Source organism: Bos grunniens, chromosome 23 (assembly GCF_055505025.1).
Source record: "Bos grunniens cultivar Pamir isolate PY7600 chromosome 23, Bosgru_T2T1.0, whole genome shotgun sequence".
In the NCBI taxonomy this organism is placed as follows: domain Eukaryota; kingdom Metazoa; phylum Chordata; class Mammalia; order Artiodactyla; family Bovidae; genus Bos; species Bos grunniens.
Window position 1 is genome coordinate 8,605,993 of NC_141187.1, and position 109,664 is coordinate 8,715,656.

General features: G+C 52.7%; 6 protein-coding genes across 17 annotated transcripts; 3 read left to right on the forward strand and 3 right to left on the reverse strand.

Annotated features, from left to right (window-relative positions):
- Window positions 1-18,271: 18,271 nt before the first annotated feature.
- Window positions 18,272-27,013, reverse strand: LOC147346569 (HLA class II histocompatibility antigen, DO alpha chain-like). Of its 5 annotated transcripts, XM_086371103.1 has the most exons (6): window positions 26,818-26,992; window positions 22,476-22,529; window positions 22,281-22,362; window positions 21,589-21,870; window positions 21,358-21,493; window positions 18,272-21,170 (listed from the first exon to the last, which is right to left on the reverse strand). In XM_086371103.1, the coding sequence occupies exons 2-6, from the start codon at window positions 22,509-22,511 to the stop codon at window positions 21,167-21,169; spliced, it is 540 nt and encodes a 179-aa protein (XP_086227229.1). In that variant the 5' UTR covers window positions 22,512-22,529; window positions 26,818-26,992; the 3' UTR covers window positions 18,272-21,166. The 5 variants fall into 5 exon arrangements, with proteins under 5 accessions (XP_086227229.1, XP_086227227.1, XP_086227228.1 ...); XM_086371101.1 differs by having other exon boundaries at window positions 22,281-22,529; window positions 26,818-27,013; XM_086371102.1 differs by lacking the exon at window positions 22,281-22,362 and having other exon boundaries at window positions 26,818-26,973.
- A 25,810-nt stretch (window positions 27,014-52,823) lies between these two features.
- COL11A2 (collagen type XI alpha 2 chain) lies at window positions 52,824-81,950 on the reverse strand. Its single transcript, XM_086371106.1, has 66 exons — window positions 81,630-81,950; window positions 78,744-78,893; window positions 78,416-78,626; window positions 77,470-77,632; window positions 75,842-76,033; window positions 74,824-74,901; window positions 74,113-74,175; window positions 73,273-73,452; window positions 71,118-71,177; window positions 70,977-71,018; window positions 70,683-70,745; window positions 70,295-70,369; window positions 69,787-69,873; window positions 69,467-69,523; window positions 69,251-69,304; window positions 69,096-69,149; window positions 68,953-69,006; window positions 68,770-68,823; window positions 68,514-68,567; window positions 68,343-68,387; window positions 68,177-68,230; window positions 67,797-67,841; window positions 67,547-67,600; window positions 67,306-67,350; window positions 67,151-67,204; window positions 66,868-66,912; window positions 66,596-66,649; window positions 66,428-66,472; window positions 66,039-66,092; window positions 65,586-65,693; window positions 64,567-64,620; window positions 64,218-64,271; window positions 64,086-64,130; window positions 63,945-63,998; window positions 63,779-63,823; window positions 63,596-63,649; window positions 63,448-63,501; window positions 63,184-63,237; window positions 62,671-62,778; window positions 62,438-62,527; window positions 62,208-62,261; window positions 61,892-61,999; window positions 61,670-61,777; window positions 61,486-61,539; window positions 61,330-61,383; window positions 61,076-61,183; window positions 60,822-60,875; window positions 60,570-60,623; window positions 60,332-60,385; window positions 60,024-60,077; window positions 59,604-59,711; window positions 59,191-59,244; window positions 58,960-59,013; window positions 58,812-58,865; window positions 58,075-58,128; window positions 57,725-57,832; window positions 57,580-57,633; window positions 57,408-57,461; window positions 57,078-57,185; window positions 56,891-56,944; window positions 56,555-56,590; window positions 56,319-56,372; window positions 55,957-56,224; window positions 54,687-54,799; window positions 54,187-54,393; window positions 52,824-53,502 (listed from the first exon to the last, which is right to left on the reverse strand). Exons 1-66 carry the CDS (start codon window positions 81,709-81,711, stop codon window positions 53,362-53,364), a joined length of 5,211 nt encoding a protein of 1,736 aa, XP_086227232.1. The 5' UTR covers window positions 81,712-81,950; the 3' UTR covers window positions 52,824-53,361.
- Window positions 81,951-83,082: 1,132 nt separating this feature from the next.
- Window positions 83,083-89,850, reverse strand: RXRB (retinoid X receptor beta). Of its 3 annotated transcripts, none has more exons than XM_086371108.1 (10): window positions 89,402-89,850; window positions 88,504-88,751; window positions 87,848-88,004; window positions 87,325-87,504; window positions 86,031-86,203; window positions 85,356-85,485; window positions 85,012-85,144; window positions 84,805-84,896; window positions 84,381-84,486; window positions 83,083-84,270 (listed from the first exon to the last, which is right to left on the reverse strand). In XM_086371108.1, the coding sequence occupies exons 1-10, from the start codon at window positions 89,631-89,633 to the stop codon at window positions 84,123-84,125; spliced, it is 1,599 nt and encodes a 532-aa protein (XP_086227234.1). In that variant the 5' UTR covers window positions 89,634-89,850; the 3' UTR covers window positions 83,083-84,122. The 3 variants fall into 3 exon arrangements, with proteins under 3 accessions (XP_086227234.1, XP_086227233.1, XP_086227235.1); XM_086371107.1 differs by having other exon boundaries at window positions 84,805-84,908; window positions 89,402-89,830; XM_086371109.1 differs by lacking the exon at window positions 89,402-89,850 and adding an exon at window positions 89,136-89,279 and having other exon boundaries at window positions 84,805-84,908.
- A 197-nt stretch (window positions 89,851-90,047) lies between these two features.
- SLC39A7 (solute carrier family 39 member 7) lies at window positions 90,048-94,547 on the forward strand. 2 transcript variants are annotated; one of them, XR_015152965.1, is made up of 8 exons: window positions 90,048-90,096; window positions 90,405-90,819; window positions 90,909-91,077; window positions 91,235-91,288; window positions 91,422-91,586; window positions 91,735-91,875; window positions 92,082-92,628; window positions 93,147-94,547. XR_015152965.1 is itself a non-coding variant. In XM_086371110.1 (8 exons), exons 2-8 carry the CDS (start codon window positions 90,409-90,411, stop codon window positions 93,956-93,958), a joined length of 1,410 nt encoding a protein of 469 aa, XP_086227236.1. In that variant the 5' UTR covers window positions 90,048-90,096; window positions 90,405-90,408; the 3' UTR covers window positions 93,959-94,547. The 2 variants fall into 2 exon arrangements, 1 of the variants encoding a protein (XP_086227236.1); XM_086371110.1 differs by having other exon boundaries at window positions 92,082-92,278; window positions 93,686-94,547.
- Window positions 94,548-94,747: 200 nt separating this feature from the next.
- Window positions 94,748-96,859, forward strand: HSD17B8 (hydroxysteroid 17-beta dehydrogenase 8). Of its 5 annotated transcripts, none has more exons than XM_086371112.1 (9): window positions 94,748-94,806; window positions 94,963-95,180; window positions 95,288-95,404; window positions 95,520-95,633; window positions 95,715-95,800; window positions 95,893-95,977; window positions 96,191-96,233; window positions 96,388-96,462; window positions 96,666-96,859. In XM_086371112.1, exons 1-9 carry the CDS (start codon window positions 94,761-94,763, stop codon window positions 96,680-96,682), a joined length of 801 nt encoding a protein of 266 aa, XP_086227238.1. In that variant the 5' UTR covers window positions 94,748-94,760; the 3' UTR covers window positions 96,683-96,859. The 5 variants fall into 5 exon arrangements, 3 of the variants coding, with proteins under 3 accessions (XP_086227238.1, XP_086227239.1, XP_086227240.1); XM_086371113.1 differs by having other exon boundaries at window positions 95,520-95,612; XR_015152966.1 differs by lacking the exon at window positions 95,715-95,800.
- A 1,722-nt stretch (window positions 96,860-98,581) lies between these two features.
- Window positions 98,582-102,483, forward strand: RING1 (ring finger protein 1). The gene is made up of 7 exons (XM_086371111.1): window positions 98,582-98,743; window positions 98,838-98,960; window positions 99,665-99,825; window positions 99,925-100,140; window positions 100,990-101,379; window positions 101,556-101,832; window positions 102,066-102,483. Exons 2-7 carry the CDS (start codon window positions 98,883-98,885, stop codon window positions 102,165-102,167), a joined length of 1,224 nt encoding a protein of 407 aa, XP_086227237.1. The 5' UTR covers window positions 98,582-98,743; window positions 98,838-98,882; the 3' UTR covers window positions 102,168-102,483.
- The last annotated feature ends 7,181 nt before the right edge of the window (window positions 102,484-109,664 follow it).

Consider the following 109,664-nt stretch of genomic DNA (forward strand, 5'->3'; position numbering starts at 1 on the left):
CTCAGTCTTTCCCAGCATCAGGGTCTTTTCCAATCAGTCAGCTCTTTGCATCAGGTGGCCAAAGTATTATAGCTTCAGCATCAGTCCTTCCAGTGAATATTCAGGATTGATTTCCTTGCAGTCCAAGGGACTCAGTCTTCTCCAACAGCAGTTCAAAAGCATCAGTTCTTTGGCACTCAGGCTTCTTTATGGTCCAACTCTCACAGCCGTACACGACTGTTGGAAAAATCGTAGCTTTGACTACAGATTTGGTAGCAAAGTGCTGTCTCTGCTTTTTAATACGCTAAGTTGGTCATAGCTTTTCTTCCAAGGGGCAAGCATCTTGTTTATTTCATGGCTGCAGTCAACTGCGGTGATTTTGGAGCCCAAGAAAATCTGCCACTGTTTCTTTTTTTTTCTATTTGCCATGGCTTCCCTGGTGGCACAGATAGTAAAGAATCTGCCTGCAATGCAGAAGACCCAGGTTCGATCCCTAGAGAGGATTCCTAGGAAGATCCCCTAGAGAAGGAGATGGGAACCCACTCCAGAATTTGCCTGGAAAATCTGATGGGCATAGGAGCCTGGTGGGCTACAGTCCATGGGATCACAGAGAGTCGAACACAGCTGAGTGACTAACATTTGCCTTGAAGTGATGGGACTGGGATGCCATGCTCTTAAGTTTTTTGAATGTTGAGTTTTAAGCCAGCTTTTTCACTTCCCTCTTTCACCTTCATCAAGAAGCTCTGTAGTTCCTCCTCACTTTCTGCCATTAGAATGGTAGCATCTGCATATCTGATATTTCTCCCGGCAATCACGATTCCAGCTTGTGCCTCAGCCAGCCAGGCATTTCGAGTGATGTACTCTGCATAGAAGTTAAGTGAGCAGGGTGACAATATACAGCCTTGATGTACTCCTTCCCCGATTTTGAACCAGTCAGTTGTTTGATGTCTTGCTCTAGCTTGCCTCTTGACCTACATACAGGTTTCTCTGGCGGCAGGTAAGGTCATCTGGTATTCCCATCCCTTTAAGAATTTTCCGCAGTTTCCACGGTTGTGATCCACACAGACAAAGGCTTTAGCGTAGTCAGTGAAGCAGAGGTAGGTTTTCTCCTGGTCTTCTCTTGCTTTTTCTATGATCCAACAGATGTTGGCAATTTGATACCTGGTAAGAGAAAGCAGCCTGGCTTATCCCCTTGACTGCAAAACAGGCTGAGACTGGGCGAGAGTGCCTCTGGACCTGGTTTACACCTCCTCCCTTGCCACCTTAAGTAGGTAGTTTACCAGTGTTTGTGGATTTCCTGAGCATAAGTCTGTTGGTAGAGTCCTTGTCTTGGTCCCTGACCTTTGAGGTTGCCATATGGCCCTTCGACTTACTTTTTCCCTTAATCGAATTACTGGTCCAAACCTTAGCTCTACCCCACATCCTGTCTGCTTGAGGCATTGTAATGGTTTCAGGAGTCTGATCCCCATCTTGATTGAAATTACTGCCTTCCAAAGTAACAAGCCACTTCCCTGGTGGCTCAGACAGTAAAGCGTCTGCTTACAATGTGGGAGACCTGGGTTCAATCCCTGGGTTGGGAAGATCTCCTGGAAAAGGAAATGGCAACCCACTGCAGTATTCTTGTCTGGAGAATCCCATGGACGGAAGTGCCTAAGAGTTGGACACGACTGAGCCACTTCACTTTCGCTTTAAAGTAACAAGCACAGTCTCCAGCTCACCCGGGGGAAAAACAACTGTGGGGTCCTAGTGTGGGCAGTGTTCCCGCCCATGCTCTTAATTTCCAGCTCCTGCTATAAGCATCAGTTCCACTGCTGCTTTTATTTTTCCCTGTTTCATGCCATTTACTCATCTTTAATGCTTCCATTTATTCAATCAACACATTTTATTGAGTTCCTTTGATTGTCTTTATTTTTCAACAAACAGCATTACAGCATTACGCATAGATGTTGCCTAACTGTTAAGTCAGGAGGCGTGCGAGTGAGGATACAAGGCCCTTACCTTGTCTTTGAAGCTTTATCATACAGTTAACTTTCATGGTGCAGTTATTGGACTGATCTGCTTCAAGATGAAGGCGTGACTTATTCTTGCAGATGATTCCTTCTAATTGAATCCCAGTGTGTACACCAGTCCAAGCCCTGCCTGCCTTACTCTTACATTCTCTCAGGACTATCCTGACTAAAAAGCCTCACTTCCCTGAGGGGCTCCTAGGATAAGCACCAAAGCTGGTTGGAGTTACTCACTGAGACTTGCCAAGAATAAGGCAGGGGAGGACTCCCTGAGCAATGAGAAAGGGACTCAGAGAGCTGGGAAGGCTGAGCACTAAAGAATTGATGCTCTCGAATTGTTCTGGAGAAGACTCTTGAGGCTTCCCTGGTGGCTTAGATGGTAGAGAATCTGCCTGCAGTGCAGGAGACCCGAGTCCAATCCCTGGGTCAGGAAGATCCCCTGGAGAAGGGAATGGCAACCCACTCCAGTGTTCTTGCCTGGAGAATTCCGTGGGCAGAGGAGCCTGGTGGGCTACAGTCCATGGGGTTGCAAAGAGTCGAACACAGCTGAGTGACTAATATTTGCCTTGAAGTGATGGGACTAGATGCCATGCTCTTAAGTTTTTTGAATGTTGAGTTTTAAGCCAGCTTTTTCACTTCCCTCTTTCACCTTCATCAAGAAGCTCTGTAGTTCCTCTTTACTTTCTGCCATTAGAATGGTAGACACGACTGAAGTGCCAGCACAAAAGACTGTTTTGAGGAGTCCCTTGGACAGCAAAGAGATCAAACCAGTCAATCCTAAAGGAAATCCACCCTGAATATTCATTGGAAAAACTGAAGTTTGAAGCTCCAATACTTTGACCACCTGATGCTGGGCAAGATTGAGGGCAGAAGGAGAAGGGGGCAACGGAGAATGAGATGGTGTGATGGTGTCACCAACTCAATGGACACGAGTCTGAGAAAGCATTAGGAGATGGTGAAGGATGGGGCGGCCTGGCATGCTGCAGTCCATGGGGTGGCACAGAGAGAGACGCGGCTAACGGACTGAACAACTGCAACAGAGAGTTGGGAAGGGGGCTGGAAAGGGTGGGCGAAGCTGACCTGATGATGCGGTGACCGCCGGCCTCGCCTCTTCCCCTTCCGTGGATCATCACCCTAGTGCCATGTCGGCAGAATCCCACTAGCAAGACAGCTGGTCCTTCTGTCCCCATATTTCACATGCTGTGAGTAGGGACAGGGGTGATATTAGACAACCAGTCCCAGTTTTTAATAAAAATTGTAAGTTGTAGTAGCACCATAGGCAAAGATCTGCAAAGAATGTAGAAGAGAGGGTTCTGATCTGAGAGACTTCTGAGAACTATTCAGACAGATCTGGAAACTGTCAGGGAGGATGGGAGTGAGTGGTGCCAGCGGAGGAAACAGTGATGGGAGTTTCCTGGGTTCCAGAGGTTAGGACTCCATGCTTTCACTGCAGTGGCCTGGGTTCAGTCCCTAGCGGGGGAACTGAAGTCCTGCAAGCCAAAAGAAAAGCAAGAAAAGAAACCACGATGAGAAGTGCCTGAGAACAGGCCGTGCTGAGGCAGCAGGAGAGGGTGTGGGCTTCCAGATAAGGTCAGAAAGTCGGGCAGAGCTGGATCAAAGGCTGCCGTCAAAGTTTGAATGTTTATCCTGAAGGTTTTCGTAACAACTCTCATTTATCAAGCAATTACGGTGTACCAAGCACCGTGCTAGAAGCAAACTGTAAGCTCACTTGGTCCTCATTCTAGTCCTGTGAGGTAAGCATTACTTACCTGAACGCAGCCAGTGAGTTGGAGGGGGTATTTGAAGCCAGCCCGACTGAGTGACGAACATTTTTCACTTTCACAACCTGGCTAGGAACCGCTACACTGGAATCCCAATGTAGGGGAGCTGGGAGACGCACCTCCTCGGAAGAAATTGCGGTGAGGAGTCACATGGGGTTGGCAGGGCAGTGAGAATGGAGGCAGGTCGACACTTAGAAAGCCGTGGCAGAGGTGGGCCCCCGCCTGAGGACAGCGGTTTGGAAGAGAAATGAGCACGAAGAGGCGCAGGTGGGTTAGAAAACTACGCAGGAGTTTTATAGCCGGGACTATTTTCCGAAGGTTCTTATTTGATCTCCACATGCCAAAGGGAGAGTGTGTGTACCCGAACCCCTCAGAGCTCTGCAGCAGTGGAAGCCTGATGGTTCCTTACTGAAGGAAGGCCTCCGGCTGAATGTCAGGTTTGAACGCAAGTCCGGGAGGCTCGCCTAAGGAGCAGCAATGCTATTCTGCAGTCGTGTCTGACTCTTTGCAACCCCGTGGACGCCAGACTTACCTGTCCTTCACCGTCTCCCGGAGTTTGCTCAAACCCATGTCCATTGAGTCGGTGATGCCATCCAACCATCTCATCCTCTGTCATCCCCTTCTCCTCCTGCCTTCAATCTTTCCCATCAGGGTCTTTTCCAGTGAGTCGGCTCGTCCCATCAGGTGGCCAAAGTATTGGAGCTTCAGCTTCAGGATCAGTCCTTCCAATGACTATTTAGGCTTCCCTGGTGGCTCAGATGGAAGAGAATCCACCCGCAGTGCAGGAGACCAGAGTTCAATCCGTGGGTTGGGAAGAGTCATGGCTACCCACTCTAAGTGAATGGCTATCCACTCCAGTATTCTTGCCTAGAGAATTCCACGGACAGAAGAGCCCGGCGGGCTGCAGTCCATGGGGTCACAAAGAGTTGGACATGCCTGAGCAACTAACACATCTGGAAAGGATGCTTCAGTTCAGTTCAGTTCAGTCGCTCAGTCGTGTCCAACTCTTTGCAACCCCATGAATCACAGCACGCCAGGCCTCCCTGTCAATCACCAACTCCCGGAGTTCACTCAAACTCATGTCCATTGAGTCGGGGATACCATCCAGCCATCTCATCCTCTGTCGTCCCCTTCTCCTCCTGCCCCCAATCCCTCCCAGCATCAGGGTCTTTTCCAATGAGTCAACTCTACCCATGAGGTGGCCAAAGTACTGGAGTTTCAGCTTTAGCATCATTCCTTCCAAAGAACACCCAGGGCTGATCTCCTTCAGAATGGACTGGTTGGATCTCCTTGCAGTCCATGGGACTCTCAAGAGTCTTCTCCAACACCACAGTTCAAAAGCATCAATTCTTCGGCACTCAGCCTTCTTCACAGTCCAACTCTCACATCCATACATGACCACTGGAAAAACCATAGCCTTGACTAGACGGACCTGTGTTGGCAAAGTAGTGTCTCTGCTTTTGAATATGCCATCTAGGTTGGTCATAACTTTTCTTCCAGGGAGCAAGCGTCTTTTAATTTCATGGCTGCAGTCACCATCTGCAGTGATTTTGGAGCCCCCCCAAATAAAGTCTGACACTGTTTCTTAACACGTGTTAATCTCCGCGGAGGGTCATTGGCGCCACCTGGTGGGCATGCTGCCCATGACGTCCTCCTGAACCTCCATGCTATGTACTTGTGTGTCCACCCTTCCGGCTTCAGGTCTTTCTTTCCTGCTAACCTCCTCTATTTCAGCTCTTGAAACATGTCACTTTTCTGACCCAGAGACCCTTGTCTCCCTTTACAAGCTCTCAGCCTCCCTGGTTCTTTGACACCCCAGGTTCTTAGCGCTCATCCTCTGTAGTCAGCCCTTCTTGGTCGTTTTCTCCAGAGTCCCTGCTTCAGCTTCCACATGTTGTTGTCCATCCTGTTACCTCCCTTTCCCTCTTGTCCTTATTGACGCAGTATTTCTAAGCAATTTCCTCCATTCCTCTGGAGGCAACTCCCACTCATAAAGTCTATGTCTGTCTAGACCTTGTTCCAGAGTTCCAAGTCTGTTTTTCAACAGCCTCATAGCAATGTCCCGGAGGCTCCTGACACTCAACACACATCCAGAAAAGATCCTGTCTTTTCCCCAAATGTGTCTCTGTGAGTTACCCATTTATGTAACAAGCACTTGGTACAGAAGCCCCTCGTTAATGTGCCAGACACTTAAAATCCCTTTAAAATGAAGTCCTGGGGGGTGGGGGGAAGGGATAGATTGAGAGTTTGGGATTGACAGGTACACATATATTTAAAATAGATAACCGGCCTTCCCTGGTGGTCCAGTGGTTAAGAATCTGTTTTGCAACGCGGGGGACACCGGTTCGATCCCTGGTCCGGAAAGATCCCGCACGCTGAGGGGCAACCAGGCCCGTTCCCCACACCGCCGAGCCTGTGCTCCTTAACAAGACAAACCTCCACAATGAGAAGCCTGCTCACGGTCACTAGGGTAGCCCCCAGTGGCGGCAATGAGAGAAAGCCCACGTGCAGCAACGAAAACCCAGCACAGCCAAAAATAAATAAATATTTAAAACCAGATAAAATAGAGAGCCAGAGATAACCAACAAGGACCTACCATATACCATGGGGAACTGCTCAATATTCTGTAATAACCGAAGTGGGAAAATAATCTGAAAAAGAGTAGATACATGTATAAGCGAATCCCTTTGCTGTACACCTCCTGAAAGTAACACAACACTGTAAATCAACTATATACTTCAATAAAAAAAAAAAATTTAAAAATAAAAATGAAGTCCTCAACTTTACTCAATGTAAAGACCTATATGGGCGAACAGTCTAGAAAAGAGTGGATGCATGTATATGTGTAACTGATTCACTCTGCTGTACAGCAGAAACTAACACAACAGCTAACATCAACTATAAAAACATTCAGTCTTCAAAAAATACATAAATAAAATGAAGTCCTCACAATAATCCCACAAATAGATACGCATCACCCTTTTACAAATGAGGAAACTGAGGCTCAGAGCCACTGAGTAGCAATCCCGCAGCAGGTCAATAGCCGAGTCAGTGTCAGTAACGCACCGCACCGCCCGGGTCGCTCCAGCCATACCGAGCCTGGTGAGCGGCCTGCCGCCCCCTGCTCTGCTCAGCCAGCGAGCAGAGCTTCCCTCCGCCCGAGCTTCCCTCTGTCACTTCTCCCCTTTTGGTGCCCGCTCCAGCTGGACTATCACAACTCTCTCTTTCCTAGTTCTTTTTCTTTTTTTTTTGGCCCTGTGGTTTGCAGGATCTCAGCTCCCGGACCAGGGATGGAATCCTGGCCCTGGGCAGTGAGAGCGCGAGTTCTGGCCACTGGACCACCAGGGAGTCCCTTCTTTCTAGTCTTCAGTCTCAGCCCTGTTGCCACTGAGTGCACCCCGCGTGGGCCCCCACCCGCCCGCACTGTTGCTGCCAGGGAGATGGCTGAGGAAAGAAATCCGGTCTGTTGCTTATTACCTCTAAGGTTTAAACTCCTTCTCAAGGCCTCGCTCCAGCCCTTGCTACACCCAGAAACTTATGTCCCTCATCCACCCTCCTCTGAATCCTGTGCTCAACTCAGCCAAAGAAAGACCTTCCCAGATTCTCCCCAGCTTTTTCCTGCCACTGGACCTTGGCACATGCTGTTCTCTCTGCCCAGAAGATGCTCGTTCCACCATCAGCAAGTCCTACACAATCTCCAAAAACTGCTCGTCACCTCCACTGTGCAGGTAACGCTGCCTGCCCGTCCCCCATGACACGTCCGCACACACCTTCCAAGGGGCCCCGCTCAGCCTGCAGCCACGCCCAGGCCCCTCCTTCACGCACGTCGCAGACCCCCGCAGCAGCGTCGGGCTCTACGACTGCTCACACAGTGTCTACGTGGTTGCTCTCATCAGCCTTCGAGGGCTCTCCCGGTGAGCAGACGGCCACTTCCTCTTTCACTTCACACCTAGCTTCCTTCCTCCTTAATTTTGCCCCCTTGGACAGGTTTCCCACAGCTCCTTTGTGAAATAGGAACTATGTCTTATTCTTTAGATCTTTAACCTGCCCAGTGCCTGGGGAAAGACTTTAAGCATAAACAAACCGTAGGGAACTTCCTCTGTGGCCCAGTAGCTAAGACTCGGAGCTGCCCATGCAGGGGGCCCGGGTTCGACCCCAGGTCAGGGAGCTGGATCCCACATTCAGCAACTAAGAGTTTGCACTTGGCAACTAAAGATCCCGCATGCTGCAATTAAGACCCGGCGCAGTCAAACATATAAATGTTAAACAAATAATAACAGTGATGAGACCACCTTGGTATCCCCATCCATCCCCGTGCCCCCACATAGATCCCCTAACAGTCTCACCGGCCCTGCCTAGGGCTGGCAGGCGGGGAGCTGACGTCGGGACGGGCTCATCATTAAGGTGGGGTAAAGGTAGGGTAGACAACCCTCCCGGGTTTGCCCAGGGTTGAGGAGTTTTGCTGGACATGGGATTTTTAGCAGTAAAACTGAGAAAGTCCTCCGGGAAAATTGGGATGGGTGATCACGTCATGAGTGGGAGACGTGATCATCACTCGGAAGTGAAGGAGACAGAACTGGTAGACACCAAGCTGTACCACTGTCCAGGTTCTGCGCTCATCCCTTACAGACTCCATCTCATGATGCGCCTCGCATTTGACTCCTGATCGTTAGAGTCTATTATACCCACTTCATAGAAGAGAAAACAGGTTCAGAGAGGCCTATTGATGTGGCCTAAACCACTGGATCCATAGACCATGCCTTTCTGCTGAACATGCTGTCTCCGGGGTCCTTCAACCACCTCCTTCCCTGGTGCCTGCCCCCTCCTCTCCACAACAGTAGCCTCCCCTGGCGGGGTACCGGGCCTGTCACCCCCAGGGGGGCCTCACCTCAACCTCAGATGGCCCAGATAAGACTAGCTTCTTGTCAAAGCAAGAGGAACCCGCCGTCCTTGCCAAACTCCCATTATTTGTGTGTCTTTGTATAGCAAGTCAATGTTGATACGCAGTAAAATATTTCTCATATGTGTCTGCCAGATGAGGACACTGCTATTCTTGTCCAGTAAGCTAACATTTGATTAGAAGTTAGAGGAGAAAAGGGATTTATATCTCCAGTAATAAGATTTTTCTGCCAGGTGTTCGTTTGAAAAACCAGTATTACTAAAATGCTATCAGCTGTACTCACAGAATCATTGCTTTTATAATTTCTGAGACTCTGAGAACATAACACTGGCTAGCCACTAATACTTTCTTCTCTTCTGCCTCTGCAATGGGCTTCCCCAGAAAGGCAGGATGTAGAGACACTGAGTTTCTCCCAAAGTGATGATTTCCTGTCTTCCTGACTAGACTTTGCTTTTCATCTGTAGTTGCTACAGAAAAAAAGAAGACAGTTTCGTATTTTCTCTCATCCTTTTCTTCTCTTTCTTAAAACCAACCAACCAAACAAAACAATGGTTTTTCAAGCCTGCTTGTATGTTTCTAAGTAACCCCAGGGAAATGAAAGCTGAAAAGTTACTAACAGGATGATAGTTCTAAGTGGTTAGAAAGCCCTGTATCTCCATCCGAGTGAAACTTCCTGCTCTGTGATGGGAAGTGGGGGTGGCTGTTCTGGGTTCGTGGCCACCACGACCTGTCGTTCTACATTCTTGATTTGAGAGAAAACAAGTGCCGTCAAACACGCCCCACCCCAACACACTCACACACTCACACACACACTCACACACACTCACACACTCACACACACTCACACTCACACTCACGCACACTCACACTCACGCACACTCACGCACACTCACATACACTCACTCACACACACACACACTCACACACTCACACACACTCACACTCACGCACACTCACATACACTCACTCACACACACACACACACACATGCACACACATCTCTCAGTTCCTATACTGGATTCCTTGCTGCACCTTCTGTCTTCCATAAGGAATCCCCCTAACTTGGCCCCTAGTTCCCTGAGGTCTGGTCAGTGACTTGGTGCTGATACTGGCTGTGAACCTTTGCTTATATCTCCACTTAAAATTCTACATCCATTCTGGATCTGACCCCAACCACAGTGACCCGACCCCCAGACCCCTCAGGCTGGTCCCAGGATTAGGCTCTTCCATCACTGCCTTTGGTCTCACAAATAGACCCTGCCAAGCCCCACCGTGATTTAAGCCACGATTCGGCCAGGAAGAAAAATCGAATGAAATAAAGAATGCTGAGCAACCGAGGCAGCAGCGTGGGGTCGAGAAGCAGGTTCAGAGAGCAGCACTGTGAGTGGGAATAGTGGTTCGGCCTTATTTCAGAGCAAGGTGGAAAACCAAGCAGAAAGGGCCTTGTTTCTGCTGAATCGGGCAAGCTGAAAGAGAAGGAGAAAACCAGGGAAAAGGAATTGACGCTTATCTGAGACATTGCTGTCAACCTTATTGTAGTGATCTCTTTAGTCCACAGAACATCCCTATTACATATGTTTTAGAGGAAATACTGACTTGATGTGTGTAAGATCATGGAGTTGGTGAGACAGGGAAATGCTGATTTCAAAGTTTATATCTTTTTTTCTGTGCCCATTGTTTCTGGTTATATTATAGATATAAGCAAAACAGGAATTCAGAAGTGAAACTTTGAAAAAAAAATTCAGATATTGTTAACTCCACCAACCAGAATGGAAGAACAAAGCTGGACATACACACACACGTCTGTCTGTCTGGCTATCTGTCTATCTGTCTATCTGATACATCTACTGATGTATCAACATTTTTTTAAACGTAGCTCCTGCCCAAGATTCCACCATGCAGTAGAAAATTAATTTTTTTCCGCCAAGCCCAACTATACTGAGCTTAGCAGAAGAAGTACTAGGAAGTGTGAAGACATGAGAGAAGTCAAACAACTTGGTTCCAACCGCACAGCTGAGGGAATCCCCAGTGCTGACTTTTGCTGTGTGAAGAGGAGCAGGGCTGAGTGAGAATCACTCACTCTGAGTGCTATTCACCCAGTGATGTCACTGACTAATGTCTGAGTAATGACTGTTCATACCCACCACCCCTCCTAACCATTCCTTCAGGCTTGACTGAGAGACTGGGAGCTTCGTGAAGGAAAAGGGCTCCCAGGGAACAGGCGATAGATGTGAGGGGGTGACGCTGTGTCCAAATGGACAGGGTCCATGAGAGGAAGGTGGGGAGGGGTATAGCTCACCTCCTTTTGACCGTGTAAGAAGTAAAGGGATGACAAAAATATAGACCAGAAAAAGCAAAAACAACCCCCCCAAAACCCCTCCAAAATTTAAAAAACAAAAATAAGTATAGGCCGAGAATAAAAATTACATGAACTTTGTAAGATTTTGAAAATTTTGCATAATTTTTCTTCCTATCTTTATTAATCTTCTCTCTTTTCTGGTTGGGGTTGAAAATAAAAATCTCAAACGTGGATATAACTACAAAATTTCAAACCATCTTGGTATTTTCACAGTTGAACGTATTCTTGGTGTTCCTGAGATGCAGTGTGATAGTAACTTTTGACCACAGAGCATTTTTCCAAAGGAGAAAACAAGGAAGCAATTGTAGAGCTCCCATGACAAAACGGAGAGTGTGCTTTGAACCTGAAGATGAAAAAGTTGCTGGAAGAGACACTGATGTATAGATCAGTGTTATGGACTCTGTGGGAGAGGGAGAGGGTGGGGAGATTTGGGAGAATAGCATTGAAACATGTATAATATCATGTATGAAACGGGTTGCCAGTCCAGGTTCGATACACTATACTGGATGCTTGGGGCTGGTGCACTGGGACGACCCAGAGGGAGGGTATGGGGAGGGAGGAGGGAGGAGGGTTCAGGATGGGGAACACAGGTATACCTGTGGTGGATTCATTTCGATATTTGGCAAAACTAATACAATATTGTAAAGTTTAAAAATAAAATAAAAATTAAAAAAAAAAAAAGAAAGAAATGGTCAAACTTGATGTATGTATTTAATAGCCAGGTAATGGAACCCCAACAAGGCATTACATCTTCTTTCTTTATTTCAATTTTAAAGAAAAAACAATAGATTAAAATTATTTATATGTATATTACAAAATATCAATTATTATCGTTCAGTCACTAAGTCATGTCCAACTCTTTGCGAGAGGAGTAATTATTCAATAAGTGGCAATATAGTAACTCATGCATTGAGGAATCCAACGATCTCTCCTTTAATTTCCTGATATTTTCAAGAACAGCATGCAAACATATACACACTCACAAACACACACACTTTATGATGCAAATCCCAAATCAGAAAATCCAGAAAAAGCGCAAAGAATACTTGACTACCTGTGCATTGGTTTAACAACTATTAAGATTTTCCCATATTTATTGCAACTGTGTGTGTGTGTATCTACATCCACTTCAAAATAAAGACATTATGGCATTTTATCTTTAAATACTTAAAGCTGTCTTGCTACATAACCACAGTAAAGTAATCATGCTGAACAAAGTTGAAAATAATTTCCTAATATCATTGATTATCCAGTCTATTTTTTCATTTATCTCGAAAGTATCTTTATATCTGTTTTCCCCCAAAAGTGTTGCCAAAAATCACCCTCTAAATTTGATTGTAATGCTATGCAGTGTCTCTTAATCCCCCCTCCTCCTTTTTTATATGATTTTTCAAGAGGTCAGGCCAATTGCCTTATAGAATATCTCATATTCTGTGTTCGTATGGTGGTTTTCTTCCTGGCTTCATTTGACTTATTCCTGTATCCAGTGTATTTTCTATAAACTAGAACTTTGAGCAAAAGGCTTTATTAGATTTCGATTAAAGATTTTTCACAGTAATTCTCCATAGGCGATGCTGTGTACTTTTCCTCTCATCAAGACGCCTGTGATGACTGTGCTGTTGTCTCATTATTGGTGAAGTCGTGCTAGACTGGCGAGCCGAGGCAGTGGCTGCCAGATCTCTCCACTATGAAGATACATTTCCATCCTCAGCAAACAAGCCGCAGGCTCTACACTTTGGCGAGATGGGACTCTCCCTTTTCAGGCCTCTGTTTCCTAACATTTAGACACCTTCCCTGAGTCAATTCTCCCATTAGGGTTACAAAATGCTTATTTAATCATTCTATTATTTCCTAGCTGGCCGTCATCTGAAAGGAAGACATTTTCTCATCCAGTGAACTATATAGTTCTTTCTGAAAAAATCAGGAAATCAGCTAGTTTCCTTTAAGTATCACTTATCTTTGTTAGGAGTAGAATATCACCCCCAGTGGTCATAGAAAAGTTCTGTTGTTGTTGCTTACTTTATCTTTATTTTGATTATTATTAAGGACTTGTGCATTTTTATCCATTCAGTGTGCTTACGTTGGTTACAGAAAAAAATTTTTAAATTGTCGAATTGCCCCAAATTTGGCCAGTTGGAGCTCCTTCAAGCTGGCTGCTCTTTTCTTTCATTTTTTATAAATATACTTTTATTTTTTTAACATATTTATTTTTATTTTGGTTGCACTGGGATTTCATGTGGCGTGCAGCTGAGTTGCCCTGTGGCATGTGGGATCTTAGTTCCCCAACCAGGGACAGAACCTACATCCCCTCTGTTGGAAGGCAGGTTCTTTACCACTGGAACACCAGACAAGTCCCTACTCTTTTCTTTCGATGTGATTCCAGTAGTCTGAGTACTTTCTTGCTTTCTGAAACAAGCTTGCTTTGCATATTCCCTAATCCAGGCCTGAAATAAGTCACTTCTCTAAGACGCTCCAGTTCCTTTTATTGGGTGATGATATTAAGAAATCACAATCTGCATTCTAGAAACAACCACCACTCCTGAAGGACCATTGCTTCTAGGTTCTATCACTTGCTAGAGCTAGAAAATATATATACTTGTAAATCATTAGTTTAAATTGGCCATTTCCAGTTCAAATTTAATATTAGTGTTTTAATTTAGCTACTTTTTTCTTTCCTTTTATACATTAAAAATCATCCTTCCCAAATACATTACATCAGTCATTCCTGCATTGCTTTATCCTATAATATATATAAACAAAGTTTCAAAATAATAATACAATATTATTACTAACGATAAAACTACTGAATGACCTTCAATGTTTTTAGTAGTTCTTTTTGTCCTTGGAATATAGTCCACAGGGAATATACAGTATTGTTTTCTAATAGGAGTTAAAATAATTCTTGTCTCTCTGGTTCAGTCGTTTATGTCTTAAATTTTAGGGGTTTTTGTTTCATGTTTATAAAAATTATAAAGTACTTATATATTTCCAAAGTCAGTATCCAGTTTTATCCCTGTTGCCTCAAATGCATTCCCTCTTTTCTTCCTTCCCCTCCCCATTTTTAACAATTTCTGGTTTATCCTTTCAGTGTGGTTTTTTGCAAACATCTCCCCTCTTTCTTACCCCAAGGGTAGCACATACTGTATGCCTTCTTTTGTATTGATATCTTGCAATTTTTCCACTACATACTGGGGATCCCTCCATATCAGCTCAAAGAGACCTTCCCCATTCTTTTTAACAGCTTTGTGTTTCTCCACTGCACGGATGTACCATAACTCTTTCATCCAGGACATTCTCACTGGACGTGTTTCCAGTGTTTTGTTATTAGCAAACATGACATGTCCTTTTTGAAAGGCAGAGTACTATAAACTAACAGCTACGTATCTATGTTTGGCATTTCCTTACCCATATTAAAATATGCTTTAGAAGAAAAAGATTACTTACATTGATTTACGTTATTAACATCCTTCAGAACATTTGAGTTTCATGGAACAATTTAGGACAATACCATGGTAGGTGTGCAGACTCATAGCTCTGACAGATATAAGTGTTTAGACTACTGCTTGGCAAACTGCAAGTGCTCAATACGTGAAAATCTCCCCTGGTGGCTCAGACGGTCGAGAGTCTGCCTGCAATGTGGGAGACATGGGTTTGATCCCTGGGTTGGGAAGATCCTCTGGAAAAGAAAATGAGTACCCACTCCAGCACTCTCGTCTGGAGAATCCCCTCGGACAGAGGAGTCTGGCGGGCTTCAGTCCATGGGGTTGCAAAGTTGGACATGACAGCGACTAACAATACATAAAACTAATAGTATTCAGAAAAGCAATAGTATTGGTAACAGCAGAAAGTTTTTAAATGTTTTCTTTGTTTGGGCATGTCATCAAGGAATCTGAGAGCTGAGTAGGCTACATCTTACTCTTTGGTCAGTTATTTGATGAACATGTGTTGAGTAACTGCTGCGTTCTGGGCAATAGGGTAAGAACTCGTACCTGGAGCCAGAGCATACACTGCCAGCCTGAGGGAAGGAATGAAGGACAACAGGGAGTCAAACCAGGTCTTGGGAGTGGCACTGAGGATCCAGGGGCGAGGCAGCAGAAAGTTTCCAGGGGGCAGAAATGCCAGGGGGTCTTCTCTTGTGAAGAGGAAGTTGACTCAAATTCGGAGCCTCCATTGGAGTTGGAATCAAACCACAAGACACAGTCAAATCACAGAATTAGTGGCAATGGCCAGAGACGAGGGGAGGGGAGGAGAGGGGGGAGGAAGTGGCAGCTCCTGAGTGGCCTGGCCACTCAGAAGAGGAAAGGAAGCCTGAGAGGAGAGGCTGCATGCTACGAGAAATGTCTGTCCACGGACAGAAACAAGTCACGTGATCGAGAAGGGGTAAACGGGTGGTTTATTCAGCAAAGCTCATCAGGGAAGACTCTGAATTTTTACCCCAGGACTTATGAATGGATGGCAAGTTGGAAGCATTGATGTTAAGGTCACAGGCAGGAGGATTCTAAGGCAAGAGAGTGTGGCTGTAGCGTCATGAAAAAAAAGAGGTGAGGTTGGAGAACCTTAGCCAGGAAGGAATTGAGAGTCTAAGTGAGAAAGAAAGTCTGAACGAGGGGATCTGCATGAATGGTTGGCAGAAGTGACATCTCTGCAGTCATTTCTAAACACGGTCATTCTGCTAGCTGGATATAAGAAACAGAAAACGCAAGTGTTCGTCGCTCAGTCGTGTCAGACTCTGCGACCTCATAGACTATAGGCTGCCAGGCTCCTCTGTCCATGGAATTCTCCAGGCAAGAATACTGGAGTGTAGCCATTTCTTTCTCCAGGGATCTTCAAACCTGGGTCTCCTGCATTGCAGGCAGATTCTTTACAGTCTGAGCCACCAGGGAAGTCAAGGTCCAACCCAAAAGACAAGGATGGTAAATCCTGACAAGGATGGTAAAGGGTGTTCCCCGGATGACAGCTGTCTCACTGAAGACATTAGTTAAGACTGAAGCCAACAGAAGATTCTTGGAGGTGTTTTTTGGGGGGTGGATTTTTGTTTTTCTTTGCCACGCCTTGCAGGATCTTAGTTCTGTGGACAAGGATTGAACCGGGGGCCCTCATCAGCGAAAGCGTGGATCAGGGGCGGTTCTGGAAGTTTTATCTGACAATAAAATGGACAGAAAACCTGAAACAGCTGGTTGTATTAGTGAAACTTGCAGTTCACTAATGCTAGGTACCAAGAGAACCAAGCAAAGAGAAAGTAAGGCAATTATTTATCCTAGGGAAAACAAAAAGCTGTATAAGAAAGGACGTTTGGCTGTGAACAGCCTTTACAAATTAATAACATAAACACTGAACACCAACCTGGTGAAAAGTTACAATATAACTATATTAAAGGAAGAGGTGCATGTGTGTGGTGTGAAGATGAAAAAAAAAATTAAGTCTTCTTCTTCCATAGCGAGGAGTAAAGAGAAAAGGCCTAAAGCTGAAAAATCAAGATGGAGTTAAACAAACGTGCTATTTACAGACAGAAGGTCAGCACCAACAGAATTAGTTAAAAACATTGGAAAGGACTTCCCAGGTGGTCCAGTGGTTGAGAATCTCCTTTCAGTGTGGGGAACGCAAGTTGGATCCCTGGTTGGGGAACTAATATCCCACATTCCACAAGGCAGTCACTGAGCCCACAGGCCACTGCTACTGAGCCTGCACACCACATCTGAGATCCGATGCAGCCAAATAAATAAATAAGTAAAGAAAAAAAATTTTTAAGTTGAAAGTTTTCAACTCTGGGCTTCCCTCATAGCTCAGTTGGTAAAGAATCCGCCTGCAATGCAGGAGACCCCGGTTTGATTCCTGGGTTGGGAAGATCCGCTGGAGAAGGGATAGGCTACCCACTCCAGTATTCTTGGGCTTCCCTTGTGGCTCAGCTGGTAAAGAATCCACCTGCAATGCGGGAGACCTGGGTTTGATCCCTGGGTTGGGAAGATCCCCTGGAGAAGGGAACGGCTACCCACTCCAGTATTCTGGCCTGGAGAATTCCTTGGACTGTGTAGTCCATGGGGTCAAAAAGAGTTGGACACGACTGAGTGACTCTCACTTTCACTAATCAACTCTGGGGGGAAGGACAGGATCAGAAGGGAGGCAGTGACTAAAACTTTTTTAAGCAAATCTGGCAGAACTATTGGACTCTCTAAACTATGTGGATAAACTTACTTTGTTAAAAATTAAAATTTTAAGAAAGAAAATCCATCAGAAAAGGAGATGTGGAGGCAGCTGATGTAGAAGTCTCCTTCAGAGAGAGTGGCTGGGAGGAGCTTGCAGGGTGGGCTGGGGGTTACAGGGCAGAGAGGAGGCTTCCTGTTCTCAATATATGAAAGCGATGGTATTTTTATTATGTATGGAGGGGAACCCTGGAAAGGGGGTAGAATTTGAAAATACAGAAAAGAAGTTGACTATCTACTCTAAAAGAGACTGAAAGAAGTCAGATCAAAAATGCATAACAATATTTTTTTTTAAGGGACCCGAAGAGAAAGACTTTGAGACTAGAAGAAAATAATGTGAGCGTGAGGCCAAATACATAAACCTAAAAGATTTGGAATTGCTCCATATTCCTTCCAAATTGCTTCTGGTGACTTCTGGGTAATATAGGCATAGTGAAGAAAAGCACACTTCTGGTCAAAAAATGAGGCACAAAAAATTTAAGTACAGTTGATTTACTATGTATCTTTAACTACTGCTGCACAGCTAAGTGCTTCAGCTACACACACACACACACTTTTACATATTCTTTTCCACTATAGTTTGTCACAGGATAGGGACTCTTGAGAATCCCTAGAACAGCAAGGAGATCAAACCAGTCCATCCTAAAGGCAATCAACCCTGAACATTCATTGGAAGGACTGATGCTGAAGCTGAAGCTCCAATACTTTGGCCACATGATGCGAAGAGCTGACTCATTTGAAAAGACCCTGGTGCTGGGGAAGATTGAGAGCAGGAGGAAAAGGGGACGACAGAGGATGAGCTGGTTGGATGGCATCACCGACTCAATGGACAAGAGTTTGAGCAAACTCTGGGAGATGGTGATGGATGGGAAAGCCTGGTGTGCTGCAGTCCATGGGGTCGCAAAGAGTCGGACACGACTAAGCGACTGAGCAACAACAAAAATTGAGTATTGCTCCTTGTGCCATATATAAAAGCTTACATCTGCTGACCCGAGTCTCCCATTCCATCCTCCCCCAACCACCTGCCCCCTGTCTGTTCAAAAGAGGACAATTTTAACAACTTTATTAAACATTAGGACAGAGATCAGGGAAACACTTTTCCAAGGATGCATCAAGTTAACTTTTAAGTAAAAGATCAACAGAGATGAGGGCGCGATGGAGCCAGACATCTCTCATGGTGTCTTCCAAGACCCTCTTCTTTCTCTGAGGACAACCCGACTCCTCACCTCAGAGGTGGGCGCCGGCCATCACGTTTGTACCGTGGGATCTGATCCCCGTGGGCCGGGGTGGACACTTTCCCTAAGCTTGGGCAATCGTTTGTTTTTTCAAAAACTTTAAATTGTGGCTGAGAGACACGGTCTCCGTGGGTGGCTAGAGCTGAGGTGACACACACACACAAGACCCACAAGATCGGCAGGTCGGCTGAACAGGACAGTCAGTCCACACAGAGAGAACACGGCTGACGCGCTCAGGGACCTAGAGAGCAGGGCGTCTGCGGCCCAGAGAGGGCTGGGCGCTGGGCTCTGCTGGCGCTTCAGCTCTGAGTTCTGCTCCCTGTGCGCCTGACTCAAACCCACCCTTGGGTTCTGGGTACCACTCCAGCATCTTTATTGTAAACACCCTCTCTTGTGTCTGTGATTATTCTAATAGCGTTTCCGTGACTGACTGGCAAACAAAAATCACGCCTAGGACAGCCCTCCCTCACTCCCACCCAAGTCCTCTTCTGGTCTGTGACTCCCCACCTCACTCTCTTCCGGGAAGCCCACGGAGTGCCCATAATCTCTTGGTTTCTTTCTTTTCCAGGACAAAACGCTCACAATTCCAAACCCTTTCTTGCCCCTACATACCTGTATTACGCTCAGCTTCTTCTTTATTGGGGGCGGGGGCTGTGTCACCTGGCATGTGAGAGCTTAGTTCCCCAACCAGGGATCAAACCCACATCCCCTGTGTTGGAAGGGCAGAGTCTTAACCACGAGACCACCAGGGAAGTCCCTTGCTCAACTTCTACGCCCTAAACGGCCCAGGTTTTCCAGAAAGTCTTCCCAAATCACTCAGACCTCAGGGATCCACTCTTCTGACGACCTCCGATGGCACCAGCCAGTCTCCATCCCCAGACCCCAGCCTGGGGCCAGAACGACTTCATCAGCACCATCTGGAGCGTGTTAAAAATTACAGAGTCCCTGTCACCACTCTCTCCACCCCAGAGATACTCATTCAGTAGATCTGGGAGTAGCCTGTACTCATCAAAAGGCTCCCAAGTGATTCTTCTGTGTATTCAGTTTGAAAACCACCAGTCTGTACCACTCATTTGGTACCTGATATAATAGCTCAGTTGGTAAAGAATCTGCCTGCAATGCAGGAGACCCTGGTTCGATCCCTGGGTTGGGAAGACCCCCTGAAGAAGGGAAAGGCTACCCACTCCAGTATTCTGGCCTGGAGAATTCCATGGATTGTATAGTCCCTGGGGTGGCAAAGAGATGGATACAATGGAGCAACTTTCACTTCACTTCATAAACTACTTTGTAGAGCTGGTTATTGCTTTGGGTGTACTTTAGATTTTGTTCACAGTAAACTAAAACCTTCTTCGTGCGTGGTGTCACTTCAGTCATGTTCGACTCTTTGTGACCCTATGGACCGTAGCCTGCCAAGCCCCTCTGTCCATGGGATTCTCCAGGCAAGAACACTGAAGTGGGTCGCCATGACCTCCTCCAGGGGATCTTCCGGAGCCAGCAACTGAAACTGCGTTTCTTATGTCTCCTGCGTTAGGCAGGCACGTTCTTTATCACTAGCACCACCTGGGAAGCCCTAGGCCACAGATTTAAAGAGGATTCAGAGAGATATCTTCTAGACCTCCCTTCTCACAGATATCTTGAGAAGTAGTAGATCACTACTCTCTACCCTCCTACCTGATGTGATGGACCTCAGACGGAGAATGTGCGCATCCTACCCAAGCCTTGGCCTCTCTTTGTCCTGCATGGAATGCTAGCGAATGCAGGAAAAGGAGATGGCATCTAGGTCACAGCTGGATACCATTGGCCTCTTCATGACGGTCAATCTGAGTAAGAGTGAAGTTTCCATGAATGTTCCCTTGCCTGGTGTCCTTCAAAACTGTCATCGGTTGGGGGAGTTGCAATGAACAGAATACTCTGCATCCCTTTGGGGGCAAATCTGAATTCAGGATATAAATTTCATGACGTCTATGTGAAATGGTCCGTTCACAAGTGACACACAAGGGGGCCCACGCTGATGAGTCAAATGAAGCAAGACATAGCTAGATTGGCCCATGAATGAATGCCAGTCCCCAGTAGCACGTCATGCTCAATGGCCATCACCAGAAATCCCCTCTTCCAGACCCTAGAGTCCTTTGCATGCATGCTTAGTCCCTTCAGTCATATCCAACTGTTTGGGACCCCACAGACTGTAGCCCACCAGGCTCCTCTGTCCATGGGGTTCTCCAGGCAAGAATACTGAAGTGGGTTGCCATGCCCTTCTCCAGGGGATCTTCCCGATCCAGGGACCAAACCCGTATCTCCTGCAGAGCAGGCAGAGTCTTTACCCACTGAGCCACCTGGGAGTTCCCCTAATGTCCCTTACACCCTTAGAGAATTGGCTAAGGCCTGGGAAGATGAACACTGTGCAAACATTGTTTAAAATTTTACTGCTGCTGGCCAGGGCTTTGGGTAGACCAATAAACTGTGTGTGTGTGTGTCTGTGTGTGCACATGTGTGTGTGTTGGAGCTGAGAAAAGGAACGCATTGGTTCCCCACAAGTCCCTGCCATGCGTATGGGGGCCAAAAAGGAGGAGACCTATAGGACAAGGGTTGATCCCATTCAAAGTCAGCATGATGAACTTGGTGGAGTCGAACTGAGCAGGCAAGGGCCGTCAGAAACTTGCCAGGAAGCTGAATGGTGTCTCACACTTGCTTCTCTCAGAAGGGCCATCACCTAAAGTAGCAAAACCCACATGGTCAAGGTTCAAGCTCACAATTCTGGGTCCTTTCTCTGTCCACCTCCCTCCAACCTGACCCCCTCGCCTCCCCTCTGCTTGTCCCTGCTCCCCTCCCGGAATCTCTCGTCCTCCACCCCCATCCTGTGTAGGTCCCCACCTTCCTCCCCCAGACCCCCGGAGCACCTGGGGGTGCTGGACAGGCACGTGCCCGTGATGATGAGGGTGATGCCCCCGAGGAAGCCCCCTAAGCCAAGGACCAGGCCGAGGGCACAGACCAGAGTCCCTGTGGTGTCAGGCAGCGCGGTGGGCACCTGGGGCTCTGGGAGAGAAAGGGAGGGTCAGGGGGTCCTGCAAAGGGGTTCAGGGTGAAGGATGCACAGGTCTGAGGTGGGTAGCGGGGAGGGGGCTCCGTACCCCAGTGCTGAAAGAGCGGCTGGTCCAGGCCCCAGTGCTCCACCTTGCAGTCGTAGAAGTCGTCCGCCAAGGGCACAAAGGTCAGGTAGTGGAACTTCCGGAATGAGTGGTCAGGCTGCGCGTAGAAGCTGCTCTGGGTCACGCCCTGGGTGACGGGATGGCCATTGCGCAGCCAGGTGATGTTGATGACCGGGGGGAAGATTTTGTCCACGATGCAGATGAGGACATTGGGCTCGCCCAGCTGCACGAGAGACTTGGGCAGCACGGCCACTCTGGGGGACACTAGGAAGAAGCAGGCCTTGAATCCCACAGGAGCAGCCTCCAGCTGGGGCCTCGTCAGGGGTGGACTGAGGGGTGCTTCCTGGTATCAGCCTTCTGAGAGCAGTGGATGCTCTGGGCTGGTGACACCAGGGCAGAAGCGGGGAACAGAGGGACAAGAGACTGAAGGGCCAGGGGGTGCCCAGGGGGTGCCGTATCTGCCAGGCAGGAGGGGTCATTCCTACAGGAAGAGGCTGCTGAAGGAATCTGAGGAGATCTAGAACCTCCTGGGAAAGAAAAGGGTTGAGTACAAGTCTCAGATTTTGAGAGTGGGGCCAGGGAGCCAACAGAGGCCTGAGGGGTGGGGCAGAGGCTTCTCTGGACCTCCTCTGCTTGCTGGGGGCCTGGGGGTGGGCAGGGGAAGGGCCTGGTACCGTTGGGGGCTCTGGTGCCGTTGGAGCGCTTCACCAAGTCCTCCAGATGCGCTTTGATCATTGCGATACTGACCAGCCCGCTCTGCGGGTCAAAGTAGGCGAAGTTGCCAAATTCAGGCAGACGCCACACAGCCTCCCTCTTCTTCAGATCCACAGAGAACAGCTGTTCTCCATCAAAATCATACGTGAACTGACCTGCACCATCATAGGACTGGTAGAAGGCTGGTCCATAGGAGCCCATGTGGTCAGCTGTGTTGGGTGAGTTCAGGGTCAGGGGGAGAAAAGAAAAGGTATCAGCTCTCATCCATCAGGTGTGATGGGTTGAGTCTCTGAGCTATGCCGCATCCTGGGTTCTGCGTGGGGGAAGAGCCCTGTTCTAACACTGAGTTGGTCCCTAGAGAGCAGAGGAGTTGCTGAGGGTTGGAAGGGAGAGGATGGAGGGGCTGGCCAGCACAGAGGCAAGGGTTTGGCCCAGCACACTGCGCTGGAAGAAGAGAGACCACCTAAGCTCAGGCTTGTGACCCTAGAGTTAAATCTTGACTCTGATCACCGGTCCAGTGGGGTCCTGTGCGTGAGACGAGAAGAGTAGGGGTGGGACGAGGAGAAACTAACTGAGGTTAAGAGCACCCATGGCATGCAAGGATTCTTCAATATACGCAAATCAATCAGCGTGATGCACCATATTAACAAACTGAAAGATAAAACCCATATGATCATCTCAATAAATGCAGAAAAAGCCTTTGACAAAATTCAGGACCCATTTATGATAAAAAAAAAAAAAAAGCTTCAAAAAATGGGCAAGGAAGGAACCTACCTCAACATAGTAAAGGCCGTATATGATAAGCCCACAGCAAACATTATTCTCAATGGTGAAAAACTAAAAGCATTCCCTCTAAGATCAGGAACAATGTGAGGGTGTCCACTCTCACCACTATTATTCAACATAGTTTTGGAAGTCCTAGCTACAGCAATCGGAGAAGAAAAATACATAAAAGGAATCCAGATAGGAAAAGAAGTAAAACTCTCACTGTTTGCAGATGACATGATACTATACATAGAAAACCCAAAAGAAACTATTAGAGCTAATCAGTGAATTCAGTAAAGTCATGGGATACAAGGTCAATACACAGAAATCACTTGCATTTCTTTATACTAACAGTGAAAAAATCAGAAAGAGAAATTAAGGAATCAATCCCATTCGCCACTGCAACAAAAAGAACAAAATATCTAGGAATAAACCTACCTAAGGAGACAAAAGAACTGTATATGGAAAATTATAAGACACTGATGAAAGAAATCAAAGATGCCATAAACAGATGGAGAGATACTCCATGTTCCTGGGTAGGAAGAATCAATACTGTGAAAATGACTATACTACCAATTGCAATCTACAGATTAAATCCAATGCCTATCAAATTACCAATGGCATTTTTCACAGAACCAGAACAAAAAGAAATATAAAAATTTGTATACAGACACAAAAGACCCCAAATAGCCAAAGTACTCTTGAGAAAGAAGAACGGAGTTGGTGGAATCAATCTTTCTGACTTCAGACTATACTACAAAGCTACAGTCATCAAGACAGTGTGGTACTGGCACAAAAACAGAAATATCAACCAATGGAACAAGACAGAAAGCCCAGAAATAAACCCACGGACCTATGGGTACCTTATTTTTGACAAAGGAGGCAAGAATATACAATGGGGCAAAGATAGCCTCTTCAATAAGTGGTGCTGGGAAAACTGGACAGCTATATGCAAAAGAATGAAATTAGAACACTTCCTAATGCCATACACAAAGAGAAACTCAAAATAGATTAAAAGCCTAAATGTAAGACCAGAAGCTATAAAACTCTTAGAGGAAAACATAGGCACAACACTTGATGACATAAATCAAAGCAAGATCTTCTATGACCTACCTCCTAGAGTAATGGAAATAAAAATAAACAAGTGGGACCTAATTAAACATAAAAGCTTTCACACAGCAAAGGAAACTACAAACAAGGCGAAAAGACAACCCTCAGATGGGAGAAAATAATAGCAAGGGAAACAACTGACAAAGAATTAATTTCCAAAATACACAAGCAGCTCATACAACTCAATACCAGAACAACAAACAACCCAATCAAAAAGTGGGAAAAAAGACCTAAACAGACATTTCCCCAAAGACATACAGATGGCTAACAAACACATGAAAAGATGCTCAACATCACTCATTATTGGAGAAATGCAAATCAAAACTACAATGAGATACCACCTCACACCAGTCAGAATGCCCATCCATCAAAAAGTCTACAAACAATAAATGCTGGAGAGGGTGTGGAGAAAAGGGAACGCTCGTGCACTGTTGGTGGGAATGTAAACTGATACAGCCAGTATGGAAGACAGTATGGAGACTCCTTAAAAAGCTAGGAATAAAACCACCATATGACCCAGCAATCCCACTCCTAGGCATATACCCTGAGGAAACCGAAACTGAAAAAGACACATGTATCCCATTGTTCATTGCAGCACTATTTACAATAGCTAGAACGTGGATACGACCTAGATGCCCATTGACAGATGAATGGATAAAGAAGTTGTGGTACATATACACAATGGAATATTACTCAGCCATAAACAGGGACAGATTTGAGTCAGTTCTAAAGAGGTGGACGAACCTAGAGCCTCTTATATGGAGTGAAGTAAGTCAGAAAGAGAAATATAAATATTGTATATGACACATATATATGGAATCTAAAAAGACGGTACTTGTAACTTTATTTTCAGGGCAGCAATGGAGAAACAGACATAGAGAGCAGACCTATGGACAAGGGGGGAGGGGAGGAGGGAGAGGGTGAGATGCATGGAGAGAGTAACATGGAAACTTACAATTGCATATGTGAAATACACGGCCAGTGGGAATTTGCTGTATGACTCAGGGAACTCAAACAGGGGCCCTGTGACAATCTAGAAGGGTGGGGTGGGGAGGGAGATGGGGGGGAGTTTTGGAAGGGAGGGGACATGGGTGTGTACCCATGGCTGATTCTTGTTGATGTATGACAGAAAACCACAAAATTCTGCAAAGCAATTATCCTTCAACTGAGCAACTGAACTGAACTGAATTATCCTTCAATTTTTAAAACAAAGGCAAAAAAAAAAAGCATCCGTGGGCACAGAAATGCAGTTTAAGTGGGTGTGAAGGAAAACAGAAGATGGCTGTAGGAGTAAGAATTAAGAAGGGTAGAAAAAGGCAGCCCAAGGTATTGCAGAGAGCAATAGAAAAGGAATTCAAAGTTCAAAGTTCATGTCCCATCTCTTCTGCTCAGAGCATTATGATTAAATGTGTCTCTTGACATGAATGAGGCTCAGCTTTCCAGAAATTAGGGTTTAGGTGACGGTGGATAAGATGGCTTGATAATCCTATGAAATTAATTGCAGAGCAGTCATGAGAAATCACCATGTGGGCAGCACGATACAGGCCCCAGGAATATAGACAAAACAGCTGTGGGCCCTGCAGACAAGGAGCTCGTGAACAGAGCAGGATAAAGACATAAACAACTCTCTATTGACCTGGTAAAAAATATGGTACTAGAGCTGGAGGTGAATGGGCACATTTCAAACCAGGAAGTTCTGCAGAAATCAGGATGCTGGGACTTCCTTGGCAGTCCAGTGGTTAAGACTCCATGCTTCCAATGCAGGGGAGGCGGGTTTGATCCTTGGGCAGGGAACTAAGATCACACATGCTGTGCATCTTGGCCACAAAATTTTAAAATATAAATTAAAAAAAAAGATGGAGTTCCTTGGTTGTACAGTGGATAAAAATCCACCTGCCAATGCAGGGGACACGGGTTTGATCCCTGGTCTGGGGAAATTCCACATGCCATGGAGCAGCTAAGCTGGTGCACTGCAGCTACCGAGCCCTGGCCCCCTCGAGCCTGTGCTCCACAGTAAGGGAAGCCGAGACACTGCAACTAGAGAGCAGCCTGGCTTGCTGCAGCTAGAGAAAGCCTATGCACAGCAGTGAAGACCCAGAGCAGCCACAAGTAGATAAATACATAAAAGTTGTTTTAAAAAATCAGGATGCTGGGCAGCAAGATGGAGGTTTGGGTCTCAGAGAGGGGGGAAGGGGACTTTCTTGGTGGTCCAGTGGTTAAGGCTTCACCTTTCAGTGCAGGGGTTACACGTTCGATCCCTGGCCAGAGGGTAGCTAAGATCCTACAATGCCGCACGTCCAAAAAACCAAAACATAAAACAGAAGCAATGTTGTAACAAATTCGATGGAGACTCTAAAAATGGTCCACAGTTAAAAAAAAAAAATCTAAAAAACGAAAGGAAGGAAGGAGGAATAGGAGGCACCAGAACATGGCTAGTGTGGCCAGGCTGAGCCTGTATTTTAGGTCCAGGACAGACCTGATCGAGGTGAGAGGGATGGGGAGTCTCTTGGCAACGGAAGTTGCCGTAAACCAGCGGAGAGGAACCGCTCACACTCTGTATCATCGCAAGGGTAACCCCACGCCCGTAATCTCCTCTCCTCGCCCAGCGCCCTCAGCACTCACCCTTGATGGCCCCAACTTCCTGGAGGCTCAGGAGGGTCATCAAGGTGTGCAGTCCCAGGACCAGCCTCCCCCTGAGGACCATTGCCCTCTGGTGCTTTAACCAAATAAGTCCCGCTTGGTGTTGGGGGTAAAGGAAGAAGGTGGAGGTAAAGAGGAAGCAAACAGATTCTGGGGTGGGGGTGGGGAGCCCCCTGCTGTGTTCAGCCAATCAGAGAAATTCTCTCAGTTGGGGTAGCTGTTGCTGGGGGAAGATGCGAAGGAAAGCGCCTGGATGAGAAGATGGAAGAGGTCAGTGGGCCCAGGTGCCCCAGGGAGGCTTGTCCACAGGAAAGTCAGGAGGGGTGGGAGGGCCTTAGACCCAGGGTTCCTACATCCTCCAAGGGGGACCCTTTGAAGGCAGAGAAAAGGCCATTGAAGCGCAAATCCTCTTTGATCCGTGGGGTAGGGGCTCCTACTTATCTTGGAAGTCTTTGTGGACCAATTTGGAGTTGAAAAATAGAATAAATATGGGGGTTCTTTGGCGATCCAGTGGTTAGGACTCCAAACTCCCACTGTAGGGGACGTGGGTCCGATCCCTGGCGGGGGAACTAAGATCCCACAAAATCTTTTTTTCCAGCACAGCCAAGAAAAAAAATTACATAGAAATTTTAAAAGGGAAACGTTGAATCAGTTCAGGTCAGTTCAGTCGCTCAGTCGTGTCTGACTCTTTTCGACCCCATGAATTGCAGCACACCAGGCCTCCCTGTCAATCACCAACTCCCGGAGTTCACCCAATCCCACGTCCATCGAGTTGGTGATGCCATCCAGCCATCTCATCCTCTGTCATCCCCTTTTTCTCCTGCCCCCAATCCCTCCCAGCATCAGGGTCTTTTCCAATGAGTCAATTCTTCGCATCAGGTGGCCAGAGTACTGGAGTTTCAGCTTTAGCATCATTCCTTCCAAAGAAATCCCAGGGCTGATCTCCTTCAGAATGGACTGGTTGGATCTCCTTGCAGTCCATGGGACTCTCAAGAGTCTTCTCCAACACCACAGTTCAAAAGCATCAATTCTTCGGCAGTCAGCTTTCTTCATAGTCCAACTCTCACATCCATACATGACCACTGGAAAAACCATAGCCTTGACTAGATGGACCTTTGTTGGCAAAGTAATGTCTCTGCTTTTGAATATGCTATCTAGGTTGGTCATAACTTTCCTTCCAAGGAGTAAACATCTTTTAATTTCATGGCTGCAATCACCATCTGCAGTGATTTTGGAGCCCCAAAAAATAAAGTCTGACACTTGTTGGATACACAGTAGCAAAAAATATTTAGAGGCTTTAAATCATGTTTAAAATTATTACTTTATTTCATTATATGAGGGAAAATGTATCATTGTTAGAGATGTTTAGAGTACAAAAGAACTCCAGCAGGGCTGTTCTGAGCAGGGCAGAGAGCACTGGGTGGCCTCCATGAGTTCGTCCAGGTCCCCTGTGCCCCATCTCAGACTGAAGGTTGACCTGTATGGACCAAATCACCCTTATTTTTGGCTTCCAATTGGGCTCAGCCAATGGGAGGCATGGAGTGCCCAGGTGGCACATTGGCAAAGAATCCGCCTGCCAGTGCAGAAGATGCAAGAGACCCGGGTTGGATCCCTGGGTGAGGAAGATCCCCTGGGGAAGGAAATGGCAACACACTCCAGTATCCTTGTCTGGAAAATTCCATGGACAGAGGAGCCTGGCAGGCTACAATCCACGGGGTTGCAAAGAGTCAGACACGACTGATCATACACACACACACACACAATGGGAGGCATTGGCAGAATTTAGTCTAATGTAAAACATATGTAAAGTTAATTCTCTGTCCTGGTAAACAGAAGTCTAACCAAATATCCGAAGGCAATGTGTCAAAAATGATGAAAGAAATAATTTTCAACTTGGAAGGGATCTGAGAAATCATCAGTTTCCAAACCTGACCACACAGAAGAATCAGCCATGGAGTGTGTTAAAAATACGAATTCTTGGGTTCCATCCTGACCTGAGTTAAAGTAGCCTTTCCACAGCTGGGGCCAGGGGACCTGTGTGTCTAGCGTGCTCCCTAGGTGATTCTTGGGCAACAGGTTATGGACTGCTTTCTGGCACAAACAAATGCCCGCTCTGGTGTTCTTTTCTGCACCAAGTGGAGTAGATAGAGACTTCTGACTTCAAACTAACCAGATTATGAGTACTGATGGATTTTGGTGGCACAGTTTATGGGACCCCTAGCCTTGGTTCTTTTTGTTTCCATTCCCCAGGATCTAGACGAATGCCTAGCGCAGAGTGATGGCCAACAGATATTTTTGTGGGAACAGTGGTCCTGTCCTACCTTTCTCCTTTGAAGAGTTAGAACCTTCAAACGGTGAGAGGATAGACTGCCAAACCCAGGAATGCTTGTGATAAAGAATGCCGCTTCTTTATTTTACAGCAATTGAGTGTTGTGATAAAGAATGCTGCTTCTTTATTTTACAGCAATTGAGTGTTGAATGCTTTTTATTTCTAAATATATGAAAATTGATGAGCATAAGAGTTTTGTTGTTATTTTCTAACTTAATGACTTTATAATCCAAGAATCTTGTCACTCTGATACATCTTAGAAATGCACTGAAACTTGCGTTATGGCTTGCAGTGTAGTTGCTTTTGGTCAGCGCTCCACACGCGCTCTACTTGTTGGGTGAAGAATTTTGTAAATGTTATTGGACCAAGAGTATTGATTTTGTTGTTCTAATCTCTCGTATCTTTCCTTATCTGGGGGCTGATCTGTTAATAACTAAGAGTGGTGTATTTAAATCTCTAACTGTGGCTGTAGATTTTTCTATGTGTTTCTATTTGGGGAATCGTTTCTGCCCTGTTTATGTTTAGACTATTAAATGCATACTTTTGAGAATTATCGTGTTCTCAGTGAATTGAGCTGTTTCCCAATATGTACTGGCAACCTTTCTGTCTTAAAGTCTTCCCTGTCTGATACTGATACACTACACAGCTTTCTTTTTGTCAGCATTTGTTTGATATATCTCTTTCTATCCTTGAGTTTTTACCCTTTCCGATGTAGCTGTCCTAAATATCATATAGGTTTTGGGTTTTCCAGTCTGACAGTCTCTGTCTTCTAATTGGTGATTCAATTCATATATTATTAGTCAAAGTGAGCAAACTTACTTTTGCCACAGAAAAGCACAGAAACTTCAGTGGTTTGACAAAATATGGGTTTATTTTTAACCCATGTGCTTGCTGTTCAAGGCAGGCGAGACATTCTGCACCTATGAAATTGAAAGTGTAGCCGCTCAGTCGTGTCCAGCTCTTTCCAATCCCATGGACTGTAGCCTGCCAGGCTCCTCTGCCCATGGAATTCTCTGGACAAGAATACTGGAGTGGATTGCTATTCCCTTCTCCAGGGGATCTTCCAGACCCAGGAATCAAACCTGGGTCTCCCACATTGCAGGCAGATTCTTTACTATCTGAGCCCCAAGGGAAGCCCTCTATACCTATAGCATTTCTTTAAAAGTGCCTCATGTACCCAGACTGGCTTCCTCTTGCATCTCACTGTTGAAAAGCCTTTTGCTTCCAGCTTTGCAGACAGGAGAGGGCCTCAGGAAGGCGCATCTGCTCGTGTGGCTCTGGTCCAGAAACCCCATGCCGTGTCTGCTCACATTCCATTGGCGTGAATTAGACCATGACCCTGCCAGGGTGCGAGGGGCTGGGAAATGCAGTTCAGCCGCGTGTTCAGGAAAATATAATGGTTTGGTGAACACAGGCCACCATTGCCCCATTTCAGCCATACTTATTGTGATTATTGCTGTATTTGGACTTGTTTCTAATACTGTATTTAATTCAATATTCTAGTTTTTCCTTTTTTAGTCTTCATCATCTCTATTTTTAAATTAATTTTATTGAAGTAGAGTTGATTTACAATGTTGCGTTCATTTCTGCTGTAAAGCAAAGTGAATCAGTTACACATGTGCATATATTCGCTCCTTTTAGATTCTTTTCCCATATAGGTGGTTACAGAGTATTGACTAGAGCTCCCTGCGCTATAGACTAGGGCCTTATTAGTTATATATTTTGGGTATAGCCGTGGGTGTATATCAGTCTCAATTTCCCGATTTATCCTCTCTCTCTCTCCCTTGGTATCTGTAAGTTTGTTTTCTACATCTGTGACTTGACTTCTGCTTTATAAATAAGTTCTTTTGTACCATTTTTTTAAGATTCCACATATAAATCACATGATATTTGTCTTTTTCTAACTTACTTTACTCAGTATGATAATCTCTAGGTCCGTCCATGTTGCAGCAAATGGCATAATTTCATTTTTTATGGCTATTATTCCATTATGTATACACACACACACACACACACACACACACATCACATCTTTATCCATTTACCCGTTGGTGGACATTTAAGTTGCTTCCAGGCCCTTGCTGTTGTAAACAGTGTGACGAGGAGCATTGGGGCACATACATTCCATCTCTTTTTTTAAGTGTTCTCTATACCTCTGCCTTCTTCCCTCTAACCAGGTAAGCACCTTAGCATACTTTCAAATACATTCAAATACTTCTCCTTCACCAAGGTTTCTGATCAGCCTTACTTCCCATACCTTTTTGGCACCTCCTAACATTTTATCTCCAAGAAGGCAATGGCAACCCACTCCAGTACTCTTGCCTGGAAAATCCCATGGGCAGAAGAGCCTGGTAGGCTGCTGTCTATGGGGTCGCACAGAGTTGGACACGGCTGAAGTGACTTCACTTTCATGCATTGGAGAAGGAAATGGCAACCCATTCCAGTGTTCTTGCCTGCAGAATCCCAGGGATGGGGGAGCCTGGTGGGCTTCCGTCTATGGGGGTCACACAGAGTCGGACACGACTGAAGCGACTTAGCAGCAGCAGCAACAACATTTTATCTTGTTGGAATACTTCCTCCCAAAGTGTTTTAAACATGAGTACTTGTGTGGCAAACCTTCTGAAGCTTTGTATGCCTGAGAACATTTTTTATTATACTATCATTTTGAATAACATTTAGCTGATGTATTAAATTCTGTTTGACTTTTTTCTCTTTAATATTTTAAGTAATATTATCCCAATGTCTCTTTTCATCCAGTGTTGATGTTAGGAAATCTGATGTCCATCTATCTAGAATCTTTTAGAATTTTCTCATTTTTCTGCGACTTTTAAAATACTTTTATTTCTTTATTTTTATTGCTGGCTGTGCTGAGTTTTCATGGGTGCACAGGCTCTTCTCTACTTGCTGCGAGCAGAGGCTACTCTCTGGTTGCAGTACCTGGTCTCCTCATTGCAGCGGCTTCTCTTGTTGCAGAGCACAGGCTCTGGGGCACACAGGCTTCGGTAGCTGAGGCACATGGGCTCCGTAGTTGCAGCTCTCAGGCTCTAGAGCACAGGCTCAGTAATTGTGGCGCCTGGGCTGATTCTTGCCTGGAGAATCCCATGGACAGAGGAACCTTGAGGGCTACAGTCCATGGGGTCGCAAGAGTTGGACACGACTGAGTGACTTTCACTATGGGCTGAGTTGCTCCAAGGCATGTGGGATCCTCCCTGACCAGGGATCGAACCTGTATCTCCTGCACTGGCAAGTGGATTCCTTATCACTGAGCAACTGGCGAAGCCCTCACTGTCCGCTATTTTAAAATATCATTTTATGTATCTCAAACGGGCTTGTCTTTATCTTCCTGTAGGACATTATGGAGCCCCTTTCTCTTTTAATCCTGAGAAGTCGTCTTTTTTCTTTCCGTAACTCTTTTCTCGTCTCTATTTTTATCAATTTTAAAAATATTTCTTTATATGTAACTTGTTCGTTTATGTAGTTGGTTGTGCCAAGCCTCAGTTGCGGCCCACAGGGTCTATCATCTTTGCTGTGACCTGTGAGATCCAGTTCCCCGACCAAGGATCCCATGGGGCCCGCTACCCTGGGAGCTCAGAGGCTCAGCCCCTGGACCACCAGGAAAGTCCCTCAGTCTTTATTTTTATGAAATTCTGTTATCCATACTGGGCACTTGTCGCATTTCGCCTTTAGGAGAGTTCTTTAGTCCTCCAGCTTACTAATTGGTTTTCAGTTGCATCTCCCACTAGTTATTCTTGCTAACATGGTTTTCCATTGGACCATTGTATTTTTTACACCTAGAACTTCATAGTTTCCCCACATCCCCTAGGTTTTTGTTTTCATGTAGTAACTTCTCTTGCTTTTGTAAACGCACTGCTTATGTTCATTTTAAGTGGTTAGTCTATATTTACTAATACTTCTTTTAAGGACACCACGGGCCTGTTTGCTCCCTTGGAGGGAGGGGGTTGCTATTCTGGCCCGTGGACCAGGGCAGGCCGGAGAAGACGTGGGAAACAGGACATGGCCTCCCGCTCCGGGCGCCCGGACCCATAACGTGATGTTCTGACTTTCAGGTTCCTGTATCAAATCCTCATAATACCTCCTAGTTTCTGGTTCCAACTCACCACCAAGACCATGAGTAAGAGAACAGTGAACTAGTTTATGTGAAAATTCCCCCAACCGAGACAGATACTCATTCATATCCCCACATCTTGCTCTGGACCCTGTGGGAGAGATACGCCCTTGACCCACAACTGTGATTCAGACATGCGTAAACCAGTTAACATACTGGGGTCTCCAGATGCCCCTGAAAGAAGTGGGGAGAATAAAGTCAAGCCTGGGGGAGTGGGAGGGGCGGCCAGGGGAGTAGTGACTCCCGTACAAGGTGGCATCAAAATGACACTGAATCACTGAGGGCTTAACAACATTTCTATGGGAAACGCCTGTGAAACAGTAGGTCTACTGCAGAGAAAGATAGATATCCCATGATATTGCTTATGTGTGGGATCTAAAGAAAACACACAAATGAATTTAGAGACTCATGCTGCCGCCGCTAAGTCGCTTCTGTCATGTCCGACTCTGTTCGACCCCATAGACGGCAGCCCACCAGGCTCCCCCGTCCCTGGGATTCTCCAGGCAAGAACACTGGAGTGGGTTGCCATTTCCTTCTCCGATGCATGAAAGGAAAAAGTGAAAGTGAAGTCGCTCAGTCGTGTCCGACCCTCAGCTACCCCATGGACTGCAGCCTTCCAGGCTCCTCCGTCCATGGGATTTTCCAGGCAAGAGTACTGGAGTGGGATAACATTGCCTTCTCCTAGAGACTCATAGGCATAGAAAATCGGAGAAGGCAATGGCACCCCACTCCAGTACTCCTGCCTGGAAAAATCCCATGGACAGAGGAGCCTGGAAGGTTGCAGTCCATGGGGTCGCTGAGGGTCCGACACGACTGAGCGACTTCACTTTAACTTTTCACTTTCATGCATTGCAGAAGGAAATGGCAACCCACTCCAGTGTTCTTGCCTAGAGAATCCCAGGGACGGGGCATCCTGGTGGGCTTCCGTCTATGGGGTCGCACAGAGCCGGACACGACTGAAGCGACTTAGCATAGCATAGCATATATGTATAACTGAAAAAAAAAAACCATAATGGAAAAGAATTTGAAAAAGGATGTATATGTATAACTAAGTCACTTTGCTATGCAGCAGAAATTATCACATTATGGCAACCCACTCCAGTGTTCTTGCCTGGAGAATCCCAGGGACGGGGGAGCCTGGTGGGCTGCCGTCTATGGGGTCACACAGAGTCAGTCGATCACGACTGAAGCGACTTAGCAGCAGTAGCAGCATACTTACATAAAATCTTTAAAAAAGAAAAACTGCCCCAAAGTGGAATATCCAGAGTGAGTTCCTGGGACTGAGACAGGGCAGCGTGGACCCCATGCACAGACCCTTGGACAAGGGCCCCACCCTGCAGTGCAGAGCTGAGAAGAAGGGCGGGGGAGGGGAGCCCCTGGGAGGCGTGGGCTCTGGCGTCACAGAAGGGGCGGGCTCTCGGCCTCATCGCCAGGCCCCAGTAGGGTCCAGGCTGAGCAGCCTGAACCCAGAAGGCGTCACAGGGCGGTGGGGGAGACCAACAGGAGAAAGAGCCAGACTTCCTGCTCATTAAACACAGAAGGAACACCGCGTTCCTGACTCTTGCTACAGTCTTTTGTTGTTGTTTTGGAGTTGCAGGAGGAAACTAGGAAACACATTGAAAGAATGAATCAAGCTACTTCTCTTCTTCTCTTTTTCTAATGAGGATATCAGACTGAGAGATCAAAAGAAGGCTGTTGGCTGATAATATTCTAATGCCAAGATCGTATTTGGCAGGATGATACATCCTTTTGAGCAAAATGGGGAAATGTCCATTTAGGTAGCTTCATAACGGGTTCAAGATTTCTGTTCAAAGAATATTACTTACCAGCTTAGTTGTTTCTGGCAAAAGTGTTATAGAGTGTTACAGGGTGCCAGCTTTGACCCTCTCCTGTTCCTCTCTGCTCTCTATTATGTCTGACAAGGTCTTTCTTGGGAAATTTGAATGTTTTGTTCTGTTTTTCCAACTCTTTCCCCCATCTTCTGCCTTCAAGTAGCTCATTGGCTGATATATTTATCTTTCGCATCTAAATGTCAATTTGGCTTAAAAATAGTGAGTCACTGTAATGTACACCTGTAACTTATATAATCATGTGCATCAACTATACTTCAACTTAATTTTTTTTTTTACGTAAAAGTCAGTTTGGCAAGAAAATCACTTAACATGTGCTTTATCTGTCTCCTCTGTCATAACAAGATTCTTTCCCACACTCCTAGTCCAAGCTAAAGTGAATGTCGCCCCTCCAAGCTGGAGACCCTGCGGGAACACAATCTGCTCGTCTAACACGTGACCGATTTCTATCCGGGCCACGTTCAAGCCCACTGGTCCCTGAATGGTCAGCAGGAAACAGCTGGGATTGTGTCCACCTGCCTGATCCATCACGGGGCCTGGGCCGCCCAGCTCCTAGTGATGCTGAAAATGGCCCATCAGCGGGGAGGTGTCTATACTTGCCAGTGGAGCACCCCAACCTGGACAGACTGTCACCTTGGGGTGCAGTGAGTTACTCCCTGACGACCCTGTAGACTCCAAGCTCTGGGGTCCACTCACCATGTGTTGAGGTCACACCATGCAGTGTTTTCCTCTCCTCAACCCCCTGACTGTGGTCTGGGTTGGCAGATTCATGCTGGATCTGGAGATTCTAGCATGCATTTATCCCTGCCCTGAGAGAGACTAGAGACTCTGTCCTTGTTAGAAAACCTCAGAAAAGTATGCCCTTCATACCAGGCCCTCGGCCATGGGGATCGGCCTCTGCCCTCAGTCTCCCTTCAGCCCCTGAAGCTGGGACCTAACCACCTGGCATTGCTTCCTGTGAAGTCTCCACTCCGAGATTCAGAACTTTGGGGTGATTGCCACATTTTAAAGTTAATTTTATTGAACTGTAGTTGATTTACAATGTTGTGTTCATCTCTGCCGTACAGCAAAGTGAATCATTCAAACACATACATATATCCACTCTTTTTTAGATTATTTTCCCATATAGGTAGGTCATGACAGAATATTGAAAAGAATTCTTTGTGCTATACGGTAGCTCCTTAACCTAGTTTAGTTCAGTTCAGTTCATTTGCTCAGTCGTGTCCGACTCTTTGCGACCCCATGAACCATAGAACGCCAGGCCTCCCTGTCCATCACCAGCTCCCGGAGTCCACCCAAACCCATGTCCATTGAGTCGATGATGCCCTCCAACCATCTCATCCTCTGTCGTCCCCTTCTCCTCCTGCCCTCAATCTTTCCCAGCATCAGGGTCTTTTCAAATGAGTCAGCTCTTCACATCAGGTGGCCAAAGTATTGCAGTTTCAGGTTCAACATCAGTCCCTCCAATGAACACCCAGGACTGATCTCCTTTAGGATGAACTGGTTGGAACTCCTTGCAGTCCAAGGGACTCTCAAGAGTCTTCTCCAACACCACAGTCCAAAAACATCAATTCTTCGGCACTCAGCTTTCTTTATAGTCCAACTCTCACATCCATACATGACTACTGGAAAAACCATAGCCTTGACTAGACAGACCTTTGTTGGCAAAGTAATGTCTCTGCTTTTTAATATGCTATCTAGGTTGGTCATAACTTTCCTTCCAAGGAGCAAGCGTCTTTTAATTTCATGGCTGCAATCACCATCTGCAGTGATTTTGGACCCCAAGAAAATGAAGTCTGCCACTATTTCCACTGTTCCCCCATCTATTTCCCATGAAGTGATGAGACCAAATGCCATGATCTTAGTTTTCTGAATGTTGAGCTTTAAGCCAACTTTTTCACTCTCCTCTTTCACTTTCATCAAGAGGCTCTTTAGTTCCTCTTTGCTTTCTGCCATAAGGTGGTGTCATCTGCATATCTGAGGTTATTGATATTTCTCCAGGCAATCTTGATTCCAGCTTGTGCTTCCTCCAGCCCAGCGTTTCTCATGATGTACTCCGCATATGAGTTAAATAAGCAGGGTGACAATATACAGCCTTGACATACTCCTTTTCCTATTTGGAACCAGGCTGTTATTCCATGTCCTCCTGACCTGTATACAGGTTTCTCAAGAGGCAGGTCATGTGGTCTGGTATTCCTATCTCTTGAAGAATGTTCCACAGTTTATTGTGATCCACACAGTCAAAGGCTTTGGCATGGTCAATAAAGCAGAAATAGATGTTTTTCTGGAACTCTCTTGCTTTCTCAATGATCCAGGGGATGTTCTCAGAGATCCAGCGGATCTCTGCTTCCTCTGCCTTTTCTAAAACCAGCTTGAACATCTGGAAGTTCACAGTTCACGTATTGCTGAAGCCTGGCTTGGAGAATTTTGAGCATTACTTTACTAGCTTGTGAGATGAGTGCAATTGTGTGGTAGTTTGAGCATTCTTTGGCATTACCTCTCTTTAGGATTGGAATGAAAACTGACCTTTTCCAGTCCTGTGGCCATTGCTGAGTTTTCCAAATTTACTGACATATTTAGTGCAGCACTTTCACAGCATCATCTTTTAGGATTTGAAATAGCTCAACTGGAATTCCATCACCTCCACTAGCTTTGTTTATGGTGATGCTTCCTAAGGCCCACTTGACTTCACATTCCGGGATGTCTGGCTCTAGGTCAGTGATCACACCATTGTGATTATTTGGGTTTTGAAGATCTTTTTTGTACAGTTCTGTGTATTCTTGCCACCTCTTCTTAATATCTTCTGCTTCTGTTAGGTCCATATCATTTCTGTCCTTTATTGAGCCCATCTTTGCATGAAATGTTCCCTTGGTATCTCTAATTTTCTTGAAGAAATTTCTAGTCTTTCCCATTTTATTGTTTTCCTCTATTTCTTTGCATTCATCGCTGAGGAAGGCTTTCTTATCTCTCCTTGCTATTCTTTGGAACTCTGCATTCAAATGGGTGTATCTTTCCTTTTCTCCTTTGCTTTTCACTTTTCTTTTCACAGCTATTTGTAAGGCCTCCTCAGACAACCATTTTGCTTTTTTGCATTTCTTTTTCTTGGGGATGGTCTTGCTCCCTGTCTCCTGTACAATGTCATGAACCTCCATCCATAGTTCATCAGGCACTCTGTCTATCAGATCTAGTCCCTTAAATCTATTTCTCACTTCCACTGTATAGTCATAAGGGATTTAATTTAGGTCATAGCTGAATGGTCTAATGGTTTTCCCCACTTTCTTCAATTTAAGTCTGAATTTGGCAATAAGGAGTTCATGATCTGAGCCACAGTCTGCTCGTGGTCTTGTTTTTGCTGACTGTATAGAGCTTCTCCATCTTTGGCTGCAAAGGATATAGTCAATCTGATTTCGGTGTTGACCATCTGGTGATGTCCATATGTAGAGTCTTCTCTTAACCTAGACAGCATATTAAAAAGCAGACATTACTTTGCAGACAAAGGTCTGTCTAGTCAAAGCTATGGTTTTTCCATGTCATGTATGGATGTAAGAGATAGACCATAAAGAAGGCTGAGCACTGAAGAATTGATGCTTTTGAACTTTGATGTTGAAGAAGACTCTTGAGAGTCCCTCGGACTGCAAGGAGATCAAACCAGTCAATCCTAGAGGAAATCAACACTGAATATTCATTGGGAGGACTGATGCTGAAGCTTCAATATTTTGGCCACATGATGCGAAGTGCCAACTCAAAAAAGACCCTGATGCTGGGAAAGATTGAAGGCAGGAGGAGAAGGGGACGACAGAGGATGAGATGGTTAGGTGGCATCACTGACTCAATGGACATGGGTTTGAGTAAACTCCAGGAGATAGTGAAGGACAGGGAAGCCTGGTGAGCTGCAGTCCTTGGGATCACAGAGAGTCGGACACGACTGAGCGACTGAACAACAACAGTGTGTGTATGTCAATTCCAGTCTTCCAACTTAGCCCTCCTCCTGTCCTTTCCCTCTTGGTAACCACAAGTTTGTTCTCTATATCTGTGACTTTATAACTACTTCGTAATCCTATTTTTTAATCTTAGTTTGAAAATCATTCTGGGTGTTGCCTTAGAGTCCTGAACATTCCACCCTCTGCTTATGTTGCTGTTGTTCAGTCGCTCAGTCGTGTCCGACTCTTTGTGACCCCATGGACTGCAGCACACCAGGCCTCCCTCCCTGTTCATCACCAACTCCTGAAGCGTGCTCAAACTCATGTCCATTGAGTCAGTGATGCCATCCAACCATCTCATCCTCTGTCATCCCCTTCTCCTCCTGCCTTCAATCTTTCCCAGCATTATGGTCTTTTCCAATGAGTCAGGTCTTCTCCTCAGGTGGCCAAAGGATTGGAGCTCAGCTTCAGCATCAGTCCTTCTAATGAATATTCAGGGTTGATTTCCTTTAGGATTGACTGGTTTGATCTCCTTGCTCTCCAAGGGACTCTCAAGAGTCTTCTCTAGCACCACAGTTCAAAAGCATCAATTCTTCAGCATTCTGACTTTCTGTTTGACCAAGAATTCCTTCTAATGTGCTATCATCAGAGCACAGTCATAAAGTTGTGAGTCAACTCAGGATTTTAAGCATCAAATCAGGTTTGAAATTTGCCCTCTTGGGGGTAGAAAATTATCACAAGGAAACATGGAAGATAAATTATTAAATGCTTCTTTTCCTTTCCCTTTTTTATTGGGCAACTATAGGAAATTAAACCTGTGGATGAGGGAAGGAAAGATTGGGAATTTAGGATTTGCAGATGTAAAGTATTACATACAGGATGGATAAAAAGCAAAGTCCTACCTTACAGCACAAAGGAACTACATTCAACATCCTATGATACAGCATGATGGAAAAGATAGTTTAAAAGAATGTCTCAAAAAAAAAAAAAAAAAGAATGTCTCTATGTGTATAATTAAGTCACTCTGCTGTATAGCAGAAATTGACACAATATTGTAAATCAAGTATACTGCAATTAAAATAAAATTTTAAAAATAAATGAACATAAAACTTAAAAAAAGACAAAACTGTGGGATACTTGTAATTTTTATGAGAAATAGTCTAAGATTTTTGAGAGAAAAGGCAAAATTATCCACTGCCAAGAATCTGATTTTACATGTTCTTTAGAGAATATTCAGTAGGCTACCATCGCCCCCTAGTGGCCAATGGTGGAATTTAAACTTGGAACAAGAAACCAAGGGATTTGTCCACAATTTGTTGGAGTAATCCTACATTCACAATGGAAAGGTTAGACGTATAAAAGTTAGAATAAATATAACCAAATGTAGAGGCTTTGGCAGCACCAGCACTTCTGTGGTTTGGCTGTGCCTTTGACAGCCCCCATGGAAATATGCTAATCATTGCTCTTTCCAATATTTATACTTTTTTAATCAATTTTTTTTTTTTTTGGCAGCATGATATGTGGGAATCTTAGTTTCCTGACCAGGGATTGAACCTGCACTCCCTGCATTTGGAAGCATCTTAACCACTAGATCGCCAGGGAAGTCTCTATTTATATTTTTAAATAATTGCATATAAAGAAACATACCAACAGAAGCCAACCCTTCAAAATCAACTTTGGAAAGAAGAAGGTCTATGTAAGCAGAGTCCTCGTATCCATAAAGCGAGTGGAATCGTCAGCAGCACTGCCCAGTAGAGCTTTCCTGATGGGAGTGTTTGCATCTGAGCTGCCCGGCAGGGTCCTGCCAGCCACTACTCCTGAGTACCGAAAATGCCAGTGGCTGGTGCGACAAGTGGGTTCAATTTTTCATTTAATTCTAAATTAGTCAAATTTAATTATTATAGCCACATGTGACTAGTGACTACCATATTGGACGGGCAGAGTTGAGTTTACAATCATTCTCTAAAAAAAACATAGGCCCTCTTGGAATTCCCTGGTGGTCCAGTGGTTAGGACTTGACACTTTCACTGCTGAGGCTGTGTCTTCAACCCCCAGTCAGGGAACTAAGATCCCACACAGCACAGCCAAAAAATATAAATAAAACAAATAAATGAGGGCCTTCTCTTGTAGCCTTTAATGGAAGCAGGACCATCTGTAAGATAAGTTGCTAGAAAACTGAAAAATGAAAAAGCATTTGAGTAAGCACAGGGAAGGTAGAGATAAAGTCTTCTCTGGTCACTGGATCATTAGATATGGGGAAAGCAAAATCTCAAAAACCGAAGAGGCCCACTAGCAACTTCATATGTTTACAAAAGAGATGAAGGAACAGTCCAGTTCTGGCAGATACAGAAGCTACAGCCATAGAAGGAATCTTGGCAAACCCTCATGTAGTTGGAAAATGCTGGGAATGAAGCCAAAGGGAATTACCAAGACAAAAAGCTCACCAACTTTGAGAACACAGCACATACGGGAAGGGGGCATCTCCACACACCTCCTCGGAGTCACCTTCTGAGTCTAAAAAACTTCGCCCTGAAGATCAAGCCAGACCCTCTCCCAGAATGCACAAATGACTCCGATGTCATTCCCTCCGGATCTGTGTGTAACAGGGTTAGTTCTGTCTGGAAGCACTGCTGCTGCTGCTGCTGCTAAGTCGCTTCAGTCGTGTCCGACTCTGTGTAACCCCATAGACAGAGCCCACCAGGCTCCCCCGTCCCTGGGATTCTCCAGGCAAGAACGCTGGAGTGGGTTGCTATTTCCTTCTCCAAAGCATGAAAGTGAAAAGTGAAAGTGAAGTTGCTCAGTTGTCTCCAACTCCTAGCAACCCGATGGACTGCAGCCTACCAGGCTCCTCCGTCCATGGGATTTTCCAGGCAAGAGTACTGGAGTGGGTTGCCATTGCATTCTCCGCTGGAAACACTACACTCTATTAATAAACGTTGGGAAAAGGACAGTATTGCAAAATTCTAGGAACTTTCAGATACACGATCAACAGCAACTTTTAATTAGGAAACCTAATCTAATAAGAGGGCTATTTTGATGGTTGGGGCGTCTGAAGGAGAAAGAATCTAAAGGGATATAATAAGAGGGCTATTTTGATGGTTGGGGCATCTGAAGGAGAAAGAATCTAAAGGGATAGGTTGTGATGACATCCAATGGGGTTACAGAGAGACCAAATGTTTCTATGGTGATTTCACCTGTCCCTGCATATGTTCTTTGAATATATTACTGCAATTTTGGGAAATAGAAAAGCTTCCACTTTGAACCCTTGGAATTCCATGTTCCCACAAAAACATGTCAGTAAGAAATAGGAAAAAAAAAAGAAAAAAAAAAAAAAAGAAATAGGGCCAGGTCTCTAGAAGAGTATGCAAAAAAACAATTATGACAAAATAGTTGGAGAAACTTGAAGTAATCCATCCCACCAACACACTCTCTTTTTTTTTTTTTTTTTGCCATATCTTAAGACCCCTCCTCCCCCCTCCCCACATGTGGGATCTTAATTCTTCATTCCCTGATAAGGGATCAAACCACGCCCCCTGCACTGGAATGTGGAGTCTTAACCACTGAACTCCCAGGAAAGTCCCAAACAGAACTCTTAAACATCTCATTTTGTTCAGTCAAAAGACAGGTGAATCTTGGAAGTTAATTGTGAATTATAGCAATATTAAGAATAACAGCTAATTCTTTTAAAATTTTTTATTGAATTTGATTTACAACAGTTGGTTTACAACGTTGCATTAGTTTCATGGGGCTTCCCTGATAGCTCAGTTGGTAAAGAATCTGCCCGAAATGCAGGAGACCGAAGTTCAATTCCTGGGTCCGGAAGATGCCCTGGAGAAGGGATAGGCTACCGACTCCAGTATTTTCAGGCTTCCCTTGTGGCTCAGCTGGTAAAGAATCTGCCTGCAATGCAGGAGACCCGGGTTCGATCTCTGGGTTGGGAAGATCCCCTGGGAGAAGGGAAAGGCTACCCACTCTAGTATTCTGGCCTGGAGAGCTCCATGGACTGTATCGTCTATGGGGTTGCTAAGACTTAGTTTCAGGTTTACAATGAAGTGAGTGAATATATCCATTCTTTTCTCTTTTTAGATTCTTTTCCCATGCAGCCTATTTCAGAGTCTTGAGTAAAAGTTCCCTGTACTATTCAATACGTTCTTATTAGTCGTCTATTTTATTACAGTAGTGTGTATATGTCAATCCCAATCACCCAATTTATCCTTCTCCAGCAATCAGTTCAGTTCAGTTCAGTTCAGCACGCCAGGCCTCCCTGTCCATCACCAGCTCCCGGAGTCCACCCAAACCCATGTCCATTGAGTTGGTGATGCCCTCCAACCATCTCATCCTCTGTCGTCCCCTTCTCCTCCCACCTTCAATCTTTCCCATCATCAGGGTCCTTTCAAATGAGTCAGTTCTTCGCATCAGGTGGCCAAAGTATTGGAGTTTCAGCTTCAACATCAGTCCCTCCAATGAATATTCAGGACTGATTTCCTTTAGAATGGACTGGTTGGATCTCCTTGCAGTCCAAGAGACTCTCAAGAGTCTTCTTCAACACCACAGTTCAAAAGCATCAATTCGGCACTCAGCTTTCTTTATAGTCCAACTCTCACATCCATACATGACTACTGGAAAAACCATAGCCTTGACTAGACAGACCTTTGTTGGCAAAGTAATGTCTCTGCTTTTTAATATGCTGTCTAGGTTGGTCATAACTTTTCTTCCAAGGAATAAACGTCTTTCAATTTCATGGCTGCAGTCACCATCTGCAGTGATTTTGGAGCCCAAGACAATAAAGTCTGCCACTCTTTCCACTGTTTCACCATCTATTGCCCATAAAGTGATGGGACCAAATGCCATGATCTTAGTTTTCTGAATGTTGAGCTTTAAGCCAACTTTTTCACTCTCCTCTTTCACTTGCATCAAGAGGCTCTTTAGTTCTTTGCTTTCTGCCATAAGGTGGTGTCATCTGCATATCTGAGGTTATTGATATTTCTCCAGGCAATCTTGATTTCAGCTTGTGCTTCCTCCAGCCCAGCGTTTCTCATGATGTACTCTGCATATGAGTTAAGTAAGCAGGGTGACAATATACAGCCTTGACATACTCCTTTTCCTATTTGGAACCAGGCTATTGTTCCATGTCCAGTTCTAACTGTTGCTTCCTGACCTGCCAACAGATTTCTCAAGAGGCAAGTCAGGTGGTCTGGTACCAAGACCCAGGGACCCCACAGAGACTGAGACAGAACTGTGTCTGAGCATCTCCTGAGGAGGTCCGGATCAGCAGTGGACTGCCGAAGGGGCAGGGGCTCTGGGAGCAGCAGACCTGGGTATGGCATAAGCCCTCTTGGAGGAGGTCACCATTAACTCCACCATAGAGCTGCCAGAATTTACACAGGACTGGGAAATAGACTCTTGGAGGGTACAAACAGCAACTTGTGTGCACCAGGACCCAGGAGAAAGGAGCAGTGACCCCACAGGATACTGACCTAGACTTTTCTGTGAGTGTCTCCAGCAATAGCTAATTCTTAATGTTGTTGTTTAGTTGCTAAGTTGTGTCTGACTCTTTTGTGACCCCCATGGACTGTAGCCGGCCAGGCTCTTCTGTCCATGGGATTCTCCAGGCAAGAATACTGGAGTGGATTGCCACGCCCTCCTCCAGGGGATCTTCCCTTCCCAGGAATCTTCTGCACTGGCAGGCAGATTCTTTACCACTGAGCCACCTGGGAACCCCAATTATTAATATTACTCAGTGATAAGAAAAAAAAGAATGAATTGTTGGACAACAAGGTCCTACTTTATAGCACATGGAACTGCATTTAATATCCTGGAATAAACTATAATGGAAGAGAATATAAAAATAAAATATATATAAGAACTGAGTCACTGTGCTGTACTGTAGAAATTAACACAACACTGTAAACCAACTGTACTTCAATTTTAAATGCTTAGAAAGTGAAAAAGTTTTTAATTAAACAATAAAAAAAGAATGAAATATTGCCATTTGCAGCAACGTGGACGGACTTAGAGAATATTATACCTAGTGATGTCAGAGAAAGACACATACTATATGATAACACTTCTATGTGGAATCCAAAAATAATATAGATGAATCTATATGCAAAACAGACCCACAGACATAAAAACAAATCTATGGTTCCCAAAGGGGAGCGGGGAGGGAGGGACAAATTAGGAGAAGGGAATTAACAGATACAAACTACTATTCATAAAGTAGATAAGCAAGAAGGATTTACTGTATAGCTCACGGAGTTATATTCAATATCTTGTAATAATCTATAATACAATTTAACCTGAAAAATATATATAACGGAATCCCTTTGTTGTACACTTGAAACAAATACAATATTACAAATCAACTGTCGCATTTTTTAAAAGAATAATAGCAAATTCTCTTTTTTAAATAGGTAATTCTTAAATCGTGCTTACTAGACGCCAGGGACTGTTCTAAGTACTTTTTAAAACATTTATTTTATTCATTTATTTGGCTCTGCCAGGTCTTAGTTGCAGCGTGCATGCTCGGTTGCTCTGTTGTGTCTGACTCTTTCGGATCCCATGGACTATACACAGCCTGCCAGGCTCCTCTGTCCATGGGATTTTCCAGCAAGAATACTGGAGTGGGTTGCCATTTCCTCTTCCAAGGGATCTTCCCAATAGCATGCAGGATCTTCAGCTGCAGCGTATGGGGTCTAGTTCCCTGACTAGGGCTCGAACCCAGGCCCCAGTTATTGGGAATTTGAAATCTTAGCCTGGACCACCAGGGAAGTCCCTAAGTACTTTTCATATATTTCACTCATCTAATTATTTAAAAGTAAAATGTGGTTAGCACTGTACCTGGTGTTATTTCCTTAGTGAAAGATCTCTCTCAATCAACCCTTGACTAGCATGTAGGCACTCATCTGGCTGATACTCTTCTTGAAACCAATGAACTATGCCCAGCACCAGCTTGTTTTCCCTCGACTGCCCCAGCAAATCACATTCGAGACAGGACCGCAGGAGATATTTTCACCCTGAGGCTCAATCCAATAAGCAGAAGTTAAAGAGATGACCTAAACCCAGTGCAAGGATTAAAAGTGTTCATTAAATTTACGACCCATTAACCAGGGTGACTTGAAAACAATTATGTCTGTGAGGACCTTTATGGGGATGGTAGACATAGCCTTTATTTTGATAGAGGTGACGATTACACAATGAATATGCTTGTCAAAACTTACAGGACAGGATAGTTAAAAAGCATGAAATGGTTATATGTAAATGATATCTCAGTAAACCTGTTTTTTTTTTAACTGCACCCCAAAACTCTGTCTTCCCCTATTGATTTTATTATGAAAAGAGAATGCACCATAAAACCACAAAATCTTCAGTAAATTTTGGGGGAAGAAAATTTTGCCTAAGATCAGGCCCTTGAAATTCCCTACCCCCAAAAAGAAGGGCAGAAATTAATTGGCCTGTTTGAATTCTGAAATCTGAATCTCCCACATCTGTATTAAACTGGGATCTCTTCATCATATTACTAAAAATGGATCCAAATTCATGTGGATTTTTAAAATTTTATTTATTTATTTGAATTGGAGGCTAATTACAATATTGTAGTGGTTTTTGCCAAGCATTGACATGAATCATCCACGGGTCTACATGTGCCCCCCCATCCCGAAACCCCCTCCCACGTCCCTCCCCATCCCACCCCTCTGGGTTATCCCAGAGCACCGGCTTTGAGTGCCCTGCTTCATGCATCGAACTTGCACTGGTCATCCGTTTCACATATGGTAATAGACATGTTTCAGTGCTGATATGGATCTTTAAACAGTAAGATGCCTTAGGGCTATGCTGTCTGATATGGTAGCCTCTAGCTACATGCGGCCATTGAGATTAATTAAAATTTCATAAAACTAAAAATAAAATTCTTTAGGTGCACTAACCTGTTCTTTCAACTGCTTGATAGCCACATGCGGCTAGTGGCCACCGTACTGGATTGCAGAGATGTAGAATATATCTGTCATCACAGAAGGATCTACTGGACAGCACTGCTCTAGCAGCCAAACAGGTATGTAGACCACTGGAGTTTACAGACGGGTACTGAACACATAACTGTATAGCACGGGTCTCTGAAAATTCGCTGACATTTCTGATTAAAATCATCTTGAGGACTTCCCTGGTAGTACGTTGTCAGCCTACCAATGCAGGGGACACGGGTTCCATCCCTACTCCAGGAAGATCTCGCATGCCACAGGGCAACTAAGCCCATGTACCACAACTACTGAGCCTGTGCTGCAAAGCAACGAAGGCCCAGCACAGCCAGAAATAAACAGACATAAATTAAAAATAAAATAAAATCATCTTGAGATGATACATACTATAGCTATTCCACTGGTACTCCAACAAAGTCAATGACCTTCTCGGACACTCAGAGGCAAGCACACCAGTAGAGATAACTCATGGCAGAGTCTGTGACATGCTGTAGGTGCCTATAACAGGCTGCAGAACTGTAAGCAATCCCTAGAGGGAGGTTTGCCAGCAAAACAGGATTCCTGAACAGCCTATTTATATTTAAATTTCTGCTTAATGCATTGCTTAAAGCTGTTGGTTTTTAGGCCACCACTCATGGTAGGTTACATTGGAACCCCCTCCCATGGAGGCAAAAATAAACTATTAAACAGTTGATTTTTAAGGAAGTTGCGGGACCGCTTTTTTAAAATTCTTTTTTTTTAACTAGATTTTATGAGCGTATAGTTGTTTTACAATGTTGTGCTAGTCTCTACAAAGTGAAACAGCTATACGTATACATATAACACCTATTTTTGGATTTCCTTCCCCTTTAGGTCACCACAGAGCACTGAGGAGAGTTCCCTGTGATCCACAGGAGGTTCTCAATACTTCCCTATTTTATCCATAGTATTAATAGTATACTTATGTCCATCCCAGTCTCCCAGTTTGTCCCACCCCTCCCTTTTCCCCCTTAGTGTCCATATGTTTGTTCTCTCTGTCTGTGTCTCTATTTCTCTTTTGCAAAGAAGATCATCTATACCATTTTTCTAGATTCTACATAGATGTGTTAACTGTGGGACTGCTTCATTGGTAAAAGTAGCCACCGCACAGTCCTCCCTTTCTAGATTTTCTCAAGAAATTATTTAGAGACAGGGCATGCAGAGAATTGTCCCCCCATATCTTTAAACCCACAATTCCCTGATAGAAATTTCCATGTTATTTGGACTCATAGACTTGGAGAATGAGTCCTAGTTTTCCATCCTCCTTCCCATTACCTGTGGCCACGTGTGAGTTCTGGCCAGTGCATTGTAAGCAGAACTGCTGTGTGCAGCTTCTAGAAGGTGGTGTTGGATCCTTCTTTCTGCTTCCTCTTTCCTGCTGATGGAAGGCAAACATGAAAGCTGGAACTCCAGCAGTCATATTGGACCTGAGAGGTAAGAACCACGTTGAGGCTACTGCAACAAGATGGGAAAAGTCTGAATCTCTGACACAGTTAAACACCATATCAGCTCCAGGCTTCAACGCAAGAGAGAAATGAAAGTTTGTCTTAGTGAAATCACAATTGTTCTTAGGGTTTTCTGCTTCTCACAGCTCAGTCAATCTGAACCAATATATACAGCATCTCTGGTTCACAATGAAAACAGAACAAGAGTAACTCATGGAAATATAAAACGGAGCTCTCAATGTATATATCACCCTCAGTCATCAGATACAGTCCCAAGGCAGAACCCTGACGAATGTCTCTCTCGGCAGTTTATCTGCGCGGTAATCACACCTCACTTGGTGCCTTGTCAGCAAGACACCCTCCACAGTGCTTGTCAGTAAAGAGCAAGGGAGGGTCTGTGAGCCCTGAAACTGCAGCTGACGGGATGGAGAATGAATCTCAGATGCTGCTTTGTGGGTCTGTGTGCATCTATTGAGCTTGGTGCCATCTCAAAGGATTTGAGAAAGGACCCGGTGTAGATTTCTTTGTGGTAATTAATCAATAAGACCATTCAGCAACTGTTATGCTTTCCAGTATTCCATGTTGCATCCTCATCTGCCAGGTAGGAGACTTAGTATCTTCAAAGTATTTGCAATAGCCATAAAATCAATCTTTAAAAACATAACAGGTGGAACTGGTTATTTCCACCACTAAGTGGTGTCAGGCTTTCTAAGGCAGCTTTTCTTTCATTCAGCTGTTTGTTTTGGCAGTGGGGGGTCTTTGTTGCTGCCCATGGGCTTCCTCTCGTGCGATGCGGGGTCTTTTCTTGTGGAGCACCAGCTCTCGGTGCAGGGCTTCAGTAGCTGCACACTGGGCTCAGTAGTTGTGGGGCATGGGCTTAGCTGCTCCACAGCATGTGGGATCTTCCTGGGCCAGAGATCCAACTGGTGTCCCTTGCATTGGAAGGCAGATTCTTAACTCTGGACCACCAGGGAAGCGCTAATGCAGCTTTTCTTTTTCGCCCAACGTCATGTTTGACGGTGATATTAACAAAAGCACAACAGCTATAACCAAAACATGTGTTATACTCTAGCCAAAGAAATTCACCCAGTGATGCCATCTCTCGCTGACTTGATGACCAAGCAGAAGCAGAGTTAGGGAGTCCACAACCTTCTGGGATATGTAGTGCTCCCAAGTACAGTTATCTAAGTGGTCCAAATTTTACAGATTGTTCTTTTACCATAAGCCCCTGGTAGCTCAGTTAGTAAAGAGTCTGCCTGCAATGCAGGAGACCCCAGTTCAATTCCTGGGTCAGGAAGATCCCCTGGAGAAGGGATAGGCTACCCACTCCAGTGTTCTTGGGCTTCCCTGTGGATCAGCTGGTAGTAAAGAATCTGCCTGCAATGTGCGAGACCTGGGTTCGATCCCTGGGTTGGGAAGATCCCCTGGAGAAGGGAAAGGCTGCCCACTCCAGTATTCTGGCCTGGAGAATTCCATGGACTGTATAGTCCATGGGGTCACAGAGTTGGACACGACTGAGCGACTTTCACTTTCACAGATGCCACAAATATCAGCTTAAGGCTAAGAAGCAGTCCAAAGTGTGGCAGACTAGAGGACCCATCCCCAGCATTCATACTATATAGTCTTACTGACTTCCCTACTCCAAGTCCCCCCTTCCTAAGCCTGCCAACCTGCTGTTGGCTGTGTGCCTGTGTCTGGAACCCTCACACCCTCCTCCAACCTGGGGGATGAGGGGAGTTGCCTGCAGACAACTCCATCAAAGCAGTTCCAAATGCCATCAGTAACTCCTTCTTCCTTATTAGGTTCAAGTTAAACCCTTTTGAGAGGCAGCCAAGACATTTCAGAACCCAGGCCCTCCTACAAGAATTTAGGTTCTGACTCAACCAAACCCAAATTCACTCCCCAGGTTTCTGTTTCCCCGTATATATCTCCTCATCACCCCATCTAGAAGCCTCCACTGCCCACAAGCCACTGAAGGTGCCGCCAGCACCCACATGTCCAGATGCCGGAACACTTGCCCCACCCATGCCCAGCCCCACCCCGAAACTTCCACCTCTGAGCCCTGCCCTTGAACTCCCCTCATCCTTCCTTAGAGCCAGTCCCCAGCTTGCTGCAGGGGAACGAGAATCCCCACCGCAAGCAGAGAACTGTGGTCCTGGCGTCCTCGCCTGCAGCTTGGCACGGAATCGCTCATAAAACTGTTATATGGGGTTGCTTGGCATACTAGTTAAAATAGGCTTTTGTGGATTGGCCTGGGGACCTAACCGCCGTGTATAAATGTTATTGGAGTAAATACATGGCTTTGTTTCCTCGGAGAAAAGCCCTCTGAGCTCAGAGCATCTGACCAAAAGTGACCTTTGGGGACACTCCCCTTTGTGCTCCGAGGGCGACCTCTGCGGTTTGGCTCCAGCTGCAGAGAAAGCTCTGGAGAAACCTCGGCTCTGGCCCTGGCTTGGCTGGGAGTGGGTGCGGGCGGGCAGCGTGGGGAGTGTCTATTTAGGTCTAATCGTCTCTTCAGCCGAGGCCTGGGGTTCGGGGGGGCGGGGAGAGAAGGACGTCTGAAGCCGTTGAGATGGAGACGAGAGCGTGGGTGATCCCAGAAACCACATCCATCGCCTGACCCCAAACAGACGGCGTTCAAGGGCTTCCGCCCTTGTGCTGTGGGAGTGAGAGCTCTGCTGGTGACTCCGGAGGGGCGGCGGGCAGGGGTGTTTTGGGGGCTCGGAATCGCTGCGCTTGCGCGCAGGGGCGCCCTGGGCGCTGGCACCAGGGGGCAGCAGAAGCAGAGACGCGCGCCTCCCGGGCGCCCGCGCCGAAAGGGGTCTACACCTGAGCCCGGTTTTCCCGCGCGCCCGCCGCCGCGAGGCTGGGCTTCTGCATGGCGGGGCGCCCTGGGGCTGAGACCGAGCCAGCTCCGGCACTGCAGGGTTTCAGGGATCCGGGCTCTGTCCTCGGGGGCGGGGACGCGGTTCAGGCGGCGTCGTCGGGGATCCCCGGGAGGAGGAGCGAGGGCGCTGCCTCCCGGAACTCCGGCTCGGGGGTGCAAGGCAGCCCCTCTCCCGCCGGCTCCCTGGGGTCTGCGGACTGGAAGCCAAGACGCGCACACACGTGCAGACGCTCGTACACGCGTGCCCCTCCCGCGCCTGCAGCCGGACATCGGGCGAGGAAAGTGGCCTCGCGACCCGGAGGTCCCGGAAGAAGCGTTCGTCTCCTGCCCAGACGGGCGGGAGGCGGGATGCGCAGCCCGGGAGCCTCCAGGGATGCCCAGCGATGCGGCCAGCCCTGAGCAGAGGGTACACCTGGCCCGGAAGGCTCGGAGCTGCTGAACAAGCCCCGGGATGGTGGGGGTAGGGCGCCGGCGCTGGGGGGCGGCCCGGAGTCGGAGGAGACTCCAGCCGAGCCCTGTGCGTCTTGCCATGGCAGGAAGCCTGGAGGAACGTGAACGCTGATACCCACGAGCCTGGGGAGCGCCGGCCGCAGCCCTGGCTATTAATGACGGGGCAGGCAAGCCTGCACCAAAGGCAGGGGCAGTAAACGCCATCGTGAAAGTCAGCCTCGGTCTCCTCATTCGCAAGGAGCTCAGACCAGGCATCTAAGGCCCCTTCCAGCCTCGAGGGCCCTAACGGTCTGGAAGGGGTGTCCGTTAAAACCAGGGAGGGTCAGGCGCCCTCACTCTGAACCGCTCAGGCGCCAGGGTCACACAGAACCCTGGGCTCCCACCTGATGTCGCTGGGTGGTCTGTTATCAACTCTCTCTGCATCCTAGCACCTCAACAGGACAAGTCCTCCAGGAAACGGATTAAGCCATCCATTTCTGATAACAGCTCAGCCAGGAGTAAGGGGCGTGGTGGGAGGGGGGTCCGGTGAGGATTGAAATAACAACACAAGCAGCAGGCACATACACCCCAGGAGGAGACAATCACATTTTTTAACCACCAGAGTGGACGCAGATCATAGTGCTGGACGAGGTCCTGGGAGTCCCTTCCATCCAGATCGCATGATAACTGAAGGATCAGGGAGGGTGGGGGTATCCAGGGCAAGGATGGGGCTGGCCAGGACGTTGGTGGGATGCTCAAGGGACTCAGGGCCACCGTGGTTTCCCAACTAATGTGGAGGAATCTCAGTATTTCAAGCATCTGCTGACCACTGGCCCTGCACACACCCCTCACTATTCCACGTCTCCCCTGGGGGAGTAGCCGGGTCCCCAAGTAACAGGCGTTCCTGCAAGACCCCAGACTGAGAGAAAGACAGCAGGCAGGCAGGTCAGGGAGCCAGACACCCAGTAGGTAGAGATGAGCGAGCCCCACCTGGGCAGAGAGAGGCAGAGCCCTGAGACAAAGGAGACCGTGTATTCCAGCGTTCACAGTGGGTGCTGCAGGTGGGTGTGAGGGAGGCGGGGGTCGGCCCCCAGCCCCCCACAGTCACTGAGGAAAGCCCTGAGGCAAGGAGGAGGGTGCTGGGGCTCGCCCCTGGAGAGCCCCGTCTCCAAAGTCCGCTGATTTTTGTTGGCATTTCTCTCTTTATCTTTTTTGTCATTTTGTTTTCCACGCTTTAAATAATTAATATAATTACTTTTAAATACAAAATACACAGTGTCCTTTCTCTTCTCTTCCACGTGTTTGGGGTGACTGGGAGGTAAATTTTAAATAAGGGTCTCGGCTGTCGAGCAGGGCCCAGGATCCAGGGGGGAGGGCCGCGAGGCCCGGGGCGCCCCTCCCTTGCTTTGCCCCTGATGGGGGACTCTCAGTGCCCTGGCTGGAGGCCCCCAGATGGCGAGAAGCCCTCCTGCGAGGTGGCAGAGTCCCACGCTGTGGGACTCCAGGTGGGCCTGGTGTCGGCGGACAGGGTCAGATGGAGGAGAAGGTCCTAGCCCATGAAGCAGACAGGCCCCAGCAGCACCCCGCCCCGCCTCGGAGGGGCCCCCAGTTCTGAGAAAGAGGCGTCCAGCACCGGCAGCTGCTCCAGTACAGGCGTGCGAACCTCCAGCACCGTCCGGCCTTGCTGGGTCTTGAGGAGGGGGAGACACACAAGAGCAAGAGGAGTGAGCGTGGGAAAGGCAAGCGGGAGCCTGGGCCACCCAACCGCAGGCCCAGGCCCCTGCTCCTTTGAGCGCCGCCGTGATCCCCTCATCTGCGTCACGAGTTCAAACTGTGCTACATTTCCTTTCTAAAGTTTCTTCCAGAGAGTCAGGACTGGGAAAGCTGGGAAAGTTGGGTGTGTGTGTGTGTGTGTGTGTGTGTGTACACACATGTGCATGCACTCTTGAGCCAATCTGGACAGCTGTGGGTTTGTTTTTGAGATTATCCGTCTGTAGTGGTTTGTGCGAGCTCGTGTGACTCCACAGGGATGTGTGTACCTGTGTTTGCGGCTGTGTGTGATGACAGCCAACATGATTCCGCACGTGTGTGTACCTGTGTGACCCTCTCCAGGCAACTCTGGAGACGCGTGTACAGATTGGGGGTGTCCTCCCTGGGGAGTGAGCAGTGTTAACAGCCCCATGTGTGCAAAGGGGAAAACATGTAAATATGCTTACGAGCCTGCATGCCGGGCTTTGAGTGAACCCGTCCTCCACTGCGCAGCCTTCCTGCCCTTCCCGACACCAGAAGCAGGCTTCCTCCTGCTCAGCCCAGCGCCCCTGCCCCTCCAGCCTGAGTCCGGGCCCACCCCCACCCAGCTCTCCCTGGTGCCCACCTGGCAGCCGTCCCGGATCTCCTTGATGTAGGGGCTGGTCTCCGGGCTCAGCTCGTCCTCGTTGGCCCCCCGGAGCTTCAGGGGGCTGTCCTGGGCCTCCCCAGAGCACGGGTAGGAGATGTTCTGGCGGGCTGAGACGCTGAGCAGGCGCAGGAAGGTGAGCTGCACCACGCCTACCGGGGCGCCCTCGGAGTCCACGTAGGAGAACTGGGGGAGAGGGGGGCTGCGGTCACAGGCAGGGCCGGGGCCGGGGTCACGAGAGCGGAGTGAACGGGGAAGGGCCGGGGGAGAAATAGGGGGCAGGGGTCAAACAGAGGGCAAAGTTTTGCTGCAGGTGGTCAGGGGCAGGAGACGAAGTTAGCAGCAGGAGACTGCCGAGAAGGAACAGAAGCGTCAGCCGGCTCCACGGGGTCAAAGGCCAGGGGACGTCAGAAATCCGGGAGCCTCTAGGCCCAGAGGGGGACTGCACAGGGTCAGGGCGGCCAGGGGCCAGCTCTCACCTGAGTGACATCGTCCCTGGGCGTCACACAGGTTTCCCCTCCAGCCGTAAAGTTGCAGAAAACCCGGAAGGCATCCCGAGCACATCCCTGGTTGGGGTCGACCCAGTACTCTCCTGTCAAGTGAGGGGGGGCGGTCAGGGCGCCTGGGCCTTGTACCCAAGAGGCTCTCTGCCCCACACGTCCATCTGCGGCTTCCACCGGCCGCCCCCACCGGCCCTGTCCCCCAGGCATAGCCCGCCTCACTTCAGTCTCCCTCGTCACTTTATGCCCCTTCCCGCAGCTGCCACCCCTCCCCCGGGCAGCACCCCAGGCTGGCGGCTGGAGTTGGTAGGAGCGCTGACACCCGCACCCTGGTACAATGTGTGGTCACAGGCTTGCACATGTGTCTGTGTGTGTGAATGCCAGCATGTTGTCCACGGGTGTATGTTTATCTGTTCCTGTAGACACTGGGCAGACGGTGAGCTGACGACCCTGGGAGGACTGTGTGTGTGCGTGTGTGTGCGTGTGTGTGTGCGCGTGTATGTGTGCGTGTGTGTGCGCGTGTGCGTGCACGTGTGTGTATGTGTGCGTGTGTGTGCACGCACACGTGCGCACTCAGTTGTGTCTGACTCTGTACGACCCCGTGGACTGTAGCCTACCAGGTTCCTCTGTCTGTGGAATTTTCCAGGCGAGAATACTGGAGTGGGCTACCATTTCCCACTACAAGGGATCCTCCCAACCCAGGAACTGAACCTGCATCTGTTGCGTCTCCTGAATTGGCAGGCAGATTCTCTATCACTACCGCCTGGGCAGCTCTTTAAAAACCCTTTCTAACAGTAGCCCACGACCGAATGAGCTATTTTGTGTGTCTGTGATCACTCAGTCCTGTCCTGCTCTTTCCCTTCCTTGGACTGCAGCCCGCCAGGCTCCTCTGTCCGTGGGATTCTTCAGGCAAGAATACTGGAGTGGGCTGCCGTTTCTTCCTCCAGGGGATCTTCCTGACCCAGGGATCAAACCTGTGTCTCCTGTATCTCCTGCCTTGCGGGCAGATTCTTTACCCACTGAGCCATCACACCAGTTGCTAAATATTGAAATGCTTCTTATCTGGTTGGTAAGAGCTGCCGCCCCAAGCTGGCCCCCCACCTCATCCCCACCCCGACAGCTTCCCCAGGCCTACCCAACAGCTTCCCCAGGCCTCCCTGACAGCTTCCCCAGGCCTCCCCGACATCCATGCTCCTTGTTCACATCGGTGCTGTGGTTCACAAGCCAAGCTCCTGAGGCTGGCACTGACCATCAGGCAGCTCTGGGTGGCAGAGCTTCAGGTCCTGGCAGGTGCGAGCAGGGCTGTCCTGGGTCCCCATGGGCCGCCTCATTTGCTCGATCTCCTCCCGCAGGGAGTCCAGGGAGCCAAAGATCTCCTCCAGGCCCCCAGGACTACCCGGGGCACCCCCAGTCGGCACAGCTTCATCTTCCTGCATCAGGCGGCTTCCGTCCACCGAGCGCCGCGTCTTCTTGGGCATCTGGATGGGCAGGGGCTGGATCACCTCTCCCGGGGGGCCCTGGGTGAGAGATGAGGTCAAGGTGAGGGAGACGCGGAGAAACACCCAGACAGAGAAGGGCCATCAGAAACGCGGGCCCTGCCTCGTGACTCACCGGGTGTCCCGGAGGGCCCTGGACTCCCTTCTCTCCCTTAGGTCCGGCCGGGCCCTGCCAAAGGAGGCAATGAGGTCATGGAGGGGTCAAGAGGTCAAGTAGGCGATTAACGTTACAGAGGATGAAATCGGTCAAGGGCTAGGGATGAGGGGATGGGTGGGATGTTTGTCCTGGAGAGACAGTGTCAAGTTCAGCTGTGTGGGGGGGGGCGGTCAGAGCTGATGGGGGTCACTCACTGTGGCTCCTTTGGCTCCTTTGGGGCCAGCAGGTCCCTGTGAAATGAGGCACGAGAAAGAGGCGGTCACCTCAGGGGAGGGTCAGGACATGGAGAACTGCAGAGGCGAGGTCACGAGTCCACAGGACCCTGAGGCCACCCAGGAGGGGCAGGCGGGGGAGACAAGGGGACACCCGGGAGGCGCTGGAAAGACAGGTTGGAAACTCTGCAGGTGCAGGAACATATGGGGGACACGGGGGCCTCTGCGTGTTAGGCTGGCGGTTGCCGTGGAAACCAGGGGGATTATGGGGGCCTCGGGGTTTAGAGGATTGAGGGGAGGAACAGATGGGATACTCACAGGGAGGCCGGGGGGCCCTCCAGGACCAATGGGGCCAGATGCTCCCGGAATGCCCTAGAAGGGGGGGCCTGGTTCAAGTGCGTCCTCCTCCCCGCCCCGCTGCCCACCCCCACCCCACCCGCAGCACACCCCCTGAATCCCCACCCTTCATCTGCCCAGACCTCCCAGCACCACGCCCTGCACTCACCGTCTCTCCCTTTTGCCCGGTGGAGCCCTGAGGACCAGGAAGCCCGCGATCACCCTTCTCCCCCTGCTCCCCAGGGGGGCCGATGAGTCCGATGAGACCTGGGTGACCCTGGAAAAGCGGACAGGTGGTAAGGGGGAGGCACAGAAGACCCATGATGGGGAGAAGGAGGACCACAGGGGTTGGAGTCCAGAGGGCAGGAGGGACTCAGGTGGGGCTGCAGGAAGCCTGGGGCTGCCACAGCCCTGACTGAGGAGGGGCCCCCCGAGAACATGGGGTCCCCGGAGGCTTCAGGGAGGAGGCTGAGACCCCTGGCTGCACATGGTCACTCACCTTCTCACCCTTGGCCCCAGTGTCGCCCCGGAGGCCAGGCAGCCCTGGGGGTCCCTGTGAGGAGACAGGAAGTCACTTTCTCCTGTGGGGACCACCACTCCAACTTCCTCCAAGGCTTGGACGTCCAGCCCCGGGGGCCCCACCCCATCCCACCCCATCCACAGTCACTCACCACAGGGCCTGGAGGCCCAGCCTGGCCTGTGGCCCCGGGACGGCCTTGCTGACCCTGCAGATTTGAAGGGACCGCAGGCATCAGGAGACGTGTCCCCAGCACCACACCCCTCCCAGCCCGGCCAAACCTCTGCATCATGACATACCACTGAGCCAGGGAGACCTCTCAGGCCGTCAGGACCAGGCTTTCCTGCTGGGCCTGCAGGACCCACAGGGCCTGTCTTCCCTGGGGCGCCCACAGCACCAGGATCCCCCTGAAACACACCAAAGGGTGAGGACGAAAGGCAGAGGATGGTATGGTAGGGGCAGCAGATCCAAGGTGGGTGGGGAGAGACAGAGGGGAGGGGCCTAGCCCCCGAGACCCCTGGGGTAGGGAGGACAGGGAACCCTGCCTGGAGGATGGGGCATGGGAGAGGCGTCTGGGGGCTGGAGGGTGAGGACTGGGAGGGGCGGGGCGGTGCAGTGGGCGTCCCAGCATCCAGGAGGCTCTCCCCACCTTGGCGCCCTTCTCTCCTTGTCGCCCTTCAGGACCAGGCGTCCCTGCAGGCCCCTGCAGGTGGAGGAGGGGAGGGGGTGCAGGCGGCCGTGAGCAGTCAGGCTCACCTCCCACCCGAGCATCCTCCTGGTACACACACACACCCCTGTGCGCACACACACCTGCACGCACACACACACACAATCACAGAGGCTGACTCATCTCCCTCCCCAAAGCAGTCCTCCTGGTACACACACAGACACCTGCGCACACACAGACACAATCACAGAGACTCACTCACAGGTGTGAGAGCTGCTACAACGGTACCAGCTATCAAAATACTGAGAAGTCCTGTGCATTGGGAGAAGAGCCTCCTGCCCACATACCACCAGTAAACAAAGGGTTCATCCCCTGCCAGCCCTTTTCCTCCTAGCCCCCAGACCAAGGATTAAATTTGTGCCCACTGCCCCCCCCGCAGTGGGATCAAAGAGCCGCAACCACTGGACCACCAGGAAATCTCCCCCCACGTCTATTCTGATTGGTTGGTACACACACCACCACCCCTGGCAAGATCAGACAGGACATACAGGAGCAAAGATACCCAAATCTGCACAGCACACTCGCAAACACATGTGATCACACACACACACCTCCCCCAAGGACGGCTGGGACACCAGGCCTCTCCCCATCCTGCCCCCCCTCACCCCAGCGGCCATCCAGCCTCCCCCAGGACTGCCCGCAAGGTCTGCCTCGCTTACCCTCTTTCCAAGCGGTCCAGGAGGTCCATTCTCCCCCGTAGGACCGGGGGACCCCTGTGGAGGGAGGGACAGTGGTGGTGAGGGAGCCCTCAGGTGTGGGCACAGCAGAGGGGATTGGGCCTGCGGGTGGGGGGTCACGGCTACTCACAGGCTGTCCTGGCTCCCCGTCCTCTCCACGGTCACCCTTGGCACCATCCTGGCCCTGCAGAGACACAGCACTGTCAGAGGGAGCCCCAGGCCTGGCTGACCTCACCCCCAAACCTGCCGAGCTTCCCATTCTTCCGTCTGCCCCCCACATCCCCAGTTCCCACCCGCCACACAGAGTGCCTCCAAAGCAGACCACCCTCTTCACCCATCCCTCCCCCTGGGTAAGACTCACCCGAGGGCCAACTTCTCCAGGAGGGCCAGGGTCACCAGGAAAACCAACAGGACCCTGATCCGGAGGGAATCCAAGGGTCAGGGTCACAGCTCCTCCTAAGCCCACCCAGCGCCAACACGACCCCCATGGGTACAGGGCTCACGCTCCCTCTCTACAGGCAGTGCCCACCCGCACCGCCCTAGGAAGAGGGCCTCCAGTAGCCCTTCTCCCCACCTCATGCACGGCCTGCCCTCCAAGGCTTTCAGGTCATATTTCATTTTCTCTCTGGATCCTAAACTCCATAATCCCTCCCAGGAGACCCCGTTCCCCCCCCCAAGTCTCCCACAGCCTTGCCCCCTGACTCCAAGATCCTCACACACATTCCCAGGTCTCCATGCACAGGGCCCTCCTCCAAGCCCCCTTCCCAAACTCACAGGGTTCCCTTTGGGACCGTCGTCGCCAGTGGGGCCCTTAGGCCCCGGTGGTCCTGCCTCTCCCGCCTGCCCAGTCTCTCCTTTCTCCCCGCGCTCCCCACGTGGACCCTGAAGGATGGGCGGAGGTTACAGATGGTCCCAAAGGAGGAGGATGCAGCCCCCACTTCCAAGACGCCTTCAGCCTCGCCCTCATCCCCCTCCGCCAGCTAACATCAGGGTGCACACAGAAGTCGAACCCATGGGGGGAGTCTGGGCCCCTCTTTCTTTTGAGGAAAGAGGGGTGGAGCCCACTCAATCCAGGGACCAGGCCCCCTGAGAACGGCTGGGAGCTGCAGCTCCAGGAGGTCACAGAAAAGGTGGGGGTGGGAATGAGGGGGTGGAGGGGGGCTTGGGGAGCCAGGCCCCAGAGCAACCACTCACCTTGACCCCTGGCTCGCCCTGGACTCCTGGAGATCCTGACTCTCCTGGCTCCCCCTGCAAGGAGATGGGGGTCAAGAATCTTCATTCCCCGGCCCCCCCAAAATCCTGATATTCCCAGTCTTTCTCTCTCTTTTTTCAGTCACACTGCACAGTTCCTCAGACGACTGAGCACAGGCCACGGCAGTGAAAGCACTGACTCCAAGCACGGGACCACCGGGGTCCCCCGCCTTATCACTCTCCTTTGAGGCCCCCACCGAAACTGGCGGAAACTCACCCCCCAAGACCGTCCATGTACCCTTTCCCAGTACCTTCTCTCCAGGGGGACCCAAGTTCCCAACACCTCCTGGGGGGCCTTGTGGACCCTGAAAGAGAACCAGAAATAAAGGGGAGGGGGTGCCCCGTGGGCGCAGAGCCTGGACGACTGCCTGAGGTCACCGCCGTGAGACGGCAGGCCCAGCGGCGTCTCGGCATCTGTGATGAGGCCAGAGGTTACAGTCTAGGGGAAGGGAGGCAGGGCACTTGCCACACTGGGGCCAGAGAACTCACATCTGCTCCGTTGGGTCCAGCTGGGCCTCGAGGTCCTGGGGGGCCAGGTGGTCCCTGGAGAGAAGCAGACGCCCAGAGACAGGCCAGGAGGTGAGAGAAGGTGAGCCAAGGATGCCCGGAGTGGCGGGGCCAGGGGAGCGGGCGGGGAGGGAGGCAGTTAGGCCAGGGCGGGGTGGGCACTGGAAGCAGGGGGGACTAGCAGGTGAGGCTGGAGTCAGGAGGGGTTCACCCCGTCAAGGGGGCCGCACTCACCATCGGGCCCACGTCTCCTGTCTCTCCCTTCTCCCCCGAGGGGCCTGGCAAGCCCTGCGCAGGTGTACACGACACGGACCCAGGTGACCAACACACCTGGAGCACACCCTCTCCCGGCCCCTCTCCCCAGATCCCAGCCCCTGCCCCCACCCCCCTGCCCTCCTTCCTGAGCAGGGGCTGGCGAGGGTCCGGGGCAGACACCAGCCCCGCTGTGACCCCCACCTCGCAGCCCCTGCCTCCTCTCTCCAGCTCACCTGCAGACCAATGGGTCCCGGGGGCCCATTGAATCCTCTTGTTCCTTCGTCACCTTTGGCTCCGAAGTGTCCCTGGGGACCCCGAGCTCCAGGCTCCCCATCTGCCCCCTGAGGTCGGGGAGGGCAGGGACGAGGACTCAGAGATGGTCCTGGGTCTGGGGTTTTCTAGTCCCGCCCAGAACCGGGCAGCAGGCCTGGAGCCCCCTACCCCCACCCCCAACTCCGAGGGCAGAATCGGGGCACTGGTCACTCACCGCAGCACCAGGCTGCCCCACAGGCCCGATGGGTCCGGGGGGCCCAGGGGGGCCCTGGGGGAGAAAGAAGAGTCAGAGACACCAAGACAAGGGGTGGGACCAGGAGGGGCTGGGGTTCAGGGGCAGCGGGGAGAAGTCAGAGGGATGAACACTCACGTGCTCCCCCTTGTTGCCTTTGGCGCCCTTCTGGCCAGGGTCTCCCACCTCGCCCTAGGGGAATGTGGGGGGACGTTAGAGGACGCAGCGGGCAGGAGGGCAGAAGGAGCCACGGGCCCTGGGGCTGCCCAGCCCAGCGAGCTCACGTGCAGAAAGCTCATTCCGGGGCCTGGGGTTCTCTCACCTTGTCTCCATCCTCTCCCGCCACGCCCGGGGGCCCAGCAGGGCCAGGAAGCCCCACGGGACCCTGCACCCCATCGCGGCCAGTCGGACCAATGGGGCCCTTCTCGCCCTGTGGGAGAGGAAGGCAGGCGTCGTGACCCACAGATGCTGTCACCCTGGAGGCCCCTTGAGACCCAGCAGCTTCCAGACCGCCTACAGCGCCTCCCAAGGACCCTGCACTCACCGGGACCCCTTTCTCTCCCGCTGCTCCAGGCGGACCCTGCGGTCCCGGGCGCCCTGGGGGGCCAATGGGTCCCCCAGATCCTGCCGAACCTCGCTCACCAGGGGATCCCTGCAACAGAGGCAAGCGTCAGACCCGCTAAAGGGGAGACCACAGCCCCCGACACCAGAGCATGCCCAGCCACAGTTCCCAGGAGAAAGGCCCAGCATCAGAGGCCTTATTCCCCCAGCCTCCCTCTGCCAGGTCCCGCAGCCCTACCTGAACCCAGATGCTGCCCCGCACCCTTCCTCCCACCGCCCCCCAGGGGCCCCAGACTCACCGCAGGGCCTGGGGGACCAGCCGGGCCTTCATTCCCCTTCAGACCAGGACCGCCCTGTGAGCCAGAGATTGGGGATAACAGACGTGAGACGGAAGAGGGGGACCTCACAGGCCCGGAGCTTAGGAGACACGCGGGGAAGGGTGGGGGCTGGGATGTGGGCGCAGGGTGACGCTGGGGAGCCAGGAGGTGCGGGGCCTCTTCACAGGCATCTGGGTCGGGGTCACACTCACAGCAGTGCCAGGGAGGCCTCTCTCTCCCGGAAAGCCCCTCAGACCAGCGGGACCATCCTTCCCCGGGGCCCCAGGGGGTCCGGGATCGCCCTAAAAGGAAACCAAGGTGATGAACACTGCCAGCCTCCCCAGTTGAGCAGAGCGACCTCTGCCCCCTCAAACCCCCAACGGGCTGTCCCTTTAGGCACCGAACCCCGTTCTCCCAAGTGCCCCCTCCCGGGCCCTCTGCTGACCTTCGTGCCTTCTTTTCCAGCTGTTCCAGTCAGTCCCTGCTCTCCAGGGGGGCCGGGGGGGCCTGGGTGACCTCTCTCCCCCATGGGCCCGGTTTCCCCTGCGGCTCCCTGGGAAAGAGGCAAACAGACTCCAGTCTCACCCCCGCCCCGGTCTCACTCTGGTCACCTCACGGTACCCCCCAGGACCCCTTCCTGTCTGCCCCAGGGCTCTCCTAGGCCTCCACGCTGGTCTCCCTTCCCCTGTGTGGGGTAGCCACACCACCCAGTGTCCCTGTCGGGGACCTTCCTCCGCTCCAAGACGCAAGAAGAGGAGAACTGGTCCAGGAAACAGATGGAAATCTGAGATCTCTGCTCCAAACCCAGCCCCTACCATGCACCCCAGTCCCGGGGCCCCACAGGCAAAGGAGGGTTGGGGGCCCCGGATCAGGAGAAGAGAGAAGAAAGGCAGACATTCCAACCCCCAGGGTCTAGGATGCTTTGTCTCTGTGGGGAGGGGTGGGGGGGCAAGCATACCTGGGGTCCCACCACTCCTGGGGGGCCAGGGGGGCCGGTCTTCCCTTGGAAGCCCTGAGAGAGAAAGAGAGGAGAGGGGGGTTGGAACACACAGTCTGGCATGGACACGGCATGGACCCCAGGCTCCCGGGTCACCACCGAGTCCTTGGCTGCGGTATGAGTAGCATTAGGATAGGGGCCACTCCGAGGAGACCCTTCCTTGGGGGCCTTCCAGACAGGACGGGGGGCTGGGATGGGGTCTGCAGGCACCAGAGCACCACTCACCACTTCTCCTCTCTGGCCTGGGTGTCCTGGCAGCCCGTCCTTCCCGGGGGGACCCTGGAAGGGGTTCAGAGGTCAGGTGAGCTTTAGACCGGGCAGGGGGTGAGGAGGAGGGACACTCAGAGCCAAGGCAAGTCAGAGGGCAGCTTACCGGAGGTCCTTTGGGGCCAGGAAATCCGTTGGGGCCCTGAGGCCCAGGGAGACCCTAGAGACAGATCTGGTTGAGCCAGGAGAATGGGGAGCGGGCTGGGCAGGGGATCTGCCCCATGGAGAGGGAGCCGGCGCCACTGGCCCCTGGACAGCGCCGGGGTGCAGGGGACTCGACCACACTCACCCTCTCTCCAGGAGGCCCATGGGGGCCGTCTCCACCTGAGGTTCCCTGTGGGGGAGATGGTCAGAGAGGAAGAGAGGCTGACTTCTAGCCAACCCCAAGGTCAGAGGAGGGGACGCAGCTGGGCGCCGGAGCAGAGGGGAGATGGAGCCCTGCTGTGACCACCAACCTTGGCTCCAGACTTCCCGGTGGCACCTCGAGGTCCCCGCTGACCACGCGGACCCTAGAGAGAGGACAAGGGAGATGTCAGAAAGACCCCCAAAGCACCCCCTTGGGCTCCTGAGCCGCACGCCTCTTCCGCTGCACTCACCGTGGGGCCGCGCTCTCCTCGAGGCCCTGATTTCCCTGACAGGCCCTGGTGGTGGCAAAGTGAAGACAAGGCATCAGCTCTGAGCCCCCCAGAGCCACCCCTCCCCCCACAGCCCCCCATTCCCCGGCTTACCCGGGCTCCCTTCTCTCCACTGGCTCCAGGAAAACCCGGAAATCCCAGCGACCCCTGGTGAGGATGGAAAAGGGGGAAACCGAGAAGTCGAGAAGAGGGTGGGCTGGGGAAAGGCCAAGGGGGGTCAGGAGAGGTGACAGAGGCAGGGGGTGGGAGACCCAGGCTCTGCCAATAGCTTGGTGGCCTTAGACAAGCCCTGGTGCTTTCTGAGCCTCTGTTTCCCCATCTGTAGAATGGGCGTGAACTAAATTCTGTCTAGGGTCCCCCCACTGTTCTGTCCGTCTGTGCTTCCTGCAATTAGAGCTCAGGGAAGGAAAAGGAGGAGGGGCGCAGTGGGGCATCAAGTCACCTTGGGGCCCTGGCGTCCGGGGTAGCCAGGCAGACCAGGAACACCCAGCTTGCCCTGTGGACAGACAGAGGGCCATCAGGAACAAGTGGGGCCACGGATCCCACTCCATCCTGGAGACCCAGCCCCCAAACAGCAAACATCTAGCGTGCCCCCAACCCCCACCGCCCTCATCCCCCACCAACCCCACCCCAGGCTGCCTGGCTTTTGTAATCTCTCCTTCCTGAGAGTGGATTTTCCCCAAACTCCAGGGCTGGAATCTCGTCTCCCCTGTATCTTAAAATCAGCAGCTCACGCCCTGCGGGCACTGGGATCCCCTGCCTGCCCAGCACCTCTGCTCCCTCCTCCCCAGCACACACAACCGCTCCTCCAAGACCAGCCCCTTTGCAGCCCCCGCCCCGCCTTGCTGCAGGCTCAGCTTTGCAGCCCCCACCTCCAGCGCCCCACGCCCTGCCCCCTGAGGCCTCAGGACCTGTCTTGCCAAGGAGTGGATGTGGGGAGCAGGGATCCGGCCGCCTGACTCCTGGGGCTCCAACCCTGGTTCTACCCTGCACTGGCTGTGACGAACAAGCCCCCAAACCTCCTGGTGCTTCAGGACCGTAGAAGTCCCCACCCCGCGGGGCTGACAGGACACCGTCAGCCAGGTTAACCGTGAAGATGTCAGAGCTCACCGCCTCTCCAACTCTTTTCCTTCTCGGAGTACCTACTGGTCTGAGTCTGCACACACTTTCCCTCTGCCTGGCACCCCCAGGAACCCTATGACAGCCTCTCTGCATGTCCCCACTAATGTGTTGTGAACTCTTTATAACGGGGACTTTCCTAGGCTTCTTGTGTAGCCCCTCTCAACCTGTCAGTGTCTAGGGGGTGCCAGACACAGAGAGGAACATAATTAATGCACAGTCATCTTTGACTTTCTGACTTCAGCCACTGGCATCCCTGCACCCACTCTGACCCCAGCACCCCAAGCCTCACCCCCTCCACGTCCTAGAGCACGTAGACATTGGCCCCCTCTCCCCCGTCACCTTCTCGCCCATGAGCCCCGGGGGCCCAGGGTCCCCCGTGGGTCCAGTGCGCCCCTTCGGCCCCTCAGGACCATCCTCGCCCCTGGAACCGGGGACTCCGACCTCGCCCTGGAGGAGAGGGTTAGAGAGTGAGAGATCGGGACTTGGGGTGGGAGCTGAGCCCCGAGATGGGGGGCAGGCCCTGGTGAGGCTGGTGGGGTCAGTGGGGGTCCCTGAAGTTCCTGCAAGACGAGGAGCCCCGAGGGGCAGGGAGAGGGCGGTGACCAGCCAGCCGGTGGGTCACAGAGCACAGGGCTGGGTCCTGCTTGGATCGGGCTCCAAAGGGAGGTCAGATCCTCGAGGGAGCCTGGAGATGGGCCATCCAGGGGTGTCAGGGGGAGGCTGGTAATTGGGGCTCAAAGGGGAGGGTCACCAGCGCTCGGAGTTGGGGGCAATGAGGAGGTCTCTACTCACCCTGTCGCCTTTCACACCCATGTCCCCTTTGAAGCCGGGAAAGCCATCCTCGCCCTGAAAAATATGGGGCGAGAGGACATCACGGATGATGGAAGGAGGGGTACACAGAGGTGGGCAGAAGGGGCGGAGGGTGGTGAGGGCGAGAGGACACCACGGATGATGGAAGGAGGGGTAGACAGAGGTGGGCAGGAGAAGGGGCGGAGGGTGGTGAGGGCGAGAGGACATCACGGATGATGGAAGGAGGGGTAGACAGAGGTGGGCGGCAGAAGGGGTGGAGGGTGGTGAGGGCGAGAGGACATCACGGATGATGGAAGGAGGGGTAGACAGAGGTGGGCAGGAGAAGGGGCGGAGGGTGGTGAGGGCAGCTGGGGCTGAGGGCCATTGCTCACCTTTTCACCCTTGTGACCCTTCAGACCCCGAATTCCATCCACGCCCTGGAATTGGAAGGGGAGAGACGGAGTGGTCAGGAGGGGTGGCGAAGCTGGCAGGACCAAGCTCCAGGGCCCAGCTGGCCGCCCTGACCTCAGCCTTCCTCTCCCAGCTGGCTGGTCTCTTACCTTGATGCCCCGAGGTCCTGGGTACCCCAGAGGACCCTGAGGTCCAGATGGACCCTGCAAGAGGACAGAGAGTTGTCAATAAAGGGTCTCAGGGGGTCACTGAGGACGCCCAGGGGCGGGAGAAAGGGAAGTGACCAATTGGAGTCTGGAGAGGGTTGCAGGGGGTGGACTGTTAGAGCCACGTGAAGATACGAGGAGATCCCAAGGACTTGGGTGCCCAGGTCTGGGTGGCGACCCTGCCAGGGGATGTGAGGGGCCATGGAAGAGCTTACCTGGTTTCCTTTGGTTCCGGGAGGGCCTTCCTTGCCCGGGTGACCCTGGGGGTAGGGGAAGGAGAGCGTGACCACTGGTCCCTGTCACTTCCTGCATCCCTCTCTACACTTCTTGGACCCAAATGCCCCCAGGTCCTAATGAAGCTGACTGACCATTGGCGGCATCACCAGTGACTTCCCAGGACAAGGGACACTCTGTAAGGATACTCACTGAGGTGCCTGCAAGTCACTCCCTGGGGTGGAAGGTCAAGGGGGATTTGCATGACGAGGTGGGGGCACTCACCGGGGGTCCATCTGAGCCGGGCATGCCAGGCAGCCCTGGTTTCCCTCGAGGACCCTGCAGGGAGATGAGGACACTCAGTCACAGCCAGACATTTGGGGGCTCCCTGCAACCCGCCTCAGCACACCCACCATCCCCCAGATCCCTTAGTCACTTACCTTCTCTCCATGAGGGCCAATGGCACCCTGGGGCCCGGGGAGACCCTAGACACCAGAGAGAGACATTACAGGGGCCCCCAGGGGTGGGTCCTGCTTTCTCCCCCAGCCAGCACCCCCAGTTCACAGTACAAGCAGCAAAAACTTGAAACCCTTCATTTCCAGTCCCCATGCAGGGTCTGACCCACTGTGGGAGCCCAGGGGGGGCCCCTCAGGTTGGGGGGGGGCAGACAGGACCACTCACCTGGGTCCCGGGGGTGCCCTGCTGTCCCGGAGGTCCTGGTTCTCCCTGGGGTCCCTGGAAACAGGCAGCCAGGCAGGGGTCAGAAGGAAATGGTGACAGAACAAACCGGGCAGGGGAGCTGAGTCCCAGGAGGGACAGACGAGGGGGCAAGTGCCAGAAGCAGGAGGGGGTCAGAGGGGCAAAGGGAGGAGACCTTGGCAGAGACGCGAGGGGCGGAGGGTCGGGCAGGGTCTCCACACCCATCACTTACCAAGCTGCCTTTGGGACCGTGGGGGCCATCCATGCCTCGGACTCCCTGAAACATGAGAGGGGCGTGAGTCCGGACGGACCTGTGGTTTCCCACGCCAGGCCATCCCCGCCGGATAGGGCAGGCGCGTGGCAGCCGCCCTCTGAACCTAAGCAAACATGGCCGCCTGGATCCACAGGGCATGGGGCTCTGGTCTGTGGGTTTGTTTTGTTTTGTTTCTCTTGAGGACCTTTTTTTTACTATGCCCAAAGTGTTTGATGCATTACAGGATATGGCCCCGCGTGGGCACCTGCGGGTGCGGCTCAAGGGGCAGTGGGGGCGGGGCGGGGAGGCATTCAGGGAAGGTGGAGAGGGCGGGGTCAGAGTCAGGGACAGTCACTCACCGGGGGTCCAGGAATCCCAGGAGGGCCTTTGGGGCCAAGGAGACCTCGAGGTCCCTGCATTCAGGTGAGGGGAAGACAGGACCACGTAGGTGAGAGAGCGCATCCCTTTCACGCCCACGCCCCTCCTCTGGGGTCCGAGCCACACTTCCTGCCCCCCGACACTCACCGACTCCCCAGGCAGCCCCCGAGGCCCGATCTCTCCGTCGTCTCCCTGGAGGAGGACATGTGAAGCAGCCTCGCCTTCCAGAACCCCCCCGCCCCCAGCCCCAGCCCCCACCCCGGACCCCCCCTACCCCCGGCCCCCACCCCACCCGCCCACGCAGGCTGCAACACTTACCCTCTCTCCATCCTCACCAGGGGGCCCAGGAAGGCCCTGGGCACCAGTATCACCCTGAAAAATGGGCCACCAGGTAAGAGGGGTACCGAGCCCCCAACACAGACAGACGCAGACCGTCTTCAGGGTCCAAGGAAGCTCCTCCTCTCAGCTCCTGCTGGGACCGCCAGCCTCCTGCCCTGACCTTGAAATCCCTCCCTCCCTTCCCCTCCAGGGAAGATCCACCCCCATCACAGCACCCTGCGGCCCCCATACTCACTCTGTGTCCCTTCTCCCCAGGCAGCCCCGGGAGGCCATCAAATCCTCGGTCACCCTAAGGAGGAGAGGGGCAGCCCAGGTGAGGTGCCCGCCCCTTTCCCATCATGTCATGAGCGGGGCGGGGCTATCCCCAGGAAACAGATGAGTTCCGGGTGGGCACCAGAAAGGGGCCCAAGCCTGTTACCTTCACTCCAGGTTCCCCAGGCATCCCTCGGGCTCCGTCAGCACCTGCTCGGCCCTGGGGGTGCAGGGGAGGTGTCAGAGCAAGCAGGGGCCCAGCCCTCCACCCCCTGCACCCTGTTTCCATCTCCCACCCCAGTCACTCACCCTTCGCCCCGCCTTGCCAGGAGGGCCCATGAGGCCCTGAGGTCCTCTGGGGCCCTAGGAGGGAGAAACAGGGGCAGGGTTAGTGAGCACAGGTCGGGGGGGGGGGGTGGGGGGGGCAGCACTGAGCTGGGGACCAGGTCGGGGGAGGCTGCCACCTGAGGTCCCAGGTCTCCAGACTCTCCTTTCATGCCAGGGCTCCCGGGTTGTCCCTGTGAGGAGAGAGGGGGGCTTGCTGAAGGACACGCCCATCGGTGGCCACAGAGCCTTCCCCCAATGCAGCAAAATATCTCTCAAATTGGTCCTTTTCCAGGACTGTCCATACCCCCACACATGGATAAAGGATCCCCTATCACAACACCCCACGCACTCACCAGGGGGCCAGGGCGGCCTGTGTATCCCATGGGGCCAGGGGGTCCTCGGAGGGCCATCTAGGGAGGGCAGAGGAGACGGCAGAGCTGAGCACAGGCAGCAGGAGCACCCCAGACTCCGGGTCACCTCCCAGATTTACCCTTCTTCCCTGACCTTCATTCCGCTGCCCTGATCATCCTCAACCTCCATGTCAGCCCCCAATCCAACCCAGACCTCTCCCTGCCCTACAGTCACACCGACCTACCTTTCCAACCCCTCCTAGTGCCTTCGTCCACCTACCACACCCCTCCCATGCCCCCCCAAGACCCCTAGCCCTACTTACCCGTGCCTGCTGCAGAATCGCCTGGGCCTGGGCCTCCTGGGCTGCCACCACGGGGCCCTTGTCACCCCCACCACTGCCGAACCGGAACTGTGGGGCAAGGAGAAGAAGAAAGTCTAGATTCTTCCAGGAAATCCATGAGACCCCCAAAACCAGAGGGATCATCCAGCGCTTGGGCCCCCATGTCCCAGGTTCCAGATACCCTAAGCCCTCCCTCCAGTGTCTCCCCCGGGCTCTGGCTTATCACTCAGAGGTTTTCAGAAATTCAGCTCCTGTCTCCCTCCCTCCCTCTCAGCCTCTTCCTCCTAGATTCCCTGAAATCTAGGATTTTCTGCCCGATTCTAGATGCTCCATGTTTGGTTCTAGATCATTAATGAGGCCTTAGACCCTCCACCCCGATGATCACATTCTTTGGGTGGATCGTCCCGAGAGACTCCTCCTAGGTTTTCTTCCCCTTCTGGTTCCCTGCCCTCCCCTCAGCCTGTTCCACAAAGCCCAGAAGACCACTCACGGGGAGCATGAGGGATGTTCCGGGAGGGCCAGGGGCACCGTCTGATCCAGGGAGCCCTGCTCGGCCCGGGGGGCCCTGGAGAAAGACGGAGTGACAGCGTGTTGTTAGGCCCCTGGCATCATCTTGAAGCCCTCCTCAATGGAACAGATGCAGACTTTCCTAGATCTCCCCACACCCAGTGGAGAAACATGTCATGGAGAAAATCGACAGTGAGACACCAGACTGCTCCCCTCTCCAACCACACGCTGCCTTCTTTTCTGGGTGCTGAGGGCAAGCAGCCCCTCCATCATTAATCAACCAGCTGATGAGAAGTCACCGAGAATGGTACCCCCCTGGATACCAGCGGCTCCTTTGTAGTCCTCCCCGCCCCCACAGGATGCTCTCATACCCTCTCGCCTGGGTCTCCAACTGGGCCTGGGTTGCCTTGGATACCAGGGGGACCAGGAAATCCCTGGAGAACACAAGAAGAGGGGGGTCAGATGTGGGCGGTCAGATGGAAGAGGGGTATGTGGCTGGGGGTGGTCTCCGCAGAAGAAATCTGGGGTTCTGGGAAGCTCTGATTGGAAGGATGCTCCAAGTTCTAAGAAGGAGGCCTGGGCCAATGCTGGGAAGGCACAAGTGAGCAGGTAGGAAGCGTTTCTGCAAAAAGAATGGAGGCTGGGGGGTCACAGCTAGAACTCACCGCAGGGCCTTCTGGACCAGGGGGCCCCTCCACTAGCATGCCCTGCGGAGCCAAAGGTTAAAAGTCAGAGGCTATAGGGCTAGCACCCTGCCTCCTTCCCTTCTTCCCACTGCCCTCTGCTCAGTGACCAGAGTGACTTACAGGTTCCAGCACAGCAGGCTCCCCCTTCTCTCCCTTCAGCCCCCGGGGGCCACGGGCAGCCTGAGGGAGACACACATGTAACCCCCAGTGGGGCCTGTGAGCAGCCCCCACCGGGACTGCCCCCACCCTGGTGCAGTCACAGGTCCTCCAGAGATCTCCCTGACCTAACCCCTCGAACTCCCTGGTCCTCCTCCAACACTCCCTCTTCACAGACCTCCCAGGTCTGCCAAGGGATATCTCGGGGTTCCCCACCCCCCAATTCCCTGCCCCACCTCAGCAAACACACCCTCCGCATCTCCCTGAGAACCTCTCTCAGGAAGGTCCCCAGACAGTTCCTGGGACACCAGTCCCCCAGTCTTCCCAGACCCTCTCCTGGAGGACTGCACCTTATCCCCCACACTTCCTTAGGACCTTAAGAAACCATCAACTTCCTCACCTTTAACCCAACTCGCCAAGTAAGATTCTAAGATTTTGGATAGATTTTTACTTGGGTTTGGGAGAGGTCATGCATCCATATGAGAATCTGACGTAATCTATAGTGTCTTTCTCCAGAAAAGAAAAAGGGTATGCCCTTATGCACAGAATTTTACTTAGAGTTTCAAGGGGTTCACAAGTTTAAAACTCCCCAGAGATTAGACATTCATACTTTAAGTGTATTTGGAGAGCAGTCCCCACTGATACCTCCAACTTAGAGCTTATAACTGGATTTTGAAAAAATACAATTCGGGCTCAGTTACTCAAGCCCCGGCACGGAGCCCCTCAGCTCCTTCCAGCGCCGCTCCCAGCATGGAAGCTACACCCTTCCTCTAACCCTCATTTAAACTTCAAGCCTACCAGTAGCCTCTCTTCCACACTTCCAGTCAAATGCCCACCCCCAGCTCTGGGGCCACAACCAAGATAGGGACAGGGAGATTGGGGGATATTTATTCACCACGTCCCCTGACTCTCTCAACAAAGATCTTCAAAATGCCCCCCTCTACCTCCATCCTGACCGAACAGTAACGATCATTTTCCAAACTCTCCCATGTCCCAGATCAATCCTAAGTTTCCGGCATAAGGGAAAGGCAGCAGAGGGTCAAGGGTGGCAATATTAGAGCACGGAGGGTGGAATGAGGCAGCAGGGTTGGGGAGAGAGCTCTGACCGCAAGGCAGGCAAAAGATGAAGTGAGCACAGGAAATACCCCACTGACAGGGAGTGGCTGAAGACACAGGGCACAATTAAGGGAGACAGAACAAAGGGACAAACTCTTGGAAGCAAGAAAGATACCAGGGCCAAGAAAAATCAAACACGGCCAAGATGGTTAGAAAATGAACCAGATAAACAGGAAGTGGTGGGACAGACAGGAAGCAGCCAAGGAAAGAGGATACAGGAAGTGGACCTTCAAAACAATATGGCTGCCACAACCAAGAAAGAAAAGAAATTCACAAAACAGACAGAAAGTGACTCTGGGAAATGGATTATGACAAAGAAAGACAATTCTTCCAGCAAACACACATCTTCCAGAAAACATACACACAGCAAGTGGCCATGATAAATATCTAGACCCACAATGGAAACTTTATGATTTGGATGATCAGAGACACATACGAAGTGGCTTATTATCAAAGGATAAAACAGCATGAAAAACTAGAGCAGAAACACAAAGAATAAGTCCCCTCCAGTCCAATCTGACACAGTCACCCAAACGGATGTCATGACTGGGAGCAGAGGGGACAGACAGGAAGTGGCCTGTAGCTTAGAAAATGTGACAGAGAAAGTTAGATTGGCAGCAACATGGATAAGAAATGGTTTTGATCAAGAAGAAATGATGGAGACAGATTGAAAATGGACATACGACAGGGGCTTATGACCAAAGGCCTATGAAATCCAGCTTGATGGAGATAGGAAGGGACCAAGAAAGACAGGAAGTGGCCATAGGATTGGAAAAAAAAAACAAATGCTTCAGACAGAAGGAACCATAAGGAGTCACAGAGTAAGACATTTGACAAGGGAAGGCAGGGAGTAATCTTTTCAAGCAACAGATACAATCCACGTGAACAAAAAATGGTAAATCACCGGTGGGAAGTAGCTCTCAGAAGACAGACAACAACCAAAGACAACAGGAAGCGATTCCCGCTGGAGGTCAAGCGTGAAAGAGGAGCTTCTCGGACTTACGGCTTCCGAGCGGGCTGTCTCGGCAGACAGGGCAGGGCCAAGCTCCGTCTCCTCGTGGTAATCGTCCCCATAGGCATAGGTGTAATCATAGGGCCCTGCTGGGGGCTCTGTGCCACCCTCCCCATACTCCTCTGTCAGGAACCTGTCAGCTGTGGGGGGGACCTGGAGATCTGTCTGCTCCTTCCCAGGGGTGGGGAGGGAGAGGGGTAGACGGGGGCGTTAGGGCTAAGAGGAGGTCTCCCCTGGACCCCAGGATGTGACGACTTCCAGCCCAAGGGGTACTGAGGGTGATGGGGGCCATTTTCCTCCCAAGAAGAGCAAGGGGAGCCATTGTAGAGAAGGGGGATGGCCATCAAAGGCCCCCAACAAGGAGAGAGGTCCAGAAAGTGGGTGTGGTTGGAAGAAATGAGGGGTAACGAGAAGGGTGGCCGGAGGGCTGGACACAGAGTGGACAGTCCATGGACATAACGATGGAAGAAGGGGCCCAAGGAATGACCAAAGAAATTGGTGGAAAGACGAAAAGTGACAGGGTTGGACAAAAAATGGCTCCTGGGAACAGAAATGTGACAGAAGTACAACCATTAACGTCAACACGGAAGGGGATGACCCTAGAGCCAAAGAATCATGGCAGGAGACATGGACACTGGAGAAAAATGGCTGTCCTGAGAGACAAGCAGACTCAAAGATCTGGAGTAACCAGGAGACAGAGCATCGTGAACAAGGTGACAAAGAGCCCTCCGGCCAGAAGAGGGGCTGGTTCATCAAGACGACCTAGGGCAAGGGGAGCCGGTCACAGACGCCCACCAGCCCTAGCTGGGGCGAGGGTGGGGATGGAGTTACCTCCTCAGGGGGTGGCAAAGGGCTTGACTCCAGGATTCCTTCCTCTTCACCCGGGGTGGGGTCCTACCCCCAAGGGGAAGGGAGGGGAGAGGAGCAGAGGGCGGGAAGGAGGAAAGAGGTTAGCGGCAAGGGAGGCCAAGCAGCAGCCCGTCCTGGCCCGTCCTGAGGGCAGCATCTGTCTGTGCTGGGGGGTGGGGGCAATCTCAGATCTTGCAGCCCCTTTGGAGGGGGTACAGTTTAGGGAGAGTGAATCTCTGAGGTCAGAGAGGTTCGGGGGCAGAGATCTGGATGCCCCGGCTCTACCTGCCGGTAACCGCTGCCTCTGGTCCTGGGGGGGCCCCGGGCAGTGGGGGGAGCTGCCTGCTGAGCTGGGTGCCGGGAGAGGGGAGGCTGGCCCCGGGCTGGGCTGGAACCTCCACTTCGAGAAGGCCTCTGGCCTGGTGAGGGGGACGCCTGCCGGGCTGCTGACCTCTTGGCAGGAGGGGCAGGCTTTCGGGGAGGGGTCCGACGCCCCCTGGGGGGAGGGGGAGCCCTGTGGTTGGGGCTTGGAGGTCGCTGCAGTGGAGAGACACGGGAGGGGCAGTGAGCACACGCCCTTAATCTAGATACAAGGTGGCTCTCCCCAAAGTGGGAAGGGGAGGACCGTGTCTTAGATGTTTGCAAGGGGTTGGTGGGGAGAACAGGGCAAGGGAAGGGGTCCCTCAAGTTTACCTGATAATCAGGGGTGGTGCCCGTAGTCATCACATCATAATAGGGGGGCTCGTAGTCATAGTAGAGAGACTCAGTGGACTGGGGTTGGGGGAGGGGCGGTGGGAACGGGGGTGGGGGGGAGGGAAGAGGAGGTGGATGGGAGTTGGGGATGATGGAGGGATAGGAGTCAGGAGAGAGATGGGGGTGAGGAGGGGGGTGGGGAGGTGGATGGGAAGCAGGGTGGGGAGGAGGATGGGAAGGGGGGTGGGGAGGAGGATGGGAAGCGGGGTGGGGAGGAGGATGGGAAGAGGGGTGGGGAAGCGGGGTGGGAAGGGGGGTGAGTCCCGAATGTGGGACAGAAGCAGACATGATTAAGAGATTGAGCCTCCAACCTTCAGACCACTGACCCCAGATCACACTTGTCACTCTAGCTGTCAGGACTCCACCCCACTCAGAGCCTCCCTGCCCTTCCCTCCACCCCCACCAACAGCCCCCGATCCTGCCCCTCCTGGGGCAAGCAGGGGCCAGAGACAGGGCCCTGCCCGCTAGCTTGCACAGGCCTCTACCTCCTACTCCTTCTCCACATCTCTTCCTGGGTCTCCTCAGTTCAACTTCTCCTGTCTCTGTCTCTCCCTCCTCAGCTCTCCCAACCTCTGCCCACATCCCCCAATTCTCACCCCCACCCTCCATGGCCTCCCAATCTCTTAATTCAAGGAAGAGATGGAAAACCCAAGGACACAGTTCCAGGAAGACTAGCAGAGGAGGAGACACAAGCAGGGGACACAGTGCCCAGCCACGAATTCTTCATAACGACTTTTTATTTTTAAATGAAAATAAAAAGGTTGATGAATGAGGACTGGGAGGAGGGCAGGGTGATGGCAATAGAGGGGATGGTTGGGGAGGGGGTACTGGGGGGGAGAACAGGAGCCCAACATTGGACGGGGGCTCTGGGCCATTGGGGGAATTCCCCTGGGGCACTGTGGTGGCGGCTTCCCTCCCCGGGGCGTGCTGCAGTTTGGGGTGCACCCAGCTCCCTCACCTGTGCCTGGGGTTCCTGGTTTTGTGGCCTGTGAAGTCTTGGTGGTTGCTGCTTCGGAGATCTCTGCGTTCTGTGAGATGGCTGTCTCTGAGGTCTCTCCCTCCAACCCCCCTCGCACTCCAGCTCCTTCTGGTCACAGGATTCGTAGGCAGCTTGCACTCCCGGGATGATGGAAAGCTCCTGAATATCACCCTGCAAAGAGGAAGGGACAGGAATGGAGGCAGGTGGAGAGGGCTTCAGAGAGACGCAGCATAGAGCCTGGGACATGGGTCAGAGGTTAGACTACATGATGGAGACAGCCAGCACCAGCCCGCCCACATGCATGGTTTCTTTCCAGGTCTCAAAGGACCTTCTCTCATAATCCCATTGAACCTTCACAACAACTAGACAGCTGGACAAGGATCAGAGTCAGCAGGACAAGGATCTTCATGCTCATTTTCCAAGCACAGTGAACTCATAAAAGTTCCAAGGGATGATGACTGGCCCAAGGTCACGCCAAGTGGTAGAATCAGGACTAGACTTCAAGCCTTCCACCCTAAGTTCAGCTCTTGGCCTACACCCTGCTCATGTGATCATGCATGAGCCTGTTTACAGGGGCTTCTGGAGACCTAAGGTTGGAGACCCAACCTTAGTTGCTTTGACCTTCCAATGCAGTGATGATAAGAATTCTCTGGACCTCTAGAAATGGGAGGAAGCCAATTCTGATTTCCAATGGCATATACTTGTGCCCACATGTGGTACTGAGCAAACCCTGTTCGGGGGTGGGTTATAGCTTGGGAATACTGTCTCAACTCCAGAGCAGAACTTGGGATGATAGAGATCTGATGATATTCTTCGGCGTTCCCCTTGGCTCTGAGCCAGCAGGTATTCAGAAAACATTGACTGGCTGGGTGGGTGCATGGACGGATGGATGGGTAGATGGATAGATGGCTGGGTGGGTGAATGGGGGCTCAGACACTTGACTGAATGAGAGGGTGGATGGATGATGAGTGAGTGAATGTATGTATGGGTGGACTGATACAGAGGAAAATGAGAGGCATAGAGTAGATAGAAATGGAAGTAGATGGAAGAAGTGAAGAAATGGCTGGATGGAGAGTCGGGGGTTGAAGAGATGGGTGGGTAAACGGGATGCCTGCATGTATCCTTCCATGCACATGCAGATAGGGTGGATGAGCAGATGGATGAATGAGTAGATGGATGCATGACTTCGGATGGATGGATGGACGGAAGGACAGATGAATAGATGGGTGGTTTCGAGGAAGGAGTGGCTAAGCAGGGGAAAAATAGGCAGGTGGGAGAATACAAGCCCAAATGCTTGAGTAGGTGGGTGAGTATGTAAATGAACAGATGGGTGGATGGATGGGTGGATGGATCAGTTGAGGGAGTGGATGGATGGGTAGACTAATGAAAACGGCCTGACGGAATAAATGACTATGGACAATCCTGCCATATAAACGGGCACTTAATTCTACAAAAAAAAAAAAAAGTAGTCCTAAAGAGAGGAAGTAGAAATAGACTTATGAAAGGAAAAGTGAAGGGTCAAGACACAGGAAGATGGAGTACTGAGGTCAGGAGGGGAGTGAACGCAGATACAGGACCAGCGTCCTCTCTCTAGTTGCTGCGGTTACCTCAAAGACTTCCTCATCCAGGATCCGAGCACCGAAGATGATCACGCCCCGGGTGTCCAGTACTGGACGGGCGCTCCGGGGGAGGGGTCGAGTGACTCGCTTCTTACAGTCAATTATGAGGGTGACAGACTGGCCCTTCACAGCCACAGCCACACGGTGCCACCTGGTCATGGGAGTGGGGAGAGGTTCCAGTGACTGACTGACGGGAGGAAAGTCACGAGAGCTGGGGAGCTGCTGATGAAAAGGCTGACAAGCCAATGGTAACACAGTAGCAGTCACAGTAGCTACCATTTACTGGGTGCTTACAACACCCCAGGCACCATGCAATCACTTTCTCATTTGATTTTCATAATTCTACTATCCCTATTTTTCAGACATAGAAACCAAGTCTCAAAAAAGTCAAGCAGATATGTATGGCTGAGTCCCTTTGCTATCTACCTGAAACTATCACAACATTGTTAATTGGCTATACTCCAATATAAAATCAAAAGTTTTTTTTTAATAAAAATGAATAAAAGAAAAAAAAAAACACTCGAGTAACTTGCCCAAGGTACAAGGTAGTCCTACGCACCAGGATTTAATCTCTGAAGCCCAAACTCTGGGCTAGAAGAGACTTGACTAAAGTTTGGGCAGTGGGTAAGCGAGTGGTGGCCCAAAGGGATCTCCTAGATTAGGGGGCGGAAATTGAAGGCAGGAGGAGAAGTGGGTGACAGAGGATGAGATGGTTGGATGGCATCACCGACTCAATGGACATGAGTTTGAGCAAGCTCCAGGAGATGGTGAAGGACAGGGAAGCCTGGCATGCTGCAGTCAAGGGGTCACAAAGAGTCAGACACGACTTAGCTACTGAACAACAAGGATTAGGGGGTGGGCGTTCTGGGAGCAGGAACCAGAGGGGAGCTCCTAAGAGACAGTCCTGACAGGCCAGAGGAGTGCACTGACTTACTTGCCATCCGCCAGGCTGAGGCCTCGGAAGACAGGCTGAGCCGGCGGTTGCGGCCGCCCAGTCTGGTCCTCGTACAGGAAGCGGACAGGTCGGCCGAGCTCCAGGCCCAGCTGCCGGACGCCCTGGGCACTGTAGAGGGTCAGGAGGGGCGCCTGGAGGCCCGGGCGGGCCCGGACCGCAGTCAGCAGAGAGAAATCTTTGGGAAAGCCTCCTGGGACACAGACACACAGCGGGAGGGAGAGGCAAGGTGAGCCATCAACCCCTTCCCCTCTGATCCCACCCCCCGGCCTCGCCCGCAGTTATCCCTGCTTCGGCAGGTCACCCATACCTGGAAAGAGCTGACGGGTGGGTGCACTGAGCTGGGCGGGTCGGGACACTCGGTAGGCCACATCAGCTGGACAGATACCTCTTGCCCTCCGGACACCGTCAGGGAGGGCGGGGAACCTCAGGGCCCGAAGCACGTCCACGGGGGCTGTGCCTGGGAGAGTTTGTGAGGGTCAGGGCAAGGCGCGCACTCCCAGGGGGGCACGCACAGGGGACTTTGGGGGTCTAGAGATCAGGTTCCTGGGGCTCAAACTCCCTGCAGGATATAAGTCACCTCGCCCTTCCACGCTTCTGAACAGAGCATGCATGGATGGGAAACCAAGTCACCTGTACAAAGGCAGCGCTGGGCCTGCACTCAGCTCCATGCCCACCACCACCCCTCCTCCCAGCCTCGGCCTCCCTCACGCTCTCCCTGTCTCCATCTCTCAGCCTATGAATCTCTATTCTGTCTTTCTTTTTTTTTTTTAAAGAAAGCCCGAGTAACTATTTTAATCAGTTTATTATTTACTTTCTGGCTGTGCCGCTTGGCATGTAGGACCCTATTTGCCCAGCGGGGATCAAACCCGTGCCCCCTTAACCACGGGACCACCAGGGAAGTCTCTCTATTCATCTCTCTCCTCCAACTCTCCACCTGCCTCCCCTTCACGTGCTCTGTCGGTCTCCGTATCTGTTGGTCTCTCTCTCTGGTTCCTCCATCTTCCTCTGCTTCCCTCGCCCTCTACCCATCTTTTCCTTTCTCTGGCTCTTCCTTCCTCTCGGTCTCTGGGTCTCTGGCCTCTGTCCAGTGTCTCCAGCATAAACAACATCTGGGCAAGCCATCATCCTGGGCACGGGAGGGGCTGGGGGCCACCAGGGAGGGGGTAGACAGGCAGCTCTATGGAGAGGGGGCGTCAAGCTGCTGCAGGCCCCGTGTTTGGGGGAGGCGGGGGCCGCTCCGACCACACAGAGAAAGGAGATACAAGAAGGAGCCAGCCCCGGAGCCCGTGCCCCTGGCTGGGGAGATGGGCTGGGGTGGGGGGGCACACGGGGAGCCTGAAGCTGCCACGCAGAGCCGGAGCAGATCCAGGGCCCAGAGCCACACATCTGCAGATCCCATCAGAGTCCTCTGCCCAAAACCCGGGCAAGCTCCCCACACCTGGAACTTCGACCCTGCCCCACCACCCCCGCCACCCGTGGCCCAAAGATTCTAGAGCCAGGCCACCAGCCCTGTCCACCTAGAACTCGGCTTCCGAGGGCTCAAACTCCCCAGGAAACAGAGGTCACCTCTTTCTCCCTCACTCCCCCAAACACACGCTGCTCACACCATCAGTTCCAGATTGGAAGAAAACCAAAGAAAGTTCCAGCAAAACTTTCAGAGAAGTGTGGGGCAGGGCAGGGGCCAGAGAGATCAGGAGCGCAGAGCTGGGTGGGGTGGGTGAGGTGGGGCGGGCAGGCAGAGAAAAGGCCCTTTGAGTCCAGAAGCCGGGAAACCACGGCCTTGCCCCCTCCCACCTCCCTGCCCTAGCCTGGCCCCCGCGTGTGGCAGCTCCGCAAACATCAACACACAAGGGCCGCTTTGAGAGACGAAGGGTAAGTAAGACAGAGACACAGAGACTCACAGAGACCCCAGGCCAAGGAGACCTCAGGGGCCCCCACCCTCTACCAAACCCCAGGAGAGTCCAGCTCAACCCTATAGACGGCCTAGCCACAGGTCTGCCCACCCGGCTTCCTACTTCATGTCACATAGGGGCCCCCCTGGCTCTGGCCTCAGTCTGCCCCAGTCTCCCCACTGGTGACCCCATCACCCCCACCACTCTGCCCAGTTCTGATGAATTCCACACTAACCCACTTCCCTCCAGAGTCCCACCTCTACCCACTCAGCCCCCAAATAAGAGAGAGTCATCTCAGCCACCTCCCTGCCTCCACCTTAAAGGATCCCTTTTCTCTCTAAAAAAAACTTCTAGGGTCTACAGACATCCCGTACTTCAATTTTCTGTCCCTGAGCTCCTCCTGTCTTGAAAGTTCTTCCTTCCGAAATCTAATCTAAATCCTTGATGCTGCTTTTCTGACCAGAAGAAATAAATAGTCAAATTATATGCCAATCAGTCTCCAGGGTTTGGGGTGGGGGGGCTTACTCCAGCCTGCCTAGTACCCAGGTACTCTCAGCCTCCTCCTCTCCGACGTCAAACCCCCTTTCCCCAGAGCCAGGACTTCTGGATACCGGGGAAAAGAAGGAAAAGGTTGGGATTGTGGAGGCCAGAGTCCCAGGGGAGCCCGGCTGGGCAGAGGGGGAGGGGCAGGGCAGGAATGCAGAGCGTTGGCTCCCGCCTCAGACACCTGATCCTGGCCTGTCCAGCGGCCGTCCTGTTGGCAGTCAGCCCCACGGCTCCCCAGAGCCAGCCGCGTGGCAGGATCGAGGGCACGGAGGGGGAAGGGGATCCTGTCGGGGGAACCAGTGAGACAAACAGTCCAGGTACCCCTTCTTTCTCTACCTACCGGGCTCTGCTCCTATCCAAGGATGCTCGCCCTCACACCCCACAGATGTGGGCAGGAAGAAGACAGACATGCACCTCCCATCCATCAACACTCGCATCTGCCCCTGACTCCAGCACCTGGCTGGACCACACTGGCCTTGCTGGAGGACCCCAGCATCCAGCCCCACTCAGTGACCCTCCACCATTCAGCCTTACCTGCCCTCCCCTGGTCACTTCAGAGAGGAAAACAAATCTCCATTCTGGCTCCAAGGGACCCAGGTGTCCTGCCCTCCAGCCTGGACCCTTGACAGCCCCAAATCCCATTCTCAGACCCAGAAGCGTCCCCCCTCGTCCCTACATATCCGCTGTCCCCTGTCCCGAGGACATGCGGACCTCCAGCCTGATTCCGACGACCCAGGCGTTGGGACTCCGCTTACCTGCCCAGGCGGGGGCGGCGCTCAGCCCCAGCAATAGCAGCACCAGCAGCAGGAGGTGATGGCAGCGGCTGCACCGCTCCATAGCTGGCACCCGGAACGCCCGGTCCCGGGGACCAGGGGACGCCGGTGGCGCTGGGTACCCCGAGGCTACAAGAGAGCGAGCACGCCGGGCTCCTGGGGAAGTCGGAGGCTGCCGGGTGGCCACGGCTCTCAGGGACCCAGCTCCATGCAGTGGGGCGCCGTCGGGGCTCCGGCGCTGTTCCCTCCTCGGTGGCCGCCGCTCCTGTGTGTCCCCGGCCACCCTAGCGGCCCAGAGCCCCCACCTCGCTCCCGCCCCCGGCCCAGCCCCCGCCTCCAACCGCCCGCCCACAGCCACCGAGGGAAACCCCACCCCCTATCTCCACCTGGTTGGGGGGGGGCGCGAATGGGAACCCTCCCTCGCAGCCCTCGGGCTGCTCTCCTCTGCTTCTCGCAGGGACTCAGTGGCCTGTACTTTAGGATGCTCTTTTCGGGGAACCCCAATATCTCTTCCCTAGTCTACTTTGGGGGGACCCAGAGGTCCAGTCACAAGACCCCTCCCCCGATCCTCCCCCTTGGAGACCCAGAGCCCCTTTTCAGCAGAGTCCGGGGCGGGATGTAGTGGGAGGGGAGAGACGGGCCCAGGGGTCGCTACCTCCCCTCACCCCATCTGGTCTCCATAATTATTTCCCCTCTGCCCGGCCCGCCCGCTGTAATTACAGAGCCCGGCCCGGAGCTGGGTATTTATAGACACCGCTATAGATAGCGACTGGGGACCTGCAACCCGACGGCCGCGGGCAGCGTGGGGGGCGGGGGCGTCAAGGCTGGGCGGGGGTGCGCTAGAGGGGAGGCCCGAGACTGGACAGACACACATACAGGCTGATCGGGTCCCAGGGGATGGAGGGGAGGGCACCACGTAAGGGCGTCCTGGAGCCCAGGTGGAGAGGCATCCAGTCGGGGAGGGGGGCGGCAGGGGGCGGCCACACTGGTTGGCAGAGTCCGGGAATCGGGGTCACTCGGGGACGAGGCCGCCTCCAGGGGGGCAACGCCGGAGGAGGCCGCGGCGCTCTACGCCCAGGGCGCCCCCACGGGCGGGCACGGCGCCGGGTCTGCCCGGAGCCCGTGGCGTGGCCGGAGGGCTGCCCGGAGCGAGCCGAGGCGCCGCCGCCCGCTGGCGCTGGGAGGGCGCCGGGGAACAAGGAGCCTTTGAGAGCCGGCCGCCCTCCTCCACGGCCGCCCCGCCCCGGCCGGCGCACCCTCGGCCCCCTCCCTCGCCACAAAGCGCGCCTTGTGTCCCCCCACCCCCGCGCCCGCCTCCCAGCCCCAGGGAACTACGGCGGCGGCCGCAGCGGCGTCCAGGGAGCACGCCCCACCGGATACCCTCCCACCCGCGGCCAGGGACGGCGTTCCTCCCCACCCCCAAGAGTCACCTCGGTCCAGAAAACAGCGATTTTAATTTGAAAGCGATTTTATGTGAGTGAAAGACAGGGGAAGAGAACCCCGGAGAGAAGAGCCGCCGGGCAGAAGTCATGCAGCCCCAGCACCCCACCTCCGCAGGCCGGCCATCTCCCCTCAATCAGGCCCTGACACTCAGTGTCCCAGGCTCTGCGGGGTGAGCCCAGGGCTGCAGGGGGAGCTGAAACGGGAAAGGCCTGAGGACAACTCACCACCCCGGCCCTGCCCTCAGCCCAGGCCCCTTCCCCAAGACAGACATAAGAGCCGCAGAGAACCCAGAGCACCCCGGCCCCTGCCTTTCCCAGACACCACCTCCACCACTGGCATCTCTTAGTCAACCTGGGGAAGTACAGTACTTCTTTGAGTCTAACTGCAAGTCTCTGTCCTCGAGGAAATTAAAAATAGCAGATGGGTTCCCACCACCCCTTCACCACCACCACCTTTTTCAGTCTGACTGCTGGAGGTGGGGAAGTGTGAGACAGGACTCTGGCCAGGAGACAGTGACAGGGTCCCTTCCTTCCAGAGAAGCCCCCATCTGCCAGGCTGGGTTAGAGGAAGGCCTGTCAGAGCTTGCCTCCCATGTCCATCAGTTTGGGGGGCCTGCCCCCCAACGTCCATCTCTGCGGGAGTTCTCTTTCCATTCTTCGGATGGGGATGCCGAGTCAGGCAAAACGACAAGAAGCAAGGACCTGGGAGCAAGGCCAGGGCTTTGTGCTGGGGGAGGAGAGGCCACTCCAGGCTGGAGTTCTGAAAGCCCCCCAGACCATGGCAGAGCCAAACTCGGAGACTCGAGGCCGCCGCAGGGAGAGGCCCACCAGGTCTGGGTCCCTCTGACTTGGGACCTCAAGCAAACCCTTGCAGGGTTTAGGGACACCCCCTGGAGGCCTCAGTTCTGCCCTGTGCTCCTCCTTCCCATCAAGATTCTAGGAACACAGTCCCTCCCCACCCAGCCCGAAGGCCCAGAATCCCTCGCCGCTGTGCCCTCCCCCAGCATGAGGAACAGCACGTCTGTGAGTGGGCTCAGGCCAGTTGGTGGGGAGCCTCAAGCATCTCCATGAGGAAGGTGTCGATGGGGGTGTCGCCGATGAGCTTGAAGAAAAACAGATGCTCTAGACACTTAAGGCCTATGGACCTGAGAGCAGGAAGACGCAGCAGCAGCTTCGCAAACCTGAGGGCATGGGAGATGCTGAGTAAGAGCTGGGGCCACGCGGGCCCTGAACACGCCCCGGTGGCACCCCCACCCCAGTGCGGGCCCGGGGCCCCTCAGCGCTATCTCACCGGCCCTGTTGCTCAGGGTACTTCTGTTTGCAGTAGGTCTCCAGGGATGCATATACTTTCTCTCGCAGGACCTCAACCTCGCTGGGGTTGGAGAGGCCCTTGGCATCTGGGATGGCAGGAAGAGAGGAGGAAGAGGAAGGAGGACCAATCAAACCAGGACAAATGCGGAGACATGGCCCACACGAAGTTCCTTCTGGGCCCCACCTACACACCCTTCACCAAATGCCTGGCCAGGGAAGCGGGGCACAAAGGGTCTGGGGGATGGGACTGGAAAGGGGATGTTTTTCAACGAATGTGGGTTCCTCTTGGTCAGCTGGGAGATTTCTAGGTTGAGGGGGGCAGCTGGGTAACTGAGGAGTCTCCGAAGAAGAGGCGGCTGCAAGGCTGCCTGGGTCTTGAGGAACAGGGGCAGCCCTCCTCTTACCTGGATTGAACAGAATGATTGCCCGCAGGCAGCCAAGTTCTGTCTTGTCCATCCTCATGTCCCGCATTTTGGACACTAGCTCTGTCAGCACCCTGGAGAGGGACCTGCAGGTCACTCAAAGGTCACAGCTCAGCCAGCCTTGGACACGGACCAGCCTATAGCCCCGCCCCCTCGACCACCAGGCCAGCCCAGCTGAGGGCCACTGACCTATCAAAGATGGCTCCCACGCCTGCGGAATGGGCCGAGTTGCGATGCACGTGGAGACCTGTGGCGAGGAGGATGCCATCTCGGACATCGATGGATCGGTGAGAGAAGGAGGCGATGAGCAGCTCGTTCCACCCTGGGGGGGCGGGGGGGGGACGCCACAAGGGTCAGGGGCCAGGGACGAGGCCACGGGATGGAGAGCACATTGAGGGAAGGGGAGAAGAGGGGGTGAGGTCAACGAGACTGGCTCCCTGAAAATGCAAGGTAAGGTCTCTGGGGTCCCTGAAGGTCAGGAGGTCCAAGAGGGGTCCAAAGACAAGAGGTCTGAGGGGTCCATGGTCACTGACCTGCCCGTAGCAATATGACCTGGTCATCCAGAGGCAAGGAGGAAAAGTGGGGGATCCTCTTTGCCCACTCAACAAGTGTGAAGAGCTGTTTGTCAGCTGCCTGGCAGATGTTGGTCACAGGGTCATTTGGCTGCAGGGATGAGGGCTCAGAGTTACAGGTGGTTTGAAGCACACTGGGAAACCCCCCACCATAAACCCTTTGGACAGTTCCCTGGTGGCTCAGTTGATAAAGAATCCACCTGCAAAGCAGGAGACCCAGGTTCAGTGCCTGGGTGGGGAAGATCCTCTGGAGAAGGAAATGACAACCCACTCCAGTACTCTTGCTTGGAAAATCCCATGGACAGAGGAGCCCGGGGGGCTACAGTCCATGGGGTCGCAAAGTCGGACACAACTTAGCGACTAAACCAGCACCTTAGCTCTTCAAGCCCCTTCTGAACCCACTCCTGCTCTTCTGGCATTCAGGAAGACAACTGTTAATTTGGGACTTGCCTGTGGCTGTTTTGGGAGTGAGAACAGAGGATGCTACCATGCCCACCTCAGATGTGAGAGACCATGTCTGGGGGCACTTCCAGCCCCCGGCAGTGTGAAGTCGTGGTGAGGGGAAGGGACGGGAGCAGGAGACAGCACAGACCTAGCCCGCGGCCCCCCACCCCCAGCAGGAAGGAGCGCACTCACGCTGCTGCCGCTGCCCCCGGTCCCCCCGGGACCCTCCACGCCCTGGTCGCTCTTCTGCTCCACAGCAAGCTCTGCCTCCAGGATCCTGTCCACAGGCATCTCCTCGGGGGCTCCCCCAGCACCCTCCCCATCCCCGTCTTTGTCTTTCCCCCGCTGACGCTCCTCCTGTACAGCTAAGGGGGAGGGGGAAGGAGGAGAGAAAAATGGAGAGTCAGTAGCCAGCCGTGAGGAGATTCCAAAGTGTCCTTAGGGCCATATCGGGGTCTCCTGGCCTAACTCAGAAGATATTTATAGAAATTGGGGAAGTCACTTGAAACCACGGCATATTTGTGGCAGTCTAGACACAGGAGTTATGAAAGAACAGATGACTACTCCAAGAAGTAAAAGAGGTGGACAGAGAAATTAGCAGAAAACTAACATTTAAACAGAAGGCCTTCTACATACTAAAAAACATGCCAAGCGTGCTTTAACATTCATTCCAGTATTTATAACCACCCTGTGAGCTCTTGACCCCATTTTTAAAGATATTGATTTTGAGGCAGTTCATTAAAACAGTTTGTCCAAGTTCACACAATACATGGCACATCATACATGTAAACCTAAGTGTTCCTAACTGCAAATCTGGTGTTCTTCCGACTCAACCAAGTGGCAGGAGAAGGCGCACTGGGCCTGGGTCTTCAGGGACATGGATTCTGATCCCAGACCTGTCATTCTTTTGTTGCATGACCTTGGGAAAGCCAGGCTTCAAGCTCATCTTCTCTAAAATGAGGCAGGTGACCAACATAAACTCCCTAAAGCATCTCTCTCAGGATTTCAGAATCAGACTAAGATAAAACAGAGAGAAAAAAGAGGAAAGATGTTTTGGGAGTCTTTTAGTAAAGGCTGCAGTTTAAGAGAGCACAGTCCCAGAGTTTGGAGAAGCCAACACAGATACCACGGAGACAGAGGCCAGAGTGGAAGGCGGGTTCAAAGACAAGAAAAGCTAATCCGGTTAGAGAGGGGGAGCTAGAGAAACCATCCTGGAGAAGTAAAAGTGATCCTAGCACCAGCCTGGGGTGAGGGGGGTGGGTGGTGGTCAGAGGTTCAGGCCAGAGTGGCAGAACCATTAAGAAGGAAACTCAAGGGACCAGATCAGGGTACCAGGGAGGAGAGCGAATGTGCATGGGAGAGATGAATGAAACAGCGCCCTCTGGAGGAGAGAGAGGGGCCCCGCCTTCCAGAGAGGGCGGACCCGGAAGTGCTCCCTCCCCCTCCTCCCACAGGACACAAGGGGAGGCCTGGGGCAGGCCCTTACCCTCCCTCTTCATGCCAGTAGCCAGGCACTTCTGGTAGCGGCAGTACTGACAGCGGTTCCGCTGGCGCTTGTCCACCGTGCAGTCCTTGTTGTCCCGGCACGAGTAGGTCAGGTCCTTACGGATGGTGCGCTTGAAGAAGCCTTTGCAGCCCTCGCAGCTGTAAACCCCGTAGTGTTTGCCTGTGAGACGAGAGGAGGGACAGTGAGACTGCACGCACACCCTGGGCCACTAGGGCTCCTGTCCACCTCCTCCTGCCCACCCTACCCCCAGCAAACTTAGTGAACCAGGATGTGAGGGATGATACAGTTCCATTCTTCTCAGGGTTCAAAAACCCTAGCCCAGTCCCCTTCCCCCTCTGACCAACCCCCACCCCAAATCTAAGCTGGAGGTTCCTCAATTCTCATCACGCCTCTCCCAGTTCACTAGCTCAAACAAAACCTCACGAGCCCCTGGGAATCCCCCAGATGATGGTACGTGGTACACACACTCTCTTCCTTCCTGCTAGTCCTCTGAGCCCCATACCTGAGCTTCGGTCCCCGCAGATTGCACATAGCCGTTTGCCAGCCCCAGGGCCACCTGGAGGGGGTGGACAGTGCAGGCCCCGGACCCCTAAGACTGGTGGCTTCACATCTTCAGGGGGGCCAGACCCACCCCCAGGGAGCGACACTGTTGAGTTAATCTGGGATGGGGGAAATAGGGAAGTCACAGGGAGACTCATTGGGAAGGATAATCTCTCAGAGGGGACGGACATCATTCTCTACCACCTAGGCAGGGCCCTGCACTGCACGTTACAAAGAACACTACACTGCCGTGCCTGGGAAAGGCCACCCCTGGAGCACAACCCCGAAGAGATAAGACATAACGGTCCCCTGAAACTGTGCAACACAGCGGCCCCAAAGGGCTTTTATCTCAGAAGGGCAGATGGGACCAAAAAGGCAAAAAAATCACTGATAGACAAAACGGACATCAAGAATAGTAGGTTCTTTTGTAGTACTGGGGAGGAGGCGTGCACTGAAAGCTCAGTGGCACCTCAGGAAGGGCCAGGGGTTTCACAAGGACCACAAGCCTGCCAAGACTAGAAGTTCAGTGCACCAGGGAAGTTCATACAAGGATCTAGGGTCAGGAAGAAAACAAGGAAACGAAAGTGGAGAGGCAGTTAAGTGGTCACGACCTCTCACCTGGGGACTGCTGACAGGCCCGGAGAATCCTGGGGGAGCTGGAGGGGGCAGGCCGGGGGACCCCATGGAAGAGCTGATAACTGGGAAGGGGGAGCCCAGTGGTGGGGGTGGCATCGAGGGTGGTGGTGGAGCCCCAGAACCTCCAAGGGACGCAGCTGCTGAAGGGGGCAAGGGTGGTCCTGGAGGAGAAGGGGGAGCGGCCCCCTGGGGAAGGGGATTTGGGGAGGAACTGTCTGGGCTCCGGGAGTCTGGGGGGCGAGGGAGGGTACACACAGGCACAGACACACAGAGACAGGAGAGACAAAAAGAGAAAATGAGTCTTGGATCACCCAACGGGAGACTTCATTCTCTCTCTCTGATTTCCCCACCGCGCCCCCATCTCACCCCTTCCCAAGTCCAGACAGCCTACTGCCAAACAAGGGCTGAACCCCTAATCGTGGTGGGAGGAGGGGGCTGACAAACGAGAGGAGAGCTGACGGGAGGCAAGCTCCAAGTAGTGAATTTGGCCACCCCAGGCCGGACGCGTCTCGTGTGGGTGGGGCAGCACGTGGGGGGAACCCGCCAGCCTCTGCACTCCCAGCTCGCCGCCCGAACGTGCAGGGGAGAGACCCCGCCGAGGGCGCGGAACTCGCCTCCCAACGTCCAGGGTCCTCAGGCTCGAGGACTGGGGCCCTGCGCCGGGGACCGCGGGGGAGCCGGGCCTCCGGCGGCCGCCACTGGGAGAGCGGAAGCGCCCCCTGGCCGCCCCGCCCCGGGGGCAGGGCACTGCGGCCCCCGGGAGGAGGGGACGCGTGTTTACAAACAAGGGGGCGGGGGCGCCCGGGAGAGCGCCCGGGAGGGGGAAGGGGCCGCCGGCGTCGGGGTCTCGGCGCCCGGGCCCGTCTGCGGGCTCACTCACCCCGCCCGCTGTCGCCCATCCCGTCCCGTCCAGCCTCCCCCGGCTCCGGCTCCGGGGCCTGCTGTCCTCCGGCCGCCGCCGCCGCCGCCGCCGCCGCGGGATCCAGCCAGGGCCGCCGCCGCCGCCACCGGGACGCGACCCCACAATGCATTTCTTTTCGCACCCCCACCGGCCCACACTGCCCTGCGGCATGCCGCTGGGGGAGGAAGGGCGGGCGCGCAGCCCAAGACATGACTCCCGGCAGAGTGTAAGGACGCCGAGCGGCACCAGGGATTCCCGAGGACCGCTCGGGGGGACGAGCCGAGCACGAGGAAGCCCCAGAGAAAACGACTCTGGCTTCAACCAGGTCAAACTAAGCGCTTCGCCCGGCCCTGTACCAAAATGACAGCGCCAATGTGGCAGCCATCTTGGTATAGACGGGAAGTCTTCGCGCTAGTTCCCGCCCCCTCGTCCAGTTGGAAACGGAGGAGGCGGTCTTCTCCCGCCTGTTGCCAGTCTCGCCCGGCATCCCCTCAAATAACCTCCACGTCCGCGCATGCGCGCCAGGGCTGGCCCGCATCCCCGCAGCCCGGAGTGCGGCCATATTGGTAAAGGTACTGGGACCGAGGTAGAACGGGACTTCCCAGTTCTCGCGGGAGCTAGGGGCGGGACTGCCACGTCCGAGCAAACCGGGAGAGGAGAGGATCCCGGAGCCGGTGAGAATTCTCTGCTTTTCTCTACTGTCCTTTCCAGGCCCTTTTCCTCACCTTGCGGGTCATAGAGACGAGAGCCCAGAGAGTCCATAAAGTGGAGGATCAAAGCCTAGAGCGGAGCCCCGGGGGCCCTGTATCAGGGAAGGGGTTCGGGGATAAAGAGAGTCTCGGGAACAATGTGGGTGGGGACAGAACGGAATGGGGGAGCGGCCCATAGAAGTGGACGGTGGGCGCGGACGGAGTAAAGCGGACCCCGCATGGGTGTAGAAGTGAGGGCCAAGTGGAGTCACTCTCTCTGTCCCTCTGGTCAGCGTGATGGCCAGAGGCCTGGGGGCCCCCCGCTGGGTGGCCGTGGGACTGCTGACCTGGGCGGCCTTGGGGCTGCTAGTGGCCGGACACGGGGGTCATGGAGACCTGTACGAAGACCTGCACGAGGACTTCCACGGCCACAGCCACAGGCACTCACATGAGGATTTCCACCACGGACACAGCCATGCCCATGGCCACGGCCACACTCACGAGAGCATCTGGCATGGGCATACCCACGGTCACGACCACGGACATTTACACGAGGATTTGCACCATGGACATAGTCACGGCCACTCCCATGAGAGCCTCCACCACCGAGGACACGGACATGACCATGAGCACAGCCATGGAGGCTCTGGGGAGTCTGGGGCTCCAGGCGTCAAGCAGGACCTGGACACTGTCACTCTCTGGGCCTATGTGAGTCCCCTGGGGATGGGGCAGAGGGAGGCTAATGCTGTATTGTTGGGAAACCCCACACCTCTTAACCCCTGACTCTCCCTCACCAGGCACTGGGGGCCACGGTGCTGATCTCTGCAGCTCCATTTTTTGTCCTCTTTCTTATTCCTGTGGAGTCAAATTCCCCTCGCCACCGCTCTCTGCTCCAGATCTTGCTGAGTTTTGCTTCTGGTGGGCTCTTGGGAGATGCTTTCCTGCACCTCATCCCTCATGCTTTGGGTAAGTGATCTTTCGCTTCTACCTTAAATCTTAATGAATTTTAGTCTTTGGGCAAGACTGTTCTTTCCCCTTTGTGACCCCTGACCTTCCATTGTACCTGCAAATACACACCCCTTGCTTGGTTCCCTCACCTGGCCTTTTCTCCCTTTTCTTCCAGAACCTCATTCTCACCACCCTCCAGAGCAGCCAGGACATGGACATTCCCACAGTGGTGAGGAAGGGGCGGGTAGGGACATGGGTTGGGGTGCTGGAGAAGGTCTCTCTCTCCTGTTCTTCTCCTATGCTTGGGGAGGAAGAGTTTGGCATCCACGTCTCCCTTAATGTCTCAATGCATCTATTCCCAGGCCAGGGCCCCATTCTCTCTGTGGGACTGTGGGTCCTCAGTGGAATTGTCGCCTTTCTTGTGGTGGAGAAATTTGTGAGACATGTAAAAGGAGGACATGGACACAGTCACGGACATGGACATGCTCATGGTCACACACATGGAAGTCATGAACATGGAAGACAGGGTGAGCCCAGGAACAGTCTTTCTGAAAGCCATATTGCCTACCTTTGGATCTCCTCATTTTAAGGTTCTGAAGTGGGAGACTACCCTCGTGAGGATACATTGGCAGATCTTTGTTCTCCGCTTACACCAATTCCTTTCTTCACGTACAGAGCGTTCTTCGAAGGAGAAACAGAGCTCAGAGGAAGAAGAAAAGGAGGCAGGGGCGTTGAGGAAGAGGAGAGGGGGGAGTACAAGGCCCAAAGATGGGCCAGTGAGACCTCAGAATGCTGAAGAGGAGAAAGCAGGGTCAGGTGAGAGCCAGGGTTCCATAGGCTTGGGCAAGAGACATAGTTGTGGATTGCTGGAAATAGTGCTGTGGGTGATGGCAGGTGTCTGGGAAATACTGGAGCTGGATATGAAGTGGTTTCTTGGGGAGATGTGATAATGGCTGATCATGGCTGGGACTAGGGGTGATGAATGCCTCTAACTGTTTCATCTTCCTTTTCTCCTGTAAAAGACCTGCGTGTATCAGGGTACCTGAACTTGGCTGCAGACCTGGCACACAACTTCACAGATGGTCTAGCCATTGGTGCTTCATTTCGAGGGGGCCGGGGGCTGGGGATCCTGACCACAATGACTGTTCTGCTCCATGAGGTGCCCCATGAAGTCGGAGACTTTGCCATCTTGGTCCAGTCTGGCTGCAGCAAAAAGCAGGTTGGTGATGGCGTACACCAAACATGGTTGCCTCAAGCCCTTTACCCTCTCTCACCTAGCCCCAACCCAGACTGCCACTCATGAGTTCCAAAGAAATTGTACTACAGGCATACTTTGTTTTATTGTGTTTCTGTATTGCACTTAGCAGATCCTGCATTTTTTACAGATTTGTAGCAACCCTCTGTTGAGCAAGCCTTTTGATACCTTTCTTCCAACACTGTTTGTTTACTTCACATCTGTGTCACAGTTTGGTAGTTCTTGCAACATTTCAAGCATTTTCATTATTGTTTGTTACGTTGATCTGTGATCTTTGATGTTGCTGCTGCTGCCGCTGCTAAGTCACTTCACTCGTGTCAGACTCTGTGCGACCCCATAGATGGCAGCCCACCAGGCTCCCCCGTCCTTGGGATTCTCCAGGCAAGAATACTGGAGTGGGTTGCCATCTCCTTCTCCAGTGCATGAAAGTGAAAAGTGAAAGCAAAAAGTGAAAATGAAGTCGCTCAGTCGTGTCCGACTCTTTGCGACCCCATGGACTGCAGCCCATCAGGCTCCTCCGTCCATGGGATTTCCAGGCAAGAGTACTGGAGTGGGGTGCCATTGCCTTGTTCCAACTTGCTGAAGGCTTAGGTGATGGAGAAGGCAATGGCACCCCACTCCAGTACTCTTGCCTGGAAAATCCCATGGACGGAGGAGCCTGGTGGGCTGCAGTCCATGGGGTGGCTAAGAGTCAGACACGACTGAGCGACTTCACTTTCATTTTTCACTTTCATGCATTGGAGAAGGAAATGGCAGCCCACTCCAGTGTTCTTGCCTGGAGAATCCCAGGGACGGGGGAGCCTGGTGGGCTGCCGTCTGTGGGGTCGCACAGAGTCAGACACGACTGAAGCGACTTAGCAGCAGCAGCAGCCTTTTTTAATCAGTAGAGTATTTTTTAATTAGCTCTTACATTGTAGGTATAATGCTATGCACACTTACAGGATAGTACAAATATATGCACTGGGAAACTAAAAAATTCATGTGACTTGCTTTATTGTGATGGTCTCACAGTATCTCTGAGGTATGCCTGTATTGGCGACAGTGGATTCTCTAGTAGTGAAAAGAAGTTACGTTTGTCTTGCAGTTCAGTAGTTCTTGAACTGTGATGCAGAAACCATTTGAATAGTATAAGGGTCTTTCACACCGTGCCCCCTACCCTGACCTGTTGAGTCAGAAGGTCTGTGGAAAAGGAACTCTTTGTTATAAGATCTTTCAGAAAGTGTCTATTCTAGCCCCCCCCTTTTTGCTTTACTCTTTAGTTTCCAAGGACATGCACCCAATTCATGTACACCTAGACCATTCCAGCCATGTCTAAACCACTGATAACCTTTAGACGTTGATGAGTGCCTCTCTCTCTTTTCTGCCCACCAGGCGATGCGTCTGCAACTACTGACGGCAGTAGGGGCACTGGCAGGCACAGCCTGTGCCCTTCTAACTGAAGGAGGGGCAGTGGGCAGTGAAGTTGCAGGTGGCGCAGGTCCTGGCTGGATTCTGCCATTCACTGCTGGTGGCTTTATCTATGTAGCAACGGTGTCGGTGTTGCCTGAGCTGTTGAGGGAGGCATCACCATTGCAGTCACTTCTGGAGGTGCTGGGGCTGCTGGGGGGAGTTGTCATGATGGTGTTGATTGCCCACCTCGAGTGAGAGAGGGGGTAAACCAGCCGCAAACCTCTAGCCTCTAAGCCCTCCAGGTCAGGGGTCTGTGGAAGCTGGGGGTCCTGGCCTGGGACATCTACCAAAGGAGAGAGTTGTATCCTAGGGAAATGGTGACTTTGGCTTGAGGGCTGTCAAGATCTGGCATACAGGGGCTGCAGGGGTGAGGATGACGCCCAGAGGGACCATAGTGTTGGGCACGTGCTGACCATGTTGTTGGGTTTGAGGACTAAAGCCAGAAGGCTGAGAGAGGAGTCATGGCAGCCTGCCCCACGTCCCCCACCCCACCTGTTCACAGAGGACCAAGCTGCCACACACAGGCTTCTCCAGGGCCCACCTCCCTCTCTCCCGCCTGTTGGTGGAGGCTCCAGGGAAGACCAGAGCCCTCGACAAAGGGAGTAGCAGAAGTCGGGGATAAACGTCAATCGTGTGACCTGATTTGGGAGTGATTGGGGGGTGGGGCGGGGACGGCTAGTTGCTAATCTCACGGCCTAATTTTTTTTTGTTTCTATTCTTTTATATTACTTTGAATAGAGGAGTGGTGGGGACCGGAAATAAAGCCCTCGGACCTTTCGTTCCACGCGCAGTCTTTGTCTTTTTCGGGGGGTTGGGGGCTCCCTTCCCTCGGCTCCCCGGGTCCCCCAAGCCGCGGCGCCTGGCCACGCCCCCGCGGCGGGGTCCGGCCCCGCCCGTGGCCGCCGGCGGGGATTCGATTGGCTCGGCTTCGCGCTAGCCGCGCCCCCTCTGCGCTCGGAGTGGCCCAGCGTGGAGCCCCGCCTGGCCGCCGGCCGTCATGGCGTCTCCGCTCCGATTGCGCTCCGCGCTGGCCCTGGTTACAGGTGAGGGGCTCCTCTACCGGGCGGGTTGGGGCGCCACAGTGACGTCGGGGGCTCGCCGTCCGGCCGCGCAGTCGCCCTGATCTCCGGCCCGGGTCTTACTACCTCTGCGCCCCACTGACCTCTGACCCCGCGCCCGCTTGTCCTCTCCCGTCCCAGGTGCGGGCGGCGGCATTGGCCGCGCCATCAGCGTGCGCCTCGCCGCTGAGGGGGCCGCCGTAGCCGCTTGCGACCTGGACGGGGCAGCAGCGCGGGAGACGGTGCAGCTGCTGGGAGGGCCGGGGACCGAGGAGGGGGCGCCCCGCGGAGCCCACGCCGCCTTCCAGGCTGATGTGTCTGAGGCAGGGGCCGCTAGGCGCCTGCTGGAGCAAGTGCAGGTGAAAGCAAGACGCCCTCGCCCTTTTAAAGCCCTATAGCGTTGCCTCCACGGCCCTCGGCTCTACACGGTTTCTCGGTGTGTAACCCCCGACCCCCTCCTCCACAGGCCTGCTTTTCTCGCCCGCCGTCTGTCGTTGTGTCCTGTGCGGGCATCACCAGAGATGAATTTCTACTCCACATGTCTGAGGACAACTGGGACAAAGTCATAGCTGTCAACCTCAAGGTGGTGGTGACCTCTGAACCGGTGACTTCTGGGTCCTCTAGCCTGGGGAAAGAGTTGGAGGACCGTCACCCCAACTGATCCTTCCTGCCTTGTGACTTTCCCTCTCCACCACCAGGGCATCTTTCTAGTCACTCAGGCTGCAGCCCAAGCCCTCGTGTCCAGCGGCTGTCCTGGCTCCATCATCAACATCAGTAGCATCATAGGCAAGGTCAGGCTGAGCTGGGAGGAGGTGAGCCAGTCAAGTGGGCACAGAGAGGAGAGCCCCTCCTTGTGACCCCTGACTCATCCCACATCTCCGGCGCACCCATAGGTGGGGAACATGGGACAGACAAACTATGCAGCATCCAAGGCTGGAGTGATTGGGCTGACCCAGTCTGCAGCCCGGGAACTTGGACGGTTGGTCAGACGCCTGGGGGCATGTGAAAAGTCAGAGGAAGGGGTCAGTGTTCAGTCCTTTCTGGAGTCAGCAGACACTCTCCTTTCCACAGACACGGGATCCGCTGTAACAGTGTCCTCCCAGGATTCATTAGAACACCCATGACCCAGAAAGTGCCACAGAAAGTGCTGGACAAGGTAGGAGACTGTGGGTGGAGGGCAGAACCATTCAGAGGCCAGCCTCTCTGGGCTTCAGAGAGAGGATGCTGGGCCCAGTGCAAGGCAAACAGCAGATAGTCAACAACTGCACAGGGAATGAAGATCGCCCCCCGTCCCCCCCAAAAATCACACCTTTTCCTACAGAAAACCCACAAAAGAAACTTTCACTCACATATGAGTGTTTCCTTACAGGTTACTGGAATGATCCCAATGGCACATATGGGGAACCCTGAGGGTGAGCACTGAATGAAGATACCAAAGTCTGTGGTATCTGAGGGGGGGGTCTCACCAAGATTGGTAGTGGGGGGTTAGGGAGGATTCTGGTGGGAGGTGACAGCTACTTTGGGTCTGTGAGTGAGGATTCTGCCCACTCCCCTCCACTCCCATAGATGTGGCAGATGTCGTCGCATTCTTGGCATCTGAAGACAGTGGATACATCACAGGGGCATCAGTGGAAGTCACTGGTATGAGGCCATCGTGGGGAGAAAGAGGGCAGAGAAGTCGAACCCAGACGATAGGAGAAAGCTAACGAGAGGAGTCTGGCGCCACCGAGGGAAGGGAAGGGCAGGGCAGGAGTTCCCAGAGGCCAGGGACAGAAGTGGGCGCCTCCCCTGCTGCCGGCTTGTCTCCACCTACACATCTGTCCAAATGTTTCTGCCCCTCCCAGGAGGTCTTTTCATGTAACTGCCTCAAGGACCCTGGACTCTGCTCACCACCCCCACTGCTCTGCTGGCCTCCTGCTGATGAGGACTCGGAGTTCCCAGGCTACAAAAGGGGTGGCTGTGTATGGCTCAGGAATGCTGAATATGGGAGGCAGGGGTGCTTGTGACCCTAATAAATTCCAAAACCTCTTCCCTGCCACCTCCGGTTCTTCTTGTGTCCAAGTCCTCAGACCCTTCCCCACCTCCCCCTCCTTTCCCTTTTGCGAAGGATTGTTCCCTTTCACTGCCTGGTCTCCCAGGGCAACCCCCGCCGCCGGGTGTGAGAGGCGAGAGTGTGTGTCCCTGTGTGTGCGTGACACTCTGGGTCTTTTGGAGGGAGGGGTCTCTGCCCCACCCCTGCCACTGATCCTGTAGCCCTAGTCCCTTCCCCCAATTCCCTGGGTCCTTACAGTCCCCAAGGGTGATTTGTTCACGGTCCCATCCTGGTGTCCAGTCTAGCCTTGAGAGGGGGTCTTGGAACAGGTGGCCCTCCCCCACCCCTCTCCTTTCTCTGAGTTCCCCCTCCCCTTTCTCTCCACCTTACAATAGCTGCAGCCGGCCAGGGGTCGGATGGGGGGATTAGGGGAGGGGGCCAGGATTAGGGGAGTGGGCCAGCCGATGAAAGGGGCTGGAGGAGAGCAGAAGGAAGGGAGGGGGCTGGGAGGAGGAGGAGGAAGGGGAGGGGGTCCGCGCTAATCGACTCTGGAGCCCACATAAGGACTGGCCACGGACTGAAGGAGAGGACAGGGAAGTAGGGGGAACCGGGGGAGGGGGTGAGGGGACCCACTGCGGCCTTGCCCCAGACACAGGCCACCCCCTGGCAGTTGCAGCCCAAGTCCTGGAACCCCAGTTCAGGCTGGAGGAGACGGGACGCCCATCACGATCTTTTCCCCCCACCCCGCCCCCCGTACCCCTCTCATCCCCTGCCCTCAATGGGGACCGGTCTGCCCCTACCTCTTCTCTTCCTTCCCCGACCCTTCCTTTACTGCGAAGTCCTGGAGGAGGCTTATGCCCGCTTCCCACTCCAGACATTCGGCCCCTGGCGGGCCCCCCGCCCCCGCCACGACACGCGCACACCCGGTCCCCGAGAGGGGCCCCACCTCGTGCGGGTGCGTGTGTGTCCCTGCTTCCGCGTGGTGCCTCCATCCCCCTGTACCTCCCGGGCGCCTCCCTCCCCCGCCCCGGGCCGCGGCTCCTGATTGTCCAAACGCAATTCTCGAGTCTCTAGCTCTGGCCGAGAGTTGAGTCTGGACGTCCCGAGCCGTCGCCCCCAAACCTCGAGGGGGAGAGCGGGTCGGAGGGTGTAGGGAGAGCCAAGGCGGAGGGCGGCGCAGGTCCCCCGGGTGGGGAGGGGATCCTGGGCAAGTCGGGACTCGGCAGTGTTCACGGGGCCGGAGGACGGCAGCGGCAGAGACTCCTCTGCGGCTTTCCCCGCCTCCGCCCGGGGATCCCGGGCTGGGACTGCGGAGAAGCCGTGCGGGGGAAGCGGGCACGCAGGCCCCCAGAGCCGCCGGGGGGAGGCGGCCCCTCTCCCCACGCCCGCCGTCCCCTCCCAGGGGTTCAGCGACACCAGGCCCAGCCCTGCGGAGCGGAGGCCTCCACGGGGGCTTCGGGGAGGGGACGGCCCCAGCCCGGGGACAGGAGCGCGGTCCCCGCGCGGCGCGGGCCCCGGGGGCGGGGAACCGGCGTCCACGGCGCTGCCACCCGCGCGCGCCTCCGGGTGACGTCCCCGCCGCCGGGCGGGGGGGCGCGGGCGGGCGGAAGTGACGCAGGGCCCAGCGCCCGGACCATGGCGGCGGCGGTGGCGGGGGACCGGCGTCCACGGCGCTGCCACCCGCGCGCGCCTCCGGGTGACGTCCCCGCCGCCGGGGGGGGCGCGGGCGGGCGGAAGTGACGCAGGGCCCAGCGCCCGGGCCATGGCGGCGGCGGCGGCGGCGGCGCCAGCTGCTGTCTGAGTGGCGGCTGGGGACCGGACGGCCTCGGCCGGGGAGCCCGGCCCCGGGAGCGGCGCTGCGGCAGCTGGGGCGCCGACGGCGGGACCTGGGTGAGGGGCCGCGCGGGGGCGCGGTGCGGGGAGCCCTCGAGGGCGGGGTCCGCGCGAGGGCCGGGCCCCCTGACACCCTTCCCCCATCCGCCAGCCCACCTCTCCGGCGCGGCGGCAGGGCAGCCCTGGTGCGGTCACCATGACGACGCCGGCGAACGCCCAGAACGCCAGCAAAACGTGGGAACTGAGCCTGTATGAGCTCCACCGGACCCCGCAGGTGACAGGGGTTCTCCAACTGCAACTTACTGCCTTTCACTAGACCGCTCCATCCGCAGACCCCCTTCTCACAGCCTCTTTCCCACTTTTGGCCCCTTTCTGCCCAGCTTCTCACTCCCTGCCCTGCTTTGGAATCACTTTTCACATTTAGCTCGTTTAATCCTCAAAACTGACGTGCCAGAGAGGTAGAGCCAAGTATTATTGTCTTCGCTTGAAAGATAGTAAACAGGCTGAAATTAACTTACCTAGTCTTCAGTTCCGCATAAGTCAGTGCATTTACTACTCCCCTTGGGAGTTCATTGAAAATGGAATTCTGGGCCGGATCTCACACACACACCGCCCCCCCTCCCCTCGCCACTAACAGTAATGGGATGGGACCCCAGACTCTGCGTTTGTAGCATGCACCATAGGGGATTCTGATATAGGCAGTACCAGGACCGAACTGGAAGAGATTCTGTTGACTTAAGTCTTTCCTAGAAGGAAAATCTGTGCCGTGCCCATCTCCAGGCCTATCGCCAAACCTCAGATGATCCTATTTCAAAGCATCTACTCTTAGGATTTCTCTCTTCCTCAAATAGCCAAATGGGATACCCAGATTCTGCCATCTCACTGTATTTCTCAAGACAACAGTTTCATGAACCAGTTGTTTCTAAGATCCTTTTTACCTCTTTACACCACCACCTTTCCACTCATTGCCGTCTCCAGGAAGCCATCATGGATGGCACCGAGATTGCGGTTTCCCCCCGGTCACTGCACTCAGAGCTCATGTGCCCCATCTGCCTGGACATGCTGAAGAATACCATGACAACCAAGGAGTGCCTCCACCGGTTCTGCTCTGACTGCATCGTCACGGCACTGCGTAGCGGGTAACAGGAGGGACGTGTTTGAGGTTGGGGGCAGAGGGAGAGAGTGGGGCCTCTGTCCCCTGTGACTAAAGGCTCAGGGCCGCCTTTCTCCCACCCCAGGAATAAGGAGTGCCCTACCTGCCGAAAGAAGCTGGTATCCAAGCGGTCTCTGCGGCCAGACCCCAACTTCGATGCTCTGATCTCTAAGATCTACCCCAGCCGGGAGGAGTATGAGGCCCACCAAGACCGGGTGCTCATCCGCCTCAGCCGCCTGCACAACCAGCAGGCGCTGAGCTCCAGCATCGAGGAGGGGCTGCGCATGCAGGCCATGCACAGGTTTGGGGGCCACAGGGAGGTGGACGCGGGGCGATGGGACGGAGCCACGGGTCAGACACCTGGGGGTCTCTGCTTCTAGGCCTCAGCATCGTGAGCGCCGACCACCATCTAACTGTCATGCCTGGAGGTCGTGGATGTGAACCATAGCTTTTTCGTTGGCAACTAGCACTACTATCGTTTTTTTCTTAATACTTACTTATTTGGCTGCAGAGGGTCTTAGTGATAGCATGTGGAATCTAGTTCCTTGACTAGGGATCAGCCCAGGTCCTCTGCAGTGGGAGTGCCGAGTCTTAGCCGCTGGACCACCAGAGAAGTCCCTGGCACTGTTCTTAATTCCTCACCTTCTAACTTTCTAGAAGTTAGAGCAGTAGAGTGATTTTTCAGCATAAGCTTTGGGTTCACACTGCCGGGAATTAAATCACCTCCTAGGGCAGCATCACTCAGTCTTTAATGTGTATTTGAATTACCTGAGAGTTTTGTTTAAAATGTAAATTCTAATTCGGTAGGTCAGGAGTTGGGCCTGGATTCTGTTTCTCCAAGCCTGTGCTCCTGGGCCTCGAACCACACTTTGAGCGGCAAAGGGACTATGATCTCAGACTAATTATTTAACCTCTCTAAGCCTCAGTTTCGTCAGCCATTAAAAAAATGGTATAACTATCTGTGTCTGTAGGATTTGTATAATTTGGGGCAATCAGTGCAAACACTTGGCAACGTGCTTGGCACATAATTAGTATGGAATAAATATTAGGGATCATCGTTAAGATTGCCCTGGTTTCTTAACTCTCTGAAGTTTAAAGTCTAAAGCCCTTATCCTTGGTGCTTTCTAATTTCGACCACTTGCTCCCACAGGGCCCAGCGTGTGAGGCGGCCGATGCCCGGCTCAGATCAGACCACTACGATGAGTGGGGGCGAAGGAGAGCCCGGGGAGGGAGAGGGGGATGGAGAGGACGTGAGCTCAGACTCGGCCCCGGACTCTGCCCCAGGCCCTGCTCCCAAGCGACCCCGTGGAGGGGGTGCAGGGGGCAGCAGTGTAGGGACAGGGGGGGGTGGCACTGGTGGGGTGGGTGGGGGCGCCGGCTCTGAAGACTCGGGTGACCGGGGAGGAACCCTGGGAGGGGGGACCCTGGGCCCCCCAAGCCCTCCCGGGGCTCCCAGCCCCCCAGAGCCAGGCGGAGAAATCGAGCTCGTGTTCCGGCCGCACCCCCTGCTCGTGGAGAAGGGAGAATACTGCCAGACTAGGTGAGAGCCTCGTCCTCCCCAGACCACTGAGAGACCAAGGGTCATGGTCTCCATCACGAGTGGGCCTCGCCCAGACCCAGAAAGAGTCCCCAGCCCAGAGGCCCTGTGCGCATCTCCCACTTTGCTGCTCCATTTGAGGCGTCTGTGCCCTCAGTCTGCCCCCTTTCCTACCGCAGGTATGTGAAGACCACTGGGAATGCCACAGTGGACCATCTCTCCAAGTACTTGGCCCTGCGCATTGCTCTCGAGCGGAGGCAGCAGCAAGAGGCGGGGGAACCGGGAGGGCCTGGAGGGGGCACCTCTGACCCCACCGCGGGACCTGACGGGGGCGGTGGGGAGGGTGGGGGTGCCGGAGGAGCCGACGGCCCTGAGGAGCCTGCCTTGCCCAGTCTGGAGGGCGTCAGCGAAAAGCAGTACACCATCTACATCGCTCCCGGGGGCGGGGCGTTCACGGTGAGCGCCCCTGAGTGTCGGGGGGCGGGGAGGGGGGCGGGGTGCGCAGCCGCAGACCCGACCCCCTCACCCATCTGCCCTCTTCTCTGCATCCCTGTCTCCTTTCTGTGTCCCTCCTTCCCCATCATCCGGGTCCTCGCTTTACCCCGTTTATTGTTTCTTTGTCTTTCCTCTCCCTTTGGTCCTTTTCGTCTCATCTCACTTTTCTGCTCCCCCTTCCGCCGCCTCTGTAGACACTGAATGGCTCACTGACCCTGGAGCTGGTAAATGAGAAGTTCTGGAAGGTGTCCCGACCACTGGAGCTCTGCTACGCCCCTACCAAGGATCCAAAGTGACCCCACAAGGGACGGCCAGAGAATGGGGGCCAGGGGGTGTCCCAGAGTCCTGGCCCACCCCTTGCCTGGCTTCTTTGTCCCCCAGAGCCCCCCAGCCTGACCAGCCAGCAAGACGACACAAACAGGACAAGTGGCTTTTATACAAAGTATCTATATCAGATTCTTCTATATTGTACAGAGTGGGGCTTGGCCCCCGTCTGCTGCCTTTTCTATTGCCCTCAACCTCCCGTCCACAAGATGCTGGGGAGAGTGAAAAGCCCTCCCCTCTGTGCCCTCCTACCAACAACAACAAATTTGCTTTTTTTCCTCTTTGAAACCTGCGGTTCTGTGTCTCTTTATCAGGGGTGTACTAGAAGGAGATGGAAACAACGATTGGGGAGAGAACCCTAGAAATCATGTAGTCTTGGAAATGGGGAGGAGATGTCAAAGGCTATTCATGGTGTGTAGGGCCCATTTTCCTGAATCTTCAAATCAGCAAATACGTAGGAAAATAGAAACAATCTGTGAAGCTGGAAGAGTGGAGAGGTGTGAAGTCAGTTCCCAAGCTTGCCCCTGTGACCTGAATGCCCAGGCTGGGATCAGGGGTGTCAGTACCACAGGAAAAGTAACTTAAGAGAGGAAGGTATGTCTGTAGACATGGCGGGCCTTGATGTTTGGAAGGGGGATGATTCCTTGACCCTGCCAGAGAAGCTGGTTCTAAATCTGGAGAGAAAATGTGCGGAGGTGGGGAGGGCTGCGACCCCGCCTCCCTACCCAGGATTGTAGTTCCACACCGTCTCAGAGGTGGCTGAGAGCAGCGGGCTGGGGGTGTTCGGTGAAGCGCTCGCTGCCCGCTCACCTCGAGAGCGGGGCTGCATCTGGGCAGTGTGGCGCCGGGCTGCGGAGGGGTCCCTCTCCAGGAGGGACCAAAGCTGCCCCCGGCCGCGCTTCGGCCTCTCTGACCCTCACACTTCCTGTTTCTGTCGCCATATGCGCCCCCAGCTCCTGCGGCTGGCTCAGCCTCGGCCCTCCTAGCGGAGGGGTCAGCCTGGGGGTCTGACCTGCTGACCCAAAGGGCACCCCACTGCACGCTTAGCATTTCTCGCTGGCGTCCTCTCGTGCCCACCACCCTCTGTGCGGCGGACACGGGGAGTCCTCTGCAGCCCTGGTGGCCGGGCGCCCACCCCTGAAACCGCTCACCCTGCAGAAATGGACAACACCGGCTTCCTCCTCCCGGGAGGAGCCCCGTCTCCCCTTTCCTGGAGCCTCCATCCTGGCTGCCTTTCTCTCCTACTTCAGGCATCCTGGGGGGAGACGCCCCCGGGATGTGAAGGCGACAGGAAGGTAGGCATCTCTCCCGGGGTTTCGAAGGAGAGAAACCGATGGGGAGGAGTCGAGGGAGTACCGAGTTGGGAGCCGAAGAAGAAGAATCTGGAATGAAGCCGGCTTGTTTTTGCTTCCAGGGGCTGCGTGCAGCGACCGCCCCCCCGCCCCCCCAGCCAGCCCGCCCGCCAGCCTGCTCCCCGCCCTCTTGCTTCGCCCTGGAGCTGCAGCGGCCGCCCGGTCCCTTCCCTCCTCGGGCCCCAGGCCCCACCGCCCCACCCTCGCCCTCTGCCTCTCCCGCTCCGCTCACCCGCCCTGCCCTCCTCCGCCCCCGAGCCGCTCAACTTCACAGGCCTGCCTTCTCTGTGATGACTCCATGTGAGTGCCGGGCAGAGCTGTCGCCCCAGGGACATCTTCCTTGCCCACAACAAAGAAAAAGTGACTCCCAGCCCTGATCCCACGCCTCTCTTCCCCAGTGTGGGTGGAAGAGGGTGCAGGAGGTGCCAGTTCTGTCCCTTCCACCCCCTGGGTTAGTGCCCCAAGTCCTTCGGCCTCTGCCAGTTTGACCCGCACCTGTGGGTGAGGCGGAGTGAGCACCAAGTATACAAAAGGAAGCTTGACTTTCGTTAAACGAGAAGATACAAAGGAAAGGAGGCGAATAACAGATTGTGGTGCAGATCCCTGACGGCTGCTTACAAACCATGCAACCTTGCTTCAGAAAGGGCCTTGTGAGGCGGGACCCGCATGTGTACAAGGCGGGACCCTCCTTGTCCAGTCTGATGTGCACGGGGTGTGTGTTGGGGGATGCAGAACCCCTGTGGTAGATTGCTCTGGTCCTTAGAGGATGAATGACAAGTGGTCCCTGCAGGAGGGGTCCCAGACGTGGTGCAGAGTGATTAAGAAGAGCTGGAAACTTCAGGGTGGTTAAGGAGAGCTTCACAGAGAAGGTGCCTCCAGGGAGGGGACCTGGGGGGAACGGAGGAGCGAGGGGAGCCTCTCTCTCCCCTCTTCTTCCTCTCATTTTATCGTTTCCAGGCTTCTTGGTCCCCAGACCATAGCAGATTATGTATCTACGTGCAGAAGCTGAGCCCCCGAGCCCAGGGCTGCAGGAGACCCCTGCCCAGCTGAGGCCTAACCCTGAGGCCTCTGTTGTTGCCTGGCTGCCGCCCAAACCCTGGCAAACTCCTCACAGGAACCCGGGGCTCCTCGGGACAAGGCAGGAGTCACTGAGGCCCTCGGCCACCCACTTGGCGGGGGGCGGGGCTCAGCCTGCCTGTACCACCTCTGTCCCTCTGCCCACCCCCACAAGCAGCTGCTCTCACCTTCACCCCCCTCCTGGGGGCCCAGGCAGAGGAGGAGGAGGCAGGACAGACACCCGGCCCCCCATCTGCTGTCACCCCCCAGCTAACCCTGCCCCACCACGAGGCCCTGTCCAGCCTGGCCTGCGGACCTCCTCTTCGCTTGCCCCAGCCCTCCCAGCACTGCCTGGCGCATGTGAGTGAGCGGCCCTTTCCCTGCCCCTCCCACAGGAGACAGGCCCTACCGCTCGCTCGGCCTCCACGGCTGTGGCTTCGCTCCAAATACCCTTCTGCCTTGGCGACCATCCACGCCCAGTGGGAGGGACAGAGGAGGGCCCTGGGGACAGACCCCCCCAACAGAGTGAGAGCGACTGCCTCCTCATGGGGGGCATGATGCAGCACGCTCCCCACTGCACCCCATTCTGGCCAGAGCCGCCACATCAGGCAACTGACTTGGAACTGCAGCGGCCCGGTCCACCTCACTTCTAGTTCACAATCTAATCCCCTGGGAAAAGTTTTTCTTAGGAAGGAATCTGTACTTTCAATCTCTTGTTCTCCATCTGAGAAGTTTAACCAGGCTGCCTGGGACCTGCTGTCATCTCGGATGGATTCGATTCCCTGTGATTTTTTTTGAAAGCATAACTTTATAGAGACAACTGAATCCCCAGAGATCTCCATGACAACACCCACCATCAAAATCCTTGTCGCCAAAAAAATCCCAACCAGCCCCATCACTCCCCTCAGAGGCTGCTGGGTGCTTCTTGCCCCCAGAGCTAAAGCTCCACCCAGCACCCCATCGGACGAGGCCATCTTCCTGTGCCCTCTCCTGGCCCCACAGGCCATGTCAGGGTTTTTTCTATGAGCTTCACCACACTTCTTGCTAAGAATAAAGCCCAGACAAAGGCTGCTCTTTCCAGCAGCACCGGGGGCTCAGGCACATATCCAGGGAGGCAGCAGGGAAATGGAGGAGATGGAGACCAGAGGAGGAAGGAGCCAAGGGAGGTTGGAGGACAAAGTGGGAGGTTCTGGATGTGGAAAAAGTAGAACAGGGCTGTGTAGAAGACAGGCAAGAGACCCCTGGCCAACGCAAGCACTTCCTGGCGTTTGTACTTCTTCCACAAGACTACTCGCTTACTGTCTTGTTCATGTGCTAGGAAACTGGTTTTGAACAAGAATCAGCAGGGAGTCCCAGGAGCATCCCTCAAGATGGGCACCCTTGGGCCCAGCCTAGCCCTGCGAAGGGCACCATCATCACTTTTTTTTTTTTTTTTTAAGATTTATTTATTTATGTTTGGCTGCGCTGGGTCTTCGTTGCTGCGCTTGGGTTTTCTCTAGTTGCGGCGATCTAGGGCTACTCCAGCGGCAGTGCACACTGAGCTGACTTCTCGTTTCCAGGCACAGGCTCTAGGCTCCAGGGCGTCAGTAGCTGTGGCTTCAGTAGTCGAGGCTCTAAAGCACTGGATCAGTAGTTGTGGCACATGGGCTTAGTTACTCCGAGGCATGTGGGATCTTCTTGGACCAGGGATTGAACCTGTGTCCCCTGAATTAGCAGGTGGACTCTTAACCACTCGACCACCCGGGAAGCTGTGTCATCACTGACCCTTGTAAAAGTTTCTGCTGGGGGAGTTACCCCTTGGGCAGCACCTTCAATAAATGTATTCTTACTGTTCATGTTCTAGGATAAGGTAGACCTTCATTCTTGTATTAACTTCCTCTTTACAAAGAATACTCTTTAGAACTTGGCAGATTTCTCCCAGTGATGTATCAGAGAAGCTGGTTATTGCCACACATAAGAAGGGATTACAGCTTCCTGGTGGTCTAGTGGCTAGGATTCTGCGCTTTCACCGCCATGGCCCGGGTTCGATTCCTGGTCAGGGAAAACTTTCTTGGAGAAGGAAATGGCAACCCACTCCAGTACTTTTGCCTGGAAAATCCCATGGACGGAGGAGCCTGGTATGCTACAGTCTATGGGGTCACAAAGAGTCAGACACGACTGAGCGACTTCACATCACTTCAAGAAGAGATTAAAAAACCTTAGCAGTGAAAGGATCACTTGAGAGGCTGCTGGTCAGTTTCACCATTTCAGGAATTATGTGTTGAGTCCACCACATGTCACAACCTGGGTACCACAGACAGGTGTGTGATGTGGCCCCTGCCTTCAAAGAATTTGATCTCAGGGGTTCATACTGTCTCAGTATTGAATCTAGGATCAAGTCCTATCGGGGGTAGCCATTATAATATCTCTCAAGTCTGTTCACTCTTCTCCATCCCTCCACCTCCCTGATCCATCCGCCACCTGGACAGTCTGGCTCTTCTTTGAATCACGGAGATCGCTGGAGAGGCTGGGAAAGGCCTTCAATAAACAAGCAGAGGGCTGTGTGAGACAGACCTTTCTGAAATGCAAATCTGATGGTTTGGGGCACCTTGCTGAAGCACAGTCAATGGTTTTCCACTGACCTTAGGTTAAAGACCCAAGTCGTTAACCTGGCCGCTAAGGCTCTGGGAGGTCTGCCCCGCTGGCCTCCGCTCAACCCGCCTTCACTCAGCGCTTCACTGCCGCGTCCTCCTTTCTCCCGCTGCCTGGACCCTCTGCCTGAAAGTCTCCTTCCATTTCTCTTCTAAGTTAGCTCCTGTTCATTCTTAAGTCTCCGCTCCTTTACCTTTACCATAACCTCAGGGAAGGTACCCAGACCCTCCTTTCGGGTTAAATTCCCCTCTTCAGAGCGCCCAAGCCGAGGCGCGCTCCTCCTCCAAGGCGCTGGGCGAGGTCGCAGGTCTACATTTTGGGGGGATTATTTGACTGGAGTCTGGCTCCCCTGGAACGTAAGCTCCCTGAGGGCAGGAGCCGTGACTGCGCCTGCTCCTTCTCAGCATTCCTGGGACCCGGAACTGGACACTGTGAATACTGAGTTGAAATGCCGGTTGGAAGGGTGCATGCACGCCTGAATCTGGGGCAGGGGCTTGCGTATTTCAGGATCTTAGAATGGACTGAGGCAGTGATTGTCCAGCAGCTGCAGCCCAGAAGTCTCATTTCCCCAACACCGTTCCTTCCTGCATGTTTCCTGGCATCATCCATCTCCACCCTAGGGTCCCCGTTCCAGCCTTCTCCACCTTGCCCGTGAGATCCCTTCCTCCTTTAACTTAAAAAAAAATAATAATAATAATTATTGGAATATGATTGCTTTAGCGTTGTGTTAGTTTCTGCTGTGCAACAAAGTGAATCAGCTGTGTTTGTGTGTGTGTATGCTTACTCAGTCGTAGCCGCTCTGCAATCCCATGGGCTGTATGTATACATATATCCACGCCCTCTTCAGCCTCTCTCCCACCCCACCACCGCTTTGACTTTCTAATGCTCCTTCCTGGTTTTGCCTGGTTGGCTTCAGTATAATGTGGCAACAGGAGAGGATTCAGAACCAGAAATCTGGATTCAATAACTGGGTAAAAGTATTAGTGATGTGACCTTCAGCTGACTTTTAAACCACTTTGAACCCTAGCTTTCTTATCTGTAAAATGGGAACATCAGAATCAAGCAAGATGGAGAAACTGGAAAATCTGAAAGCACCATCACCTAGAAATACTAGATTAAAAGTAAAAAAAAAAAAAAAATTAAATGTATGACTGAGTTCTCAAAGGGAAAGTAAAATCCTTGGTCCAAAAACAAAGAGGAAACTCAAAACCAGTGAGCTGCCTGTAGCTACAGTTCCAAGGAGGGGGCAGGGAAGGAACTGGTTCTGTTAACTAAGGGCTGTTCATCAGCCCCCCAGGGACAGATGAGATCTTGATCCTGAAGAGGTAGGCAAATTAGATAAAAGGCAGCCAAAGTTGACCCAAGAAGAAATAGAAAGCCTAACAGATCTATAAATCCTAATAAATTGAATGGGAAATTTTATGTATGCGTACACACACACACACACACACTACCCAAATGGTTTGTGTAAGTATTATTCTGCTAACTCTTGAAGGAACTGTGTATTTATTTACATAGACTGTCTTAGATAATGGAAAAAGAGGACCAACTGAACTTATAGGAGTGAAAATCCTATAAAATAAATAAAATATTGCTAAATAAAATATTAGCACACCGAGTCCAGCGGAGTTTATGCAAGTACATGTATATATGCATGTGTGTCTATGTGACTAAGCAGTGTTTATTCCAGGAGTACAAGGATGGTCTGCTTAAAAATCTGTTAATGATATTTACAATATTGACTTATTAAAAGGAAAAAATATGGTTATCTCAATAGGTACAGAGAATGCACAGGAAAATGTTTAATACTATTGATTTTAAAAACAAATCTAGCTAACTAGGAATAGAAAATAACTTCCAACATTAATACACAGATCCTAGTTTTTACTGTTCTTACTCAACTTGTGCTGGCGAGATGCGGGGTCTGAACTGACACAATAAAAAAAAAAAGAAAGCCATCACTGTACACAGATGATTGCCTATTTACAAAGAAAACTTATGAGAACCCTCAAACAAAAACTAGCACATGGCTTTCTGGAGGCAAGATTAATAGTCAAACACCAATATGCCTATACAACAGCAATAAACAGAAGATTGTGTTTTAAGAAAATATCATTAGTAATAGCAATAAAATTTATGATACTTAGGAATAAATATAACAAGATATGTGCATGATCTTTATGAACAAAATTATAAAACTCTTTTGGAGAACATGAAAATAAGACCCCCCAGAAAAGAAAAGTACACCATGCTCATGAAGAGGAAACTTCAATATAAAATTGATCATTTTCCTCAGGTCTGTAAATCTAGTACAGTTCTATTTGTACTAGATAGATATTTTATTTAACAAGCTGTTCTTAAAATTTTTGTAGAAGGGTAAATGGCCAAAAAAGAGTCAAAACAAGTTTGAAGTGGAAGAATACTTGAGTG

Bases quoted from the DNA above. Each gene is read 5' to 3' on its own strand.
- RXRB (XM_086371107.1), bottom strand. From the start codon at position 89,633: ATGTCTTGGGCTGCGCGCCCGCCCTTCCTCCCCCAGCGGCATGCCGCA. The intron at 86,204-87,324 runs GTAAGGGCCTGC...CCTCCCCCTTAG, and splicing joins TACTGGCATGAAGAGGGAGG to CTGTACAGGAGGAGCGTCAG. The intron at 84,909-85,011 runs GTCAGTGGCCCT...AGTGACCTGCAG, and splicing joins GTGGGAGCCATCTTTGATAG to GTCCCTCTCCAGGGTGCTGA.
- LOC147346569 (XM_086371105.1), bottom strand. From the start codon at position 26,899: ATGGTCCTCAGGGGGAGGCTGGTCCTGGGACTGCACACCTTGATGACC. The intron at 21,871-22,280 runs GTACCAGGCCCT...GCTTCTTCCTAG, and splicing joins CGGCACCAGAGCCCCCAACG to TGTCCCCCAGAGTGGCCGTG. The intron at 21,171-21,331 runs GTGGGGACCTAC...TTGCTACTTTAG, and splicing joins CGGGGGTCTGGGGGAGGAAG to GTGATGGCCCTTCTGAGAGA.
- RING1 (XM_086371111.1), top strand. From the start codon at position 98,883: ATGACGACGCCGGCGAACGCCCAGAACGCCAGCAAAACGTGGGAACTG. The intron at 100,141-100,989 runs GTTTGGGGGCCA...TTGCTCCCACAG, and splicing joins CGCATGCAGGCCATGCACAG to GGCCCAGCGTGTGAGGCGGC. The intron at 101,833-102,065 runs GTGAGCGCCCCT...CCGCCTCTGTAG, and splicing joins CCGGGGGCGGGGCGTTCACG to ACACTGAATGGCTCACTGAC.
- HSD17B8 (XM_086371114.1), top strand. From the start codon at position 94,761: ATGGCGTCTCCGCTCCGATTGCGCTCCGCGCTGGCCCTGGTTACAG. The intron at 95,613-95,714 runs GTCAGGCTGAGC...GCGCACCCATAG, and splicing joins TCAGTAGCATCATAGGCAAG to GTGGGGAACATGGGACAGAC. The intron at 95,801-95,892 runs GTTGGTCAGACG...TCCTTTCCACAG, and splicing joins GCAGCCCGGGAACTTGGACG to ACACGGGATCCGCTGTAACA.
- SLC39A7 (XM_086371110.1), top strand. From the start codon at position 90,409: ATGGCCAGAGGCCTGGGGGCCCCCCGCTGGGTGGCCGTGGGACTGCTG. The intron at 91,289-91,421 runs GTGAGGAAGGGG...ATCTATTCCCAG, and splicing joins ACATGGACATTCCCACAGTG to GCCAGGGCCCCATTCTCTCT. The intron at 92,279-93,685 runs GTTGGTGATGGC...TCTGCCCACCAG, and splicing joins CTGGCTGCAGCAAAAAGCAG to GCGATGCGTCTGCAACTACT.
- COL11A2 (XM_086371106.1), bottom strand. From the start codon at position 81,711: ATGGAGCGGTGCAGCCGCTGCCATCACCTCCTGCTGCTGGTGCTGCTA. The intron at 71,019-71,117 runs GTAAGTCACTCT...TTGGCTCCGCAG, and splicing joins AGCCTGCTGTGCTGGAACCT to GGCATGCTAGTGGAGGGGCC. The intron at 57,186-57,407 runs GTGAGTGACCAT...CCGCTTTTCCAG, and splicing joins CTGGGGCCAAGGGTGAGAAG to GGTCACCCAGGTCTCATCGG.